The sequence below is a fragment of the Macaca nemestrina genome, chromosome 17, assembly GCF_043159975.1.
Source record: "Macaca nemestrina isolate mMacNem1 chromosome 17, mMacNem.hap1, whole genome shotgun sequence".
Lineage (NCBI taxonomy): Eukaryota > Metazoa > Chordata > Mammalia > Primates > Cercopithecidae > Macaca > Macaca nemestrina.
Window position 1 is genome coordinate 61,866,186 of NC_092141.1, and position 110,899 is coordinate 61,977,084.

The following is a 110,899-nucleotide window of genomic DNA, read 5'->3' on the forward strand; positions in this document are numbered from 1 at the left end:
TCAGGTGATCCACTGGCCTCGGTCTCCCAAAATGCTGGGATTACAGGTGTGAGCCACCACGCCTAACATGAATATTCTTAATGGCATCTAAAATGGTGCGTCCTTTCCAAAAAAAGGTTTTCAATTTGCATTGCCTATCCATCAGAGGAATCACTATTTATGGCAGCTGTAGCTTTATGAAGGTATTTCCTTTTTTTTTTTTTTTTTTTTTTTTTGAGACAGAGTGAGACTCGGTCGCCCAGGCTGGAGTGCAGTGGTGTGATCTCAGCTCACTGCAACCTCTGCCTCCCAGGTTCAAGCCATTCTGCTGCCTCAGCCTCCTGAGTAGCTGGGACTACAGGAGCCTGCCACCACGCCCCGGTAATTTTTTGTATTTTTAGTAGAGGCGGAGTTTCACCGTGTTTGTTAGCCAGGATGGTCTTGATCTCCTGACCTCGTGATCTGCCCGCCTTGGCCTCCCAAAGTGTTGGGATTACAGGCCTGAGCCTCCGTGCCCAGGAATAATGTATTTCTTAAATAATAAAACTTGAGGGCCAGGCGGAGTGCCTGATGCCTGTGATCCCAGCACTTTGGGAGGCCAAGGTCGGCAGGTCACCTGAGGTCAGGAGTTCGAGACCAGTCTGGGCAACATGGTGAAACCCCGTCTCTACTAAAAATGCAAAAATTACCTGGGTGTGGTGGCACACACCTGTAATCCCAGCTACTCAGGAGGCTGAGGCAGGAGAATCGCTTGAACCTGAGAGGTGGAGGTTGCAGTGAGCCGGGATCACACCACCACTGCACTCCAGCCTAGGCAACAGAGCAAGACTCCATCTCAAAAAAAAAAAAGAAAGAAAGAAACTGGAGCTGGGCACGGTGGCTCATGCCTGTAATCCCAGCACTTTGGGAGGCTGAGGCGGGTGGATCACCTGAGATCAGGAGTTCAAGATCAGCCTAGGCAACATGATGAAACCCTGTCTGTACTAAAAATACAAAAATTAGCCAGGTGTGGCGATGCGTGCTGGTAATTCCAGCTACTTGAGAGGCTGAGGCATGAGAATCGCTTGAACCCAGGAGGCGGAGGTTGCAGGGAACTGAGATCATGCCACTGCACTCCAGCCTGGGCAAGAGAGAGAGACTCCATCTCAGAAAAATAAATAAGACTTGAAAGTCGAAATTACTCCTTGATCCATCAGCTGCAGAATGGATGTTGTGTTTGCAGGCACAAAAACAACACTCATCTCCTTGCGCAGCTCCATCAGAGCTCTTAGATGACCAGTTGCATTGACTTCCTGCCTCAGCTGCCTGAGTGGCTGGGACTGCATGTGCCACCACGTCTGGCTAACTTAAAAACTTTTTTTTATTTTGGTAGAGAAAGGATCTTGCTATGATGCCCAGGCTAAAGGGCAGTGTCACGATCATAGCTCAATCCAGCCTTGAATTGCTGGCCTCAGGCAATTTTCCCCCCTTGGCCTCTCAAAGCACTGAAATTATAGGCATGAGCCACTGTGTCCAGCCTAGCATTCTTTTGGAAACAATGGGCCCCAAATAAAACCCCTTCCCACTGTCTTCACCTCCAAAACCTGAAACTACCTGCTTCATCTCCTCATCACAAAGGCTGTTCCGTCAAACCTCTGCAGTGGAGTTTCCTCACACACATACTTACTTGAATTCAATGATAAGCACTTGGCAAGTAATAGTGCCAGAGATTCTTCATTCATTCCATTGTATGTCCCCTTGATTGAAGGTGAGACGGAAACAGTAAGTTTTATGTCTCTTGGTTCCCTCCAGCCTCTCATAGTGTGAACATCTCGCACATAAGGATTCTAGTGCATATTTGTACCACGTGGATTCTGAAGACCAACTGTTTTCACTGGTGCTCAGCCAAAGGCACAAGAGTCGACTCCAGCTCAGGAGAGGTACTAGCTGATCCCTAACAGAGCGCCTCCCCAGGGGGTTTTTGAGAGGAATTTTGTAGCTTCCTCTGCTGCACAGATTCCCGTTGAAGCTGTGATTTCACCATACATCTGTCTATTGCCATGTCCTCACTAGGCATTCTCCTTTGTGAACCTGGACAATTTCAACTGGTCTTCCTACTTCCTGTTTCTCCTCTCTAGTCCTTCAAAATGTCCTTCTATGAGGTCTCACTGTGTTGCCCAGGTTGGAGTACAGTGACTCAGTCTCGGCTCACTGCAGGCTTAACCTCCCAGATTCAATCTATCCTCCCATCTCAGCCTTCTGAGTAGCTGGGACTAAGATACAAGCCAACATGCCTGGCTAATTAATCTTTTTTGTAGAGACGAGGTCTCACTATGTTGCCCAGGCTGGTCTGGAACTCCTGGGCTCAAGTGTCCTCTACCTTGGCCTCTAAAGTGCTGAGATTTCAGGCATGAGCCACCACACCCAATGGTGTAATTTCTTTAGTTTGCAATCTTTGATATCTTTCAACCAAGAGAAATCCCCACTGAAATCTTAACCCTTGATCTGCTTTCCAATGCTGTTTCTCCTTCCCTGACAACGTAGGCTTCAGTCTGGCCACACGTGTGACCTGATGTCTGTGATCATGGCATTCCTCCTGCCACTCTGCCTTCCCTCATAGTTCACCCTGTGCCTGGAGGACCCTTACCTGTCACCCTCTCTACCTGCTGAACTCATCCTTTCGGGCCCTGCCCCAGGGTCACTCTGTGGAATTGGAATTGTCACTAGCCACAAACAAATGGCTCTTTCCTCTCTTATGACATTTGTTCATCTATCTCTGCTTGTTCTGACTGTGACCTCTGCAAGGGACAGTGTCCTATTTATCTCTCTCCCCACTCCCAGGGCCTGGCACAGTTGAATGGCCGTGCCAAGGTGGTGATAAGTTGAGGAGATGAGATCAGCCCCCCAGGAATGTTGCTAATATTCCCTGGTCTCTAGTCAGCCAGTCCTTGAACCTGGATCTCCACCTTTCACAATGGACAACTGGATTGTTTAGAGATGGGGATTTTTAGTCACCAAATGCCAGTCTTTTTCTTCTTGTTTTTGTTTTGTTTTGTTTGTTTGTTTTTTGAGATGGAGTTTTACTTTATCACCCAGGCTGGAGTGCAGTGGTGCAATCTCAGTTTACTACAACCTTTGCCTCCCAGGTTCAAGTGATTCTCATGCCTCAGCCTCCAAAGTAGCTGGGATTACAGGCATGTGTCATGTGTCACCACACTCAGCTAATTTTTGTATTTTTTAGTAGAGGCTGGGTTTCGTCATGTTGGCCAGGCTGGTCTCTAACTCCTGGCCTCAAGTGATCCACCTGCCTTGGCCTCTCAAAGTGCTGTGATTATAGGCATGAGCTACAGTGCCCAGCCCCAAATGTCAGTCTTCTGCAAAACTTTCTCAAGAGACTGAAATTTTCATGGTTGGAGTAGGAGTGTGAAAGATGTGATACAAGGTGGGCGCAGTGGCTCACACCTGTAATCTCAGCACTTTGGGAGGCCGAGGCGGGTCGATCACCTGAGGTCAGGAGTTTGAGACCAACCTGGTCAACATGGTGAAAACCCGTCTTTACTAAAAAATACAAAAAATTAGATGGGCGTCGTGGCACATGCCTGTGTGTGGAGGATGAGGCAGGAGAATCGCTTGAACCCGGGAGGTGGAGGTTACAGTGAGCTGAGATCATGCCATTGCACTCCAGCCTGGGTGACAGAGTAAGACTCCGTCCAAAAAAAAAAAGAAAGAAAAGTAAAGAGAGAGGGAGGGAGGGAGGGAGGGAGGGAGGGAGGGAGGGAGGGAGAAAGGAAGGAAGGAAGGAAGGAAGGAAGGAAGGAAGGAAGGAAGGAAGGAAGGGAGGGAGGGAGGGAGGGAGGAAGGAAGGAAGGAAGGAAGGAAGGAAGGAAGGAAGGAAGTGGAGGAAGGAAGGGAGGGAGGGAGGGAAAAGAAAGAAAGAGAAAGAAAGAAGTGACACAGCGGTAACCCAAGATGTTCCAGAGGTGGGATATAGACTGCTTCCTCCTGGCGTCATAGAGGATGATAGAGCTGTTGCTGCTCTTGGATGGAAGACGCTACCGATCTAGGGTCAGCCAGCTTGGTCCAGTGGCCAAAGATTGCACTGAGCCTACCTGCTGAGTTATCACTTAACAGAAACCCTGCATTTAAAGAGAGCTCAACCCAGACCCCCTTCTCACATCCCAGGCTTACATCCCAGGTTTCTCATCTCATCAGGGTCAGAGTTGGGGGTGGGTGTCAAGGCCTGGCTTCCTGGCCCCTGCACTGCTGAGAAATTTGATTTTATTTCTGGGCCCTTATTCTGCAGATCCAGGGATGATGGGAGAACGGGAGAGGCTAGCTAGGTTTATACTCGGAGAGAAAAGTAAGAGGGAATGGTAATGGCTGAGCGTGGGGAACATTGAGAAGGTTTAGAAACAGGTAGGAAGTTCTTTGGCAACAGCTGTCCTGTGTGTGAGACTGATAAAGTCAAGATGTTTAACTATGCAGTGAGTGTCATCTCTTGGTGCCTCTTCTCCCCTATGCCTTGGTATTGAAAAACCTGAGATATCGGCCTGGCGCGGTGGCCCACGCCTATAATCCCGGCACTTTAAGAGTCAGGAGTATGGGGAAGGCATGGGGGCTCATGCCTGTAATCCCAGCACTTCGGGAGTCAGAGGCAGGTGGATCACCTGAGGTCAGGAGTTTGAGACCAGCCTGGCCAACATGGTGAAACTCCATCTCTACTAAAAATACAAACATTAGCCAGGCATGGTGGTGGGCACCTGTAACGCCAGCTAATTGGGAGGCTGAGGCAGGAGAATCACTTGAATCTGGGAGGCGGAGGTTGCAGCGAGCCGAGATCGTGCCACTGTACTCCAGCCTGGGTGACAGAGGGAGGCTCGGTCTCAAAAAAAAAAAAAAAAAAAAAAAAAGAGTCAGGAGCATTGCTTAAGCCCAGAAGCTCAAGACCAGACTAGGCAATATGGCAAGACTCCATCTCTATTTAAAAAAAATAAAAAATTAGCTGGGCATGGTAACGTGTGCCTGTAGTCCCAACCAATTTAAGCCCAACCAATTTAAGAGACTGAGGCAAGAGGATCGATTGGGCCCAGGTGATGAAGGCTACAGTGAGCTGTGATTGCGCCACTGCACTCCAGCCTGGGTAACAGAGCGACTCTGTCTCAAAGCGAACAAAAACCTGTCTGAACACAGGGCAGATACTTCTTTGACTGGGATCCCACATGGCTCTGGACATGTTAAATGCCGACTGCATGTGGAGAGTGGGCTCTGTGTCTTGCTCATCTTCTGGGATGACCCGCACCCTCCAGCCTAGCACATGAAGGGATACATACCCCTGTGAATGTTTACTAAAAACATGGAGCAGGTCAGAGGCAGAGCCAGGCCAGGAGGGAGGTAGCAGTGGGGAAAGGTCTTCTGGGCTGGAATCACCTTTGGGCCTGGATCGGGGAGCTCCCATATTGGAATGGGAGTTTATGTGGGAATTGTTTTCAGCAATGCTGGTGAGGAGACCGCAGAATGCATTGTGGAGTCTGGAGGAGAGGCTTCGGGGATGGTGCTGTGGTTCTCAGCCAAGGCAGAGGCTTTGTGAGCTTGAATCACTTAGACAACCTTTTCACATCTCACTCCCAAGACTAAGACACCCTCCTAGAATCTCAAGGGGTTGTGGGGGAGAGGGGGTGATGAGGATAGCAGATGAGACATGTCAGGGGCATCCATGGGCTCTTCGCCTCCTCCCATGCCCCTGCCTGCTTGTTAAGACTCCTGGGGAGGGCCTAGCCCAGGATTTGCTGACCTGAGTTTGTCTCGGCTCTACTACCTGCTGGTTGTGTGATCTTGGGCAATTTATTTATGCTTTTTCGGTCTGTTTCCTCTTGAGTTTTATTTCCTACCTCATGTGTAAGTAAATGAGACATGTGTGTAAAATGCCTGGTACATCTTCAGCACTCAATAAACATCCACAAAAGCCTGCGCAACATGGCAAGACCCCATCTCCATTAAAAAAAAAAAAAAAATTAACTGGGCATGGTGGCATGCACCTATAGTTTCAGCTACTCAGGAGGCTAAGGTGAGAGGATCGCTTGAGCCTGGGAGCTCCAGGCTACAGTGAGTGGTGATGGTGCCATTGCACTCCAGACTGGGCTACAGAGCGAGACACTGTCTCAAAATGTGTCATTTCTCTGTCTATCTCTGGGCACTGATTATGATTATTATTTTTTTGAGATGGAGTGTCTCTCTGTCACCCAGGCTAGAGTGCAGTGGCAAGATCTCAGCTTACTGCAACCTCTGCCTCCTGGGTTGAAGCAATTCTCCTGCCCCAGTCTCCTGAGTAGCTGGGATTACAGGCATCTGCCACCATGCCCGGCTAATTTTTGTATTTTTAGTAGAGACTGGGTTTCACCATGTTGGCCAGGCTGGTCTTGAACTCCTGACCTCAGGTGATACACCCACCTCAGCCTCCCAAAGTGTTGGGATTACAGGCATGAGCCACCGTTCCTGGTCCCGTGATCATTATTATTAGCGGGGTTTTATTTTTGCTGGGAGAGGGAAAGAGTCTCGCTCTGTCACCCAGGCTGGAGTGCAGAAGCAACTACAACTTCAAACTTCTGGGCTCAAGCATCCTCCCACCTCGGCCTCCCAAAGTGCTGGGATTACAGGCGTGAGCCACTGCGCCCCGCCCTATTTGAAGTATTTTGAAAACTAGGATTGAGATTCTTTTCGCCATAGGCAGAGGAAGAATGAAAAGCTCCCCTGACCTGAGGCTGCAGAGGGGTGGGCTGTAGGGAAAAAGAGAGGGAGCTTCCAGGTGGGGAATGGCTCCCAGGCTGCTGGTGGCCGCGGGCGGAGCTGGGTGAGTGATTGGGCTTCTCCTGCCACCTAGTGGCTGCTCCGGGCTAAGCCACTCTGCTGTTCCCTCAGGTCCCCTCGGTGGTGCTGGGGAGAGGCCGGACTTACATATTCCTAAACACGGCGTCTCCAGTCGCCTTCTGTTAACCCATTCAACGCTCTGCCCTCTCAGGGACCCTGGCCCATGAGGCGCCCTTCACCTGGCCCTGGTGTGTGGGACACGACCCCCTCTTCCAGGTGGAGGGAGAGCGAGAAGCCTTTGTTCTCCTGGCTCCGGGGCAGAGTTGGGGGGCCAAGGCGGACACCTGGCGATGGTGGATGCCACGCCTATGCACCCCGCCCCCGCTGGCTTGATGGCTGCTGATGGGAGATACTGGAGCCCGGGACCGTGTCTGTGTCTGCTGCGGGTTCTAGTTAATTCTATAAATAGGCACTATTTTGTGCAGTCTCCGGGTTAGGGCTCTCCTGAACCTTCCCATCTCACCTTCTTGGAGGACTTTGCCTTTTTGTCTCCAGCATGGAGAGGGTGCGGACAGAGACCGGCCGCCTGAGGCCTGAGGGCCGGATAGGGCCTCGGAGACACCGTCATCTGGGCCTCTTGTCATGCCCCTCCCTCCGAGGAGGCTGCCTGGAGTGATAGCCTGGTTGCATCATGCCCGTCTCCTGCCTATTAGGTGACTGTGACTACTGGGGAGGGGTCTGGCCCTGGGTGAGGAGCTTCAGGAGGTGGCTGAGGGGCCTCATGAAGGGGCCACACGTTGGCTGTGAATCAAGGTCAGGCGTCCTGCCCTGCTGCCCACTGCCCTCCCCACCCCTGACACCCACTTCTCTCTCGGGGCCCTGCAGCCTCAGCTGCACCAAGCCAGGATTGCATCATTCTTGGCTTTGTTCTCAGAGCAGCAGGTGCAGGAGTAGGGCCCGCCACCCGCCGTCCCCCCTTCCCTCTCATCTCCTTCCACTCCCTCCTGGGTAATCCCCCTCCTTCCTCCCTTCCTAGGTTCATGGCACCCCGGGAGTTGTCTGCCTTACCCGTGGCTCTTAGCTCTCTTTCCACCTTCTCCCTGTTCCCCAGGGAGCCCTGGAGGCTACCGAGGTAGAAGGAAGCAGGTTGGGGGGCAGGGATGAGCACCAGGCTGGAAACTGCCATTCTTCATCTCTAACTCCCAGCTGGCTGAAAGCAGGTGCCACCCGCAAAGGGAACACCTGGTTGTAGCCATGGTATGGCCTCCTAGAATTTGGGGACAAGGTCAGAAATCGTCACCTGCTGAGCTAAAGTTAATAATAATCAACATAAAATGAATTAATTCAATCCTTTGTAGAAGGAACTTTTTTGTTTTGTTTTGTTTTGTTTTGAGATGGAGTCTCGCTCTGTCACCCAGGCTGGACTGCAGTGGCACAATCTTGGCTCACTGCAACCTCCACCTCCCAGGTTCAAGAACTTCTCTTGCCTCAACCTCCCTAGTAGCTGGGATCATAGGCATGTGCCACTATGCCCGGCTAATTTTTTGTAATTTTGGTGGAAATGGGGTTTTACCTTGTTGGCCAGGATGATCTTGAACTCCTGGCCTCAGGTCATCTGCCCGCCTCGGCCTCCCAAGGTGCTGGAATTACAGGCGTGAGCCACCGCAACTGGCCAGTGCTTAATTTTTATTGATCACTTCTGTGCCCACCAGTAGACCAAGCATTTTAGACTCACATTCTCATGTCATCTTTCAACAGCAATGTGAGGAGGTGCTGTTAGCGTGTCTGGTTCACAGATGAGGGAGCTGCAGCGCGGAGAGGTCAGAACACTTGCCCAAGACTACACGAGTATTAAATGGCAGGTCTGGGAGGTGAATCCTGGTCTGCCTCCCTCTTGAAGCCTCTGGAAGAGATTGGAAAATTTGATGCTGGCCCGCCTGGAACATTTTTTTTAACCCCTAAAAGATTGTTTTTGGCCAAGACATTCATCAAGAGATAAGTATCTTATTTTAATTTTATCAAACAGAATAAATAAATATCCATGGAAGTCTGGGCTACACACTGAGACCCCGTCTCTAAAAAAATAAAAAAATTAGCCAGACATGGTGGGATGCACTTGTAGTCCCTGCTATTCGGGAGGCTGAGGTGGGACGATTCTTTGAGCCTGGGAGGTTGAGGCAGCTGTGAGTGTTGATTGCACCACTGCACTCCAGCCTGGTCTCACATCAAATGTGCCCTGCCCCTCTCCACACTGCTGTACCTCTGAGCAACATTGTTGCTGAAGGTTTTGGTTCCTGTGGGGTGTAGAAGAAGAGAAGCACTAGGGGATCTAGTCTGCCAGGGAGGAGGGAGGACTGGGGGGCTGCCCTTGTGGACCCTGTAGACTGGCACAGAGACTGTGGGTGGTACTATCCTGTCCCTATTCAGGGGCTCTGCTTGTGAAGCTTCCGGCAGTGTTCACGACGTATTGATAAGATAGCATTGGGTTTAGCAATCTAGCCACCATGACTTTGGCTAGTAGGAGTTTACTCCTGAGGGCCAGATTAGCATCTGTGAGGACAAACAGTCCCTGAGCTCTTCAAAGCCCAACACCAGACCCTAGGCCTGGCCAAGCAACAGCTGTTTCAGAGGCCCAGCATGGGTGGCTGCCACCGCCACCACCTTCTCCTTGTTTTCACTTCCTCAGCACTGAAAGAGAACCTGAGGGAAACCAACTGGAGAGAATGGAGCCTGGCTTCCACAGCCAGGGCTATGCTGCACCACAGCCTGGGAGAGCGCGGCCCAGGGTGAGGGGCAGGCTTGCTGGCTGACACTCTTCTCTGTCTCCGGTCTCTTTAGCTCAAGACAGGCTCCGTCTGAACGGACAAAGGGCCCCATTGACCTCAAAGCCTTGTGACCCCACCCAAGTCTGTCCCTTCCTCCCCAGGCAGCCAGCAGGGTCCTTGAGTAGCAGACAGGAGCCACAAGGCCGCTGAGAGGGCATTGGTGGGGAAGCCAAAAGAGGCAGCAGCCAGCTGGTCGGGGAAAACTGGGAGTGTGTGGGCAGTGCCCACCAGATCCCCATCAGGGGCGGCCAGGGATGAAGGCTCCGGGTACTCCTGGCTGTAGTCCCAGGAGCAAAGCAGCAAATACCTTGCAGGGCCAAAGCATGGGAGGCTGGGGGAGTCCAACTTCAACCCCAAAATGGGCTGCCCGGAGCTCAGGGCCTCCCTGGCCCACATTCCTGTCTCCCTGCCCCCAACATGCCCCCCACACCCAGCCTATAAAGCCCCCTTTGTCTGAGCCACTGAGGATCTTAACTCTCCCCATCTCAGCTTCCCGCCCCCTCTCCCTCATCCTCTGGTGCCTAACAAAGAGGCCAGGGCTCAGTGAAAAGTGGTGAAGCCACCTTCATGCCAGCCTGGGCATTGGCCCAGGGGGTGTGGGCAGCCAGTCCCTGTACACCAAATGCCTCCACCCCACTGCCCACCTCAGGACAGGTTAATTCCCACCCCGGTCCACTGGGGACTGCGTACCCCTGCCCGGGGCAACGTGCCCACCTCAGGGCAGGTTAATTTCTACCCCTGTCCACTGGGGACCGCATATCCCTGCCCAGGGCAGCGTGCCCACCTCTCACGTGGCCATTTATGTGATGCCCCTCTCAGTTTGCCCTGCCTTGTCAGAGGCAGAACAGAGGGCAGTGGGTGGTCAGGAGCCACCCCGATGGAGGGTGTCAGAGGGCGAAGGTGTCTTTTTGCCATCTCCTTGGTCTTCACCAGAGCGGGTGGCCCCACTGCCCACACATTAGGTTCTTGAGTAGTATCTGGGGGTTCAGATCCCCCTTCTCTGGGAGTGGATCAACAGACCAGCCCCCTCCTCCTGCTTGGCAAGTGCCAGGAACACGGCTCACTGGGTGGGCAACAGGAATCCCCACCTCTTTTTCCCACACTCAGCCAAGGGCCTCAGAACACCTTCAGCTGTAGGCTGGGTGTTGGCAACAGCTCCCTGTTCCCACAGCGATCTCAAGGTGGGGGTGGCACAGTCTCCCTGCATCCCAGTGCTCTGGGTGTCTCTGGCCTGCTGTCAGTCACCCCCTGCAGCGGGTCGTCAGCCGGGTCGTCAGCCTGGTCTGGGCCATGGGATCAGCTCTGTTGCCAAGGTGCGGTGAGACCGCGGGCAAGCCCCTCTCTGGCCCCTGTAGCATGAGGTGGGGTCCTTCTGACTCCGATGAGCCTCAGGAATGAGGAAAGGGGCTTCCCTTGCAAGGGTCTCCTCTCCCCTAGCAGCGCCCCCAGGACTGGCAGAACAGGGGGTGCAGGAGCGGGCGAGCCCGGAATGTGCGCGGTTCGGGTGCGCGTTGTGTGTGTGTTCGAGTGTGTGCGTGCGTGCGATTGTGCAGTTGCGTGTGAGCGCGTGTGCTTGCCGGTGCGCGGTGCTGCCACGGGCCGGGCGGGGTGAGGAGGGGAGGGGGCGGGCTGAGGGGCGGGGCCGGCTGGGCGGGGCGGGGAGGGGGCTCGGGCGCTGACACCAGGCGCTCCTTGCTCTTGGCGGTCGCCGGGTGCAGCTGCCCGGACAGGGCGCATGGAGGGGCCGCCTCCGCCTGCGCCCCCCGGGGCCGGCGCGGCGAGGACGGCATAGCAGGGCCCAGCATGGAGCAGGTGAGCGGGCGCTGGGCGTGGGTGCGCTGCCGAGAGCGGAGGGAGGGCTGCGGGCGTTGTGACCCGGCGAGGTGGGCTCGTCGAGCGCCAGGGGCCGCCACCGAGGGAGGGGTTGGGGCAATGGAGCTCCGGTCGGGGCGGGGGCTCTGGGGGAGGGATGGGATTGATGTGACACAGAGCTCTCTCACACACACACACACACACACACACACACTAGTACTCCCCTATCACTGACACCCAGGGAGGCGTGTGCAGAGGACACCTCTCTCCCCACCCCCTTTCCAGAAAGAGATCACCCACACTGAGAAACCCCCATTCCCACTTGGTAAGGGTACAGCCCCTGCTCCCTGAACCCAAGCCCAAGAAGGCTACAGGCTCTGCAGAACGAAGGAGTGGGTGGGCTCTGTGCCATATGACTACTGGTTCGTTGACCCCCAGTCCCTCCTGGTGGGACCTCAAGATACACTGGTCCCCTCCCCCTACACATCAAGGGGTTTCTTCCATCCCAGCTCCCCCCCTTTCCCGGTCGCAGCAGCTGCAGCAGCTGCTGCCACCATTTCATGTCAGTGAAAAGATGGGGTGGGCTAGGAGGTTTTCTCCAAATGCACCCCAAAGGCAGAGTTGCAGCCCCAGCCAGGTTTTAGGAGGTGGGTGATGCCTTCCTTTCACACAGGCTCCATCAGACTACACTGAGTGTGGGCTGGGCTCAGCGGGCGGGGATGAAGACCCGCTCTGGTCAGAGTTCTCATTCCCTCACGGAGCTCAGCAAATCCCAGACAAGCCGGGCCAGTCCCCTTTGGTGAGCAAGGGGCTCTATCCTGACTTGCAGCCCCCTGATCTAAGACAGGCCAGCAGCCTGATGGGGGGCAGAGTGAGGGGGCTGCTCCAGGGGTTGCCTTACTCCCTTCCCAACCCCCACTTGGGGTGAGGTCTCGGGTGGGGTCTGGAGAGGTGGGATGGGTTTTCTGTCTGGGGTATGCCTTTCAGTGCTCAGCCGCCCTAACTCCCCTCTTTTCCTGGCCCAGGCTTTTTGGGGCTGTTCTGCTTAAAGCAGTGGCTGGGAGCCCTGGCTCTGAGACCCTCCCCTCCAGGCTGAGCACAGGCCCCCTGTCACTCTGGCAGAGGACCCGTGGGTGGCCTGTGATGGTGGTGAGGAGAGGGGTGAGGAGGAGTGGAGGGTGAGGAGTCAGGGGGAGATAGAGTCTGCGGAAGGGGTGACCCTAAGTTTTGGGGGGCTGGAGAGGGGCAGTGGGAGGCATAAAGTGCTCTGGGCATCCTCCCTGGGCTGGGTGTGAGTCTGGGGCGGGGCTGTGGCTGGTCCAGTTTCCAGGCCTGTTTGGCATCTTGGGCATTAATTTAAATGGCCAATGGCAGCTCCCCAGAGCACCAGGCCTGGCTGCTATTGTCATAACTGACTGAACACAAAAATAGTGGTAGGGCGGGGAGGGAGGGAAGAGTAGTAAATGCCACTGAATTGCTCACTGTAAAATGGCTAATTTTACGTTATGTGAATTTCACCTGGATTTTTTTTAAAAGGAGGGGCAGGGCTAGGGGCCACTACTACTTCCTGTCTAGAGAATCCTAAATGCATCTCACCAGGCCTGCAGCTCAGCCTGAGTTGTTCCTCCAAATAGCCCATCTGCCCATCACCGGCCTTCATCAGCCCTCTGGAACTGTTCTAGGAATCAGCCACTTCCCCTTTCCCAGAGGACAGACCAGAGCCTGCTCCCCTGTCGCCTCCCCTGGGAGGAGAAGCATCAAGGGGAGTCAGGACATTGGGCTTCTGCCCTTGGCTCCATTACAGAATCACTGGGAAGCCTTAGACATTCATCCTCTCTGGGCTGCTGTGAAATCTGCCAGCTATGCCGAGTGGTGGCTTCTTGGTCCTTTCTAGTCCTAGGACACCTCTGCCAAGCACAGCAGCTCAGCGTGTCCCCTGGACTGTGAGGTCTCTGCCCACAGACATGGACTTTGATGATCGGCACACTCTCCGAGGTGCCTAGGCTGATGTGGTTAACGCCCAGCTTTCTGGATGCGCCGGAAGCATGGTGTGTGTGGACTGCGTCTGAAATCAGAGCTTCTTTCATTGCACCAGGGGAAGCTCCTATTTTAAGTTTCCCATGTGCTGAGCCCTCTTGTAAAGCAAAGAATCCTTTTATAGTGTGTGAGCCGCCGATGTGTCTGTTTGGTATGTGTGGATTTTGGCATGGAGGGCTTCCTTAAAGGGGAGCATGCCTGGAATCTCTCACGGGGGCTGGAACTGCTGGGTGGGGTGAGTGCCAGGACTGAGGGGCTTGCCTCACTGTGGTCAGTCCCGCCCCTCTTTTCTTCTCATCTGACTCCCAACACTCCCGCCCAGGGCTGGCTCAGGGCCAGACAGAGGAGAGGGGAGCAGCTGCAGGGGGATTTCCAGAGCTTCGATGGGGAGGTGGGAGCCTCCTCTCTAATCCCTTCCCCTTCGCTTCCTCTCTCTTCCCTTCCTCTATGTTCCCCTTCTTTCCTCTTTGCTCCTTTCCTTCCTCCCTTCCAGAAGGGCAAAATGGAGATAGGGAGGAGGGTGGGTCCCATGTGCAGTGATGTGTAGGGACCAGGTGGGGCTAGGCAGGGCCTGGGAGCCTGGAGCAGAAGCAGGAAGAATTGAAAAGCCCTATGTAGAACCGCAGAATTTAGCATCCTGAGCTGGAATGAACTCCCTGGCCTGACCCTTCCCAGAGGGATCATTTGATAGAAAGAGCAACATCAGACTTCAGCTGGAATCCTGAATCCCAGCTGGGGGATCTTGGACAAGCTACTTAGCCTCTCTGGGCCTGTTTCCTCATTTACATAGCGGGGCCGATAATCCCTACCTTAGTGTTGTCATGGGGACTACATGAAATAATGTTTATAAAGAGCTTGGCACATAGTGGGTGCTCAACGTATTTTAATTCCTTTCCTCTCTGTCTTGGTGTTTGCAAGCCCCTGCTGAGCAACAGCATGGTTTTTGTAAGGCATCTTTGAGCCTTGCGCACACTCACTTATACACATGGTCCATGCCACTGGCCTTCCCTGATGGGGTGTTACACAGTGAAGAGCCTGCTGGGCTGGGTTTCCCAAACCTGGTTTCCCTAAAGATGGCCAGTTCAGAGTGGCAGGGGTAGATTTTCTGTCGGCCACCTCCTGCCCTGACATGGGGCCTCGCTGAGCATGGATTGCTTACCCTGCTGCCAGCCCAGAGAAACCGCAGCCTCTTGCTCCCACCGTAGCCAGCTGTCCAGAGGTTTCCTGCGTAGGCCCCAGCTGCTTGGCAGATTACCAGAGCTCTTTGGCCCCAGCCTGGCCACGAGTCTTCAGCCTCCCTCCCCGAGGGGTGTTCAGGTGGGATTCTTCTCACAGGATTCCCAGGGGACCTGACACCAGGGATGAGTGGGAACTGGCATCATCTTGAGTGGACCATTGCCCTACCCTCCATCATTAAAGATGCTCAATGAGGTTCATTCTATGGGATGTCTGGGGCTGTGGCCAGCGCCTGCGCCCCACCCTCTCCCTCCTTTCTCTGACATTTGCTAGTAAGGGCTTTGAGGTCTAGGACAAACCCTGCCTGTCTCCCAAGACCCCTTCTTCCTCCCCTAGTCAGTGGAGGCTCCTTCTTGTTTTGCTCAACATTGTGCTTGCACCACCACCTCAGCACCATACCAGGCACCCTTTGCTGTGTTTGTTGCCCTCCGTGGAATATGGGGACGGTTCCCTCCCCACCAGCCAACACAGCAGTTTGCATGGACTAGGTGCTCAATAATTTTTTTTTTTTTTTTGAGAGGATATCCTGCTCTGTCACCCAGGCTGGACTGCAGCGGCACGATCCCGGCTCACTGCAGCCTCTGCCTCCAGGGTTCAAGTGATTCTCCTGCTTCAGCCTCCCAAGTAGCTGAGACTACAGGCACGTGCCACCATGCCCAGCTAATTTTTTGTTTTTGCTTTTTGTTTTTTTTGAAACAGAGTCTCGCTCTATCGCCCAGGCTGGAGTGCAGTGGCATGATCTCAGCTCACTGTAACCTCCATCTCCCCAGTTCAAGCAATTCTCCTGCCTCAGCCTCTTGAGTAGCTGGGATTACAGGCACACACCACCACACCCAACTAAGTTTTTGTATTTTTAGTAGAGATGGGATTTCACCATGTTGGCCAGGCTGGTCTTGAACTCTTGACCTCAAGTGATCTGCCCTCCTCGGCCTGCCAAAGTGCTGGGATTACAGATGTGAGCCACTGCGCCTGGCCAATAAATATCTTTTGACTTGATTAAATGAGGCCCCTCTCCCTTTGGAGATACAAACTGGGGTGGGGATGTTGCCTGTAGGGGACAAGTAGAGGACCTGGGGGTTGAAGCCATGAAAGTGCAAGAACTGCTGTCCCCTCTAGCCCTGCCCTGCCGTCCTTCTCCACCAGGGGATGCTCTTTCCCCTTTGGTGGAAGGGCCTGAACTGGGGCCAGGTGTAGGTGCCCGTGCCCCATAACCCACCTTTCATACATTATGGTTTTTCCTTTTCAGCTCACCGAGTTTTTCAGATTCTTTGTCAAATGTGAGCCTCAAATCAGAGGCAGACCGAGAAGGCCTTATTGTTTTCATCTTACAGAGAGTGAAACTGAGGTTCTGAGAATGTACTTGTTCTCAAAAGTCATACAGCTTCCGGGGGCGGGGAGGGTGCAGCACGAACTTGAACCCAGGTCTTCAGACTCTTGATTCGGTGCTCTTTTGAGGACATCATAAACCCGGGTTCCTCCTCTGGAGCCCCAGCCTCCAGATACTTTTTCCTCCAGTCCGCTCATCATGCCCTCCTTGCGTCCCCTCCGGCTCTCTCTCCTTAGCACCTGCTCCTCAACCCAACAGCCTGCTGACGTCTTCCCCACCCAAACAGACACCTGCCTTGTCCACACCCACCTGTGCCGCCCGCCTGTCCCTTCCTGTTAATGCTCAGTGGGCAGATTCCACTCCCTCCTCCCTGGGGCTCCTCCTCCCTGCATAGTCTGACCCCCACACCCACTGGCCCCCGAGGCTGCTGTCTCTGCCCCGCACAGTGCCGCCTTCTCTGGTTGTCTGCTTCCTCCCAGTCCTTGTTACCTCCTCCTTCTCTGCCTACTCCTAGGCCAGGGTTCCTCCGACTCTTCACTCTCCCTGGAGAATCTGAACCACACCCCTGGTCTCAGGGACTACCAGAGTCTCTAACTCAAGCCTCTCTTCCAGAAGATAGGACCCAGGGTTTAAGCAGCCTGTCACAATTCCACCAGCCTCATAGCCTGCTGGTTAAGGGTGTGGATCCTGAAGCCCAAATGCCTGGGTTCAAATCCTGTGTGGCCTTGGGTAAGATACTTGAGTTCTCTGGGCCTCATTTTCCTTATCCATAGAATGAGGATTGAGATCTGTTTCACAGGCCTTTGTGAGGCTTAACTGGGATCACACATACAAAGGACTTTGTGCCTGGCTTGTCCCCTCTCTCTGTGAACACCCTAGACAACCTGATATTCCAAGCCTTGGCCTTGCCCTGGACTCTTCCATTTCCTTCCTCCTGCTCACCAAGTCCCAGAGCCTCTGTTGTTTGTGGCTCCTGCCCCTTGCCTTGGTATATTTCTCCCAGAATCCCCTTGCCTGCTGCCCTCCATTCCTGTTCCCCTTACGTGCCATGGTGGCCATGGCAAAATCGCTGCTTCAGCTCCCTGCCCCAAACCAGGCTAGCCTGGAAGCACCTCTGGGCAGCCCCTTCACCATCACACCCCCGCCTGTGTTTCCTTCCTCATCCCTCCATGCTTCCTGCCCACAGGCACCCTCCACTTGGCCCCAGCCACAATGCCGATGCCGGAGCCTGCTCTCTCCTGCCTCCCTGGTTCACCCTAAGCATCCCTCTCCCTGGAGGGCCTTTTTCCCTACTCCCACCCTCCCCTGCCCCATCCACGAAGCCCAAGAAGCTCAAGGCACCTCCTGGGGAAGCCTCCTCTGCTTCTCCAGCCGAATGTGGTATGTGCTCCTGTGCTGGCGGTTCTTTAGAGTCACAATTGGAGAAGACCCAGGCCCCTCAAGGGAAGGATCTAGGCCTCACCTCTGTATTCCCAGGGTCAACTACCCCACCCCCTCGTCTCCTCTACCCCCTCACATAGTAGACCTTTGTGAATGAAGGATGGTGATTGGGCTGGGGAAGGAATTTAGAAAGAGGGGGAGTATGAGGAGGGTCCTCAATGAGGGAGACTCTCCCCATGTTGGGCTCTATGGCTCCAAACCCCAAAAAAGAGGGTACAGGAATACGGTGGGTGCTGGGGCGGATGGCAGGATGCATGAAGTGAGACCCGGAGTGTGGAGAGAGGAAGGGGAGCCGGAATGGAGAGGAAGGTGAGGAGGAAGAGCGGCTAGAGAAGATGGATGGGGTGGGCTGGGACAGGGTGGGGGTGCAGGTCAAGGTGCAGGAAGAGGTGGGAAGGGCAGCAGGGTGGGGAGAGAGCCGCACTTTCTGGGAAGTGGGAGCCGGTGGGGGAGGCTCTGCAGTGCATTGTGGAGGGAGGAATTCGCCTGGCCTGCCGGTCAGTGTGAGCTCATTTCCTCTCACCCCCTCCTGCAGGGTCTGAGGGCATCAGGCTCTGGAAAAAGTGAGCCAGGGGCACCCCAGGGCCACCACCCTCCCTCCTCCCCCATGGCCTCAGTTCAGTCTGATTTCAGATGCCAACCCTTCCCCCTCACAGAGAGAACCCTTTATCCTGGGAGGAAAGGACCTCTGAGCCAAGGTGGCAACAAGTGTTGGACCACTGGAGCTACAGGACAGAAAGAGGCAGGAACAGGGACCTGGTTGAAAGTTAAGCAAGAAAATCCAGGGAGTATGACAGATTACAGTTAGACAGCAGGAAGGACTTTCCAGAAGTGGAGGCTAATTCTGGCTGCACATGACCTTGATGAAAAGGGATGAGGAAGGGAGAGGAGTCATTTAACTGCCCCTCCATTATTATGAAACAGAATCCCTTTCTCTTGACCACCAGGGGATTTAAAATACATTAAATGAAGCATATGATCTAAAATCCAGTCAGAATCTCATTCCTCAGGTTCACAGGAGTAGGGATGGCCTAATTGTTGTCTGGGGCACCCCAACCCCTCTAAGACCTGAGTTCCCAACCCTGATCAAGGGTAAAAGGGTGGGGGTTGGGGCTGCTTGGCTCTCAGGGATCTCTTTGTCCAAGGAAGGTGGTAACTCCAGCAGGCACAGCTGGCCTTCCCGCTTTCACTGCCTCCTCTCTCCAAGTCCTATTTTATCCTCTGCCTTCTTTTCTACATAATCTGGGGAAAGGAATATGGAAGCCACTTCAACTGCAAAAGGCATGGGAAAGAGGTAAGCATAAGCTGTAGGAAGTAAGAAGCAGGAAGAATGGGAGTTAGATAGTAGAAAGAATTTTCTAGCTATTTTCTAGAAATGAAGGACAAGGCCAGGTGTGGTGGCTCACACCTATAATCCCAGCACTTTGGGAGGCTGAGGCAGGCGGATATCACTGGAGGTCAGGAGTTCGAGACCAGCCTGGCCATCCTGGTGAAACCCTATCTCTACCAAAATACAAAAGTTAGCTGGCAGTGTGGCATGGGCCTGTAGTCCCAGCTACTCGGGGAGGCTGAGGCAGGAGGATCGTTTGAACCTGGGAGGCGGAGGTTTCAGTGAGCCTAGATCTTGCCACTGTACGCCAGCCTGGGTGACAGAGTGAGACCCTGCCTCAAAAAAAAAAAAAAAAAAAAAAAAAAGAAAGACAGACAGAAGGACTGTCCCTCCCTGGACTGTCAGGAGTTGGGCTGGAGGGGGTCCTTCTGGGGGACAAGGAAAGAAGCTGGCTGAGGACCAGAGCATCTCTTTAGGCCGAGGTCAGAGTGAAGCCAAGAAGGGTGGCTGTGGGGTGCTGGTGACTGGGAGCCTCTGCTGTCACTGCTGTTCACTGCAGAGCAGGACTGTGGGCTGGCCCCATGGCCTGAGCCCCGAGACAGGCTGGGTGGGGGTCAGAAGGTCTGAGGCACCTGCCAGCCTCTCTTCTATCCTCGACCCCCCTGCCTCTCTGGGATCCTGGGCTGAGACTCTGGCTGGAAGGGGCTTACCCTACACTGAGGGGCACCCTGTCTCCCCGCCCCCTGCACTAAATCTGCCCTCGTGTCTCAATGTCTAGGGGTCTCTAAAGGGAAGAAGGCCTCTAAGCCTTTTTCTGTCTCCCCCTCTTTCTGATCCTGGGTCTCCTCATCTTTGTTTCTCACCTTTTCTGCCTCTCTCTGCGCTGTCTCTATCTTGTCTCTCCCTTTCTCATTCTTTCTGGGTCTCTGGATCTCTGTTTCTGACCATCTCTGGCTGGCTGTTTCTCTTTGCTTCCCTCTCCCTCCCTCCCTGTCCCTGTGCTAGTTCTGGGTTCGGTGCCCTTGTCCTCTTTCCTGGGCCTGGATGGCCCTCTATCTGGGCCGGTCCCTTGGAGGCCGGGAAGGCGTCTCCTGGAGACCGCCTCTCTCCCCAGGCTGGGTTCTGACGTTCAACTCTCAGGCAGCCCTCGTCCCTGCCTCAGCCCAGTTGCCGGTCTGTGGCCCTTGAGCTAGGCCACCGGCTCACCCCGAAGGGAGCGCGGGGTGGGTGGTGGGAAGGGGGAGGGGCGAGGGGGCGGACCCCGGGGGGGAGCCACACCGCGCTGGGCCCCGCCCCCGGCCCCGCCCCTCCCGGGTCCCTGCCGGCGCCCCCAGCAGTGCCCTGGCCACAGAGCCGCCGCTGCCACCCGATGAATGGAGTCGCCTTCTGCCTGGTCGGGATCCCGCCCCGCCCGGAGCCCCGGCCCCCACAGGTGAGGACGCTGGGCCAGGGAAGTGGGCGGGGCCGGTAGCTGCTGGGGAGCGGGCGGCCAGGCCGGGGTCGCTGCGACCCCGCTCGCCCTGCACAGCCTGGGGCGCACGGTGGGAGCGGGCACCGCGGGCACCGCTGCGGGGAGCTTCAGCTGGTGGCAGGCCCGGGAGGGGGCCCGAGCAAGAGCTGTCCGGGATAGAGGGGCGGGAAGGAGGAAGGTAGGCAAGGGGCCGGGACGGGCACGGGGCTGCCAGGGCAGGGGGCACAGACCCGGGTGGCGGTGCCAGGTCCCCAGCGGCTGGGCAGCGGGGGCGGGAGGCCCGCGGCTTTTGTCCGGGTTTGTCAGGCGGGGCGCCTGCCGCCGTTTCCTCTGCCCGAGTTTTCGTTTTCCGTTGGCGAGGCCCGGCACAGCTGGAGGGAGAGGGAGTGGGGGAGGGGGTTCCCGTAGCGGGACGTCCTCCCCCAAGGCGTCCGAACACCCCCTCCCCGCGCCACACTCGCCCCCTGCCGGGTCGGACTGCGGGACGGGTTGCCAGGCACGGTTCCGCCACCCTCCTGGGTCCTGGGGAAGTTATAGACACAGGCCTGGGACCCCCGGCTCTGCCGGCGCGGCTGCCCTCCCCTTTGCACTCTCCGACCGGCTGTGGGTGGGTCAAAGCGCGGGGTGCCAGGGGCATTACTCAGCGCTGGGCTGCTCTGCTTGGGTTCTTTCATCTGCCAGCTGCTGAGTCTGGGGAGGGGCCAGCAGGGGCCTCCCGGCCCCATCCCCCATTAGGGTCATTCCCTTACCTCTGAGCCTAGCTGCCCGCCCTGCAGCAGCACCCCAGCAGGCCTCCCTGCTCCTAAGTTGAAGGGTTGAACACTGTCAGGTCAACAGTTTCCCTGAGCTCGGAAAAGAAATTCCCTGAGGTCCAGGTTGAGGTCAAGGCCTGGGCTGAGGCCTGTTCCTCTTTAGACAGGGCTGAAAGACTTGGGGACTCTCCTCCCCAGCTTTCCAGGCAGTGTTGAAGGTGGGATCTGCTGCTTGCAACTCTTTCGGAGACTGGTGTGTTCCTTGGTTGCTGGACGTGTTCAGTTCTCCCTCAATCTGCATCTCTCCCGGACTCCCTTCAGCCAAAGTGTGTTTCCTAATTATGAACTTGAAATTCAGGATGGACGGGGGGTGGGGGTGGAGGTCATTAAGCATGAGTCCCTTGGATTCAGTCCCCCACCAACAACACATACTTCATCTCTATCCCCTGCACCCCTCTCTGTCTCCACCCCAACCCTGAAGCCTAGCTGGGGGTGAGTGGCTTTTGATCCCATGTAGTTCTCCCCTCTGCCAGGGCAACAGACCCCGTTCCCCAAAGTGACGGCTCTCACTGCCATGTACTCATTGGCATGCGATTTGAATCTCGATTATATAACCAGTCATTTCACCTCCAAAGGCAGCCCAAAGGTCCCCAGCCCCAGTGTCTTCCACTTGCCCACAGTGTGGTTGGGTCCACCCCAAGGTGGCTGGGAATTCCAAGATCCTGCACCTGAGGCCCTGACCTCTTCTTGGGAACCGTGGGAGCAGTAAATCCTCTACATTCAATGCTGGATTTAAAGGCCTCAATAATAATAAACAGGAAGAATGGGAGTGGGCAGGGTAGGTGCTGGTGTCCCATTTCACAGAGAGGGTCTGAGCCTATGTAGTGAGAGTGCCCAGGCAAGAACCCAGGACACTTGAAGGTAGTCAGGGCACAAGATGAAGCTTGGGGAGTAAAGCTATTAGGAAGGTGTCTGACTACAGCAATGGGTCAGGCTTGCGTGGATCCCAACCCAAGCAGAGGAGGACTGGATGGGGGGAAGAGACCCCGTGCTTGTGCCCCTCTCCTCGGGCTGACCTTGGGCTCATGGGGAAGAAGTGCAGCATTCTTGGCATGGATGGGAGTGGGAGTGAGGGAGGGTGCTCGTTCTGAGCAGAGCAGTGCAGGAGTGGGTAGTAGATTGCTTCATCCTTCATTGCAGGGATACTCAGAAGGACTTCTTGATGTGCAAGGTTAAAAGAGAGACTACAAAGCAGCAGTGTGGAAGAAGTTATAATGTGAGGGACTGCAGTTAGATACTCAGGAGAACTTCTAGGGAGGGGCTTGTGACCCGCAGCATCCCAGGCTAGCCATGCAGGGAAGTTTCCAGCAGTATAGTGGGTCAGGTGGATTCTTGTAAGTTGGATTCCAATGTAGAAATCTGGAGATGGTCATTGGAGATATCAAATATGCCAGCAAATATATTCAAATGAGCATTGGTGCCTGGAAACAAAAAATGTGTTTTTAAGGAAGGGGAGTTGCTTTCACAGTGTAGCTCATAGTTAATACACAGACAGCAAAAACTCCTGGCCAGGATTTATAAAAACTCCCTCATTTGATCCTCACAATACCACTAAGAGGTAGATACCATTATTATCCCCATTTTACAGTTGAGGACACTGAGGCACAGACAGCTAATATTGCAGCCCAAATCACACCCCCAGTGCCCTGTGGAGCCAGGGTAGGAACATGGCAGTCTGGCTCCAGGGTCTTGCTCTCACCCTCACTATCTGGCTTCTCAGGACCTGCTGTGTACCGCTGTCACTCCCACCCCAAATCTGTATCCATTCTGTACACAGCCCAAGATCAAGGTCAGCTTCTGGCTGGATTACAGCTTGGTTGCTTGTCTTCTGTTCTATTTCTTTACTCCTCCAATCTTTCCCACCCTGCCCCATGCTGGCCTATAGCACTCGGCCAGGGCTCAGTTCACTGGTGTTTTCCTTCCAAAGGGGCATCAAGCCCTGCTCTGTTGGCTGCAGGGGTTCAAAGGTGAGATATTGGCTTGGTCAGGGATTTGGACAAAGCCCGGTTTTAATGATCCTGCTCTCACCGTCTCGGGAGAGAGACATGAATAGGGCCTGTGGGAGCTGGTGCTGCCTTTCCCCTAGCACCCCGCACCCCCTTCAAACAACCCGCCTTTAGATCCAGGCCCCCCTGTTTCTTGTGAAATTGTGCCAGTTTGTCAGCAGGGCAGTACCAGTCTGCGCCAGGCGGGCATCTCCTCCCCGACTGCCTCAGTGGGACATCAGGCTGAGATGGCCTTGGGGCTGGACTTTGGGGAGATTTTAAAGCCCTTTTTGGGGTGGGGTGTATTTACCACCTGTCAGAGTGGGTGAGGACCAAAGGGGTCATCATGTCCAACTCTCTTAGGCTACAGTGGGGAAACAGACTGGGGAGTGCCCAAGGTCCCTCAGCCTTGGCAGATAAGGACCCATCTTCTGACTCCCAGCTCCCAGGCCATGCCTTTCCCTCTGTGGTTGGTTCTGTCCTTCGTGGCCCCCCTCAGTGCAGGGTTCTTGGACTGGGCTCCAAGAGGGAGAGGGGAGGGCAGGGAGGAGCGGGGATGAGTGGACAATGTGTCCTGTTCATCTCTGTGTCCCCAGTGGCCAGCACAGAGCCTGGCACAGAGCAGTTCTCCATAAATGTTTGTGAAGTGCAAACCAGGGAACAGCCCCGCCTGTGGCCTCCCAGGGCGCCCCATGCTCAGCTCTACCCCTGACACTGTGATGGTCCATCTCATATCCATCTACCCCACCAGACAGGAGTTATTTGAGGCCAAGAAAAATAATAATAGCAACTCCTTCCATAGTGCTTACCTCTATGTTGGTATATTACCATCACCCCACTTGACAGATTAAGAAACTGACACAGGCTGGGTACGGTGGCTCACATCTGTAATCCCAGCACTTTAGGAGGCTGAGGTGGGCAGATCACCTGAGGTCAAGAGTTCAAGACCAACCTGGCCAACATGGTGAAACCCCATCTCTACTAAAAACACAAAAAATTAGCCGGGCGTGGTGATGCACGCCTGTACTTCCAGCTACTTGGGAGGCTGAGATAGGAGAATTGCCTGAACCAGGCAGGCAGAGGTTGCAGTGAGCCGAGATTGCGCCATTGCACTCCAGCCTGGGTGACAAGAGTGAAACTCCTCAAAAAAAAAAAAAAAAAAAAAAAAACTGACACAAAGAGATACCATAGCTTCCAAAGGCCACCCAGCAAGTAAGTGGCAGAGCTGAAGAGTTGGCCATGTTCTTAACCCCATTCCAAGGGGCCCCAGAGGTGTCATGTTTGTCTCGGTGTCCACAGAGCCTGGCATATAGCAAGTCCTCAGATAATGTTTGTAGACCAAATGACTGAATTCACGAATAATGCTATTACGTTGGCCCATGAAGTAAAAAGATTGAAAAAAAAAAAAGAATTAATTCATGACTAATGGGACAGTGTGTATGGAAAAACCACAGACTTCTATAGCCTATCCCTTTGGAAGTGGGGGTGCTGGGGCCTTGGGAAGGTGGCTTGGAGGTCTATCACACTTTGTTTTCTCACAACAGTGCCTGAGCCAAACCTAGAGAGGAAGGGAAGGTCCACTCGCCCACACTGAAGCATGGCAGGGGTCACCAGGGGCTTCCCCAGTCTTTGGCTTCTCTTTGGCTCTCCCTCCCTCTCTTGTTCCCTCAGAGTTCTGAGGGGTCGGTGCTGAAGAAAGAGCACGTGGGAAAAAAAAACTACAGGTTGGAATCAAGAGGCCTGTTTATTTTTCACCTCTCTGGCCCTGAGATGTTCAGCTCAATGCATCACTTTGTGGTGGAAGATTCTGTCCTTTTGAAGTTAGAGGGTTAGACAAAGCCTGGTTTGGGGCAGGGCCTGTCCTAACTATCAATTCTCTAACTCTCACAGAAAGGGTGTTGGTGCCGGGCACAGAGGCTCACACCTGTAATCCCAGCACTTTGGGAAGCCAAGGTAGGAGGATTGCTTGGACTCAGGAGTTTGAGACCAGCCTGGGCGACATAGGGAGACCCAATACCTACAGAACATTTTTAAAAATTAACTGGGCCCAGGAGCAGTGGCTGACACCTATAATCCCAGCACTTTGGGAGGCCAAGGCGGGTGAATCACCTGAGGTCAGGAATTTGAGACCAGCCTGGCCAACATGGTGAAACACTGTCTCTACTAAAAGTACAAAATTGGCTGAGTGAAGTGGCACACACCTGTAGTCCCACCTACTTGGGAGGCTGAGGCAGGATAATCGCTTGAACCCGGGAGAGGGAGATTGCAGTGGGCCAAGATCATGCCATTGCACTCCAGACTTAATGACAAGAGCAAAATGTAGTCTAAAACGAAAACAAAAACAAAAACAAAAAACCATAGCTGAGCATGTAGTCCCAGCTACTCAGGTAGTGGAGGTGGGAAAATCACTTGAGCTGGAGGGTTCGAGTCTGCAGTGAGCCGTGACTGCACCACTGCACTCCAGCCTGGGCAACATAATGAGACCCTGTCTCAAAAAACAAAACAAAACAAAACAAAGAAGAGCAAGAAGGGGGTGTTGGATTTCTGGCCACCTCCCTCCATTCCTAAACCTTAGGCCCAGGGACATCTGAAACCTCCTCAAAGCCCTGTGCACCTAGGCAGATGACCTCTTGCTCTCTGACCCCTCTGCTCCCCATTTGTTGGTTTGAATTAAGACTAGTCAGGAGGGCCGGGCGCGGTGGCTCAAGCCTGTAATCCCAGCACTTTGGGAGGCCGAGACGGGCGGATCACGAGGTCAGGAGATCGAGACCATCCTGGCTAACACGGTGAAACCCCATCTCTACTAAAAAAATACAAAAAACTAGCCGGGCGAGGTGGCGGGCGCCTGTAGTCCCAGCTACTCGGGAGGCTGAGGCAGGAGAATGGCGGGAACCCGGGAGGCGGAGCTTGCAGTGAGCTGAGATCCAGCCACTGCACTCCAGCCTGGGAGACAGAGCGAGACTCCGTCTCAAAAAAAAAAAAAAAAGACTAGTCAGGAGACTGGGCGCGGTGGCTCATACCTGTAATCCCAGCACTTTGGGAGGCCGAAGCGGGCAGATCACGAGGTCAGGAGATGGAGACCATCCTGGCTGACATGGCAAAACCCCATCTCTCCTAAAAGTACAAAAAATCAGGCCGGGCGCATTGGCTCAAGCCTGTAATCCCAGCACTTTGGGAGGCCGAGACGGGCGGATCACAAGGTCAGGAGATCGAGACCATCCTGGCTAACCCTGTGAAACCCCGTCTCTACTAAAAAATACAAAAAAACTAGCCGGGCGAGGTGGCAGGCGCCTGCAGTCCCAGCTACTCGGGAGGCTGAGGCAGGAGAATGGCGTAAACCTGGGAGGCGGAGCTTGCAGTGAGCTGAGATCCGGCCACTGCACTCCAGCCTGGGTGACAGAGCGAGACTCCGTCTCAAAAAAAAAAAAAAAATATATATATATATATATATATATATATATATATATATATATATATATCAGCCAGGTGTGGTGGCGGGTGCCTGTGGTCCCAGCTACTTGGGAGGCTGAGGCAGGAGAATGGCGTGAACCCGGGAGGTGGAGGTTGCAGTGAGCTGAAATCGCACCACTGCACTCCAGCCTGGGCAACAGAGCAAGACTCCATTTCAAAAAAAAAATTAAAAAGAACTAGTTAGTCACTATCTGCAGGCCACACCTCATCTACTGAAAAAGGAGAGGAGCTGGCTAGAAAAAAAGAGGACCCCGAGGGAGATATGGTCCACCGTTTAATCTAGACAGGCCAATCATTGGAGCTATGAGGCCTGAGCCTGGCATGGCCCTCAGTTGGTTGGGAGGCAGGAGCATCCTCAGGTAGAGTGTATGGGCTTTGCCTGCCTTCAGCCTGCTGAGATCCAAATTTTAGATGTACTCCTTGTTCACTGTGTGCCTTTGGTCAAGTTGCTTCATTGTTTTAGCCTCGGTTTTCTTTTATTCTTTTGAGGCAGGGTCTCATTCTGTTGCTCAGGCTGGAGTGCAGTGGTGTGAGCTTGGTGCACTACAGCCTTGAACTCCTGGGATCAAGTGAGCCTCCCTCCTCAGCCTCCTGAGTAGTTGAGACTACAGGTGCATGCCACCATGCCCAGCTAAGTTTTCTATTTTTGTATTTTTTATAGAGACAGGGTTTTGCCATGTTGCCCAGACTGGTCTCAAACTCCTGGACTCAAGCAATCCCTGCACTTTGGCCTCCCAAAGTGTAGGGATTACAGGTGTCAGCCACCACACCTGGCTGGTTTTCTTATCCCTGAAATAATCCCTCAAAATTATGGAGAGGGCTAAATGAGGTAATATTGGTAAAGTGGCTGAGATTTAGTCATCTCAATTATTGGTAGCAACTATTATTAAAAAAACAATCAATGGATAGAAAGGAGAACAATGCACTTTTGGCTCAGTAAAAAGTACTGACCTTTACGGTCAGAGTAATCTAAAGAGAAAGTGATCTGCCTCTGGAGGTAATGAGGCCCCCATCACTGGAGGTGCAATGAGGTCCAGGCAAGCACAGGCTGGAGAATGATATGCACTAGAGAGAATTCAGGAAAGCCTTGGCACAGGAAACTTTCCGGGCCCTGCTTTGGCATCAGCACTATATGATAGGAAATTAGAGGAGCAGGTGAATTCTACTTCCTACTGTGAGGCACTGGGGAGAGCAGGCAGAGATGTCCCCAGCCTCTGGGAACGTCAGGGGTTGGCTGCTATGGCTGGGACTGTGAGGCTCTTCAGAGGATAGGTAGTCCTGAGAGGCTGCCTGGAGGAGGACTGCAAGGGTGGGTATGGTTCTGATAGGTGGGAAAAGGTGGGATTGTATTCTAGGCCCAGGAAGGGCTTGGTGGCTAAGGAACAGAGAGGGTCCTGGGACACTGGTCCTAAAGTTGGCCCCAGGGTTTGGTCATCATCCTTGTGCCTCAGCCTCCTGAGTAGCTGGGATTACAGGTGCACCACCATGCCTGGCTAATGTTTTTATTTTTGTAGAGACAAGGTTTCAGCATGTTGGCCAGGCTGGTCTCAAACTCCTGACCTCAGGTGATCCGCCTGCCTCAGCCTCCCGAAGTGCTGGGATTACCAGCTTGAGCCACCGCACCCAGCTGGGTTTCATCATTCTGGGTGCCCAAGGGGTTTGGGTGTATGGTGGTGGCGGTGGGGAAACTGGTAATTCCCTGTCCCGCCAACCCCCCAGCTTCTCCTGGAGGAGGAGCCAGGGCTACTCCCGGTGGCAAGGAGCCCGGGCCCGTAAGGAGCGGAACTGGGGAAAGAAAGACTTCTTATGCCCAGTGCATTTGGGGGCGTCCGGGGGTCGGGGAACAGTGGGGCCTTTGTCCCCAGCCGCCGGGAATCTGGCCGAGGAGTTGGCCCTGGGTCTGGCTAGGCCCTCGGCAGGCAGGTCCTCTTTGCAGTGACCCTTTCAAAGCTCAGCCTGAATCCCTGGGAGGAGAGACAGCGTGGGGCGGGACATGGGGATGACTGAGACCCACAGGCTGAGGCCTGAGGGACAGAAACAGACCTGCCTTGGCCTCTCGGGGTGGGGAAGCTGGTGGGAGGTGTGTGGGCCGGAGGAACGTGGTGGGCTGCGGGACCGCATGGGAGCCATGTGGGAGGATAACCACTCAAGGGGCCTTAGCCCCAAGTTGGGGTCCACCTAGGGAGGGGCCGAGTTCATTCTGGCCCGAGAGTGTTTCTGTCTCCAATCTGACTTCTGTCTGGCTCTGTTTTCCTGCATCAACAGCTGCTTCTTCCTTTCTGATTTTCCCAAAAGTGTGAGAGCTTGGAAAGAATCGGGTGTGGGCGCCAGACTCAGAGCTCTTGGGAGGAGGGAGAGGTGGGGACCTGGGCAATCTAGAGCTTTTCCTGATCCTGAGAGTCCCCAAAGGCTGGAGGGAGAGGGTCCCCCGTAGAGTCTCCCTTATGCTCAAAGTGGAGGAACTCTGTATTGTTCCTGAAAAGGGACGGAAGGAGGAGGAAAGCTATCCAGAGAGGGGACGTCTTCCTTTGTTTCAGCTGGAGGAATATCAGAGGCCACCCTCCTTCCCTGTCTCTCCATTTGCCTCATAGGGAAACTGAGGCCTAAAGAAAGGACAGTCCAAGGGGATAGAGCACAGAAGAAAGGACCAGCAAGAGTGGAAGGAAGCCAGCCCTGTGCGGTTAGGACTGTAGGGACTATGGTGGCTCACGCCTGTAGTCCCAGCTACTCGGGAGGCTGAGGCAGGAGGATCGCTTGAGAGGATGCATGCCAGGTGGGAGGAGGAAGGGGCCTCGGGTTGTTGAGTTGTCATAAGAGGGTTGTAGAGAAGTGCCCAGAGTTCCTTCAGGTCTGACCTGCGGTGATTCCATGAAAAAAAGGAGAAGAAGGAATGATTCCTGCTGGTGAGTTCCCAAGATCCTAGTAGAAAGAGGGACCCCAGGCTTTTGGACTGAGCAATGCACAGGGGAGCCTTTCGCGGCCCAAGGGAGAATCTTGCCCCCGCTCTGATGCTGTTTCTACTTCTTGCCCCCGAACCCGATCTCTCTTTGGCCTCCAGGCACTCTCTGTACTAGGGAAGATTTTTGTTGTTGTTGTTTTTGAGACAGAGTCTCGCTCTGTCACCCAGACTGCAGTGCAATGGCACGATCTCGGCTCACTGCAACCTCTCCCAGGTTCAAGCAATTCTCCTGCCTCTGCCTCCTGAGTAGTTGGGATGACAGGCACCCACTTTTAGTAGAGATGGGCTTTCGCCATGTTGGTCAGGCTGGTCTTGAACTCCTGACCTCAGGTGATCTGCCTGCCTCAGCCTCCCAGAGTGTTGGGATTACAGGCATGAGCCACTGCGCCTGGCCTGGGAAGATTCTTATAAATCTTCCTTTCCTCTTCTGGAGGTGTGGCCCTGGGCTCCTCCCCAAGAGAGGCGGAGGAGGGGGCGGAGGCCCCAGGCTGCGATGGAGGCTGTCTGCGCACTGTATCTTGCAGTGGCATCGCAGAGCTTAACTTCATTAGCTCTAATGAAGCCTTGGCACTGTGCTCCTCCCACACAGCACCTAGATGTTTCAAGGAAGGCGGGGGGACAACTGAGGTTGGGTCCAGAGCCCAGGAGATGGTGCGGTGGGCAGGGGGGATGTTTGCAAGAGGGGAGGGTAGGAGGCAGAAAATGGGGACCACACAACCAGGCCGGGGTTGCCAAAGTGAGAGAGAAACAGCTCCTCTTCCTTCCGCACTGGGACTTTTGTCTTCTCCAGTGGCCTAGAGGCCTAGGTACCCCCAGTGCTAGGGAAAGCCTTATCTGAGAGACGGGGTGTGGTCTGGGGATGCTGAGGATATTCCCAGGCCTGGCTTGCAGAGAGCGCCCCTCCTGCTGTCTCCCTAATTTCAGCCTGGGGCAGGAGAACGACCTGACCCCAGCATGGGAGGCCCAGGGCTCGGGAAAGTCCAGCATTGGGCCGGAGCCGAATGGAACCCACTGTCAGTGGTGATTGGTGCTTGCTTGCTCTCTGCGTTCCAGGCTTTCTCTTGGGACCTGGATGAATGAGACACAACCCTGCCCTCAAGGGCCTCCTTGTCTGCTTTTCCTACCGCCAGACAAAAAGTCTCCACAAAGATTGTATAACCATGAGTTCTAAGATTTGCATCCACCCGATCTACCAGTACCGAACACCCCTCAGGGGCCCCCTGCCAAAAATATTAATGTAAAAATGGCCCAGTCTGACTGGGGAGACGGACCTGCAGCCTACACAAGCTAGTGTCTTCACCATGGTAATCACTGGAGAGTGAATGTGGTCACAAAGGCGTTAACAGGAGTTTAAAGCTGGAGGCCGGAAGCTGGGTAGAATTGCCATAGGGATTGGTTAAAAACCAGTTGGTGATATGATTAATCTCCTTTCTTTCATCTCCTGTTTCCAAATCTATCATTAACCTGAGGATTCTATAGTGAAATCCTTTTTGATCAATTTTTCAAGTGCCGTCATAAGGGGGATGTATAATTACAGATGCAACAACTGAGACCTGGAGTGGGCAAATAACTTCACTCAAGGTCACCAAGCATCAAATTTCAAGCTGGGCCAGGCACGGTGGCTCACACCTGTAATCCCAGAGACTTGGGAGGCTTCGACAGGAGGATTGCTTGAAGCTAGGATTTTTTTTTTTTTTTTTTGAGAGAGAGGGTTTTGCTCTGTCACCCAGGCTGAAGTGCAGTGGCACAATCAGGCACACGCTACCATGCTTGGCTAATTTTTTTGTAGCGGTGGAGGTCTCCGTATGTTGCCTAGGCTGGTCTTGAACTCCTGAGCTCAAGTGATCCTCCTGCCTTGGTTTCCCAAAGTGTTGGGATTACAGGCATGAGCCAGAGGTCAAGAATTTGAGACCAACATTGGCAACATAGCAAGACCCTGTCTCTAAAAAATTAGCCAGGTGTGGTGGTGCACACCTGTAGTCCCAGCTACTTGGGAGGCTGAGTTGGGAAGATTGCTTGAGCTCAGGAGTTCGAGGCTACAGTGAGCTATAATAGAACCGCTGTACTCCAGCCTGGGTAACAGAGCAAGACCCTATCCACCCTCACCCTCCCCAAAAAATTAAAGCTGGGTCTTTCAGAATCCTAGGTCTGCCATTGTTGTGACTGCTATATTCTCTGACAACAAAGAGCTGGGAGGACACCCCTCACCCAGGGAAGGTAGACCCTCTTCCCCACAGCTGAGCCCTGAAATCCAAGCAAAGGTTGGCATAACGAAGGGGTGGGGAGGACAGATGTAATGGGTGGTGGGTGCAGAGAGATGTAGATTAAGTTCTGCTTCTCTGTGTCTTCTGTGATTCAGTGTGGAGTCTGGGTTTGCTCGTGAGTGGCGTGGGGGACCCCAGGGTTCTGTCAATGAAATGGCTGAGCCCCTGCCTCCTCCAAAGATGCTCCAGCTCTCAGGGGAAGGCTTCACTGTGGGGAGATGAGGCTTACCAAAGCTTAAAAGATATTTGCTGGGGCTGGGCACAGTGGCTCACGCCTGTAATCCCAGCACTTTGAGAGGCCAAGGCAGGCAAATCACGAGGTCAAGAGATCGAGACCATCCTGGCCAACATGGTGAAACCCCATCTCTACTAAAAATACAAAAATTAGCTGGGCGTGGTGGCATGTGCCTGTAGTCCCAGCTACTTGGGGGGCTGAGTCAGGAGAATCACTTAAACCCGGGAGGTGAAGGTTGCAGTGAGCCAAGATTGCGCCACCGCACTCCAGCCTGGAGACAGAGTGAGACTCCGTCTCAAAGAAAAAAAAAAATGTTTGCTGGGACAAGAAAGGGATGGAGGAGAAGAGAGAGAAGGGCATACCAGGCAGAGGGACCCAACATTACCTCAGGCAAGGAGGCATGAACCAGCCTGGCCTCTTAAGAGATTGATGAGTACAAGGCTCAGAGTACAGGGAGGAGGTCAGGTTGGCAAGGCCAATGAGACCAGATCCCGCTCCTTCCCTCCCCCATCAGGGCATATCCCTCATGCCATGCTAGGATCCTGACTTGCTCCCATAGCTACTTCGGAGCCACACAAGGGTCTGGGGCAGTGGAGGCAGCAGACCAGGTGAAAGAAGATGAGAGATGAAACTGGAGGTACAGTTGGAAGGGCAGGATAAGAGTGGAATATGTTGGCTGGGCACGGTGGCTCACGCCTGTAATCCCAGCACTTTGGGAGGCTGAGACTGGTGGATCATCTGAGGTCGGGAGTTCGAGACCAGCCTGACCAACATGGAGAAACTCCGTCTCTACTAAAAATACAAAATTAGCCAGGAGTGTTGGCTCATACCACCACAGTAGCTGTAATCCCAGCTACTCAGGAAGGCTGAGGCAGGAGAATCGCTTGAACCTGGGAGGCAGAGGTTGCAGTGAGCCGAGATCGCACTTTTGCACCCCAGCCTGGGCAACAAGAGCGAAACTCCGTGTCAAAATAAATAAATAAATAAATATAAAAATAAAAATACAAAAATTACCTGGGCGTAGTGGCAGGTGCCTGTAAATCCCAGCTACTTGGGAGGCTGAAGCAGGAGAATCGCTTGAACCTGGGAGGTGGAGGTTGCAGTGAGTCGAGATTGCACCACAGCACTCCAGCCTGGGCGACAGAGTGAGACTCTGTCTAAAAAAAAAAAGAAAGAATGAGAATATGTCACCCTCTCCCCCTTTCCAGAAACTTGCTGTGCCGTCTCTTTCCCTTGTCTAGAAGGGCCTTCTCTGCCTTTTCCATTTCTCCAACTCCTGTTCCTCTTTCAATGCCCAATTCAAATATCTTCTGTAAAACCTCCCTCCACCACTCAAATATATCATGACTTCCTCCTCTGCGCACTAGACCTTGTGCCCCGCGAGGATAGGGACTTTGTCTCGTTCACTGCTCTATATCCAGCCTCTAGGCCAGGCCCTGTTAGAACGCTGCTGACTGATGAACTGAGTGTTCCCACAGCACTGGGCACTGCATTGTCCACCAATAATAATAACAATGGGAGTATTGGTTATAGCAAACATGTATTGCAGCCCTCAGGGCCAGACACTGCTGTGCTGAGCACTTTGCACACACCGTCTCTTTCATCTGTACAACAATCCCACGGGCGATGGATTATCTCTATTTAATATCTGTGGAAACAGAAGCTCTGGGAGGTTGGTAACTTGTCCAGTGACATACAGATAGGAAGTGGGCCTGAGTCAGGATTCAAACCAGCTTCCTCTGAATCCTGCTTAGGAACTTTTTTTTTTTGAGACCGAGTCTTGCTCTGTCGCCCAGTCTGGAGTGCGGTGCCACGATCTCTGCTCACTGCAACCTCTTCCTCCCGGGTTCAAGCGATTCTCCTGCCTCAGCCTCTTGAGTACCTGGGACTATAGGCACACGCCACTGCATCTGGCCACTTTTTGTGTTTTTGGTAGAGAAAAAGTTTCACCATGTTGGCCAAGCTCATCCCTAACCCCTGGCTTCAAGTGCTCCTCCGACCTCGGCCTCCTAAAGTGCTGGGATTACAGGCATGAGCCACTGTGCCCAGGTTCTGCTTAGGAACTTTTAGACACTATGCCCTATAGCACCTTCATTTGTTGCATGTCTGTCTCTTTGGTTTTATAAAATCAGGGACTGCTTTTGTTAATTTTTGAAAATCCTCGGACTACGGAACTGATTTGTTAAGCAACTTCTACATGCCAGACACTCAACGTTGAGTCCTCTCCAGGACCCAGTTTACAGCTGAGGAGACTGAGGCATGGAGAGGGAAAGGACTTGACCAAGGTCATGCAGTTGGGACCCGAAACCTGGCCTCTGACTCATCTTCCCTTGTGTCACTGCCACCCCCAGCCCAGTGCCAGGCCGTTGGTGGTACCCAGTGAACAGTCCTAGAATGAACGAAAGAGGAATCGGCTCTGAAGGTGACTGCTTTCTTTGGGGGCACACAAGGGGCCGGACGGGGGCCATGAACTGGGCCTCCAGCCCCTAAGCCCAGTGTGTGTCCCGCCGGGATCACTGATGAGGAGAGGGACCTAGAGGCCGGGACTGGGGATGTTGTAATTTCCAGGTGCTCAGCTGTCTGTCAGACCTGGGAGCTCCAAGGAGGAGAGGCTGACCTGGTTCCGGGGTGGTCAGGGATGGTGTCTGGGGCAGGCAGAGCCTTACCACGACCTTTAGAGGCCTCCAGAGGCTACACAGCATCAGTAGGATTTTGGCCACTAGTGACCAGAAGGGACCTCCAAGCCTGGGAAATGCAGCTGCCAGGGCTGCAGTGCGGATGGGCAGAGGCCCTGGGTTGTGCTGCAGGCTGGGCACTCACTGCCTTTTGCTGAGTGACCATTCAGCCTATGCTCCCAGCCCCACAGGGATCCACCAATCAGACCTGCCTGCTGCTGTGTATTTGCATCTCATTTGCGTGACAACACCCCTTGCTCTGTCCCCAAGTGTGCCTCCTCAGCTCATGCCCCATTCCCCATTTCAGGCCCCCTGTGCAGAGCTCCCATGGGAAGGGCAGAAAGGCCCACCTGGGCTGCCAGCCTGCTGCACTATTCATAGCTCAGGGCTGGCGTACTTCACATACTTGACGTTTCTCATGTCTGGCTGGCCCGAGGCCCCTCTGTTGTCTTCCCCTCCCTCCCCTCTTCTCTTTTTTCCCCTTCCCCTCCTCCCTCCTCTCAACCAATCTTCCTGAAATCTACAGATATCCAAGTCCCTTGTCATGGAAGAGCCCACATAGGGAAACTGAGGCCCCAGAGAGGGCGGGGCCTGGAGGGAGAAACCGGTGGTAATGAGGTGCATAATGAGGTGGCTGAGTCTGGGCTCTGCCCGTATTTTCATTCCCGAGCTGACATTAGCTGTGGCACCATGACAGATTCCTTAGCTTGCTAAGTTAGACAAGCATTTCAGAAAGTCAAGACCTGGAGGGTAAGGGTTGAGTCAAGGGAAAAAGGGGATGGGGAGGGGGCAGGCAGGCACTGTATTATAGTCCAGGGAGAGGGGAACTTGGATGCAGGGAGCAGGCCCTGAGTCTCAGGACAAGGGTGTGGCACATTGCAGAACCCACGAGGAGGGCTCGTGGCTGGAGTGTGGCCAGCTGGGGTGAGGGCACAGAGCTGCAAAGAGGATTGAAGCAGCTCCCCCTTTTCTCCCCACCCCTTTCTCCCCCACTCCTTTTTTTTGAGCTTGGATCTGGCTCCATCGCCCAGGCTGGAGTACAGTGGCACAATCATGGCTCACTGCAGCCTTGAACTCTTGGCTCAAGCAATCCTCCCACCTCAGCTTCCCAAGTAGCTGGGACTACAGGCGTGCCCCATGGCGCCTGGCTAATTTTTATTTTTATTTTTGTGGAGATGGGGTCTTACCATGTTGACCAGGCTGGTCTCAAACTCCTGGGCTCGAGGGATCCTCCTGCCTCTGTCTCCCCAAGTTCTGTGATTACAGGCATAAGCCACCACGCCCGGCCCCCCTTTCTTCCTTATTCCAGCACCCCCGACTTCTGGATCTGGTTCCCTCTGAGGAAGGGGTGGGGATATAAAAAGACAAAGATCTGAAGCAGTCCCTGCCTCTACTAGACCCCTCCTGGGGACAGGGTTCTGGTTACCCCTAACTCTCTGAGGAAAGGCTCATTCATTCCTCAACATTCAGAAACAAGTGTGCAGAGCACCCACCCTGGGCCAGGAGCCAGGGATCTGACCACCAGCGAAGCAGACATGGCCCTTGCCTTCCAGGACCCACAGCCCTGTGGGGAGATGTTGGTCAAAATAAGCTCATAAATAAACAGACACTGACAAGAGGGTGCACAGGTAACTGACCTGGTCTGGGGCCAGAGGAGGTGTGCCTGGGGAAGTGACATTTTTGCTAAGAGCAACAGGGTGGGTAGGAGTGAATCAGGGCATGGGTTGCATTCCAGAAGCAGCATGTGCAAAGGACCTGTGGCTGGAAAGGTGCCTGGTCTTCACAGGAGCTGGAAGGAGGCCAGGGTGGCCAGAGCATAGAGGAAGAGGGCGTGGTGGGTGTGGGGACCAAGGCGCGTCCCACAAGGCCTGGTGGTCATAATATTAAAATAATCAATCTGGACTGTCAGATACCAGAGAGGTGACCGCCACTTAGAGCAGGGCAATGGTGTGATGAAGTGAGCAGACTCCGGAGACATCTAGGAAGCAGAGTCTGCTCCAATGCGGGGATGGAGGGCTGGGGCCATAACACCTAATTCTTGGTTCTCAGCCACTTTGTCAGGCTGCTATCCCTGTGTTCATTTCATAGCTGAAGAAATAAGGAAAACTGAGTGACCTTGAGTGATGATCTTGAGGTCACACAGCCAGAAAAGGGTCAGGGCCAGTACCAATGGCAAGTGTGGTCTTTAGTCTGTGTTAGCCTCCTTGATGCTGGGACAGTGGTCACTTTCTCACCAGCCTCCCTGTCCCCACGCCTCAGTGCCCCTGCAGGTCACCCCAGCATTCCCTGCCTAGCACCCGACCCAGTGGAGAGCCAGGAGTTCCAGGTGGTGGGTGCTGTGTGCCACCTTTATTTCCAGAGGTTGTTCTGCTGTTAAATGAGTTAGTGCATTTAACAGCAGCATGCCTGGAGTACAGTAAGCACTCAACAAGCACTCATGACTGTGTGGCTGTTATCCTGTCCCCGAATGTGGGGCCAGGCAGACTGGCAGGGGGAGGTGGGAGGAGGATCTGGAGCGAGGATGATGCCATCTGTCCTCTTCTGACCAGAGAGCCCAGCCCAGGGGGCTCCCTCATGGCAGCGGCCCAGGGGAGGCTGTTTGTCCCTGCAGAGCCACTGTCCCTGCCACCTGTCCAGCTGCCTCTGGGCATCACAGACTGGATTAGGGAGTGGTTCAGTTCATAGGCAGGGCCACATGTGTGAAGGGGAAGGTAGGGGTAACCCAGGAGGGATGGGCAGGGCTGGGGTGAGGGGGTGGGTGGTTTCAGGGGTGGGGCTGAGAGCCTCTCCCTGCAGGGAGCCCCATGTGCTCCGGGGAGACTTTCGGAATCTGCTGAGACCTGCCCTGGGAGGGGACATGGTCTCAGCTTGACTGGGACCCATCTCTTGCCTGAAGGAAACCAATGTGTGCACCTGTTACCTCTGCCCAGGCTGTCAGACAACAGGAAGCACTCCTGGGGGGCGGGGGCAGGCGGAGTCACACCTAGAGCTCTCCTCTAGTCTCCTCTGAAGTGTGCTGTCCAGTGTGAGACCGGGGGATGGATCTGCTGGCCTTAGAGAAGAGCCATTGCAGGCATTCACTGCCTCTAGGAATGACTGCTCCAGTCTAGTCTGAAAAGGGGCTCTGGCCGCTCTCCTTGACCGAAGGGAGACCCTGAGATTCCACAGTTGCCCTGTCTTTCTGCAGGGGATTTTTCTCCTCTGTAGGAGATGGGGAGGGGAACATCCCAGGGCTGGTTGGAGCTGAGGGGCCTGGGGAGCGAGGTTGAGGGAATGAGGACCCCTCTGCTCGCTCTGGGTTGTCAAGGAGACGAGGCATGCCAGCACTGGGCCAGCAGGGGGCTCTGCTGCCCACGGGACCTGCCTATCCGGCAGCCGAGATAATCATCCTTCAGTGTGCCAGTGTGCGGGCTCATTTCCAGGAGTGCCTGCGAGGACCCGGCCGTGTCTCTGTGGGCATGCCCTTGTGTGTATGCTACAGGGGGGTGTGAGCGTGTGGCGCGTTGGAACGGGCATGTGTGTGCTTGGTGGGTTTGAGGACTCCCACACTGAGTCAGGTTTCTGACAAGAAAACACTTCCAAGGTCCTGCTGGCAGCCTTGGAAGAGTTTGTGCATGACTGGGGATGGCAACCTCTGTGGATGGCAGGCCCCCATCAACGCCAAGGACCTGATGCGTACCAGGTTCAGGCTGGGCTTTTCCCCTGTTCAGGAACCTCTAGGGCTCCAAAGATGACAGTAGAGACTCTGAGGAGGTGTAGTGACGAGGAATGGCAGGGAAAGGTCTTCCAGGCAGGAGGTGTCCAGCTCCTGGGCAACCTCTGTGGGCAGAGCCTTCTCCTGGGCACCAAGGAGAGCCTGTTCATTTGTTTCATCTTTCAACTTTTTTTTTTTTTTTTGAGATGGAATTTTGCTCTTGTCGTCCAGGCTGGAGTGCAATGGTGCGATCTTGGCTCACTGCAACCTCCACCTCCTGGGTTCAAGTGATTCTCCTGCCTCAGCCTCCAGAGTAGCTGGGACTACAGGCACCTGACACCATGCCCGGCTAATTTTTGTATTTTTAGTAGAGACGGGGTTTTACCATGTTGGCCAGGCTGGTCTCAAACTTCTGACCTCAGGTGATCCAACTGCCTTGGCCTTCCAAAATGCTGGGATTACAGGCCTGAGCCACTGTGGCTGGCCTTATGTTTTATTTTTTTGTGTGTTTGATTTCTGACTTGGCCTTTTTAAAAAAATTATAAAATGGCCAGGTGCAGTGGCTCACTCCTGTAATCCCAGCACTTTGGGAGGCTGAGATGGACGGATCACAAGGTCAGGAAATCAAGACCATTGTGGCTAACACAGTGAAACCCTGTCTCTACTAAAATATACAAAAAATTGACTGGGCGTGGTGGCGGGCACCTGTAGTCCCAGCTACTCGGGAGGCTGAGGCAGGAGAATGGCGTGAACCCAGAGGCAGAGCTTGCAGTAAGCGAGATCACGCCATAGCACTCCAGCCTGGGCAACAGAGCGAGAATCTGTCTCAAGAAAAAAAAAAAAAAAAAAAAAAATATATATATATATATATATATATAAAATATATATAATACAGCCGGGCGCTGTGGCTCATGCCTGTAATCCCAGCACTTTGGGAGGCCGAGGTGGGCAGATCATGAGATCAGGAGATTGAGACCATCCTGGCTAACACAGTGAAACCCCGTCTCTTCTAAAAATACAAAAAAAAAAAAAAAAAAAAATTGCCGGGCATGGTGGCTCACGCCTGTAGTCCCAGCTACTCAGGAGGCTGAGGTAGGAGAATTGCTTGAACCTGCGAGGCGGAGGTTGCAGTGAGCCAAGAGCACACCATTGCACTCCACACTCCAGCCTGAGCAACAAGAGCAAAACTCCATCTCAAAATATATATATATACAACAAAATGTATAATTTTAACAATTTTTAACTGTAAAGTGGCATTAAGTACATCCATATTATTGTGCTATCACCATAAATGGTGATATTCCACTATCACCGTAAGTGGAATAATATAATATTTATTCATTCATTCCTTTTTTTTTTTTTTGAGACAGGGTCTTGCTTTGTCACCCAGGCTGGAGTGCGCTGGTATGATCACGGCTCACTGCAGCCTTGACCCCCTGGGCTCAAGCTGAGACCTCCCATCTCAGCTTCCTGAGTAGCTGGGACTATAGGTGCATGCTACCACTTTCTGCTACCTTTTTTTTTTTTTTTTTTTTTTTGTAGAGACAGGGTTTCACCATGTTGTCCAGGCTGGCCCTGAACTCGTGACCTCAAGTGATTCTCTCACCTCAGCCTCCCAAAGTGCTGGGAATACAGGTGCTGGGATTACAGACGTGAGCCATCAAGCCCAGCCAGTATTAGTCCTTTTGTGTCTGGCTCATTTCACTTAGCATAATCTCTTTAAGGTTCATCCACATTGTAGAATGTGTCAAAATTTCTTTTTTTTTTTTTTAAATTTGAGACACGGTCTGGCTCCCCCAGACTGAGGTGTAGTGGCGCAATTTCAGTGCATTGTAACCTCCATCTCCTGCGCTCAAGCCATCCTCCCACCTCAGCCTCCCAAGTAGCTGGGACTACACGTGTTTGCCCCCACACATGGCTTTTTTTTTTTTTTTTTGTAGAGATGGGGTTTCGCTATGTTGCCTGGGCTGGTCTTGAACTCCTGGGTTCAAGCAATCCTCCCGCCTCAGCCTCCCAAAGTTCTGGGATTACAGGTGTGAGCCACCCTGCCCAGCCTTCACTTATTTTAAAAGGCTAAATAATACAATTATGTATTGTTCATGTAATGTATGTATTCTATGTAATACAATAATACAGACGATTTCATCGTGTGGATATACCTCATTTTGTTTGTCCGTTCATCCGTAGATGGACACTTGGGTTGCTTCCATTTCTTGGCTGTTGTGAATAACACTGCTGTGAACACGAGTGTACAAACATCCCCTCATCCCTGTTTTCAGTTGTTTTGGATATATACCCAGAAATGGAATTGCTGGATCATATGGTAATTCTGTGTTTAATTTTTTTATTTTTTATTTTTTGAGATGGAGTTTCCCTTTTGTTGCCCAGGCTGGAGTGCAATGGCACGATCTTGGCTCGCTGCAACCTCTACCTCCCTGGTTCAAGCGACTCTCCTGCCTCAGCCTCCTGTCTATGTTTAATTTTTTGAGAAACTGCCATCCTGATTTCCATAGCAACTTCACCATTTTATTTATTTATTTTTAAATTTTATTTTATTTTTATTACTTTTTTAGAGAGGGAGTCTTGCTCTGTGGCCCAGGCTGAAGAGCAGTAGTGTGATCACAGCTCACTGCAGCCTCCAACTCCTGGGTTCAAGGGATCCTCCCACCTCAGCCTTCCAAGTAGCTGGGACTACAAGTGTGTACCATCACGCTTGGCCAATTTTGCGTTTTTTATAAAGATGGGGTTTCAATATGTTTCCCAGGCTGATCTTGCACTCCTGGCCTCCCAAACACTGGGATTACAGGTATGAGCCACTGTGCCTGGCCACAGCCACACCATTTTACATTCCCACAGCAATCCAATTTCTCCACATCCTAACCATTAATAAATAATTTTTGAGCTGGGCACGGTGGCTCACGCCTGTAATCCCAGCACTTTGTGAGGCCGAGGTGGGTGGATCACTTGAGGTCAGGAGTTCGAGATCAGCCTGGCCAACATGGTGAAACCCCATCTCTACCAAAAATACAAAATTTAGCTGGGTGTGGTGGCGCGTTCCTGTAATCCCAGCTACTCGGGAGGCTGAGGCAGGAGAATCGCTTGAACCCAGGAGGTGAAGGTTGCAGTGAGCCAAGATCTCACCACTTCACTCCAGCCTGGGCAACAGAGACACTGTCTAAAAAAAAAAAAGAAGTAATTTTTGAGAGCCCACTATGCACAAAGCTCTCTAGGAGGGCAAATCCACTCTGAAAACCCAACAGCCATTGTCCTTGGGGAGCTCTCAGTCTAAGAGGGAGACTCAGGCCAGGCCCTTGAGCATCCTCCTATCTGAGGGGAAAGCCACAGGCCATATCTTTTGGGAGACCCTAGACTGATGTGGGGCAAAAATCCCTTGTTTTCAAGAAGCACACAGTCTGATGGAGGAGGCACAGCTTATTCCCTTTGGGGAGTCTGCAGACAGGCCCAGAAACCAGAATGGAGACCCCAGAGACAGGCAGGGGGCTGCTGAGTGGGTAAATCAGGGGGTACAGAGGGATTGTGGTAAGCCTTGTCCCATGCCAGCCTGCTGTTGCCTGGGCAATGGCCCTGGTGTTTACTTTGTGGCTGGCTCTAGACGCACCCTTTTCTGTAAGTGCTCATTTCCCACCAAGAGGAAAGAGGCTCCTCTTTAGTCTCCCCTTCCTCTGTTGTCCCTGAGGGGTGAACTGGCCCTCCTGTGGCACTGGAGACCCTGCCAGCCTGGCACTTTTGCCATGCTCCTTGCCTGCTGGGAGGGGCCCCATCCTGGGGTCTCATGTTACCCATTCCTTCCCTACTCCCAGAGGGCCCACAAGGTAGTGCTCTGGGCTTGCCAAAGTTCAGCCAAGGAAGTGGGAGATCCTACTGAATCCTCCTTGCTTGGGAGGAACTGGGGCACGTCAGGAGCCTGTAGGAACCTGGGGCTGGCAGTGGGAGGTAGGGGTGATGCCAGGAAGGATGAGTTTGCCTGGGTCTGTGAGTGTCCGCATGTGTCACTGTGTCTTTGTGTATACATGGCTGTCTGCATGTCTGAATGTGAGTATGACTGTGATGACTATCCAAAAAGCCGTCAAAACAGCCTGCATTTATTAAATCCCTACTATGTGCTCTGAGCCTGTGCTAAGACTTCCTTTAATTTACTTAATCCTCCCAACAGACTTTGAGGTGGAAATTCATGTCATTCCCATTTTATTGATGAGGAACCAAGACTTAAGGAGGTTAAGTAACTTGCCCAAAGTCTCACAGCTAGAAAGTGGTAGAGATGGGGCTCTGACTCAGCTTCCAGAGGATTCCAGATCCCGTGTGTCAGCCCCTGAGCTGTGCTGCCACTGAAAGAACTTGGGGATTTTTTTTTTTTTTTTTTTTTTTGAGACAGGGTCTTGCTCTGTCACCCAGGCTGGAGTGCAGTGGCGTGAACACAGCTCACTGCATCCTTGACTTCGTGGGCTCAAGTGATCTTCCCACCTTAGCCTCCTGAGTAGCTGGGAACAGAAGTGCACGCCACCATCCCCAATTAATTTTTAAATTTTTTGTAGAGATGGGGTCTTGCCAAGTTGCCCAGCCTTTTTTTTTTTTTTTTTTTTGAGACCGGGTCTCACATTGCAGCCTTGACCTCCCTGGGCTCAGGTGATCCTCCCCACCTCAGCCTCCCCAGTAGTTGAGACCACAGGCATGCACTACCACACCTGGCTAATTTTTATGTTTTTTGTAGAGACGGGGTTTCACCGTGTTGCCCAATCTGGTCTTGAACTCCTGGGCTCAAGCGATTCTCCTGCCTTGGCCTCCCAGAGTGCTGGGATTATAGGCATGAGTCATCATGCCCAGCCAGAATTTGAGGATTTTGTGATTTTTGGATTATCTCAGCCCACCTTCCTGATGGTGATGGGATGTCTGGAGTGACAAGTGCTTCCTCATCTTCCTTCCCAGGCTTCCGTGGCTCTGGCCTAGTTTGAGGGAGAGGGAGCACAGTCCATCCCAACCCCGGGCAAGGGTGGCCCTAGAGGGGAAGAGCACTGGGTCTGGGGAGACCCTGGGAACCACCCCCTACCCGTGGGCCAGACATAGCACCGGTGCGGGGTGCCCAGGTTCCCGGTGATGGGGGTTATGTGCACATGGAGGGCGCTGGGGAGACATAGGCTTGCTTGGCCGGCTCATCAACTTGGCCTGCTGGGGCTTGTCAGGCGGGAGTCTCTACCCAAGCAATGCTGGGAACCAGGCATCTGAATAGGGCAAAAGGGTGGAAGAGGCCCGAGGGGGCAGCCGCCCTTGACTGAGGAGACTGGAGCAGGGTTCAGAGGCCCGGGCGTGGGTGACTGGGGCATGTGTCGGTATCGCATTGCCTGCATGCCTGGGATGCACGGATCTGCGGTGGGATTTGCCCCGTCTGTATGCGAGGTTGTGGAGTGGTCATGGGTCTGCGTTCGTTGGTGTGCGACTGGGTACAGGACCAGATGGAACTTCAAACATGCTGGATGACTATCTTGGGGTGGGGTCATTGTTTGTCACCTGGCGGTTTGGGGCCCACATTCTGGGAAGAGCGCTGAGCAAGCCGGAGGAAGGAAAAGCAGGCAGAATCGACCCTGAGCCCCTCTCTCACTTCCTGAGCCACACGCCCTGCAACACGTCAGTTTCCTTCTTGCTCCTATCTCTGACCCCTGGGACTCAGGACGCTCTCCTCCCCTTCCCCAGTGCCTGGTTGCTTCTACTCCTCCAGTCCAGACCACCCTCTCCTGTGAGGGATAGCCTGGGAGGTGTCTGGCCCCACCCTCAAAAAACTGTCACCTCCCAGAGAGAAGAGGCCCCATGCACCTGAAAGCAGGGCTCCCTTGGTTTGTGGGGGTCTCCCTTGGTGGGGGTGAAGGCAGCCAGCTTTGGCCAGTCTAGAGCTTGGGGATCCCTAAAGGTTTTAGGAGCTGGGACAATACTCATGACGCTCCAAGGTGTCTCAGCTCCTGGCGCACAGCAGGTACTCAAGATGTGGTTAAACAAGAGCGTAATGGAAAAAGATCTGGTAAGTGGTTAGAACCCTGGGATCCGGTCCCAGCTTAGTAAAAATGAGTCCTTGAACTAGTCACTTGTTCTCTTTGAGCCTCAGTTTTAAAAAAAATTTTATTCTTATTTATTTATTTAGGGACAGGGTCTCACTCTGTCTCCCTGGCTGGAGTGCAATGGTGTGATCTCTGCTCATTGCAACCTCCACCTCCCAGGCTCAGGTGATCCTCCCACCTAAGCCTCCTGAGTAGCTGAAACTACAGACACGTGCCACCACACCTGGCTAATTTCTGTGTTTTTTGTAGAGATCGGGTTTCACCACGTTGCTCAGGCTGATCTCAAACTCCTGGGCTCAAGCGATCTGCCCACCTTGGCCTCCCAGTGCTGAGATTGCAGGCGTGACTCACCACGCCTGACCAAGCCTCAGTTTCTGTAACTGAAAAACGGATGTCAAAAAAAAATCTCTGGTTATTTGATTCTTAGGGTAAGTGTCAAATGAGAACAAGTGAAAGTGCTTTCAAATAGTAAAAGACAATGATCTCTTGGAAGGAGTGAAGACTGGATGCCCTCCCTTTGGGGATGCAGCCTTCAAGCCCCTCACCAGGGACCCTCAGGAAGATGAGGTTGAATGGATTTTGCAAGCTGGTCAAACTAGAGGGGGATGGGAGGGGCAGCTCAGCAGGGTAATTTCTGATGCAGGGGGAGGAAGCTGGGCAGGGCGTGGGGGGAGGACTCACGCTAGGCAGGAAGGCTTGGAATAGAATCTCAGCTACGCCTGGTATTTCCCAGCCCTGGGCCCCCTCCCCCACCACCCTCTAGGGCCCACCCCACATTCCTTTCCCAGAGGAAATGGGGGAGGGAGCAGAGAGGCTCCCCAGGCCTGGAGGATCATTTATTCAAGCTTCATACAACCTTTGAGGCCCCACTGGGTGCACTCTCGCCCTGAAGTCCCCACAGAGGCAGCTGGGTGTGGAGGTGGTGGGGGTGGGGAAGGAAAGGTGTGTGGTTTGTGTTGGAGGAATCTGTTACCTCCTTGGTTGCGCCTTGCTGCCCTGCCAGGTTAGAGGGCAGGAAATGGACATTGTATATGGTTGATCCCTTCCAGGGTCTCTGCAATCTGAATACAGATAACCCATGTTGCGTCTCCACTTCTCTCCTCCCTGCTGCCCCAGAACCCTCAGCGGTTTTGAATTCTGCGGAGGTGGATTCTTGATCTGGGCACACAGCAGTACCTGTTGGCCATCAGCGGCTCCATGGGGGATGACAGGGGAGAGTCACTCCATTTCCTTAGAACCAGGGACTGGACTAGCAGCAAGAGGAACGCAAGTTAGGCAGCTGGAAGGACTTACTGGCTGCTTGCTGGGAGGACAGGCCAGACTTGGAGCTGAAGACATCTGATTGCCCTCCGCTTGGGGCCCCAGAGTCTGACATGGCTGGGGACAGCTTGATGGTGGTTCCAGCTGGTCTAGGAGGGTCTGGCCTTTGGAGAGTATGACAGAGTCACAGGGCAGGCCAGGGCAGGAGTGGTCCCAACACGGAATCCTTAGTTTTCTAGCGATGGAAGTGGGGCGGGAGAGGGTGCTGATGGAGATAGCGTGTCCTGCTCTCCCTGGCTGCAGTCCTTTCCCGCTCTCCCCCTAAGCTCTCCTGACTCAGCTCGTGGCAGCCTCACTCTTCCCATCTGGCTTCCGCCAGGGTGGGGGTGGTGGGTCCAGCTCTTGCACGGAGGGGGAGCCCAGCAAATAGCAAACAGGAAACAGGAGAACAAAACCAGCTCCCTGGCTGACACAGGCAGCCGCCCCCACACGCCTCACCCTCACCCTTCCTCTCTCTTCCTTCTCCCTCCCTTGATCCGGACCTCCCTCGTGGTCCGCTCTGCTCCCTTCCCCCTCCCCTCCCACCTCTGTCCCTCAGGCTCCCTTCCCATCCCTTGCTCCTTGCTCCTTCACCTTCTTTTTTTTTTTTTTTTTTTTTTTTTTGGAGACGGAGTCTCGCTCTGTAGCCCAGGCTGGAGTACAGTGGCCGGATATCAGCTCACTGCAAGCTCCGCCTCCCGGGTTCCCGCCATTCTCCGGCCTCAGCCTCCCGAGTAGCTGGGACTACAGGCGCTGCCACCTCGCCCGGCTATTTTTTGTATTTCTTAGTAGAGACGGGGTTTCACCGTGTTAGCCAGGATGGTCTCGATCTCCTGACCTCGTGATCCGCCCGTCTCGGCCTCCCAAAGTGCTGGGATTACAGGCTTGAGCCACTGCGCCCGGCCAATGCTCCTTCACCTTCTGACACTTCGTTGTCTCCTCCCTTCCCCTCCCTCTGCCCCCCGGCCCCTCCCCATCTCTGCCCCTCCATCTCCCACCCCCCACCCCCTTTCTGGATTTCCTACCTCCCCATTGGGCCACCCTCCTGGCAGGTTCTTGCTGGGGACAGTGGATGGTGGAATGGGGGGAAGGGGAGCTGCACCTGCTTGGTGCTTCCTTCTGGTAGTTGCCCCCAAAAGGCCCAACCTTTATGACACTTCGTCCTGGACTCCTCCTAGATTCGGGAGTGGGATTGGGCTGGAGCTGCCCCGCTTTCCTGGCTGCTGGCTAGGATTTGGGTGTAGGATAGAAGTTGGGATGAGGGGTCGTGGGGTTGGAGTCCCCATGCTGCCCTAACAAGCTGGGTGCTCTTGGACCTGTTTCCTTCCCTACAAATGAGGCCATAGTAATGGCCCCGGGCCACAGCAAATGACTGTAGTGATATTGTTGGTGAACAGTCAAGTGGGCTAGAAATGATAATGGTGGTTACACATCCACGAGCCAAGGCCTCTGCTAGCCCCACCCGGATGGGGCCTGGGAAGAGGGAGAGCCAGGAAGGGCGAGCAGGGCAGGGGCTAGCACAACATGGCGTTTCCTGTCTGGCTCACATGCCAGGGGGTGGAAGAGGGGCCAGCTTTGAGTGATCATCAGCTTGTGGTGCCCCTCTAGGTAGAGTTAATGGGTAGGGAGTCCTGGGGAGGAGGGTGGTTCCCACAGGGGTATTGGGGACTTCACCTGCACCTAAGGGTATGTGGCTGTCACTCTGTGCGGGGCAGTGTGTGTAGCACCTGAGGGGCTGTGGCATCTGTGCCTGGAGTGCCTGAGCTGTGCAGTGTGTGCGTGGCATCTGCCATGTTGTGGGGGTCCCTGTGGGGTATGTGTGGAGTGTGTGGGTGGGTAAATGTGGGTCTGGTGTGCTTGCACATGCATCTGTCTGTGAGTGTGTGGACCGTATACACTTGGGCGGATGTCTGAGGTGTGTGTATACGATGTGGAAGAGTCCTGTGTGTGTGGGGGGGAGGATAGTATGTTTCTGGGGTATATGCACATAGGGTGAGTGTGTGTGGGAGGGTGGATGTGTGTTGTGCGGGTCTGTACAGAGTGGGTAGGGTGTGAAGCAGAGTGAGGGGCACCTGGAGCATGTGTGACTGTTTCTCTGGGTGCATGGGGCAGATGTGCGCGCGCGTGTGTGTGTGTGTGTGTGTGTGTGTGTGTGTGTGTGTGTGTGCTGGAAGGGTGCAAGGTGTGCGGGCTGGGGGAGAGTGCATGTCTGGGTCGAGGGCTGCCGTCTGCGTGTGAGGGTGCGAGGGTGTGGTCGTGTGGGGGACTGTGTAGTGCCCTGGCGTGTGGGGTGTGAGTGTGGGATCTGGGCGGCCGCGGACAGGGGCCGCCCCGGAGGGGGAGGCGTCAGCCCTGAGCGACTCGCGGGCGTGTCGGGGCTCGGGCGCCTTCAGCCGGGAGGCACGGGAGGCGCGGAGCCGCTCCAGCCGTCCTGCCGCCGTCCGCGCGGGCCGTCCATCCCTTCGGGGCCCCCGGGCCCAGGGCCCGCGGTTCCGGGGGGCGGGCGGGGACCCCCGGGGCCCGCCGGCCACCCGGGCGGTCGAGGACGCCGTCTACCGGGCACCTAGCAGCTGCCCCGGGCCCCCGCGCGGCGCACGCGGCTCCGGAAGCCCGGCCTGAGGCGTACTGGGGCCGGGGCGGTGGCCGGACCTGGGAGTCCCCGCCGGCCGCGGAGCTGGTGGGCAGCGCCGTGTGGCGCGTGGAGCGCGCGGGGGCCGGGGGCTGGCGCTGGGAGCGCGCCGTCGGTGTGGACTGCAGCGCCCCAGAACCGCGCTGTCTCTGGCTGCCCTGCCTCAGTCACAGCGACCGCCGCGCGCCCGGGCCGCGCCGGGCCAGGGTGAGCGCCGCGGGGCCGGGGCCGGGGCCGGGGCCGGGGCAGGACTTGTCGGGGTCTGAGTGGGACTGGGTCACCAACTCCCTGCGGCCTTTGAGCTGTGTGCGCCCTGCATTCCAGGACTGATGCCCCTGGAGCGGGGAGTGAGTGAGGCGCTTGAGAGACGGGGCTGAGGGTGGCAGGATTTGTGGCTTGGAGCTCTGCCAGGGCTTCTGGGATGACAACCCCCAGTTTGGTCGAGGCCTCCAGAGGGCTCAGCCCTCTCGGTTTCCAGGCAGTGGAAGGATGGAAGGGACCAGAGTGTTTGAAGAGACGCTGGGGCTTCTAGGAATCCCAGAGGGTGTGGGCGGGCAGGGACCCTGAGTCCGGGGCAGGCAGAGGCACCACTGAATGGAGCAGGGCACACGACCCAGCCCACCCCTGGTAGGGGACCTGGACACGGCACACGAGGGTTTCCTAGTGGGCAGAGGAGGCTGAGTGGCAGACGGGCCCCTGCGGGTAGTGAGTGCTCTCAGGGCTGACAGGGCTGGGCTGGGGGACTGCCGTGTTTCTGATATCCGAGATGGACCAGGCTGGTAGGGTGTGAGTCACAGTGGGCGCCATGCCCGGCCTGAACACTGCTCCCTGCAATGACCTCTTTATGCTCCCGGGGGGAGGAGCAGGGCTCCTGGGTTCTAGTTCCTGGTGCTGCCAACCCACCACGTGTCCACCTCTGCCTAATTTGTGGCCTAAGGCCGTCTGCCCTGCTGTCACCATCAGCTGATATTTTTGGACGTCTCTTTCTTTCCTGACATGAGGGTGGGAGTGTTTGGAAATAGATCCAGTCCAGGAGAATTTAATCAGTAATGTCCCTGTGTCCCCTGAGCGACTCTCTCTCAGTCCCCTTGTCTCTGTGCCTAAGTCAGAGAGGCAGAGCTGTGTGTGTGTGAGCTGTGCACCTTTCTAGTTGTTATCAACGGCTGCTTCTCTGTTTTTGCACCTATCACCTCCCCCACCTCAAGATGAGCACAAGACTCAGTTCTGTCCCAGGTCACAGGGGAGGAGAGGAAACATGCATGTAAAATAGCATGAAGGATTGAGGTTAAACCTAAGGAAGAACTTCCCACAGGGGTGATGCCAGCTGTGGCTCTTGTTGGGTGTCCTGATATCTCCTCTTCAAGCAGGGGTGTGGTAGCTGTGCCTGTGTGGTAGCTGACATTCTCAAGAGCCTAGTTGGAAGAGGTGGGAGGAAGGAGACTGGAAGGAAGGAACAGACGAAAGGGAGAGGCAGAGATAAGGGAGGGAATGCTGGTAGTGATTGGTGAGGAGGGGACCTGGAGAGGAAGGCATGCCTCCTGCCCTGGATTACATGCAGGCCCTCCCAGGGAGCATCCCCCCGAGGCAGCCGGCAGCTCCAGGCAGGAAGTGTGCTGGGGGATGGGGGGGCGTGCGGGGACCTGTCCCAGTCACTTTTCGTCACTGGGGCAGCTGGTGGCTTGAACCTTAATCCAGGACAGTAGCAAAACAATGGGCCCTGCAAACAGCCTCAGCTCTGAGCCTGGGTGGGGGACAGGCAGGGGGCAGCCCACACGGGGGAGGAGCAGGGGCTTCTGGTAGGAGAGGGCAGTTGATGAGGGGACCCCCAGACCCTCTTCGCTCCCTGATCAGTTCCTTGCCAGGTCAGCAGAGATGGGAAATCCGGGGGATTTCAGACCTCAGCAGAATTCCCAGAGAATTTTCTCCTCTGGGCTCCCCAGGCCCCCATGGGGGTGCAGGGCACCGTGGGAGAGGCTAGGCTAAAGCTACAAGTGGAAGATGCTGGACTACCCCTGATGTCAGAACCCCTGCTGAGGCCTCTGGACTGGGGGTCTTCCAGCTTTTGCATGGCCCCTGTCTGGTAGGGGGCACTCATAGCCTCATCTGGGTAGTTTTCCAGACTGTATAGGATTAGAACAGTCTAGAATGGTCTGTCTCCCTTGCCTGGAGCGCCACTCAGCCTCTTGTATACTCCACCTGGCTCTATCCCCTGGGGCTGTATGAAGCAGGCCTATTGCCTATTGTCTGTGTCACATTTTTCTTTAATCTTCTGAGATTGGAGGATCTAGCCTCTTCCCCAGGCCTGCTCGACCACAGCCAGGCTCTCCTCTATGCGGAAATCCTTAGCAGAGGGCAGCTGTCTCCCTCCACTGTGTGCGTGGACAGGAGGGTGGATGGTCCATGAATGAACTTGGCATCAGGACATTTGAGTGGCAGATGTTTCTCCAGCTATGAGAAGGGGACAAAAGGGGATGTTGCTAGTGAAGTGGGAATTCCTCACTCCAGAACTAATGAGGAGTTGAGGGGAGTGAGGAGTGTTGGTGGTGGGGGCTTCTTGCCCTCTGAGGGGCTTGGACTAGGGACAACATAGAGGTTAGGCCATGTGATGTTATGGATTTAAGAGTCCTCTAGGTGGCCTCTTGGCTTTTCAAAGCCAGGCAGCTTCCCCGTGGCTCCCATCTTCCCCAGCTGGGCTTCATGAGCACCATCCATCTGATACCCTCCTGTCACCCGCCTTCCCTCTCTGTTTCCCAAAGGGCACCCTCTCTCAGGCACTATCTGTTTTGCTTCTTGCCCCAGAAACAGACCTGTGTGCCCCCTCCAAACTCTTGCCTTCAGACACCTCTGCCACATCATCTTGGAGAATCCCAAGAATTTTGGGAGGTCTGACAGGAGGCTTAGTGTCTCTGAAACTCCCGGCCTTTTTTTTTTTTTTTAGACGGAGTCTTGCTCTGTCGCCCAGGCTGGAGTGCAGTGGTGCAATCTCAGTTCACTGCAACTTCCGCCTCCTGGGTTCAAGCGATTCTCCTGCCTCAACCTCTTAAGTAGCTGGGATTACAGGTGCCAGCCACCATGCCTGGCTAATTTTTGTATTTTTAGTAAAGACAGCATTTCACCCTGTTGGCCAGGCTGATCTCGATCTCCTGACCTCAGGTGATCCACCCGCCTTGGCCTCCCAAAGTGCTGGGATTACGGGTGTGAGCCACCGGCCCAGCCACCCCCAGCCACCCCTAGCCTTTCTGGTGAACCAGCCAGGCCTCTGGGCTGGGCTCTGGAGCCTCAGGAAGTCCCTTCAGGTGTCTGATGTCCAGTCCACTCCCTCTTGGTTCTTGGTCCCCCCTGTGTTCCTGCTGCTGTTCTTGAAGGATGGGTGGGTACCGGTCTGCTGTGCCTGTGTGTATCTGCATGTCTGTGATGCATGTGCATGCATCTGTATGTGCGTTGTGTGTGCAGGACTTTGATTCTCTGCAACTCTGTGCATATCTATGTGTCTACATAAGTGTGCACATTTGTACTCATTTGTGTGTATCTGTGTGTCTGCACATTTGCACATGCTTGTCTGTATGTTTGTGGTATGTTCCATCTGCATGAGTGTATGTGGCTGTGGCTGTGGCTGTGTCTGCATAAGTATGTGTCTGTCTGGGAGTGCATGCATGTGTGCATGTGTGTGTGTGAGATTGTGCATGAGCTAAGACAACGACAGGCACTGTGCAGGAAGGCTGTGTATCCAGGGTCCTGCACATAGTAGGTGCTCAGTGAACATTTGCTGAACTCAGCTGAACTGAACTGAATGAACTTGTTTTAGTGAGTTATTTTCCTGAAGGCAAAGACATTATGAGGGGACTGAGTGTAAAGGAAAGAAGGAAAAAGCTATTGGGCTGATGAAGGTGGGAGAGGAAGGAAGGGATGAGGAGGAGGTCGGGGGAGGGAGGGTGCCTGGCAACCCTAGGGTGAAACACCCCTTTCGGTGCCCCTCCGGTCCTGTGGGCTGCAGGAGGCGGTGCAAACAGCCAGAAGTGTCAGCAACACGGGCGCTCAGCCTGGCCTCCCTGTCTCCCACAGCTGCCACTGGGCCCAAGAGATGGGTGCTCTCCTAGGCGCCCCTTCCCCTGGCAGGGGCCGAGGACGCTGCTGCTGCACAAAAGTCCCCAGGACGGCTTTGGCTTCACTCTGCGCCATTTCATCGTGTACCCGCCCGAGTCGGCCGTGCACTGCAGCCTGAAGGTATGCCTGGCTCGCCACTGCCCTGGCCTGGTCTGAGGAAGCTTTCATGGGGGAGGGAGACTCTTTTGTGCCAGTCCCCTTCATGGTCCTTTGACCCTCTCAGAGACAGGGTCCCTCCTGGGGTCCGGCCTGACTCCCTTCTGCCGTGGCCTGGGGAGGAGGACTGCAGGGAGGCAGTGCCAGCCCTGGCTGGGTGATTTGCACTGTGTGACCATGGACAAACACTTTAATCACTGTGGCCTGGGTCTTCTCAGGAGACCAGGAGGGGTGGCTGGTGCAGGGCAAGGACCTTGCAGGTGGGCAGCCAGGATGCTTACCTCACACCTCCAGATGCTTGTCTCTGGAAGGCGAACAGTTGTCTGGGAGTTCCTGGGACTCCTGATCTACCAACTGCTTCTGAGCTGGGGCTGCTTCTCTCCTCTCCAGCGTGAGCTCTCAGGGGCCTAGCACTCCTGTGGAAGCCCTCCCAGCACACCCCTGGTCCCTGCTGGCGACAGCTCAGTGCGCTGGAAAGAGACCCAGGCTGGGACACAGGAGCCCAGAGTTCCAGTCCTGGGACAACTCCTCACTCATTGTGAATTTGGGGCCGCCTCCCCATCTCCGGGCTCCATTTCTCGTGCTGGAACCTGAGGGCATTTATCACCTTGACCCCTCAGAGTCCTTCCTGCCCTAATGTAAACGTTGTGTTCTCCGAGTCCAGGAACCAGGGGTCCTGACCCCAATCCAAGGCTGTGAGCCTGGGGAGGGGGGTTCCCTGACAGCGAAGCAGAAGTGTGGGAAGGAGACAGAAGGGGCCCCAGGGAGTAACCAGAGCTCCCCACTAGGGCTCTGCTCCCCTTCCCACTTCTTTTCCAGCAGGGAGGAAACACTGATTTTGGACTCAATGAACCCCTCTATCCACTTTCCCTAGGGCTGGGATCTGCCTGCACAGCTAGCTATTGGGGACTCTCCCTTGGTCCCACCTATCAGAGAACCAAACAGGGGACTTCACTGTCTGTGTTCGTGTGCTCGCATGTCTCTGTGTGCACCACATGCTGGCCATGGACACGCACGTGTGTATCTCTTTATGTGTGCATATAGTGTCTGCAAATACATGTCATGTGTACATGTAACTTGCAGCTCTCACATGCATGCCGGAAGCTCTGGGGCTCCTGCATAACTGTTCTCATTGGCTACAGCTGTGCTTCAGAACATACGTGGGTGCTGATGGTGTGTGGAGGGAGCACAGACCCCTCCTTCATGCCCAAGGACACTAGCCCCTTAGTTCTCCAGAAACCCCAGTACTTCCTTCACTCTTTCCCCAGAATGTCCCTCTTTCTGCCCCCAGCACCTTCTCTCAGGGGACCCTGCTGAAGGGTGACAGCCAGGGATAGGCTGCTTCTCCTTTCCAGAACCTGCCCAGGGCTGGGAGGGGCCTTTGGCCTGGAGGCGGGAGGAGGCTGTGTTCTCCCGTCCTTCATGCTGCCGCCTGGGAGCCTGCAGGGAGCTCAGCCGTCCAAATGCATCTGTCTGCCTCTGCCACCCGCTCGCAGTGCTGTCAGTTTGCATCAGCTGGAGTGCACCCCACATGGGAAGATGGGGGCAGAGTGCTTGCTCCCAAGAAGAGCCCAACAGCCTTCTTGTGACCCACCCTACCCTCACTGCCCTCACTGGGGTGCCACAGAGGCCTGGGTTCCAGCCCTGGCTCTGCCACTGAGTCTCTGAGTGGCCTTGAACACACCTTGCCCTGTGAGCTATACAATGGACACATGTGTGGAGAGAGTTAGAAGAGATGACGCTGAAGGTCCGATCCAGCTCTAAAATGCCACATCCAGCTGGCTGAGCCTGTTCCTCTGACCTCCATGCCCTCCTTCCTCGTTCCCCGCCCAAGTCTAGTGCCATCACCTACCAGGGTGATCCCAGAGGCCTCCCAATGGGTCCCCTTGATACCCTGCACCCGGGTGCCAGAATCCTCTCCCCTAACTGGCATTTTCACCTCCACTCTCTCCCACAAAAGAACTTCCATTGGCTCCCTCTTTCTGTTCTGTAAGCCTGAGTGCTTTAGCCTGAGTATTGTCACTTGCAGTTGTTGACTTTCTCCTTTAACTCAGCGATTCAGCCCTTGGTGTGCTGTGAGCGCTTATCCCTGCCAGCCAGCATCTGCATGCCCCGCCTCCCTCATCCACAGTGCCTTCTCCCCACCACCCTCAGATGCCTTTGAGTCCCCTCCCTAGGAGGACTCTAATCAGGCCTCCCCTTGGCGTTCCCTGGAGCCGATAGCTGTAGTTTGCACTTGTCATGCGCCTATCTGTGACTGCCCGGGTCTTCTGTGTGTGTGAGCCTATGTGATGCCTCCCGCACTGGGCTGGGAGCTCCCCCAGGGAAGGGGTCTTGGGTCACTTGCTGGATTGTGGGTTCCCCGATGGTTAAGGTGCTGGGGTGGTGGGGTCGCATGTCACTGGGGAACTTGGCTTGGGACCTGGTGCCCCTTGGACACCCCTCCTGCACCCTCCCCTGCTGAGCTACTTGGGAGGAGATAAGGGGTGGCAGGAACCTGAAGGGGCCCTGCCCACTGGAGCTGGGCCACCCTGGCTGCTGAGGGCTGGACTGAGGCCAACACCCACCCCTCTGTTCCCTGCAGGAGGAAGAGAATGGAGGCCGTGGAGGAGGTAAGGGAGGACTGGTGGGCGCTGGACCTGCACGAGGACTCATCTTCCAGCTCCTATCTCACCTTGTCCCTGCCAAGTCTGCCTGTCCTTTTCTGTGCCCCCCTCCCTTGACTCCTGTTCCTGCCTTTGCTTCTGTCTGTGCCCTGGGTCTGGCCCCCTCTGGGCGCCTCTTCCTCTCTCTCTGTTCTCCCCCTTTCTTTTCTCACATTTGTCTCCCTTGGACATTTCCTTAACAGAAGTTTGCTGAGCTCAGCACACTATGGGCGGCACTCTGGGGAGCAGATGGGTGTCTGCACCTGGCCCCTGCCCTCAAGCTGCTCCCAGCCTAGAACAAGGCAGGGCAGGGCTACAGGGCCTGGGGGCTGGTGGTGGGAATGCTGAGCAAAGGCTGTCCTTGGAGGTGGAGATAGTAGAGTCCTGGTGGAAGTCAGGGGGCCCCAAGGTCTTTCTCTCCTATGATGTAAGCCTGACTCCCCTTGCTGTGGCCCTTGCTCCCCAGAGGCCCCTGGCAGACACCCAGGCTCCCAGGGTATTCAAAGGCAGAGTGCCTTCTCTGGCAGCCTTCCTGCTCCGACACTGGGGCTTCTGTTGGGCAGCCATAGGACACTCCTGCATCCAGAGGCTGTGGTGGGGGAGGAGCCAGCTGGCCTAGAGCAGGCCCATTTCTCTGTTAGCTTAGAGTTAGCAGCACTTAGGAGCAGAGGAACTTTATTGGGGTGCAATGCAATTTGTGCCCATCCTAGGGGCCTTGGACCTCTGCTTTGGAGCCCCTGAGCCTGGGGAAAGGAAGAGGTGAGGGATGTGAACATTAGGTGTCTTGCTGGGTCTGCGGGAGTGGGCATCCCTGCGAGGAGGGCATCTGACCCTGCCACGTGTCTTCAGAACTGTTATGGCCTCTTGTATGGCGCCCTTTCCTCTGTTTCATGACTTGTGTGTGTACCTGTGAATGTGAGAATCTGCCTCCCCCACTGGACAGGGAGCTCTGGAAGGACAAGGGCTGTGCTTGTTTATCCTTTTTTTTGTTTGTTTTTTGAGATGGAGTCTGGCTCTATCAACCAGGCTGGAGTGTAGTGGTGCGATCTGGGCTCACTGCAACCTCCACCTCCCGGGTTCAAGCAATTCTCCTGCCTCAACCTCCTGAGTAGCTGAGGTTACAGGTGCCCACCACCGCACCCGGCTAATTTTTGTATTTTTTAGTAGAGACAGGGTTTCACCATGTTGGCCAGGCTGGTCTTGAACTCCTGACCTCATGATCTCTCTGTCTTAGTCTCCCAAAGTGCTGGGATTACAGGCGTGAGCCTTTTTTTTTCTTTTCTTTTTTTTTTTTTTTTTTTGAGACAGGGTCTTGCTCTGTCACCCAGACTGGAGTGCAGTGGCACAATCCCGGCTCACTGCAACCTCTCTCTCCCAGGTTCAAGTGTTTCTCCTGCCTCAGCCTCCTGAGTAGCTGGGATTATAGGCACGCGTGCTACCACACCCAGCTAATTTTTGTATTTTTAGTAGAGACGGGGTTTCACCATATTGGCCAGGCTGGTCTCGAACTCCTGACCTCAAGTGATCCACTCGCCTTGGCCTCCCAAAGTGCTGGGATTATAGGCGTGAGCCACCGCGCCTGGCCTGTTCATCCTTTTTAGTGTAGTTTTAGCACATAAAGAGGACACAGGAGGTGTTTACGGTGTGTCCCCATAGGTTTTCATTCTCCCAGGTCTGTGTCCTCCTGTCGGGTTCTGTGCCTCCATGGGCCTGCCCAATGTCCCCGTGGATGTGTGGTCCTGTGCATGTTTGTGACCGGGCGAGTGCGATCATTCTCTGAGTGTGTGTCCCCTGTGTGTGTAGCTGTGCATGGGTGTGACCTTCAGCAGCCACCCCCAGCTAACCTGGCTGATGCCCACCAGGACCCTCCCCCCGGCACCGCCTGGAGCCCATGGACACCATCTTTGTCAAGAATGTGAAGGAAGACGGCCCTGCCCACAGGGCAGGGCTTCGCACAGGTGAGCTGCCCCAGTTACCTGGGCTCTACTTTCTGCCTTCTGGCTAGGATTTGATTCTCGGATCCAGGTGTTGGGGAGGCTCCTATCCCCAGTGTTAGCCATGCCTGGTACAGGGGTTCTCAGATGGGGCCTTTGATGCCCCTTGGTCACCAGTCGTGCACTCCTCGTCCCCAGGAGATCGACTGGTAAAGGTGAATGGGGAAAGCGTCATTGGGAAGACCTACTCTCAGGTCATAGCTCTGATCCAGAATAGGTGAGTGCCCCTGACCCTTTGTCCCATATTATCTCCCCGCCCCTTTGCCCTGGGGGTGCCCTGGAGACCAGAATCCCTTCCTCCTGGACCCTGTTCATTGGCCCAGCCTGACTCTCTGCCTGTCTCTGTAGCGATGACACTCTGGAGCTATCTATCATGCCCAAGGACGAGGACATCCTCCAGCTGGTGAGTCCGGCCCCTGCAGCCTGAGAGGAGACCCCTGAGCCCTGGGGCAGCACCGGCTCCCCTGGGAGGCAGAGAAGGAAGTATTGGGAGGGCGCAGGCCAACATTGCCCAATTGGGGATGCCAAGCCCATCCCTGGGCTGGGGCTGGTTGTTGCTTCATTCGGAGCTGCTCTGTGCTGGGGGAGAGGGAGTCCTGGCCTTGGCAGGCAGGATTCCTGCCAGGGTATCTGGAAGGAGGGTGGCCCAACAGGCTTCGCCAGCCTGGCATGTTCTTGTCAGCTCCTAGTAGAGATGCCTGTTCCCTGCATCCTCTCCCCGCTTGGCCCTGAGTACTGCACCACGCAGTACCCAAGCAGCACACACAGGTACACAGCCACAGAGCACAGCCCCACAGTCCCACCCTCTGTATAGCACGAAGCACACCACAATACATACACAGCACCAGTCATGTGCCACAATAGAGACAACCACACAAGCACCCACTGCCACAGTTCACCCTCACACAGCGAAGTGCACCACAACACACACCCACAAACATTAAAACATGAAACACTCACCAGCCCCTTGGCTCCCTGCAGTACAAACAGCATAGTACCTCGCATACTCGGACCTCTCCACAACTACACACCCACGCCCCACTATCACAACATGTATGCCCGCAAACACCACAGCATCCTCCTGCCCATCTCAGCGCATGTGTCCACCCGTGTTACAGGACTCCAAATTTATACATTCGTCACCTCAGCATACCTAGAAGACAGCATGTAGCCTGCCACACAGAGAGCGTGGCCCAGACACTGCACGAAGCAGGCCCTGCACTCCCAAGCGTGCCCTTTCACACACACGCCCACACTTACACGCTGCCTCTTTGTGCCCGGAGCCCCGGGTGGTCCTCTCTGCCCAGTGCCCACCTCCCTGGTCTCATGGGTCCCAGCCAGATGGCGGCTTACTTGCCCCTGATGTCACTGTCCCCGGGGAGGCCCTGGGAGCCCCTGTGCTAGCTTCTGCTTTGGACGCACTCTCGTAATCACTGTAATCACAGTGCCATGCCTGGCACGATGCCCCTCTGGAAACCTCCACCCCTGACCTCGATTGTCCCCTTGCTCTTTCTGGGGAGAGGAAGGAAGGAAGGGGGGCTCTGAGATAGACTGTTCACCCCAAGTCTCAAGGCCCTTCCTGTACAGCTCCCCCAGGCTGAGGCGAGGCCAGCTATGGGGAAGTGACAGGGCGGGACCCTAGGATGTCCCCCACTCTCTCCAACTGGCAGGGGCAAGGAGTGGGAAGGGCAGCAGCCTCCAGTTCTTCTGCCCAGGCTGGGGTGGGCTGGCAGCCCCAGATGTCAGCATCTGGGGGCCTCCACTGGTCCCCGCATCTCCGCCAGCCGGAGGGTGGGGCCCAGGCATTCCTGTGGTTGGGAGCCAAGGCTGGAGGCCAATCGGGCCTCGGCAGCTGCTGACGCCACCACCGACGCGGCGAGGCCCCTCCACACCCATCCTCTCCTCCCTCCTCCTCCCGCCAGCCAGCCGAGAGAGAGCCGGGTGGGGGTGAGGGGGAGCCGCAGGGAGGGCAGACAGAGGGGGACCGGAGGCCCTGGCCAGGGCGACGCAGTGGTCACTGGGGGGGTTAGCCAGAGCTGGGGGCGGGCAGAGGCGGGCTGGGATGCTGCCGCCGCTGTGATGATGCCGGGAGCCTGGGGAGACGGCGGGATGGCAGGAGGGAGAGGTATGTGTGTGCCGGCCCCTGTGCCAGCTGGAGGGGCTGAGTGTGCGGGGGTGTGGTTTAGCTTGTCCTCATCACATGATGTTTGTGCCTGGGACTGGAGGTGTAGTTATTTGTGTGTGTTTCATTGTGTTTTACTGTGTGTGTGTGTGAGTGTGTCTCTGGGTGTGTATCTTCCGGTGTCTCCTCGTAGTTGGTGTGTGTGTCTGTTTGGTTTTACCCTCCCACCCTTTGGTTCTTTGGCCTGAGTTAGGCTCCTGGGCACCTCAGCAGGGGCCAGGCTGGGCCCAGGCCACAAGGCCGCTGTCCCTGGGAGCTGACTCCTTTTTTGGCTGGGCCTGGGCGCTGGCCCTGTCACTCCTTAGCAATGCAGCGTCAGCCTCAGCTCCCAGTGCCAAATTCCAGGCCCAGGGGTGGCAGAAGGTGGCTCAAGGCCCTTCCTTCAAGCCTGGCAGGAGGTGGGCAAATTCCTCCTCACCCCTGTGGCTCAGGAGCCAGCTCCCCATTCCCGGGGATGGAGGGACAGCTGGGCTCTGCCAGCCTCTGCCCCACCCGGACACACCCCTAGCCGGCTTTCTTCTCTCATCTGCCACCTTGACTGGTCTCTGTGGGGTTTCCCGGCTCCACCCGAGGAGCTCTGGGCATTGGTGGACATAAGGCGCAGGCAGGCGGTGGAGGCCAGGACTGGGGGAGGACCCTAGGAAACAGATGCTGGAATGTTTGTGGCTAAGGCAGTCCTTGTCATAGTCTTAGCGAAATCCCACTTTTGCTGGAGTTTGCTCGTGTCTCAAAGGCTTCTTGCTTCTTCTTTGTTCTCTCCCTGGACATGCCCTTCCACCCCCACCCACTTGTGCCGCCCCCTCGTTCTCCCCACCGCTTGGTCCTCTCCCTTCATTCCCCTCCTGGGCTCCTTGACCTCCTCGGGCTGCCATGCCCCTACCCCGTGGGACTTGTCTGGCCCTGTTCATCTGTCTGTGTCTCCGGCCAGGCCTACTCCCAGGATGCCTACCTGAAAGGGAACGAGCCGTATTCTGGAGAGGCCCGCAGCATCCCAGAGCCACCCCCCATCTGCTACCCCCGCAAGACCTACGCCCCTCCGGCCCGGGCCTCCACCAGGGCCACTATGGTGCCTGAGCCCACCTCAGCACTGCCCAGTGACCCCCGGAGTCCTGCTGCCTGGAGTGACCCGGGGCTCTGCGTGCCACTTGCTGCCCGTGCCCACCCAGACAACTCTTCCTTGGGGATGAGCCAGCCCCGCCCCAGCCCTGGTGCCTTCCCCCACCTCGCCTCGGAGCCCCGGACGCCCCGTGCCTTCCCGGAGCCTGGCAGCCGGGTGCCCCCCAGCAGACTGGAGTGCCAGCAGGCCTTGTCACACTGGCTGTCAAACCAGGTACCCCGCAGGGCGGGGGAGAGACGGTGCCCAGCCATGGCCCCCCGGGCCCGCAGCGCCTCCCAGGACCGGTTGGAGGAGGTGGCTGCCCCCCGCCCGTGGCCCTGCTCCACCTCCCAGGATGCCTTGAGCCAGCTGGGCCAGGAGGGCTGGCACCGAGCTCGCTCAGATGACTACTTGAGCCGGGCCACCCGTTCTGCCGAGGCACTGGGGCCGGGGGCCCTGGTGTCACCCCGCTTTGAGCGGTGTGGCTGGGCTTCCCAGCGTTCGTCTGCCCGCACCCCTGTCTGCCCAACTCGGGACCTGCCAGGGCGCCAGGCCCCGCCCCCGCCTGGCCTGCAGGGCCTGGATGACCTCGGGTACATCGGCTACCGGAGCTACAGCCCATCATTCCAGCGCCGGACCGGCCTCCTGCATGCACTCTCCTTCCGGGACTCACCCTTTGGGGGGCTGCCTACCTTCAACCTGGCCCAGTCACCTGCACCGTTCCCACCAGAGGCCTCTGAGCCACCCAGGGCTGTACGGCCGGAACCCAGCACCCGGGCCCTGGAGCCTCCTGTGGAGGATCGCCGCGATGAGGTGGTCCTGAGGCAGAAGCCCCCGACGGGCCGCAAGGTTCAGCTGACCCCCGCAAGACAGATGAACCTTGGATTTGGTGACGAGTCCCCAGAGCCAGAGGCCAATGGGCGAGGGGAACGCCTGGGCAGGAAGGTGGCCCCTTTGGCCGCCACTGAAGACTCTCTGGCTTCCATCCCCTTTATTGGTGAGTGATGGCACATGTGGCTGTCCTGGGGGACTTGGCTGTTGGCTTTCTGTGTCCTGCTGTACCCCATCTGCCTGTCTGTCATGGGCAGAACTCGGCTGGGTGCTAGTGGGATCATCTTGTTTCTCTGTCAATTCATTCATCTGTTCATCCATCCATCCATCTATTCTTCCATCTTTCCTTCTGTTCTCTGTCATCCTTTCTTCTATCCTACTTCTCATTCATTTATCCTTCCAGCATCTTTCCATACACTCTTTTCTCCCTCTCTCCATCCATCCATCCATCCATCCATCCATCCATCCATCCATCCATCATCTGTTCTTCCTTCCTTCTTTCCTTTCCCTCTACCTCCTTTGTTCATTCATTTGTTCCATCTATCCATTCATCCATCCATCCATCTATTCTTCCTTCTTTATTTTCTTCTCTCTCACCTTCTTTTGTTCATTCATTTGTTCCATCCTTTCTTCCACCCATTCATCCATCTTTCTTTCTTTCGACTCTTCCTTCCATCCTCCCTTTGTATCTTTCCCTCTTTGTCCCTTCCATCCACCCTCCATCCCTCCATCCACTCACCAGATATTTGTGTTAGGCCCTGTGTGTGGCTCCATGCTCTCCTGGACTGGATGGTCCAGCAGAGGGTGGTGGACAGGCAGGAACAATCCATTGGGATGGGCATGTGGTGAGACAGGGAGCTTAAGGAGAAGGGCTCGGAGAAGGGCTGTGGTGAGAATCTTGGAGAAAGGACATTTGGGCTAAGACTTGAAGGATGAGAAAGAGTTCATCAGGGGAAGAATATTCAAGGAGAGGAAATATAATATGCAAAGACCCTTAAGTGAGAGGCAGGACCCCCCTTCTGGGTTGTAAGGATCCTTTCAAGCCCAAGGGTCTCATCAGTCACTGGGGTTGGCTTTTGAAAGCATTGGGAACCCTCTAAGGCTTGCCTTGCCTTCGACTGGATGCAGGAGAGGGAGAGGCAAGAATGTAGAGCGGCTGGGTGATGCCCAGGTTTCTGGCCAGGCTTGGAGATGGTGCCTCATCCCCGTGTTGGGAGTGAGAGGGGGAGAAAGTTCAGGACTGTTGAATATGAGATGCCCAGGAGGGAGCAGGATAGACGGGGCTAGGGAGAAAGAGCAAGATGCAGGGTAATGGAGAGGGATGGCGGGAGATGGGAGGTGAGCTCACCCTACCAGACAGTGAGAGGGCGGAGGCCTGGGGCAGGGGGAAGACACAGCCCTGGCTCCCCCAGCCAGCCTTCGGTAGAGCAGAGACACAGCCCCTTCTGTGAGTAAGGAAGGCTCTAGGCTGTGGCCAGGAGAGGCAGTCTCTTCTTCCAGAGCACACTCTGTCTGAGGGGAGATGTAATCTCTCCCCTTGAGGAGCCCCAACTGATGGGGGAGCCCTTACCTTAGGAAGCTCTCAGTCTGATGGGGAAGACACTGCCCCTGCCCTCAGAAGGCTCTTGGTCTGAGAGGGGAGACACAGTTCATTCTTTCTGAGTGCCCTCAGTCTGATGGTGGAGACACTGTTCCTGCCCTCAAGAGGCTCCCAGTCTGATGGGGGAATATTGGCTCTGTCCTCAGGAGCCCGGTCTAAGGAGGGTGGCTCAGCCCCACTCCTGAAGGGAAGGATTCCATGGCCACAGTCTGGACAGTGGGCCAGTCACGCTTGGCAGTGGGCATGTTGCCAGCAGGACCCTTTGAGATGTGTTTGAGCCTGGAGGCGAGTGGCACAGGGGCTGGCAAGGCTGGGGTGGGGCAGGCAGGCTCCGCTCTCTGCCGCCTTCACACCTCTCTCCCTTCACGTGCACAGATGAGCCCACCAGCCCCAGCATTGACCTCCAAGCCAAGCATGTCCCTGCCTCTGCTGTGGTCTCCAGTGCCATGAACTCGGCCCCCGTCCTGGGCACCAGCCCATCCTCCCCGACCTTCACCTTCACCCTCGGACGCCATTACTCGCAGGACTGCAGTGAGCACTCCCCACACCCCCAGCCCCACCCTCTCCCCCGCTGCCCAGTCCCAGGGATTTCTGTTGGGCCTGCTGCTTGATGTCTGGGCTCTTCCTCTGGTTTCTGCTCCTCCTGGGGCCCCTTGGGAGAGTCACCTCCTGCCCCTGCCCAGAAGGGAGGGCTCTGGGAAGCCCCTGACCTGCTGCCCCACTGACCCTGAGGCCCGACATGGGTGGCTTTGCAGGTAGCATCAAGGCTGGCCGCCGCTCCTCCTACCTGCTGGCCATCACCACGGAGCGCTCCAAGTCCTGCGATGATGGGCTCAACACCTTCCGCGACGAGGGCCGAGTTCTGCGGTGAGGCGCTGTCTGGACATGGGGTGGGGTGGCCACAGCCACCCTGGCCAGCTGCTCTGGGGCAGGGCTCTTGGCCCTGGGGTCCTCTATGCAGGGGACAGTGTGCCTCCCCCACTGGAAGGCCTCTGGGCCTTGGGTTTTGGTGGGTGACGAGATAGTGAGGTCCCAGCTCTGCTGCCCACATCCCTCACCCTTGACCCTCGCTTCCCAGGCGCCTGCCAAACCGCATACCCAGCCTGCGGATGCTCCGGAGCTTCTTCACCGACGGGGTGAGCTGCAAGTGTGTGTGTGCACAGGAGCGAGGGTGCGGGGAGAGAGGGTGTTGGGGAGGTGGGGCCACAGCCTTGGCATGGGGGTTCCTGCTCCAGCCCCTGCCTTCCCCCTCCTCCCTGCACCCCTCACCCTTGTGTCCACCGTGGGACTCGCCCTCTTTTGTGGGCCCTAGCATCCCTGAATGACACCACGCAGCCCCACCCAGGGGCCTCTGTCTGGACTGCCTCTTTCCAGACCCATCCCCCATAGCCACATGACTCACTTCTCCACTGTCTTCACGGCTTTTTAGGTCTTCCCTGAAATTCCAGCCTCCACTGACATTTCACGCCTCCCTTCGCTACTCTATGTTTTCCTCCTCAGCACGCCTCATGTACAATTGGTGTTTCCCTTCCTCCCTGCCTGGCTTCCCAGCTAGAATAGAAGCTCCCCGAGCTTATATTTGGGGCTTCATTTGTTTCCTTCACTACCCTCAGTCAGTATTTGCATCGCGTCTTGTCTTCATGGGACGGGGTCAGGGGTGGACACTGGAAAGGTGTGGCCGGAACACAGGGTTGAGATTGGTGGACAGGTGGAGTTCCCAGCCTCAGCACTTGGGGACGTAGGATCAGGCCTGTGATAGCCCCAGCTGTTTGTTTGTTTGTTTTGAGACAGAGTCTCACTCTGTTGCCCAGGCTGGAGTGCAACGGCATGATCTTTGCTCACTGCAACCTCCATCTCCCGGGTTCAAGCTATTCTCCTGCCTCAGCCTCCTAAGCAGCTGGGATTACAGACATGTTGCACCATGCCCGGGTAATTTTTGTATTTTTAGTGGAGACGGGGTTTCTCCATGTTGGCCAGGCTGGTCTCGAACTCCTGACCTCAGGTGATCCACCCACCTCCGCCTCCCAAAGTGCTGGGATTACAGGTGGGAGCCACTGCACCCAGCCTCAAGTGATCATCTCCCAAAATGCTGGGAGTACGGGCATAAGCCATCACACCTGGACGTATTGTTGTTTTTAAAATCATATATATATTTTTTATGCGTGATTTTTTTTTTTTTAGATGGAATCTCACTCTATTGCCCAGGCTAGAGTGCAGTGGCACTATCTCAGCTCACTGCAACGTCTGCCTTCTGGGTTCAACCGATTCTTGTGCCTCAGCCTCCCAAGTAGCTGGGATTACAGGCATGCTCCACCACACCTGGCTAATTTTTGTGTTTGTAGTAGAGATGGGGTTTTACCATGTTGGCCAGGCTGGTCTTGAACTCCTGACCTCAAGTGATCTGCCCGCCTCAGCCTCCCAAAGTGCTGGGATTATAGGCATAAGCCACCATGCCCGCCGCACCTTTCCCCGGCTGTTTTTTATTATAGATGGACTGGAAAAGCCATCTTGATGTCAAGCCCTCTGTCTCATTGGTTGGTTGAACACCCCGGTGATGTTGGTACCTAGTTTATTTCTTATCACTTCTTCTGCTTACTTAACTCTCGCTTGACTTGCACCCTCTGCGGCTGGAGTCCTGTTGACACTGTCACTTCCTCTGTTTAACTCCTTGTGGACATGACTACCTGCTCCACTCACTCAGCCTTTGTTGATGTTCCCACTTCCCCTGTTTATTTAACTCCTCATTGACATGATCACTTCCTCCATTTCCTTAATTCTTCTAAGTCTATAAAGTTACAGGAGGCTCCGGATTGGCTCCTCTAGCGTGGTGAGGCATGTGGTCTGCTGGTAGGTCATAGCCTTTCCTCCTTTCTGGCTTCTCCTTTATGTATTTCTCATGACCTCAACACAAGTGGTCCAGAGAGGACAAGCAACGCCCATGAGGTCACACAGCACATCGGGGTGTAGCACAGACATATACCAGGCCTGTGCGGCTGCAAGTGGTCCATGGGGTTCCTGAGATGCTGGCATTGTGGGAGCCACCCTAAATTGTCCTCTGTTGTCTCCCTGCAGTCCTTGGATAGCTGGGGCACCTCTGAAGATGCTGACGCTCCTTCTAAGCGACACTCAACCTCTGACCTCTCAGATGCAACCTTCAGTGATATCAGGAGAGAGGGCTGGTTGTATTATAAGCAGATTCTCACCAAAAAGGGGAAGGTAAGATGGGTGGAGGAATGAGGTGGAAGCTGAACCCTCCAGCTTCTCCTAGGCCTACCCTGACAGCCTCTGGAGCCAGAAAGAACCAGTGTAGGTTGTGCCATGAAGGATGGAGGTTAGATGCTAGGAAGAACTTCCTGGCAGGGGGATTTGAAGAACTTATGTAAAAGAAGTTAACAAAAGAAGTGGATTTTGCTGTGGGATGGATCTGATAAAGTCGTACTTGGAATTCTGGCGAAATCATCCCATAGTGGCCCTGGCTTGACAGGCCATCCTGAAGATGGCCACTGGGGCTCATGGAAAACAAGGAGCAAGGCTGGGGTGATTTCCGTAGGAGAGCTAAGGCCCAAGAAGAAGGCAGGCAGGCCAGCAAAGGGCTTAGTGTTCATCCTAAGGGCAACCAAAACTCTTGGGGGCTTTTGCCAAGGGAGTTACAGCTTTAAAATGTCCATTTGGCTCTCTGGGAGTGAGTTAGGGAGGGGCCACGCTGGAGGCAAGAAGACCAGTTAGGAGCCACCATGGAGATCCAGGTGAGAGGCGAAGGGGGCTTCGGGGAGTAGATGGGGAGGGCCTGGGAGGGAACCAGCAGGACCCTGAGAGGAGAAGGGCAGGGCCACTGGAACCAGGGGGCGCAAACCCTGGCCCAGGCTGCGCTGTGGGCTGGAGAAGTGGGAGGAGGGACCACTGCCTTCCCTCCCGGCGATTAGGATGAACCTGGGTTTGACTCTTGACTGCATCACCCATTGCTCTGAGAGCCTTGGTGAGTCACCTGGCCGTGACTCAGTGTCCTCGTCTGTAAGTGGAGCTAACAGTAATCCCTAGCTCATAAGCCTATTGCTAAGGATTAAATGAGATGATCTAAGTAAAGGGTTTACCCAGTGCCCGGCACTTGGAGCTGCTGTACTTCTGCTTACTGCTATTTGTTTTCCTTTTTTGAGATGAAGTCTCGCTGTGTTGCCCAGGCTGGAGTGCAGTGGCACGATTTCGGCTCACAGCAACCTCTGCATCCCAGGTTCAAGCAATTCTCCAGCTTCAGCCTCCAGCTTCAGGCACTCACCACCAAACCTGGCTATTTTTTTTTTTTTTTTTGGTATTTTTTTAGTAGAGACAGAGTTTCACCATGTTGGTCAGGCTGGTCTCGAACTCCTGATCTCAAATGATCTGTCTGTCTCGGCCTCCCAAAGTGCTGGGATTACAGGCATGAGCTACCGTACCTGGCCCACTTACTGCTATTTGAATTTTCTACCCTGCCTTCTGAGGTCTTGGGGGCCCCTGGAAAGAACATAAGCTTTGAAGCAGACAGACTTTGAGTTCCTGTCCGGCCATATATCAAGCACATGGCTTTGGGCACCCCACTTACCTTCCCTGAGCCCCACTTTCTGATCTGTACGACGGGAACAATATTATCCTACCCCAAGGGCTGCTGTGGATTAAGTGAGGGTGAAGTCCAGGCAGGACTGGCGCTCCTCTGTGGAGAATGACTAAGGCCTCCCTGCTTGGGAGCCTCTGTGGAGGTTCTGGGGAGTTAGTGGTGAGGGAGCCAGGGCAGCCCTGCCCTCCTGGGGCTCCTGTCGCTCCTGTCAAGCAGAGAGAATGCATGTGGCATCATGGTTCCAACTGCTATGACACTGGGGTGCAGGGACGGGTGGGCCTGGGTAGGGAGGTGTCCAGAGACTGAGACACGAAAAGGATGAGAAGCCACAAAACTGGGAGACAATGGAGGGGCCTGACAGGGAAGATGTCTCCTTAGAAGGTCTTGGGGAGAGGTGGGAGAGGTGTGCTGGGAGCCAGGGTGAGAGGTGGAAGACGAGCTGGGGAACTGGGCACCTGCCCAGAGTGTGGGGCCTTGATACCCAGGAAGAGCCTGTCCAGGGTTTTATTGTTTTGTTTTGTTTTGTTTTGTTTTGTTTATTTATTTTTTTTGAGACAGTCTCACTCTGTCGCCCAAGCTGGAGTGCAGTGGCCGGATCTCAGCTCACTGCAAGCCCTGCCTCCCGGAGTTTATGCCATTCTCCTGCCTTAGCCTCCCGAGTAGCTGGGACTACAGGTGCCTGCCACCACGCCTGGCTAGTTTTTTGTATTTTTTTAGTAGAGACAGGGTTTCACCGTGTTAGCCAGAATGGTCTCCATCTCCTGACCTCGTGATCCGCCCGTCTCGGCCTCCCAAAGTGCTGGGATTACAGGCTTGAGCCACCGTGCCTGGCCTATTTTATTTTATTTTATCTATTTTTGAGACGGAGTTTCACTGTGTCACCCAGGCTGGAGTGCAGTGGTACGATCTCGGCTCACTGCAACCTCCGTCCCCCGGGTTCAAGCAATTCTCGAGCCTCAGCCTCCTGAGTAGGTAGGACTACAGGTGCCTGCTACCACGCCCGGCTAATTTTTGTAGTTTAGTAGAGACTGGGTTTCACTATGTTGGCCAGGCTGGTCTCGAACTCCTGACCTCAAGTGATCTGCCTGCCTCGGCCTCCCAAAGTGCTGGGATTACAGGCGTGAGCCACCACGCCCGGCTCTGTCTAGGGTTTTAAATGTGGGCTGGGGATGCCTGGAGACTGGGGTTGTGTCTGTGACAGGAGGAGCCAATCCCATTGCCGTTGTCCAGGTGAGTGAGTCTGGGGTCCCTGACCAAGGCGGTGGTGTGGGGCCGGGTGGAGCAGACCCTGTAGGGGAAGGAGGGCCAGGTCTTGCCAGCTGCTGGGAGGTACGAAAGGAGGAGGAGGCAATAAGGTTCCTGGATTCCTGGCTTGGGCTGAGGGAGGGTAGTGGGTGGTGGGACCCTCCCTGGCAATGGCACACTGGAGGAGCAGGTTTGGGGAGAGGAAGCCAAGGGGCTCCACTGGGGCTGTGTGAGTCTGAGGGCCCTGGGACAGACCCCAGTGGAGGTGTCCTGGAGACAAAGACTCTGAGGGCATGGCACTAGAGGGAGGCCTGGCCTTTGTCTGTCAGCACCGACCAGTTACCTGTGCCTCTGTGCATGAGCTTGAAGGAAAAAGGCAAGAGACCTGGCTAAGCCTTGAGAGAAGTTGGGGGGGGTGGGGGGGGCGGGGCAGGGGAGGCTGACAGAGACCAAAAAGAGCCAGCAAGTTGGCAGCGACACGTGGTGTGGGAGCCATGAGGCAGGGAGGGACCAGCCATGCGCACTGTGCGAGGAGAGCCACATGCAGGCCAGCCCTTCCAGTCTAACATGTGAGCCACAGGAAGGGTCCTTGCGAACTTGGCTGGCTCCCCCTGCCGGGGAGCCTGACCCGCAGCTCCTGGGGGCCCTGAGCCCAGTTCAGGGACAGGAGCTGGCCCCTTACTGCTCACTGGCCAGTTCTAGAGGACCATGCCTCCACTCCCTTGCTGGCCAAAACCCGATGTCGCTCGCTCCCTTGGTGCTGTGGCTTGGACATTGGAGGAGAGTCTTCAAGTCAGCCTCAGGCCCTTCGTCCACCCAGGCCGTGGGCACCCTTTCCGTGCTCCCTTCCCGCCCCAGCCTCTTTCAGAGACATGGACTGTCAGACAGAGGAGGGAAAGGGACAGTGACTTGTCCCCGCAGCCTCAGCCCCAGCATGGGAGCTGCATGCAGCCTTGGTGACCAACTACCTTACTTATTTACCAACTGGAGACACTGAGGCCTGGGAGCGCGGTTGACTTGTCCCAGGTCATCCCGCTGGTTTAGCCTCAAAGAGGTACCCTTGTCACCACCTCACTGTCACATTAACTTTCTCCCTGGAGGGCTCTGCTATCTCCTACTCTGAACGTCCCTGTCCCCGTCCAGCAGTTCTGTGATGAGCAGGGCTCACAGCTCAGGATCCACACGATGGTGGAGGCCAGATGTGGGCTATGCCCATCTGCCAGCCGCAGGGTCTTCTTGCCTGGTTTGTTCGGAGGGCCAAGGCCTGTGCTGGATGTGGAGCCACCAGCCAGTGGAGAGGAGCTCTGGGTCTTATGGGAGATGGATCTCCTGCCCTCAGGGTGCTCCAAGGATCATTAATTCATTTATTCAGCAAATATTGATGAGCCCTTGCATGCAGCTGTAGGCCCTGGGATATGGAAATGAGAGGACGGACAAGCTCCCTGTCCCCAGGATAGTCTGAGGCTGCAGTAAGCTCTTGGAAAGGATCAAGCTGATCAGAAGGGGGAGCTGCATTGAGGGAAAAATATGGTCAGAGAAGGCCTCGCTGAGGAGGTGATGTTGGTGATGCTGGAGCTCAGATCTGAAGGGGAAGAAGGAAGCAGTCACATATAGAAGTGAGGGAGGGGGGCTTAGGCAGAAGGAACAGCAAGCAGAGAGGCCCTGAGAAAGGAAAGGCTTGGCTCGCTCACCTGCAAGGGCCCCCTGGCTTGACATAGTGAGAAAGGTGTGAAGATGAATTTGAGGAGAGGCAGGGACAGACCACAGGAGACCTTAGATTTGATTCTGAGGGCAATGGGATCTCTTGAGAGGATCCCGAGCAGCGGAGAGATGTGATCTCCTTTTCATTCCAACATGATCGCTGCAGCTGCTGCTGGAGAATTATTGCAGGAGCAAGAGTGGAGACCGGGAAGGTCTGTGTGTCCTCCAGGCAAGAGGCGTTGATGGTGTGGACCGGGTGGTGGCAGGAAAGACAGAGACGGGATGTTTTGGAGGCAGAACAGTTGTGACTTCCTGATGGATGGGATGTCAAGGGCGAGGAAAAGGGAGGAGTCAAGAGTAGCTCCCAGGTTTCTGGGCAACTGGGGGGATTGACTGGGCTGGAAAAGATGGGGGTAGAGGGTGGAGAAGAGGTTTGATGGTAAGAAATCACATGGCCTGGCAAGTATTGTGCAAAGTGCCCATGGGATCCGCAAATGAAGACACTGAGCAGGGTGGGGGTCCCAGGCTGTGGCTGGGGGAGATGCTGGGCTCGGGAGTAGTCATCAGCAGATGGACCTGGTTTAAAGGCACGGCACAGATGACATCCTTGAGGGCGGTGTGCAGGGAGAGGAGAGGAGAGTCAGGACAAAGTTCTGGAGCTCCGCCTTCTTTAGGGCGGGGTCTGTTACCCTCAGCTCTGCTGACATTTTGGGCCAGATAATTCCTTGTTGGGGGAGGCTGTCCTGTGTATTGTGCAATGTTTAGCAGCGTCCCTCAGATGCCATAGCACACCCTGCAGCTTCCTCCACACAAATGTCCCCTGGGGACGAGTCTCCTGGCTGTTTAACTACAGGTGTAGAGGGTGGGGGAGGGGAAGTAGAAAAGACTAGGAAGGAGCCAGTGGGATTAGGAAGAAAGCCGGGAACGTGGGGTCTCAGGTGCTGAGACAGGATCTGGAGAGGGATGGAGGGGCTGGCTGTGTCAGATGCTGCTGAGGGGTTAAGACAAGTGGGGGAGAAGCAGCCACTGGCTTTGGCCACATGGCGGTTCAGGATGTCCCTGAGAGGAGCTTCTGGGCAAGTGAACTCTTGGGTGGGCGGCAGAAAAGTGGGGAGAACAACCCTCTGAGAATGCGGACAGCTTCTGAGCAGCTTTGCTGGGGTGGGGGGCAGCATGGGGAGGGGCATGGGCTGGGAATGGCTTCCCGAGGATTTTAGGTATGGAGGGCCATGCTGGGTGTCTGAGCATTGCCACCACCCGGTGAGTGTTGATGCTGGTGTTTAGAGGGGGAAAGGGTTGGGGTCTGCTGGGGAGCTTGCAGGTGATGGGTAGGGATGTCCAGGCAGGTGAGGGGCTGAGAAAGCATTGGTGGGCTGTGGGCAGGAGGCTGCCCAGGTCCAGCCGGGTGGCGTAGGGGGCTCCTGGTAGGCAGTGTGGGGTCCATCCGCCGGCTGCCCTCTGTCTGCTACTCTGAGAGCGGTGGGCAGGACTGGCCTCTCACCACTCCTGTCTCCCCCAACCCCGTGTCTCCCTGCAGAAAGCGGGCAGCGGCCTGCGCCAGTGGAAGCGGGTGTACGCCGCGCTGCGGGCGCGCTCGCTCTCGCTGAGCAAGGAGCGGCGGGAGCCCGGGCCGGCGGCGGCGGGGGCTGCGGCGGCCGGCGCAGGTGAGGACGAGGCGGCGCCCGTCTGCATCGGCTCCTGCCTCGTGGACATCTCCTACAGCGAGACCAAGAGGAGGCACGTGTTCCGGCTGACCACCGCTGACTTCTGTGAATATCTCTTTCAGGCTGAGGACCGGGATGACATGCTGGGCTGGATCAGAGCGATCCGGGAGAACAGCAGGGCCGAGGGCGAGGTGAGGGCCCGGCCAGCCCGGCAGCCACAGAGGGTGGGTGGAGTGGCCTCTCACCGGCTGTGGAACTGGGATGCCCGCTCTGAGCCTCACTTCCCTCTGCTAGAACGGGGGTCTGACAGGAGTGCACCTCGCAATTGTGTCCCCCTAGGTTTCGGGGTGAGGAGGGTGCACAGGCAGGGCTCACGGAGGACCTGGTGTCCTCGGGTGCGGGGACTGGCAGTCACCATCCTGACCAACCCTAATGATGACAGGGATTATTATGACTGTGTTAGGATGGCCTTGAACAGGCTCTGGCGTGGAGTGGTCAGCTCCAGGCCAGTCTCAGCTTTTCTCAGGAGGCGAGGAAGGCGGGGGCCTCCTATGGAGTGTGTTAGGGCATGAGTATCCCGGCACCAGAACTGCACTGGGCTGGCCTATCTGCTGGCTTATCTGCAGGGGAATGAGCACATTGACCTTGTGAGGAGGCCGGGAGGCTTGGCCTTTGGCCACAGGTGGGCAGGGGTGGAGCCAATGGCCTCGGCAGGGATTTTGGGAGATTTTTTTTTTTTTTTTTTTTTTTTTTTCCGAGACAGAGTCTCGCTCTGTCGCCCAGGCTGTGCAATGGCGTGATCTCGGCTCACTGCAACCTCTGCCTCCCAGGTTCAAATGATTCTCCTGCCTCAGCCTCCCGAGTAGCTGGGACTACAGGCACGTGCCACCATGCCCAGCTAATTTTTTTTAATAGAGACGAGGTTTCACTGTGTTAGTCAAGATGGTCTTGATCTCCTGACCTCATGATCCTCCCGCCTCAGCTTCCCAAAGTGCTGGGATTACAGGCATGAGCCACTGCGCCAGCCAAAGAATTTTTTTTTAATGGCGCCCCTTGCGGTCAGCCATAGCTGCACTCCAGGGGCCTGAGTAGGGATTCCTCCCTGTTTACTTATTTGGCCAGGAACCTGCACAGAAGTGCCTTGAGACACCCACACAAAGTCATGTGGCTGTCCCGGGCCTGGTATCTCTGCCAAGAGGGCAGTGGGCCTGGGCCTGCTCTGGCTGTGGGAGGGGGCGGTAGTGCATGGCCTCTTGCTGAGGACACATCCACCACGCTCTGCTCTCCCGGGAACAGTTTTCCCCACTGCAGGGAGGAAGGCACCTGGAATTTGGGCCTCTTCCTCTGGGGGCCTGGCTTGACTGTCCCCAACAAGGCGTGGTCAGGGTGGTCCCAAGTCACCATCACTATGGCAGTAGCAGCCCCTCCTGGGGGACCTCCTCCATGCCTGCTCAGCGTCTGCCAGGATGGTGGCGAGTGCTGCATGATTCTGCACCCGGCCCCGAGCCTTCCCTGTTAGCCCCCCATGTTTATTACCAAGGAGACTGAGGCTCAGAGAGGCTAAGAGGCTTCCCCAAGGCCTCAGCTGGTGAGAGGGTGCTGGGGAGTCCGGGCCTGGTCTTTCTCACTCCAGGGTCTGGGCTGTCCACCTGGCAGGTGGACGAGAGGGGAAGCAGGGCCAGGGATGAGCCCTGGGGTGGGCTGGCTGTGGGCACTGACGCGGTCCACTCTCTCCTCTCCTGCTTCAGGACCCCGGCTGTGCCAACCAAGCTCTGATCAGCAAGAAGCTTAATGATTACCGCAAAGTGAGGTGAGGCCCAGCCCTCGTGGAGCAGTCCCCTCCGTGGGGGTGGTGGGTGGCTGAAGGCAAAGGATGTCTTCCTGGCCCACCTCCAGGGCCGCCCTCTACTGGGGGAAGGGGGATCCAGGGTCTCCAGGCTGCAGTTAGGCATGGAGGCATTGCCTTAGGGTGGAAGGGAGGTCCTGAGGGGCGGGAGGCCAGGGTGGGTGGCCTGCTTGGCCACCCCAAATGAAGACCTCTCCTCTCCCCCTTTTTCCTGCACAGCCATAGCTCTGGGCCCAAAGCTGATTCCTCCCCCAAAGGCTCTCGTGGCCTGGGGGGCCTCAAGTCTGAGTTCCTCAAGCAGAGTGCGGCACGTGGCCTCAAGACTCAGGACCTGCCTGCAGGGAGCAAGGGTAGGAAGGTGGTCACTGAGACAGGGTGGTGTGTGGGGGCAGGGAGCATGGGGAGGAGAGGGCATGTGTGTGTGTTGGGCTGTGTCTACTTGTGTGTGCCTGAGTGTGTGCCAGGGTTACCCGCTATGTCTGTCTGGGTGTGCATGCCTGTGAGGGTCTGGGGGCTCTCAGGGTCTCGGGGTGGAAGGGCCTGGAGCCTGATTCCCCTCCCTGACATCCCTGCTGGGTGGTCCTCTAATCTCTGCTGGTGTCTCTTCAGGGATGAGAGGCCTACCCTTTCCAAGAGCAACCTTTCCCATATTCACTCACCTTTGACTGTTACAAAGTTCTTACCTGGCTGGCCACGCTGGCTCACACCTGTAGTCCCAGCACTTTGGGAGGCCAAGGCAGGTGGATCACCTGAGGTCAGGAGTTCAAGACCAGCCTGGCCAACATGGCAAAACCCCAACTCTACTAAAAATACAAAAAAAATACCCGAGCGTGGTGGTGGGCACTTGTAATCCCAGCTACTTGGGAGGCCGAGACATGAGAAACACTTGAGCCTGGGAGGTGGAGGTTGCAGTGAGCCGAGATCACACTACTGCACTCCAGCCTGGGTGACAGAGTGAGACCCTGTCTCAAAAAAAAAAAAAAAAAAGAAGAAAGTTGTTCCCTTGGGCCAGCAGGTATGGTGGCTGACCCCTATAATCCCAGCATTTTGGGAGGCTGAGGCTGGAGGATTGCTTGAGGCCAGGAGTTTGAGACCAGCCTGGGCAACATAGCAAAACCCTATCCCTAGAAAATATTTTATTTTTATTTTATTTATTTATTTAGAGATAGAGTGTCTTTCTGTCACTCAGGCTGGAGTGCAGTGGTATGATCTCAGCTCATTGCAACCTCCACCTCTTGGGTTCAAGCGATTCTTGTGCCTCAGCCCCCCTAGTAGCTGGGATTACAGGCATGCACCACCATGCCTGGCTAATTTTTGTATTTTTAGTAGAAACAGGGTTTTGCCATGTTGGCCAGGCTGGTCTTGAACTCCTGGCCTCATGTGATCCACCTGCCTCAGCCTCCCAAAGTGCTGGGATTACAAGCATAAGCCACTGTGCCCAGCCAAAAAAAAATTTTTTTAATTAGCCAGGTATGGTGGTATGAGCTTATAGTCCCAGCCACTCAGGAGGCTGAGGAGGGAAGATTGCTTGAGCCCAGGAATTTGAGGCTGCAGTGAGCTATGATCATACCACTGCACTACACCCTGTCTCTAAAGAAATAAAGTTCTACTGCTTCCGCCTTACAGTTTTGGCCCATGAGGCCACACGGAAGTCCTTGCCTTGCTCTGGGCCTCTCCTTTGGGGTAAGCATCCTCCGTTTCAGGCCTTCTCTCTTGCCATACAGTGTCCCATTAGCCCTGGACATCTGGTTGCTTCTCTGAGGGAGTCCCCATACGTCCAAATGTGTGAATGTGGCAGTGAATGTGTGTGACCCTCCTGGGCACCCTGGCTCACTCTGACTCTCTCTGTCTCCCCCACTTCAGATGACAGTGCTGCAGCCCCCAAAACCCCCTGGGGCATCAACATCATAAAAAAAAATAAGAAGGCTGCGCCAAGGGCGTTTGGGGTCAGGCTGGAGGAGTGCCAGCCAGCCATGGAGAACCAGGTGGGTCTCTGCCACACACCAGGGCAGGCCCGGCAGGGGGAGACCGAGGCACAGAGGGTCACAGCAGAAAGGGACATGGAACCAGCTCTCCACCTCATTGTACAAACACACCTGGGAAAACAGCCTAGAGACGGGAAGGCCCCCGCCTGCCCCGGGCCTCCTAGGGAGGGAGCAGCAGGGCTGAGGCTGAGCCCGGCTCCTTCTCAGACCATGGCGAGGCTTTGGTGTCATTTCTCATTCCCAGACTGGAGGCAGCAAGGGCCTTTTGTTCCCCCCAAGGGTTCCTGGCAGCAGCTCTGGCCCTTGCACTGTCCCCATCTTGGCCTCCTCAGCTCCTCTTGCCCCTGTCCCACCTAACACCCCTCTGCTGTGTCCGCAGCGCGTCCCCTTAATCGTGGCTGCATGCTGTCGCATTGTGGAGGCACGAGGGCTGGAGTCCACAGGCATTTACCGAGTACCCGGCAACAATGCAGTGGTGTCCAGCCTGCAGGAGCAACTCAACCGAGGGCCTGGTGACATCAACCTGCAGGATGAGGTGGGTGAAGCTGGGGGGTCTGTGGAAGGGGGGCCGAGATGGTGTGTGGGTGGTGCTCCACTTGGAGAGTTCTGTGGTCTATTGTGTTGCATGCATTGTGCCCTGTGACATGCCTGGCATTGGTCCAGAACACCAAGATGGGCAAGATGGGACCTGCCCCTGCTGGCCAGCCCAGGGATGGGCATCACCCCAGGCTGAAGCTGAACAAGTAAATGCAGTCATGGCCTGGGGAGCTCTGAGGCAGAGGCTCACAGACAGCAGTTTTGTCTGGGTGTTTAGGATGAGTAGAGTTAAACAAAAGCGGGTGAAAGCCAGGTAAGGGCATCAGGCAGCAGAACGGCTTGCGCAGTGGTGTAGGTGCAGAAAGTTTGCCAGGAGTCAACCAGCTTTCTCTGTAGGGGGCAGAGAGTATACATTTTCTGCTGTAGTTTGCTCTGTTGCCTTTCCCCCTTCTCTTCCTCCTCCTCCTCTTCCTAATACTTTAACAATGTAAAAACCATATGTAGCTCAAGGGCCATCCAAAAGCAGGCTCTGGCTGGATATTGCCTACAGACCATCGTTTACAAAGTGCCGGCTTAGAAAAAGGGGAATCTATGATGTTTTCTAGAATGGCCAGCAATTTGGGTGGCTGCAACATGGAAAGAGAAGTGGCTGATCAGGCGAGATGAGACCAGCCTGTGAAGGGATCTGCACTCACACTTAAGTGTTTCCAGCAGGGCCGGCGATTCTCAAATAGTGTTCCCCAGAGTCCTAGGGTTCCCCAGAGGGGCCTTGGGAGGCCAGGGGCAGGTCAGGACCCCCTATCCTTGCTAGAGCAACCCTGCCTTGCCCTGTCTGTTGTACTGGGTTTTCATGTACAATTTTATTTGCCCAAAGGGGCTCTGGTAAAAAAGATATTTTGGAAAACCATGCATGTGAGCAGCGATGTCCCATGAGTCACACACGTGAAGGCTCATGGAATCCACGAGTCTTCCTGTCCTTGGAGAATGAGGAGCTGAGACAAGTGTATGTGAAATTGCAGACAAGAGAAAAAGATGATCTCATCAGGGACCACACTGTGATGAGGAAGGAGAGGGTGCTCAGGCTGGAGCAGGTGGTGGCTTGAGAGTTTGAGTGTTGGAGGAAGGAATAGGAGGGGGCAGGTGGACAGGAAGGCTGTTGGGTGTGAGACTATGGCATTTTCCAAAACCCCAGTGAGGGCCGGGGAGGGATTGAGGGTTAGGACAGAGAGTGGATCTACCTCCTGGGCTTGGAGGTGGGGAGGGTGAGGCCCCGGGGGGAGAGAGAGGGCATTTGATGGCTTCACTGAAGGCTTCGACCTTGATCTGATGGACAGTAGGGAGCTTTTGATGGTTCTTAAGCTGGGGAGGCATCATGAGAGCAAAGTTCAAGAAAGAGTAATGCTGCTGCTCATGCCCGATGGATACAAATGGAGAGGGCAGGGGCCTGGGGAGAAGTCACTGATCTATGGAAGCGCTAAGGGTCAGGAGGACTTGGTGGTCCTGGGGGAAGGGGTTGGGAGCAACCCTAAGAGTTGGCTGCAAGAGAGGGAGGAAGGAGGGGCGAGGAAGAGCCGCATATTTGAGCTGGGGCTGGTGGTATCTTCCCCTGGCAGAAACCAGAGAATAGGGCAGCGTGAGGAGAGGCGGAAGGGAGGGGCCGTCTCAGGGAGTGGCTCCATTGGATTTGGGGTGTGGAAAGTCCCCTGCATGGGGTGAGGACATAAACAGGTACTAGGCTGAGCATGGACTAGAGAGTGGCATGGGTCCTGCTGCAGCTGGGGTATGGGATAACCAAGGGTGGGCAGCAGAACAGCAGGGGCCACGCTGAGTGGGGCAGAAGGAGAGGGCCGCCTGTGAGGCTGGGGTGAGGGCAGACACTTCACTCTGGAGGAGCAAGAAGCACTGGCCAGGGCCTTGGGTTTGGCAGCTGGGAGATGAGAGGAGCCCACACCTGAGGGCCAGGAGGTAACGGAGTCGGGTGGGCAGGAGCCGCACTGGGTGTGTGTGGGTGTGTGGTCAGCTTGGCCTCAGCCAGGGACGAGGAGGCCATGCTGGCAGGCAGCTGGTCCAAGCCAGGGCCAGATGGGGGCGTGCCAGGTGTGCTGGGTGTGTTGTTTTGTCTTGGGTATCATTGCATCATTTGTTGTGGGTGGTGCTGGGAGTAAGTGTAGCGGGGGACGAATCTAACCCCTGGTGAGCCTGCAGGAAGTGTATTTTTTATGGGATTGTCTGGCGTTAAGCTAAGGATCCATTGTATTGAGTGTGCGTACTGCTGTGCTGTGTCTCTTTGTTGGGGGTATTAGGTCGCTTTCTGGGCCTGAGTTATTCTGAGCCGTTCCCAGTGAGGCGGCTGTGCCTGACTTGGTTGCATTGTGGGGTGATGGTGCCCCCTGGTGGACAGAAGGGACAACGACCCGGCCGTTCGTTCTTGCACTCAACAACCATTTATTTTGGAGTAGGGTTTCTCAACCTCAGTGGACATTTTGGGAAGAACAATTATTTGTTGTGTGGGGTTTCCCTGTGCATTGGAGGAAATTTGGCATCATCCCTGGCCTCTATCTACTAGACACAAGTGGCACCTCCCAGTTGGGAAAATCAAAATGGCTCCAGACATTGTCAAATGTCCTCTGGGGGTGGAGTGGGAGTTTTGGGGACAAAATTGCCTCCTTCTGTTAGAACTACTGATTTAGGGCCATGTAAGTACCAGGTTAACTGTCCTAGCTAGGTGATAGGAGCACAGTGGGAAATGAGACAGACGGGATCCTGGCTCCTCCTGGAGCTTACAGTCCTGCGGGGAGACAGACATGGACACGGAAACAAAAGCAGAAAATAATGACAAACTGGGTTAAGTGCCACGAAGGAAACAAAGTCAGGGCTGGGGTGCAGGTAACAGGGCAGTGGTGAAGGTGGCTGCTTTAGCTATGAGGGTCAGAGAAGGCCTTTCTGAAGAGCGACTTTTAGGCGTGGATGAGGAGCCAGTCATGTGGAGGCAGGGAGGAAAGTTCTGGTTGAGAGAACCAGCACTTGCAGAGGGCCCAAGACAGGAAGGAGCCGGCATGAATGACTGCTGTGTCACACATGCTTAAACGGTGCCCAGTGGAGGCGGCAACTGCCACTCACTGTGTCCCCACAGTGCCTGGGACTTTCTGTGGATGGGGAGGTGATGGAGCCCACAGGCTGGCAGGAGCAAGGAGGGGCTGGGGCCAAGTGTGAGTGTGGGCACAGGACCTCGCTGGGGTCTCAGTTCTGCTTCCACTACCCTGATGAGTAGAAAGCTTGGTCTAAGTGGGTCCCAGGGAGGGCCTGGTGGGCTTGATTGGGCTCTGGGGTGAATGATCATGAAGGCATGGGCATCGGGCTGGGCCTGCCTGTGGCCTGACATCTGACCCCTCCCCCAGCGCTGGCAAGACCTCAATGTGATCAGCAGCCTGCTCAAGTCCTTCTTCCGAAAGCTGCCCGAGCCTCTTTTCACTGATGGTGAGTAGGAGGTGAAAGTGGGGGTGGGGAGGGGACATCAGTCTGTGCCGCACCCTGACCCCTACTTTTAGATTTGGTTTGTTGGTTTTACTCTTTTTTTGGAGACAGTGTTGCTGTGTTGCCCAGGCTGCAGTGCAGTGGCGCAATCTCCGCTCATTGCAGCCTCAAGTTACTGGGCTCAAGCGATCCTCCCACCTCAGCCTCCTGAGTAGCTGGGACAACAGGTGAACACCCAGCTAATTTAAAAGTTTTTTTTTTTTTTTTTTTTTAAGAGATGGGGGTGTTTCTCACTATGTTGCTCAGACTGGGCTTGAACTCCTAGGCCTGGGCTCAAGCAATCCTCCTGCCTGCACCAGCCTCCCAAAATGTGGGGATTATAGGCATGAGCCACCACACTGGCTTTTTTTTTTTTTTTTTTTTTTTTTTTTTTTGAGACGGAGTCTCGCTGTGTCTCCCAGGCTGGAGTGCAGTGGCGTGATCTCGGCTCACTGCAAGCTCCGCCTCCCGGGTTCACGCCATTCTCCCGCCTCAGCCTCCCAAGTAGCTGAGACTACAGGCGCCCGCCACCACGCCCGGCTAGTTTTTTGTATTTTTAGTAGAGACGGGGTTTCACCATGTTAGCCAGGATAGTCTCGATCTCCTGACCTCGTGATCCACCCGCCTCGGCCTCCCAAAGTGCTGGGATTACAGGCTTGAGCCACCGCGCCCGGCCTCACACTGGCTTTTTTTAAAAAGAAAAAAACAAAAAACAAAAAACACTAAAGCATGTAAAAAAAAAAAAAAAAACATAGATTGTACAGATGTGAGTAAAGAAAACAGCACAGGACGCTGTGAATCTCCTGCTCCCTTTCACGGGAGGTTGTGGCTAACACTTTCTGAGCATTAGTGTGTGCCAAGCACAACTCCCTACAGCAACTCCATGAGGAAGGTGCTATTGTCTTCCTTCTACAGATGAGGAAACCGAGGCTCAGAGAGGTTTAATGCCTTGCCCAAGGTCACACAGGTTATAAATGGCAGAGCCAGGATTCCACTGCAGGCATCGGGCTCCAGAGCTAAGCTTTGGCCGTTTGCTGAGCTGCTTATTCACAGTCTGTTGTGTTTCTCTCCTGGCCCTCTTCTTGTATGCGTGGCAGAGATACACACATGCATGCGTGGAGTTTGGAGTTGGGTGGGTTCAGGGGTGTGCTGGCAGATGTTTAACATCTATCTCTGGGGGAAAAAAACCCTAATGCCTAGCGTTTTCCAGCTTCCATGGTGCAAATACCCCTACCATGGTTTATTTTGAGCCACCAACGTGATGTCACCAACATGGAATTGGGAAGGGAGGCACACGGTCGCTCTCAGGAGCCAGTGTGAGCGGGCTCCAGCACACCACTGGTTGAGTTGTTTTTAACAAAAGCGAGTTGTAATTCTGAGATTCATTCGTGTTAGTGCAGAGCGCTCTGCCTCATTCTTGTTTTAAATCAGTCACATAGAATTTCATGGCTTGAATAGACTACAATTTCTTTAAGTACTCCTCTATTGATGGATATTTAGGTTGTCTTCCAATGTTTGCTATTACACAACCTGTTGCAATGGCTTTCCTTGAATAAGTCCTTGCACGCCTGATCTGTGCTCTCCAAGGAGATTCTTAGATGTATAATTGCTCGATCAAAGTCCTGGTGAATCTTTCTGAGAGCTAACGTCAATTGCATTCTGAGAAAGAGGCCCTGGTTTAGACTCCCACTAACAATGTAGGAGTCTGTCTCTCCACATCCCTATTAGCATTGGATATTATAACTATTATTGTTATTTAAAGGCCAGGCACGGTGGCTTACCTCTGTAATCCCAGCACTTTGGAAGACTGAGGTGGGTAGATCACCTGAGGTCAGGAGTTCAAGACCAGCCTGACTGTGTTGAAACCCCGTCTCTACTAAAAATACAAAAATTAGCTGGGTGTGGTGTTGGGCACCTGTAGTCCCAGCTACTAGGGAGGCTGAGACAGGAGAATTGCTTGAACCTGGGAGGCAGAGGTTGCAGTGAGCCAAGATTATACCACTCCACTTCAGCCTAGGTGACAGAGCAAGACTCCATCTCAAAATAAATAAATAAATAAAATAAAGTAAAAATAAAAATACTATTGTTTGACACAGGATCTCGCTCTGTTGCCCAGACTGGAATGCAGTGGCGCAATCATGGCTAACTGCAGCCTCAACCTCCTGGGGTCAAGTGATCCTCCCATCTCAGCCTCCTGAGTAGCTGGGACTGCAGGTTTGCACCACCACACTCAGCTAATTAAAAAAACTTTTTTTTTGGTAGAGGCAGGGTCTCACTACGTTGCTCAGGCTGGTCTTCAGCTCCTGGTCTAAAGTGATCCTCCCGCCTCGGCCTCCCAAAGTGCTGGGATTATAGGCATGAGCCACCTCACCCAGACAGCTTTGAATATTACTAATATTTTAAACTTTTGCTAATCAGATAAGGGAAATGGTATCTCATTATTGTTTTTATTTTCATTGCCCTCATTACTAGGGAGATTAAATCTTTTTTCATTACTATACTGGCTGTTTCTATTTTCTCTGCAATCGCTTGATCAGACCGTGTGCCCATTTTTCTGTTGGGTTATCTTTTTCTCATGTTGATTGTGGGAGACAAGCTCTTTGTGTATTACACATATTAACCCTTTGTTAGTTTTTGCAAATATTTGCTTTGGCCTGCCATTTGCCTTTTCACTTTGCAGTATGGAAACTGAAAACACATTTTTCTTTTCTTTTTGAGACGGAGTTTCACTCTTGTCACCTGGGCTGGATGCAATGGTGCGATCTCAGCTCACTGCAACCTCTGCCTCCGGGGTTCAAGCGATTCTTCTGCCTCAGTCTCCCAAATAGCTGGGATTACAGGTGCCCACCATCACGCCCAGCTAATTTTTGTATTTTTAGTAGAAACGGGGTTTCACCATGTTGGCCAGGCTGGTCTCGAACTCCTGACCTCAGGTGATCTACCCTCCTTGACCTCCCAAAGTGCTGGGATTATAGGCGTGAGCCACCACGCCCTGCCTAACAATTTTTAATTTTAATTTTATTTTTATTTAATTTTATTTATTTTTTGAGATCTCACTCTGTCACCCAGGCTGGAGTGCAGTAGTGCGATCTCGGCTCACTGCAACCTCTGCCTCCCGAGTTCAAGCCATTCTCCTGTCTCAGCCTCCCAAGTAGACAGACGCCTACCACTACACCCAGCTAATTTTTATATTTTTAGTAAAGATGGGGTTTTGCCACATTGGCCAGGCTGGTCTTTAATCCCTGACCTCAAGTGATCAGCTGATGCGCCTCGGCCTTCCAAAGTGCTGGGATTACAGACGTGAGCCACTGTGCCTGGCTGAAAACAATTGTTTAAAATGTGACCAAAGCTGTTCATCTTTTCTTCATGGATTCTGCATCTCATGTTTAGGATGGCCTTAGGATTACGAAAATATTTTATTTTTTCCCCAGTGCTTTTATAATTTTCACGTTTGACTCTGCCGTGTGACTGCTTTTGTGTATTGTGAGCTAGAAATGATCCCCCCCAGACGGTAGCCATTTGTCCCGGGGACATCTTTTGAGGCCCCCATCCTTCCCCCCGATTGGAAGTGCTGCCTTTATCATATAGTAAATATCCACATGGCCCGCTTCCCCCCTTTCTAGCCTTAACATTGCTCTGCCTTTTCTGCTGTGCCAGCCGGCTTCCGCTGTGCCATCCGTTCGGGATGTTTCAGTCTCTGGTGGGGCAGATCCTCCCACACTACTCTTTCTTTAAAAACGATTCCTGGCTTTCTTTGTGCATTAGCTCATCCAGATGAATTTCAGAACAGGCTTATCATCTTCTAGTTTTCAAAGGTCCCCGTGGACTTGTTCTGAAGGGAGTTGGGGGAATCCTTGGTGGAGGCTGTCTGAAGCCCCTCCTCCTCTCCAGGTGTCCTTCTCTTCTGACCTGCTATACCTTGGTGTCCATGTCCTGGCGATGGGGGCAGGGACCCCTTTTCTGGGGTCAGCATGCAGCTCAGATCGTATCGCCTCCCAAATGAACACACCTGGGCCTCCCCAGGTCAGATGCACACCCAAGTGCAGCTGTGGTGGGTGTATTCACATATGCAAGAGGCTGTGGAGCCCCCAACTGGAGTTCAAAACACAGCCCTTCCAGCAGGGCCCTTGGCCCGGAGAACAGGGGAAGGCGCTGCCACCACCTCTCTAAAGAGTCTCCGCTGTGTTCTAGACAAATACAACGACTTCATCGAGGCCAACCGCATTGAGGACGCGCGGGAGCGGATGAGGACACTGCGGAAGCTGGTAAGGAGAGAGAGGTGCTGCCAGGCATGAGGTGGGGTGGCTGCCCGAGCACATCTCTCCCAGGAGGTGGGGAGTCCGGTGCTGCCTACGACCCCTGTGGTCTTGGAGAAGCCCTGCTCCACTCCGGACCTCAGTTTCCCCATCCATACAAGAGAACGGGGGGTTAGAGGGTAGATCCCAGACTCCCTGAAGCATGGTAGTAGGAACTCTTTGGGGCATGGTGGTGACGGGGGACAGGGGGAGGCCCTCATAGCCTGTCCCCATGCCCCTCTTCTCTCCTACTCAGATCCGGGATCTCCCAGGACACTACTATGAAACGCTCAAATTCCTTGTGGGCCATCTCAAGACCATCGCTGACCACTCTGAGAAAAACAAAGTGGGTAGGGGTCCTGCATGGAGTCTAGGGGAGGCAAGCACAGGACTTACTGTGTGGGGACCCTGAGCACGCGCTGAGCTCCTGCAGGTCCAATAACTCAGGCCCCTCTAGGCACGCCCTCTTCCTATGACTGCTCCATCCCCACCCTGCTCCTACATACTGGCCAGTGCTTTCCCCCAGAGAGCCATCTCCTGAGTTTCTGAGAGCTTTCCAGAGGCAGGGAACCCTGGCCCCCATATCCGATGCACTGACATCCTCTGACTTAGCTCAAGTCCCTTGCATTGCATTTGCCTCATCAAACCTCTTATGCCTTCTGGTTCTGCAGTGGCGAAAATGAGGCTCCAGAGTGATAGGATTATTTTTTGTTTGGAGATGAAGTCTCCCTCTGCCGCTCAGGCTGGAGTGCCGTGGCGCAATCTCCGCTCATGGCATCCCTCGCCTCCTGGGTTCAAGCGATTCTCCTGCCTCAGTTTCCCAAGTAGCTGGGATTACAGGCACCTGGAAGTGATTGGATTTTTTCCCCAGGCCTAAAATAACCCCTGGGACCTCCAACATGTTTCCTGCTGCAGGGTCTCCCACTGCTGGCACTGACCACTCAGGGGTGCCCTGTATAGGTGTGCAGGTTGAGCACTGCTCATGGCTGCTGGGCCTGGGAATGAATGGGGCTGAAATCTGGCCTGTGCTCTACTCATCAAGCATCTCCATGCCCATACAAGGGGGTGTCCACCCTCTAAGCTGGGGACTGGTGAAGATGTAGTTGGGGACAGAGGCCTCAGGGGCCCAGAGTGAGGGAAGACTGAGTTCAGGATGTTGACCATGACCTGCTTTCCCTGCTGCCCAGATGGAACCCCGGAACCTGGCCCTGGTCTTTGGGCCGACACTGGTGAGGACCTCCGAGGACAACATGACAGACATGGTGACCCACATGCCTGACCGCTACAAGATCGTGGAGACACTGATCCAGCACGTAAGCCCCTGTTCTGAGGGTCGCCCGGCAGCCCCTGGGGCCCAGGCCGTGTTCCTCTGAACCCCTCGCTCTTGCTCAGCCCCTCACTCTTGCTCGAGCCCCAGGAAGGGCTTGGCAGCTTTAGACCATGCTGCTAGGGTGGTATATACTCCTCCAAAGTCATGGGCTGCATTTCAAGGCAAGACAGGAGTGGATCCTGGAATCCCTGCTGCCCTGGGACGTTGGGTCCCCAGCCGGAGAGTCAAGAGGCCCCCGAGCATCCAAGATGCCTGGGAGAGGCAGAGGAGGAGGAAGGGCAGGGAAGGTGCTATTGATGGAGGGCGGAAGGGGCAGCTTCAGAAGGTGGCCCCTGCAGAGGTGTCCTGGCAGACACGAACAGACGGGAGCCAAGGTCTCACCTGACATCAGGAGGCCCTGGCTCTAGTGACTTTCCCTGCTGGCCCCACTGAGGTTTCGGGGAGATAGTGGTGATGTCCATGGTAATGAGGGGTGGATGGGATAGGGCACAGGGCCTCGGCCTGAGGCGGGATCCTGCACCAGTGCTTGGCATGTCCTGGGCTGGCCACTTCCCTTCTCATGACTTCCTGGATGCCAACAACCCTGTTCCTGTAGGTTCTTGTTACTGGGCATGGGCGGAGGAGAACCCAGAGTGGCCAGCAGAGGGCGCAGGAGGCCTTGGTCTTCCAGAGCCCACCCCTAAGGCAGTACTGCCGCCTTCTGGGGCACACGTGGATGTTATTATGAATCATATAGATTTTCCATTTCCAATTCTTGTTACAGTCCACAAAGGATGGGAACAGAGCCCCTCCTGCCAGGGGAAATAAGACTGGCAGCTGGTCAGAGGAAGGGAAGCCTTAGCCCCAAGTCCCCTAGACACTTTAGGGAAGGAAAGCTGGGCCCTATTACCCTCATTTTACAGAGGAGGAAACAGGCTCAGAGAGGCAAAGCGACTTGCTCATGGTCACACAGCTAATAAGTGGCAGCCCAAGATTTCAAGCCAGGTCTGTCTTACCAAAGCCTGTGCTTTCCTCTCCCCATCAACCCAAAGGGCAGACTCCCGGGTCCCTCCTTGAGCTGGCCTGGGAGGGAGGGAAGGGGCCAGGGGCAGGAGATGAGGCGGTGTGCAGCTGAGCCATGCTAACAGTCTTGCCTGCCCATCTCCCTCCTTCACTGCATGCTCAGGGCTCCGAGCCACGGGAGGGAGGATCCCAGCCTTCTGCATCCGGACACTGGGAACACCACTCCAGAGCTGTCTGGGAGGCCAGGGCCGCCCCACAGTATCAGGATTCCTGATGAGGACTTGGGAAAGCTTAGCTCTCCAGGGCACCAGGGAGCCCTGGAACCTCCTGTGAGGGTGTGTTTTGGGGGCAGCAGCAGTGAAGAGTGGGTGTCTGGCCCTGTGCTCCTGGAAGCCTGAGGCCTGAGGTCAGCTGAGGTGTCAGGAACTACAGCCTTCAGGGAGGAAGGAGGCCAAAGCCCCAAGATGGGAGTCTCTGCTCTGGGCAGGGTGGAGAAGGTGGAGTTTGTCTCATTTAGCACTGACGCTAGTGCCTGGCACACAGTGGACACTCAGTGTTTGTAGAGTAAATAAATGAATGAGTAAATTGCTAATTGAGGTTATGTCAGGCTGGGCTTTTCTTCCTCTTTCTCTCTTTCTCTCTTTTCTCTTTCTGTTTTTTGTTTGTTTGTTTGTTTGTTTGTTTTTTGACAGAGTCTCACTCTGTCGCCCATGTTGGAGTGCAGTGGCGCAAATATGGCCCACTTCCAGGCTCAGGCGATCCTACCGTCTCAGCCTCCTGATAGCTGGGAGTAGAGATGCGCACCACCACACCACCTGGCTAATTTTTGTATTTTTCTTGTAGAGATGAGGTCTTATTATGTTGCCAGGGCTGGTCTTGAACTCCTGGACTCAAGCGGTCCTCCCATCTCGGCCTTCCAAAGTGCTGGGATTATAGATGTGAGCCGCCGCGCCCGGCCAGGCTGGGCTTTTCTACTCAGAGATTCATTCCCGAGAACTAACTGAGCTGGTGGTCTTCCCTTCGCTGCCTCCTTGGCATTTGAACGTAATGAGCCCTGGATGATTGTCGAGGGAATGAGCCACCCACTCTGCAAGCCCTGAAAGCCTACGCACCCACGTGTGCCGCCTCTGTCTAGCCTGGAGGCTCCATAGCCAGGGCAGTGCTGCTGTCACTTGGGGCACCCAGACCAGTCTTCAGGTCGGAAAGAGGGTGGCAACTGGGGGGTAAAGAGGAACAGCAACTTGCCCAGGGCCACACAGGAAGATAGTGGCAGAGCAGAGAGGAGAGCAAACCCCGGTGTCCGACCTCACAGCGGGTAAGTTGCCAGCAGCCCCTGCCTGTGTTTACGAAGTCCAGTGGAACCCAAACAAAGATCAGCCCAGGGCATTTGCTCAGGGACTCACTCAGCAAAGGCAGCGATACCTAATGTTTCTCAGCCTCAGCACTAGTAACCTCTGAGGTCCAGATAAGTCTTTATTGTGGGAGGCTGTTCTGTGTGTTATAGAACATTGAGCAGCATCGCTGGCTTCTACCTGCTAGATGCTGGGAATGTCACCCTAGTTGTCACAATTAAAAGTGTCTCCAGACATTGCCAAATGCCCCCTGGGGTGGGGGGATTGATGGCGGTGGCTCTGGGGCCAGCCTGCTCCTATGTGCTGTGTGGCCTTGGACAAGTTCCTTACCTGCTGTGCTTCAGTCTCCACATCTGTAAGGTAGAGATGACAGTTTGTTTACTTCACGTCGTTGTGAATGTCTGCTAAAGCACTCGCCGCGGTGCCTGGTAGGTCCTAAGTGTTGTGTGAGAATTGACTGTCATCCTCTTCGTCGTGGTCATTATTCCACACCAGAGACAGATCCCCATGCTGGGAACACGGAGATGAATGGGAGCCTGCTCAGAAGGAATGGGATGAATGGGAGCCTGCTCAGAAGGAATATTACCAGTAAAAGCTGCGTCTCTTTGTGCTCTGGGCTATGCCCAAGGAAGCCCCAGAGAAGGACCCACCCTGGCCCTGGGTGCGGGGCTGGGGTCGTAGTCAGGGAGTTCTTGAACTGTCTTAGAGCACCATGATGAGAACTTAGCCAGGCAGAGCAGGGAGAAAGGGTATCCCAGGCGGAAAGAACAGCACGTGCAGAAGCAGGGTGGCAGGAACTAGTGTGGATTCCTCTTGAGAGCCGTGGCCACCCGGGCGCTTCCTGTAGACGCCGTGGTTTGCAGAGTACTTCTGGGCATCTTCAAACGCGAGTTAAAGGCTGGCTTCTTTGGGCTGATCCTCAGGCTCCCGCTGGTCAGCCTGTCTCTGGAAGCTGCACTTTTGAATAACGGTAGCTCACATCTATTATACATTAACAATGTGCTGCACTCAGTGTTTTCCATACAGTATTTCATCTCAGTCCTCCTCAGGCCTAGAAGGAGGTGCTCACATCATGCCCGTTTTAGAGATAAGTAAATAGACTTACAGAGGGAAAGTCACTTGGCTAAGGTGAACTTGAACCAAGACGACTGACTCCAGAGCTTCCATTTTTCTTTTTCTTTTCCTTTTTTTTTTTTTGAGACAGAGCCTCACTCTGTCGCTCAGGCTAGAGTGCAACGGCGCAGTCTCCACTCACTGCAGCCTCTGGCTCCTGGGCTCAAGTGATCCTCCCACCTCAGCAACCCCAAGTAGCTGGGATTACAGGCGCACACCACCACACCGGGCTAATTTTTGTATTTTTAGTAGAGCTGGGGTTTCACCATGTTGGCCAGGCTGGTCTTGAACTCCTGCCCTCAGCTGATGCACCTGCCTCAGCCTCCCAAAGTGCTGGGACTACAGGTGTGAGCCACTGCGCCCTGCCAGAGCTTGCATTTTTCTTATCTTCCTTCGCTGTCTTCTCTTGTATCTCTTTCTTGTTTCCCTTCTGGCCTTCCTGTGCTGTTTTAGTTAATCACATGTCAGATCTAAGCGATAATAACCGAGGCTCATGGCGCATGCTCAGGCAAGTCCCCTTGTTTCCCCTCTGCTCTCCCCTCCCCCAGGTGCCCACTCTTTGTTTTTTTTTTTTTTTTGAGACGGAGTCTCACTCTGTTGCCCAGGCTGGAGTGCGGTGGCGCGATCTCGGCTCACTGCAAGCTCCGCCTCCCGGATTCACGCCATTCTCCTGCCTCAGCCGCCTGAGTAGCTGGGACTACAGGTGCCTGCCACCATGCCCGGCTAATTTTTTGTATTTTTAGTAGAGACAGGGTTTCATCGTGTTAGCCAGGATGGTCTCGATCTCCTGACCTCGTGATCCGCCGGCCTCGGCCTCCCAAAGTGCTGGGATTACAGGCGTGAGCCACCGCGCCTGGCCGGTGCCCACTTTTAATAGGCTAGTATGTGTCCTTCCAGGACGCCTTCCACTTATTGTAAATGCATGGCTATCCTTAATGTATATAATATTCTTTGTGTGTTTTAAGTCTACATAAATGAGATTGTAAATTGCCTATTCTTGTTCTTGCATAGGTGTTGAGGCGGGTAAAGGGTAATTATCTTAATTTTTTATTTTTGAGATGGAGTTTCACTCTTGTTGCCCAGCCTGGAGTGCAGTGGTGCAACCTCAGCTCACTGCAACCTCTGCCTCCCTGGTTCAAGCGATTACCCCGCCTCACCCTCCTGAGTAGCTGGTATTACAGGGGCGCACAACCATGCCCGGCTACTTTTTGTATTTTTAGTAGTGATGGGGTTTCACCATGTTGGCCAGGCTGGTCTCAAACTCCTGACTTCAGGTGATCTGCCCGCCTCGGCCTCCCAAAGTGCTGGGATTACAGGCGTGAGTCACTGCACCCAGCCTGTCACTGTCAATTTCTAATGCTTATCAGTTTCTGTGTCTTCCTTCCACCACATCTAAAAGCCAAAAGTGGTGGGGTGTAGTGGCTCACGCTTGTAATCACAAAATCTACAATTTTTTTTTTTTTAATTAGCTGTGCAAGGTGGCACATGCCTGTAGTCCCAGCTATTCAGGAGGCTGAGGTGGGAGAATCTCTTGAGCCCAGGAGTTCAAGGGTACAGTGAGCTAGGATCATGTCACACCATTCCAGCCTGGATAACAGCGAGAGACCCTGTCTCAAAAGTAAACAAATAAATAAAATAAAAGCCAAAAGTGTCTTAGTTATTTCTTGGGGCTTGCCGAAGTTCATCTCTTTACTTGCTCAAGTATTCAGTTAAGAGAGTCTTTGTGTAGTAAACTTCCTGATGTCTCAGGATACCTTTATTTCAAGGCCAGGTGCGGTGGCTCCAGAAAGCAGGAGGTTCACTTAAGTGGTGATTAAAACAATCTGTGGTATGCCTGTAATCCCAGCACTTTGGGAGGTGGAGGTGGGCGGGTCATTTGAGGTCAGGAGTTGAGACCAGCCTGGCCAACATGATGAAACCCCATCTCTACTAAAAATACAAAAATTATCCAGGTGTGGTGGCGTGTACCTGTAATCCCAGCTCCTCAGGAGGCTGAAGCCAGAGGATCGCTTGAACACAGGAGGCAGAGGTTGCAGTGAACCAAGATTGACCACTGCACTCCAGCCTGGGTTGCAGAGTGAGATTCTGTTAAAAAACAAAAACAAAAAAAGCATTTAGCAGGGTATAAAATTCTAGGTTCCTTCAACACATCGAAACTTACTTTCTTGTCTTCTTGTGTCTTGCTGCTGAAAGTTCCAAGTACCTGTGATACGTGTTCATTTATAAGCAATCTGGCTTTTTTTTTTTCCAGAAAACTTAGAATTTTATCTTCAAGATTCTCAAATTTTACAAAATATATTAAAGTGTGGGGATCTTTATTTTCTCTCTTGTTTGGCCTTTATGAGAAAGCTCTCGCCTCCTGCCCCTCAGGAAAACTCCAGCACCTTTCTCCTAGCATTTTCCTTTTCTGGGCTGGGTATGTGACACCCCTGTTGTCAGTGTGGCACCCATGGGTGGCAGGTGGCATGGGGCATGCTTGGCTGTTACAGCCATGGACCTGGCCAACACTAAGAGCACTGGTGCCTCCCTGCCCCCTGGCTCGCTGTGAGGAGTGTACCACAGGGGTGTGCCCAGGACAGTGTTCAGAGAAAAGTAAAAGTGAAGCTCTCCCTGAGCCTATCTCCGGTCTGAGGTCGCCCTTCCCACTCCCGGCCGTGTTTCCTCCCACACTGGGGTCCCACCTTTTCTCTCCCCTAGGGTTTTTTACAGTCTGTGGAGTCAGGTTTTAGGGTCCGTCAAGCTCCCTCTGAGCCCTCTTTTGCAGCCCCGCCAGCCTGGGGTTTGTGGAGAGAGAGGCGCCCCTTGCCGCCTGAGCGGGTCCTCTGGAAGGAGCAGGTGGAGGAGACTCTTCTTTCCCACGCTGATTTCATCCCTTCCTTTTGTCTTCTCTGCAGTCAGACTGGTTCTTCAGTGACGAAGAGGACAAGGGAGAGAGAGTAAGTGATGCGGGCCAGGCTGGTATGGGGGCTGGTCTGGGGTAAGCCCCAGTCCTTGGGGGTGGGGTGGGCAGTGAGACTTAAGCTGGGGAAGGTGCCTGTCCTTGAGGCTTCCCCAGTCTGATGGAGCAAACACAGACCCACTCCTCAGGAGCCCGTAGTCTGATAGAGAGGCACAAAGCTTGCCTTCAGGAGTCCCCAGTCTAACTGGGGGAGATGCAGACCTTGCTCAGAGGGAACCCAGTTCAGGAGTAAAGTCAGTTCCGCCCTCCAGGCTACTGGGAAGGACATAGGTTGGAGGAGTTCCAGTCTGGTGTGGGAGACACAGCTCCTGCCCCCAGCTGAAGGGGCCACTCTGGCCTTCATGGTTCCGAGGTATTGAGGAAGGTGCAGAACTATCTAATAGGGGACATATAGGAATCATCCTCGGCTGATGAGGGAGATGGTCCCTGCCCCAGTGAGCCCGGTCTGATGGAGGAGACACGGGCTCCGTCATCAGGACACCCCCCTCTGGGGGGTCGGCAGCGCAGCATCCGAGGGCATGCCAGCTGACCCCTCCTCCTGTTCGCAGACCCCTGTGGGCGACAAGGAGCCTCAGGCAGTGCCCAACATTGAGTACCTCCTGCCCAACATTGGCAGGACAGTGCCCCCTGGCGACCCGGGGTCAGGTGAGCGCAGGGGCCTGGGAGTGGGGAGGTGGGAGGGTGGACACTACATTCCTGCGGGCCCCAGATGCCTGGCCAGATGCCCAGCTTCCCTGCGCCACCCCAGCGGCCCCCCCGCCCCGCCAGCCACCATGGAGATGGAGCTGTTGGGGGCCTTCTCCCTCCCTGGGGAAGTCCAGCTCGCCCCGTGCCCGCCTCCTGTCTGCGCAGCTGCCCCGCCCCGGGCAGGGTCGGAGCTTTGTTCACCCTCTCTCACTGGTTTCTTTCCTCAGCCTTTAATTTCTCACGGGCTGGCTGTGTCCTTCTGGGCATGTTCCTCTTTTTAATTTTTCTTCCTTTTCTCCTCGCACCCCCGCCTCTCCCTCCTCCTCTCCCCGTGCTCTCCTCCCACCCCTTCCTCTTCTCCTCCCCGTCCCCTCCTCCAGCGGACCTGTTGGAGATTTAAAGGGTACAGTGCGGTGTTGCGGCCTCGGTCACTAACAGTGGCGGGTGATTATAAGAAGGCTGGGTGGGCACAGAGGCAGGCAGAATGTCCCAGGCTGTGAGGACCCCACGCTGACATGCCAGTTACCCCTGCTTGTTATCAACTTACCCCAGCAGTCCACACCCCTCCCATCCTAAAGCGCCTTCTCAGGAGGAAGGAGGCACTCACTGGGCCCAGGGCCCTCCCCGTTGCCTGGACGCCTGGGCATCGGATTGCTGCCCTCCTGCAGTGCCACAGACGCTGCGGCCTCTCTGTGCCAAGTGTCACCACTGCTGGTCATCTGGGTTGGGGACCCAGGCTCTCTGGAGACCAGCGATGCCACGCCCAGAAGCTTCTCTTTATCTGTAACTCCTGCCTCAGTCACCCCAATGGGCCGCCTCTTCCTGCTTAAGAAACCGGGGCCCTAAGTCATGTTTGCAAGGCCTGCGGCCCTCTCGTGGCAGAGAACAGATGATTTACGTCCTCAGAGACAGATGAGGGCCACTCCCTTTGTGGCTGCAGCCACTGACTCCTCCCCCTGCCATGGTTGTCCCTCCCTTTAGTTTTAGCATTTCTGTTGTCTCTGACAGAGGCACACAGGAGCTCCCTAGTCACCAGGGGCAGGCTCAGGAGGGGGCAGGAGACATGGGGACGGGACGGCAGAGAGGGGCCCTGTGTCTCTTCTAATCACCCGCCACCCCCCGCGCCCTGTGTGTCGTGTGTGGTCCTCCATCTTGCTTTTCTCACCTTGTGCAGGGGGAGGGGTCTGGAGAGGGGGCGTCTAACTTGCCTGCCAGAGAGTGTGGATTAACCGCACCTGCCCACTACCCTGTGGGACCCCGGGAGGCCCTTGGACCAATCTGCTCCCTCTCTAGCCTTGGAGAGGACCTGCCAGGACATGTTTCTGGTTCCTTCTCCACCCCAGTGATATTAAGGGAGTGGGACCCAAGTCCCATAGAAACCATGCTTTTAGTCTGCTTCGTAACTCTGGTAGTAACTGGGGACCCTGCCCATGAGGGCAGGGTGACCCCAGGTCCGGAGGTGGAACCTATCAAGGCCCTAATCACCAGCCCACTCCACCTCCTGCATCCCACCCACTTCATTTCTGCCCTTTTATCCATTATTCACGTGGTCCCTCTTCTTTCTCATGTGCTTGGGGGTGGATGTAGGGCACCCACCTCTCCGTGCACTGTGTGGTCTCCATTTCTCCAGAGCACCTGTGATTTGCTGTGTTTCACTGTGGTGGTTTCCATGGACTGCATCTGATATTTGGCATTTTCTCTCCAGTGCTTCAGAGTAACAGGGACGGGAGGGGAAGGGAAGAGGAACCAGGCTCAAAGACAATGCCCCCTTGCCCTTAGCCATCAGTAAATGAGGGGCCAGTGGCTGGCAGCCTGATGTCACTTCCTGCCTCTAGAGGAAGTGGCAATTAACATCATTTTCTGCTCCATCCCTCTCCCATAGAAAATGACATCAGAGGTCCACCATACTCCTAGGGCCTGGGGAGATCTTATGTTTCAGAATTCCCTGGTTTCTGAAGCCTTTGAGGAGAGGGAATTGTGTGCATAAGACTCAGCTTTCTTTTTCCCTGATGCAACTTTCATTTTTTTTTCTGTCTTTCACCAACAGATTCTACCACCTGTAGTTCAGCCAAGTCCAAGGTACGTGTGAAGGCAATTCTGAAGGCTTGATCCCTGTACAAGCCAGCCCACTTTGGTTTTTGTTCAAGGGAATTGATGGAATGGCAATTGGACCATGGGGAAAGTTGATGGTCCCTGGGAGGGAAGGCGGGAGGTACTGAGTGCCAAGCTGCTTACCTTGGCAGTGTTTGGTGAGGCATCTGCTGTAGTAGAAGGACCTGGCCTGGGAGTTACGTGCCTAGGAGGCAATGTGGCTCAGTGGTTAGAAGCACAGACTCTGGAGTCAGACAGTCCTGGGTTTGAGTTCTGGCTCCACCATTTAGTAGTTTGGGACACTGGGCAAGTTACTTAACCACTTTCTGATCCTCAGCTTCCTCATCTGTAAAATGGGGATATCAGTAAATCTGTGGGGTGCTATAACAAATAAAACAGATATCCTTTAAGGTCTTTGGAGAGCCTAAAGCAAGCAGAAGGAAATAAAGAGAGGAGCAGAAATCCATGACATTGAAAACAGTTGGAAAAAAGCAATGAAACCAAAAGCTGGTTCTTTGAAAAAAAATGACATCGATAAACCTCTAGCCAGACTGACAGAATAAAAAGAAAGATGGCACAGATTATCAATATCAGGAATGAAAGAGGGACATCACTGCAGACCCCTAAGTTATTTATTTTTTTTTGAGATGGAGTCTCGCTCTGTCACCCAGGCTGGAGTGTAGTGGCACCATCTTGGCTCACTGCAAGCTCCACCTCCCTGGTTCACACCATTCTCCTGCCTCAGCCTCCCGAGTAGCTGGGACTACAGGCGCGCACCATCATGTCCGGCTAATTTTTTGTATTTTTAGTAGAGACGGGATTTCACCAGGTTAGCCAAGATGGTCTCGATCTCCTGACCTCATGATCTGCCCGCCTCGGCCTCCCGAAGTGCTGGGATTACAGGCGTGAGCCACCACGCCCGGCTACAGACCTCTACATTATTGAATTTATGGGCATAAAGTTGCCCATAAATTGAATAACTTAGATGAAATAGACCAATTCTTTGAAAGATTCAGACTGCCAAAACTCACTTAAGAAAAAAATAGATAACCTGAATAGTCCTATACCTCCTAAGGAAATTGAATATGTAATTTAAAACTCCCCAACAATGAAAACTTCAGGACCAGATGGTTTCACTGTTAAATTCTACCAAATATTTAAGGAATTTTTAAAATTTTTAAACAATTTAATAATTTAAAAATATTCTGAATAGAAAATAGTATAATTTTAAATATTGATATATTTAAATAGTTATTTAAATAATTGAATTATTTAAATATTATTTAAACAGTTATTTAAGAAATAATACCAATTCTCCACTATCTCTTTTGGAAGATAAAAGAGGGTGCCTGGGCACCGTGGTTCACGCCTGTAATCCCAGTACTTTGGGAGGCTGAGGCCGGATCTTGAGATCAAGAGTTAAAGACCAGCCTGGCCAACATGGTAAAACCCCGTCTCTACTAAAAATACAAAAAAAATTAGCTGGGCGTGGTGGCATGCACCTGTAATCCCAGCTACTCAGGAGGCTGAGGTGGGATAATTGCTCGAACCTGGGAAGAGGAGGTTGCAGTGAGCCGAGATCTTGCCACCACACTCCAGCCTGGGCAACAGAGCGAGACACCGTCTCAAAAAAAGAAAGGAAAATAGAAGAGGAAGAAACACTTTCCAACTCATTTATGAGGCCAGCATTACCCTGATACCAAAACCTGACAATGCTTTTGAAAAAGATAGGGCTAATACGTCTACTCTATATCAGTACTGTGCTGGGTACTGAAAATATAAATAATGAGCCAAACAGATAGGTTCCTGCCCTCACAAAGCTTATCTTCTAGTGAGAGACAGACACTAAGCTGATGAACAAATAGACTATCTGTCTGGCAGGTTTGGAGGCACAGTGGAGGCGGAAACCAGATGGAATGAGCTAATAAACTGAGGGAGGGAAGAGAGCATGCATAGACCACTCTTGTGAGAAGTCCAACTGTGAAGAGATGTTTACAGAACAAAAATGGGAAAATATGTGGCTTGAGGGAAGCTTTCATTAAACGATGAAAGTAGCCAGGCATAGTGGCTCACACCCGTAATCCCAACACATTTGGAGGCCGAGGCAGGAGGATCCCTTGAGCCCAGGAGTCCGAGACCAGCCTGGACAACATAGTGAGACCTCAACTCTACAAAAAATGCAAAAATTAACCAGGCATGGTAGGGCATGCCTGTAGTCCCAGTTACTTGGGAGGCTGAAGCAGGAGGATCATGTCAGCCTAGGAGGAGGTTGAGGCTGCAGTGATGAGCCATGATCATGCCACTGCACTCCAGCCTGGGCAACAGAGCAAGACCCTGTCTCAAAAACAAACAAACAAAAAAAGATGAAAGCACATATTTACTTGCCAATGGGAATGATTCAGGTGAGAGAGAGAGAGAGACAGAGAGAGAGAAGAAGAGCTGGACCCAGAGCCCATGAAGCAGCAGCAGCCTGTGCTCCTAGCAGATGCATCCCCGGGTGTAGTAGGAAGAGAGGGAGGTGGCAGGGGGCACACTAGCAGGCAGTGTTGGCAGCAGGTCGTTGGGGTCACCCCCAGCTGATGGCTCTTTCCTCAGCGAAGTGGAAGGTGAGGACCTCTGCTAGGCGTGAAGGTGTCACGGAAAGTCTGAGCAGAGTGAAGGAAGTCTGAGACAGGTCCCATGAAGCAAGGCACATTTCCTGAAGGGGCTGAGGAGGTGCGGCCCCTTCTCAAGAGCCAGCACTTTGCCCAGCCGTCATGCCCCGCCCCTTTGGGCCTGGCTTCTCCATACTCCCCGGAGAGCCCCTTCTGAGCCCCTTCTGGCCAAAAGATGTCCTCATTTGCTTCCTGTGACCCCACCCTGTCTCCAGTGGTCTCAACACTGACCTCCCCAGAGCTCACAAGCCACTGCCTCCTTGAAGCCACCTGGCTTGAAATTCCTTCCTCCGGAGACGCTAGCAGTTACTGCTTCCCAGTCTGGGCCTGCCTGACTCCTGCATTAGCCTGGGAACTCCTGCAGGAGGCCTTCTTCTCAATCATAGGGCCTTGAACAATAGAACGTGCTTTTCAGAGAGTACTTCTTTACTGTAAACTGACTCGGAGACTTCACTGTGACCTAGTGAGTTCATCACAATCACTAGTGTGAGATGAAAGAGGAGGGAGTGCACATTTACTGAGCACCTACTAGGTGCCAGCCAGTATGCAGAGAACTTTTCACAAACATCGGTTTCATTTCATTTTTACGAAAGACCCTTGAGTTTTGTACCATCCCCATTTTACAGATGGGGAAGCCAAGGCTCACAGAACTTAAGTAACTAGAAGTTTGGGCATATTCTTGGGCCTCAGGGAGGGGAGCTGGTTAGGTGGCCTCCTTCCTTGGTGGTGCTCTGGCATCTGAGTTCTAATCCTCTGCTCTCAGGCTCTGAGTGTTTCTTGATTTTCTGGCACAGGGACTGGCTCTGTCCTGAGCCTGAGCTGAGACCAGCCGGCCAAGCCTCTAAGAAATGAAGGCACGGACCAGGCTGCCGGCCTATTAAGTACAGCGATAGGAATAACTGTTGCAGGACAGGGATGTTCAGTTGTGTGTGCCGCAGTGGTCTCAGTCTCATCTACTGGGGAGACCAGGAATCGGAGTCAGGGAAGCAGGAGGCACCAGGCATCTGAGAGCCTGCAGCCTCCTGTCCCGGCTGTAGGGAAGGGGCTGCCTCTGGCACCAGGGCCTGGCCTCCCGCCGGACTGTGAGCTCTGCGGGTGGGCACGAACCCTGCAAGTGCTGGACTCTCACGACTGCCAGCCTCTTGTGTCTTTTGCCTGACTCTAAAACCCAGGTCAGTGATGGTCAAACTGTGTTCCCTGGAGCCACCATGGGGTCATGACCACCAACAGGTGTATGAGGGGACCAAGCGTGCAGGGATCCAAGCTCCCACAGCCTCCATCTGAGCCACTCTTGGTTCTGTCTCACATTGTTGGGTTTCTAGGGAGGATTCGATTTAGGGTGCTCCCAAGCTCATCAAAAACCATTGTTCTAGATGTGACAGCCCTGTCTCTAGACTCTCCCGGCTGTGTCCAGGACACCCAGGCGGTGTCGGTGCCCCAAGTTACAGCCACATCTGATCCTGCCTCCCTGTGTGGATGGTTTAGGCTATCCTGGGTAGGAGTGTGGGCAGGCACACCTGGCAGTCTCCCAGCTCCATGGCGGGTGGAGTGGAGCTGTTCAGTACTCAGAAGGCTCCCTTATCATCTTTTTTTTTTTTTTTTTTTTGAGACAGGTCTTGGTCTGTCACCCAGGCTGGAATGCAGTGGCCCGAACACAGCTCACTGCAGCCTCTAACTCCTGTGTTCAAGTGCTCCTCCTGCCTCAACTTCCTTAGTAGCTGGGACTACAGGCACACACCACCACTCCTGCCTAATTTTTTTGTATTTTTTGTGGAAATGGGGTCTTGCTTCTTTGCACAGGCTGTTCTTGAATTCCTGGCTTCAATGGATCCTCCTGCCTCGGCCTCCCAAAGTGCTGAGACTACAGGCATGAGCCACTGCACCCCACTCTCCTTATCATCTTAATTCCAAGTTCTTGGGGAAGGGGACCACTTTTGTCTTCTCTGGTGGTCCCTTGCCTACTGCTTAGCTTTCTTTACGGCCTGCAATAACCCGTGAGCATCCTACTGTACAGGGAGAAGTCTAGCTCCTGACCAGGCTCAGTCTGATTTCCCCGGCCCTGCCTTATTCAAGTTCCTCAAATTCCTTGACCCCAACCCTTGCTCCATAAGAAACCTCTCCATGACCCTGACCCTGAGGGGGAATTGACCGTGAACATTTTTGCATTGACAACAGATACTGGAATGCAGGGATTCCCCATCTACTTCAGGCCCCTTCAAGAATCAGAGGAGGCCAAGCATGGTGGCTCATGCCTGTAATCCCAGCACTTTGGGAGGCCAGGGTGGGGAGATCACTTGAGGTCAGGAATTCGAGACCAGTCCGGCCAACATGGCGAAACCCCATCTCTACTAAAAATACAAAATTAGCTGGGGGTGGTGTTGCACGCCTGTAATCCCAGCTACTCGGAAGGCTGAGGCAGGAGAATCACTTGAACTGGGGAGGCAGAAGTTGCAGTGAGCCAAGATTGAACCATTGCACTCCCAGCCTGGGCAATAGAGCGAGACTCTGTCTCAAAAAAAAAAAAAGAAAAAAGAAAAAAGAAAAGAGGGAAGTTATGCACTCTTGCTCCAGAAAGACACCTATCTATACAAATCCTGTGGCAAGTTCAAGTTTATGGACCCCCAAAGCCTACCCAGGGACTCCAGCTAAGAGCGCCTTCTCCAGAGTATTCCTGCTGGTAATTAGCTTGTTTGGCAGAAGGTGGCAGTCCAGTCATCATCAATAATGCCTTTGGTCATCGCTGATTCCTAAGTTTAAAGTATTCAACAATATGAGTAGTTACAATTTATTGAGCATTTGCTGTGTTACTGTGCTCAGAATTTAATCCTCACAAATGCCCTGAGTTAGAGATAGAATTGTCCTTATTTTGCAGTTGAGGAAACAGGCCAGAGGTGCTTCTGTAACTTGCCCCAGGTCTCACAACCAGCAAGTCGCCTGCTCCAGAGCCTCTATCTCTGAGACAGAACCTGTTAGGAGATGAGGCCTGCCCTGGGTGACCCTGCCCGGCTGTGAGATCAGAGCTTGAGGGCAGGGTGGGTATAAAGTCAGCTCAGGCCGCTGTAACAAAATGCCATAGCTAGGTGCCTCAGACAACAGAAATTGATTTTTCTCAGAGCTCTACAGGTTAGAAGTCCAAGATCACGGTGCCACCGTGGCTCATTTCTGGTGAGGGTTCCCTGCCTGTCTTGTCTTGTAGACGGTAGATGGCCACCTTCTCACACTGTGTCCTTACAAGGCAAGGCAGAGAGAAGAGAGCGCGAGTGACTGAGAGAGCCCAAGCCCTCTGGTGTCCCTTCTAATAAGGGCACCAATCCCATCAAAAGGTCCCACCTTCACCTAAACCTAATTATCTCTCAAAGGCTCCACCTCCAAACTGGGGTTAGGGCTTCCACATGTGAGTTTGGGAGGTACACAATTTAGTCCATAGCAGTGAGTGAAAGCAGTTGATGACTGGCTGGCGGAACTGGGCTCATTTCTGTCTGGGTCTCTGAGCACTGCACTGGCCAGGTTTGTAAGTCCACTCCACAGCCATGTGCCTGACACCTGGCAGATGCCTGGTGTGTGCCAAATGAATACACTGGACAAAAGAAAAAATGTTGTGGGTGCGGTGGCTGATGCCTGTAATCCCAGCACTTTGGAAAGCCAAGGTGGGAGGATCACTTGAGGTCAGGAGTTTAAGACCAGCCTGGCCAACATAGTGAAACCCCATCTCTACTAAAAATACAAAAATTAGCCAGGTGTGGTGGTGCGTGCCTGTAATCCCAGCTACTTGAGAGGCTGAGTGATGAGAATTGCTTGAACCTGGGAAGCAGAGGTTGCAGTGAACCGAGATTGCGCCACCTGCACTCCAGCCTGGGTGACAGAGGGAGACTCTGTCTCAAAATAATAACAATAATAATAATAATAATGCTCTAGCCTGGTGCAAGGGTACCCTGTAAGCTCTGCATGGAGCCCCTGCCAGCACATGCACACCTCTGTTGACAGGCACCACCATCATAAGATTGCTGTGACATGGAGAAAGTTCATTATAGTGACCTACATCAGGTCCTTGTCACTTCCTTCCATTGCTCCTGGTGGCCCCCTGCTTTCCTGCAGTATATCCTGGATTAACTCCCTGCTCTCTCTGTGAATCTGCTGACCTCTGCATTCCTTGGAAGAGAACTCAGTCTGACCTTGTTGCTTCTGGAACCAGCTGGGATGAGACGGTAGTTTGATCAGATGATCCTAGCGGCCTCTTAAGTCTCTCAGAGAGCACTGGCCAGGAAAGAAAGCAGTATTGGCCACCATATGCCCTAGGCTAATCCTAGCAGTGCAACCACATTGCACAACTCCAGGGGGTGCCTTCTGGAGTTGTGCATTGTGGGCAACCATGGCCCAGGAGCCACATGCCTGTGACTCCTGAGTCCCTGACATGCTCTGGTTTTCTCAGAACTAATTAATGTGAGAGAGAGGACAGTGGCTGCAGTGGTCACAAGAGGCATCTGGGTCTCCATTCATTATTACACCATGGCTGAAACAAGAGGTGGTCTGTGAGGAGGAGCTGAAGGACAGCATGACCTTGTCATGTCATTCCAGCCCAAGATAGGAACCAGTCCCAGCATCTGCTTCTACAAGACTTCCTGTGTTAAGGGTACTCCACTCACCAATTGTTAGTTCATTTAATGTTTATTAAACACCTGTTATGTGCCATGCAGAAACAACCAAGTCACTGCCTTTGCTCTCAAGGAGCTCAGAGTTCAATGAGGCTGATGTGAGAAGAGCGAGGAGCACAGTGAGACGACAGGAACATAGAGAAGTGATCTCCCATCTCAGGCAAAGGGAGGGCTGGGGGGTTGCTGTACAGAGGAAGCCATGTTTGAGCTGGGCCTTGTAGGGTGAGTAGGAGCTCATCCAGCAAATAGGGCAAGGGGACATTAAGGGCTGGCAGCAATGTAACAGTGTAGGTCACATCAAAGGAAGGGTTGGTAGTGCTATATTTCCACGTGAGGGCTGTGTTGGGGTTGGGGGCAGGGCAGGGCAGTGGGCTGCGAAAGTTGGGACTAGGTTGTGAAGAGCCCCATGTGCTGAACTGGGGAACGTGTGCTTTATCCTGGTGGGTGCTGGGGCATGCAAGCTTCTGAGCAAAGCTGGGTGAGGATCAGATTCCTGCTTCAGAATGGTGGCTCTGGAGGGGGGACCTGGGCTGGGGCAAGGGTGGAGGCGGGGAAACCCTATTAGGAGGGGCAGGAGGGCCCAAGAGAGGGCAGAATGAGGGCCTGCCGGAGGAGGAGGAGGAGGGGGAGGAGGAGGAGGAGTTGTTGTTGGCTTTGGGAGCCATTTCAGAAGAATCCAGGACTTGGCTGTGGGTGGAGGGGAGAGGAAGGGGTCAAAAGACCGCCCTCAGGTGAGGAATGTGAATGGAGGCAGTTTGGGGCGGGGGTAGGTAGGATGCTGTGGTTCCAGATAGGTGAGTTTTAAGAGCCTACAGACACCAGGTAGAAGTGGATTCTCAATGGGAGGAAGAGTTCCGGAGCTCAAGAGAGTGTTGTGTTGGACAGGGAGGTCTGGATAGCAGTGCTACTTGGGAATGGTATTTTCTAGGGAACACAAACAGAGAAGGCAAAGGTGCCAAGAACAGAGTCCTGGGAACACTGAGTCTTAGTGGGAAGCGGTGGGCAAGAAGAGCCTCCCAAGAGGCAGAGGAGAGGCCAGAAGGGCAGATGAAAACCAGCTTCCAGAAGGCCATGGCCGGCAGCATGGACCCTCCTGGGAAAGTGTGAAAGGCCAAGACCCCAAAACACCACAGGGTGTAGCAGTGAGGGCTGGTTCAGGTGAGAACAGCGGCATGAAGTTGCCCAACTTAGGGTTGGAAATCAGTTTGAGGGCGGCTCCAATCTAAACCATGACACCATACATACGCGATCTTTCAGCCACTTGCAGGGGCAGAGCTGGCGGCGGGATTGACCTGGGATTGGGGATTGGCGGGGTCGGGGGAGCGGGTGGGGTCCGGCGGAAAAGGGAGCACGTGAACTTGGGCGGGTTACCCTGGAGAGGCCTGTAGATGCTGGTCAGGTGGGAAGGCAGGTTTCCAGGTGGCGGCAGGTGGAGAGGTGGGGGACTTGCGGTCAGAGAGCGCCCCTGCCGGGGATCTGGGGACCAGCATGCAGGAAGCTCTGGTGATGACACCCCAGGAGCGTGTGTGAAACGGACTCAGGCTGCCAAGCTTTATTCACTGTGGAGAGACCATCATCACCAGAGCCAAGTCTAAAGGATTTAGCCAGGGCTGCATACGGAAAACAGAATGGAAGGGGGCTTTGGCAGACCAGCCCAGCCCACAGGAAAGAGCTGAGAGCCTGGATTTGGGCCAGCGGGAGTGCTGAGCCGGCTGCAGGATGGGGCGCGGGGGTAGTCTCTGGACAGAGGGGGCACGGGGCTGCAGGAGGAGTGTTTTATGATGCAACCGTGGGTGCTGGCCTTAGCTGGGCCCTGTGGCGACTGGGTGCCGTGGCGTGGAGGCGGATAGGGAAAAGAGCGGGGTCGGCAGGGCACCGAGTCCGGGCGCACCCCCGCATCCTGACTTGTCTCCCGCACAGGGTTCGTGGGCCCCCAAGAAGGAGCCGTACGCCCGGGAGATGCTGGCGATCTCCTTCATCTCGGCGGTCAACCGCAAGCGCAAGAAGCGGCGGGAGGCGCGGGGGCTGGGCAGCAGCACCGACGACGACTCGGAGCAGGAGGCGCACAAGCCTGGGGCAGGGGCCACAGCGCCGGGGGCTCAGGAGCGGCCGCAGGGGCCGCTGCCTGGCGCCGTCGCCCCCGAGGCCCCCGAGGCCCCCGGACGCCTCAGCCCCCCGGCGGCGCCGGAGGAGCGGCCGGCCGCGGACACGCGCTCCATTGTTTCGGGCTACTCCACCCTGTCCACCATGGACCGCAGCGTGTGCTCGGGCGCCAGCGGTCGGCGGGCAGGCGCGGGGGACGAGGCGGACGACGAGCGCAGCGAGCTGAGCCACGTGGAGACGGACACTGAGGGCGTGGCGGGCGCGGGGCCTGGGGGACGCTTGACGCGCCGGCCGTCCTTCAGCTCGCACCACCTCATGCCCTGCGACACCCTGGCGCGCCGCCGCCTGGCCCGGGGCCGCCCAGACGGCGAGGGCGCGAGCCGGGGCGGTCCCCGCGTCCCGGAGCCGCCCGGCTCGGCGTCGTCCAGCAGCCAGGAGTCGTTGCGGCCCCCGGCGGCGGCGCTGGCCTCGCGGCCCTCGCGCATGGAGGCGCTGCGGCTGCGGCTTCGCGGCACGGCAGACGACATGCTCGCCGTGCGCCTGCGGCGGCCGCTGTCACCCGAGACCCGGAGGCGCCGGAGCAGCTGGCGCCGCCACACGGTGGTGGTGCAGAGCCCGCTGACCGACCTCAACTTCAACGAGTGGAAGGAGCTGGGCGGAGGGGGACCCCCGGAGCCTGCGGGCGCGCGGGCGCACAGTGACAACAAGGACTCCGGACTCAGCAGCCTGGAATCCACCAAGGCACGGGCCCCGTCGTCCGCGGCCTCGCTGCCGCCCGCGCCCGGGGACCAGGGGGCCCTGCAGAGCCAGCCCTCGCGCCGCTCGGCCGCCTCCCGCCTGCATCAGTGTCTGTGATCCCCACCTCCCGCGCCGGTCGGGCCCCACCCCTCCCCAGAGCCCCTTGGGATCCAGGAGGCTCCTCCAGCCTGCACCTCCCCTTCTGTGGCCCCTGGGTGCACGGTGGGGGTGGAGGGCGCAGCAGGCCGAGTCCCTAGTTGGTGTGCTGGAACTGGCAGGGGGCGGGCAGAGGAGAAGGCTGGAACTGGACTCAGAGTGAATGGAAGAGGGTTCCAGAGGTAATGAGCGGGAGCGGAGAGGGCGTGAGCTGCTGGGGTCTGTGTCCCTGCACACATGCGCCTGATGGGTCCTTCTGAACCTTTCTGTGGCTGCACTTGGGGACCCTTGTGGACCATGGCGTGTGACTAGGGAACCCCCAAGTTTCAGACTAAAGGAAAGATCCTGGGTGATGCTGGCTTTTTGCTTCTTTCCTCTGCCCTCCCACCTCAGCTTGTAAGTGGGGATGTGTGTGTGTCTGGGGGGAGGAGGTGTAGGATGCGTATGTCCACGGAGGGAGGGGTTTGTGTGTGCGAGTGTGTGCAGTCATTGTCCCAAGGTGTTTCCAGTAGCGACTTCTGTCCCCCTACCCTCACCCTGGTCCCCACTTCGCCCCCCAGGGCTCCCTGCCTTTGGTGCACACAGGATCCTGCCCCACCCCCTTGTCAGAGCTGGAGAAGGGGATTGGGGCCACTCCAAGGAAGCAGGACTGAAACCCTCACCAGGGTTACTCCCCAACATCCTTTTGCCTGAGTCACCCCCTAAGCGCTTTAACCACGGGCAGCTGCCTGTTCCCCAGTTTTGGGGGGGTCCAGGGTCCCCCTTTCTGGTACCTCCCTTACCCCTCTTTTTCTTCTTCCATCTGTGCCTGTTCCTTCCACAGCCCAGGCACATAGAAGCCCACCTTCTTCCCCTTAGGAGGGGGGATAGTCAACACCCCTGGTGTCTCTGTCACTCACACACTGATTTATGGGGTCTGAGCTGGGCTGTTCCTGCAGGATGGACAGGACCCAGCGCCCTCTTCTCCCCACAGGTTGTAAATAGATTTCCAGTCACCAGGCCAGCCCCCACACACCCTCACTCATTCCAGGGAAGCCCAGGTAGGTGGTGAACCCGCTGCCACGTCTATCAGTCCTCTTGTTTTATGCAAAGATTTACTGTAAAGTAGATTTCTTTCCCTCCCTCCCCCATCCTTTTATTGTAAATATTGTCTCTAAATGTGTAACATATTATAAAGAATTTATAAGGATTTTTAAAGATGTTTTGCTCATTTACAAAAGTGTTGTAACAGTGTTGGACAAAGCCTTCCACCCCATGTCCGCATGGCTCCTTTCACTGTGTCCTTGACACACCTCTCTGGCAACAACTAAAATTTCCTGCTTCTGAAAAGTCCTGTCTTAAAAGTACAGTCTATATCTTGGAAATAAATGGCCTTCCTCAAGGCACCAGTCAGCCGTCTCACTTGTTTTGGAGGGAGAGGGCCAGAGTGGGGCTGGGAGACAGGCGAGGTACCTGGCCCAGGGAAGGAGGGCGATGGGGACTGGACCAAGTGGTGGCAGGGCGGAGGAAAACTTCTTCCTGGTGACCTTTTTGTAAGTGTCCCCCAGGACTGGTCAATGATACAGGGACAGATATGAGTTGGAAGAGTGGGTGGCCCTCATTGCTGTGGGAGGTTTCCAGGCACCTGCTCTCTATTCCTACAGAGCCCAGGCAGCTGCACAGGCACCTTCTCAGGCCTACCTGGAGCTTCACAATGGTTCCAGCAGTCTTGCCCCACAGACAGGAGGCCTGGGCCAGCTGTCCTAGGCACTCCAGGCTCAGATGATATTGCAAAAGGACAGAATGGGTTTTGCCCATTGTCCCCCTTTTTTTTTGAGACGGAGTCTTGCTCTGTTGCCCAGGCTGGAGTGCAGTGGCCCGATCTCGGCTCACTGCAAGCTCCGCCTCCCAGGTTCACGCCATTCTCCTGCCTCAGCCTCCCGAGCAGCTGGGACTACAGGCGTCTGCCACCACACCGGCTAATTTTTTGTATTTTTAGTAGAGATGGGGTTTCACCGTGTTAGCCAAGATGGTCTCGATCTCCTGACCTCGTGATCCGCCCACCTCAGCCTCCCAGAGTGCTGGGATTACAGGCTTGAGCCACCGCACCCAGCCCCATTGTCCTCTTAACATGTGTAAGCTTACAACATGGGTTGGGCGTCCTTCTGTGCGGGCGGTGGCTTTGTAGTCGCCCCAGCCAGTTTACAGGCTGCCTCTGCTAAGCCTTGCAGCCTTCTGTAGGAAGGCCAGGTGACAGTCGTTAAAGGGAATCTAGGGAGGGGTTTGCGGTGGTGGCTCACGCCTGTAATCCCAGCACTTTGGGAGGCCAAGGCGGGATCCCAGGAATTCAAGACCAGCCTGGGCAACATAGTATAGTCCCTCCTCCTCCTCTGTTAAATATATATATATTTAAATCTGTATATATATAAAGATCATCTAGGGAGGAGCTCAGGAGCTGGGAAGAGCTCAGTTGCTCACTGAATCCTATGCCCCACCCTCCAAAGTTGTTTCTGTTGGGCAAATGAGCTTATAGCATTGTAGGCTCTGCACCAGCTGCAAGGGCTTTACACATCTTGTGGTTTTTTTTTTTTTTTTTTTTTTTTTTTTGGAGACGGAGTTTTGCTCTTGTTGCCCAGGCTGGATCTAGGTTCACTGCAACCTCCACCTCCCAGGTTCAAGTGATTCTGGTGCCTCAGCCTCCTGAGTAGCTGGGATTACGGGCATGTGCCACCACACCAGGCCAATTTTGTATTTTTAGTAGAGACAGGATTTCTCCATGTTAGTCAAGTTGGTCTGGAACTCCCGACCTCAGGTGATCCACACGCCTCAGCCTCCCGAAGTGCTGGGATTACAGGCATGAGCCACCACGCCCGGCCATCACCTCTTAAATCAGTCCTCCAACACTCTTGAGCACACCACCATTGTTTTCTGCATTTTATATATGAGGAAACAGAGGCACGCAGCAGTGACATAACTTGCCAAGCCCAAGGTCACATAGCTAGTATGCTGTGGAACCATGATAAGTTTAAGACCAGAGAAAGGACACAGAGATGGGGTAACAAGCCCACTGAGCCGCCTTCTCCAGACTGTAGTAGACTTTGAGAGAGAATGGATGAAAAACCTGTGCTCTCCTTCAAAAATAAAGTAGGAATAGGTCTGGCACAGTGGCTCATGCCTGTAATCCCAGCACTTTGGTAGGCTGAGGCAGGGAGCTCCTGAGGCTAGGAGGTCGAGACCAACCTGGCCAACATGGTGGAATCCCTTCTCTATTAAAAATACAAAAATTAGCTGGGTGTGGTGGCACATGCCTGTAATCCCAGCTACTTGGGAAAGCTACTCGGGAGGCTGAGGCAGGAGAATCGCTTTAACCTCGTAGGTGAAGGTTGCAGTGAGCTGAGATTGTGCCACTGCACTCCAGCCTGGGTGATAGAGTGAGATTTTTGTCTTAATAAAATAAATAAATAAGAGGAATGAAGATATCTCTAGATTTATTTTTATTATTTTATTTATTTATTGTTGAGACAGGGTCTTGCTCCATTGTCCAGGCTGGAGTGAAGTGGTGTGATCACAGCTCACTGCAGCCTCGACCTCCTGGGCACAAGTGAGCCTCCTGCCTCAGCCTCCTGTGTAGCTGGGACCACTGGCATATGCTACCACACTCGGCTATTTTTTTTTTTTTTTAGTAGAGATCTTGTTATGTTGCCTAGGCTGGTCTTGAACTCCTAGGTTCAAGCAATCCTCCTGTCTTGGTCTCCCAAAGTGCTGGGATTACAGGTGTGAATCACTGTGACCGGCCTATTTATTTATTTGAGACAGGGTCTCGCTCTGTCACCCAGGCTGGAGTGCAGTGGCGATTGAAGTTCACTGTAGCCTGGACCTTGTGGGCTCCAGCAATTCTCCCACCTCAGCCTCCCAAGTCGCTGGAATTGCAGGTGCGTGCCACCATACCCAGCTAATTTTTAAACTTTTGTAGAGACAGGGTCTTCCTATGTTGCCCAAGCTGGTCTCAAACTCCTGGGCAACCCTCCTGCCTCAGGCTCCCAAAGTGCTAGGATTACAGGTGTGAGCTGCCATACCCCCACTGATAGCTCTAGATTTTAAAAAACAGAGAATTTATCACTAGCAGACATATCATGTAAGAAATACTCTAAAGGCAGCCTTCAGATTGAAACGCAAGTACACTAGATGGTAATTTAAGTCCATGCAAATGAATAAAGAACACCGTAAGGATAACCACATAGGCATTATGAAACACAGTATAGGCCGGGCTTGGTGGCTCACACCTGTAATCCCAGCACTTTGGGAGGCCAAGGCAGGTGGACACTTGAGGTCAGGAGTTCAAGACCAGCTTGACTAATACAGTGAAACCCTGTCTCTACTAAAAATACAACATTAGCTGGGTGTGGTGGTGGGCACCTGTAATCCCAGCTACTTGGGAGACTGAGGCAGGAGAATCACTTGAACCTGGGAGGTGGAGGTTGAAGTGAGCTAAGATAGTGCCACTGCATTCCAGCCTGGGCGACAAAGCAAGACTCTGTCTCAACAAAAAAAAAAAAAAAAGAAAGAAAGAAAGAAAGAAAGAAAGAAAGATAGTATAAACATTTTTGTTGTAATTATTTTCCTTTTTGTCTTTAACCCTGTCTTTAAAAGATAACTACATAAAGCAATAATTACAAAACTGTGTTGACATATAAAGGTATAATTTGTATGGCAATAATGGCATGAAGGACTGGAGAGGAATGGAATGGAGCTATATTGGAGCAAAGTTTTTTTGTTTTGTTTTGTTTTTTTTTTTTTAGATGGAGTTTCACTCTTGTCACCCAGGCTGGAGTACAATGGCACGAACCTCCGCCTCCCAGGTTCAAGTGATTCTCCTGCCTCAGCCTCCTGAGTAGCTGGGATTACAGGCACCTGCCACCACGCCCAGCTAATTTTTGTATTTTTAGTAGAGACAGGGTCTAGCCATGTTGGCCAGGCTGGTCTTGAACTCCTGACCTTGGGTGATCCACCTGCCTCAGCCTCCCAAAGTGCTGGAATTACAGGTGTTAGCCACCACGCCTGGCTTAGAGCAAAGTTTTTAAACACTATTAAAATTAGGTACTATTAAGGTGAACTAGATTGTTGTAAGTTGACATGCTAATTGTAATCCCTAGGGCAACCATTAAAAATAACTCAAAAAATTGCAAAATGAAACAAAACAAAAACAGAATTAAATAGATGATATATTAGAAAATATTGGCCAGCCGTTGTGGCTTATGCCTGTAATCCTAGGACTTCGGGAAGTTGAGGCAGGAGGATCACTTGAGACCAGCCTTGGCAATCTAGCGAGATCCATCTCTATAAAAAATTTTAAAAGTTAGCCGGGCATGGTGGCACATGCCTGTAGTTCCAGCTACTTGGGAGGCTGATGTGGGATGATCCATTGAGCCCAGGAGATGAGACACTGTATCAAAAAAAAGAAAAAATATATTTATTTTACACTCAAGAAGGCAGAATCAGGCTGGGGGCAGTGGCTCATGCCTGTAATCTCAGCACTTTGGGAGGCCGAGGTGGGAAGATCACCAGAGGTCAGGAGTTTGAGACCAGCCTGGCCAACATGGCAAAATTCCGCCTCCACCAAAAATACAAAAATTAGCTGGGTGTGGCGGTGTGTGCCTGTAATCCCAGCTACTTGGGAGGCTGAGACGTGTGGATCACCTGATGTCAGGAGTTCAAGACCATCCTGACCAACATGGTAAAACCCCATCTCTGCTAAAACTACAAAAATTAGCCA

At 54.5% G+C, this 110,899-nt stretch overlaps 1 protein-coding gene and 1 long non-coding RNA gene across 8 annotated transcripts; one reads left to right on the plus strand and one right to left on the minus strand.

Moving 5' to 3' along the window:
• Positions 1 to 11,258: 11,258 nt before the first annotated feature.
• On the plus strand, positions 11,259 to 106,539 carry LOC105472281 (Rho GTPase activating protein 23). 7 transcript variants are annotated; one of them, XM_024789894.2, is made up of 24 exons: positions 11,259 to 11,399; positions 52,391 to 52,552; positions 55,173 to 55,200; positions 57,096 to 57,191; positions 57,366 to 57,444; positions 57,576 to 57,630; positions 60,338 to 61,502; positions 63,312 to 63,467; positions 63,692 to 63,803; positions 64,015 to 64,072; positions 66,009 to 66,152; positions 72,008 to 72,325; positions 73,883 to 73,944; positions 74,200 to 74,330; positions 75,844 to 75,965; positions 76,345 to 76,500; positions 79,901 to 79,979; positions 84,207 to 84,280; positions 84,567 to 84,656; positions 85,498 to 85,623; positions 92,002 to 92,043; positions 92,615 to 92,711; positions 94,801 to 94,832; positions 104,071 to 106,539. In XM_024789894.2, exons 1-24 carry the CDS (start codon positions 11,391 to 11,393, stop codon positions 105,106 to 105,108), a joined length of 4,431 nt encoding a protein of 1,476 aa, XP_024645662.1. In that variant the 5' UTR covers positions 11,259 to 11,390; the 3' UTR covers positions 105,109 to 106,539. The 7 variants fall into 7 exon arrangements, with proteins under 7 accessions (XP_024645662.1, XP_011723688.1, XP_070939137.1 ...); XM_011725386.3 differs by lacking the exon at positions 11,259 to 11,399 and adding an exon at positions 20,045 to 20,201; XM_071083036.1 differs by lacking the exon at positions 11,259 to 11,399 and adding an exon at positions 20,045 to 20,201 and having other exon boundaries at positions 72,257 to 72,325.
• On the minus strand, positions 94,349 to 97,858 carry LOC139359626 (uncharacterized). Its single transcript, XR_011615798.1, has 3 exons — positions 97,730 to 97,858; positions 94,989 to 95,190; positions 94,349 to 94,460 (listed from the first exon to the last, which is right to left on the minus strand). It is a non-coding gene; the product is annotated as an uncharacterized lncRNA (long non-coding RNA).
• Positions 106,540 to 110,899: the final 4,360 nt, after the last annotated feature.

What these genes read in the sequence shown, in the direction of transcription:
- LOC105472281 (XM_011725386.3), top strand. Translation starts at nt 20,139, where the DNA reads ATGAATGGAGTCGCCTTCTGCCTGGTCGGGATCCCGCCCCGCCCGGAG. An exon ending in ACATCAACCTGCAGGATGAG is followed by an intron (nt 76,501 to 79,900) that starts GTGGGTGAAGCT and finishes CCCCTCCCCCAG; the next exon opens with CGCTGGCAAGACCTCAATGT. An exon ending in TGGAGACACTGATCCAGCAC is followed by an intron (nt 85,624 to 92,001) that starts GTAAGCCCCTGT and finishes TCTTCTCTGCAG; the next exon opens with TCAGACTGGTTCTTCAGTGA.